The following is a 144179-nucleotide window of genomic DNA, read 5'->3' on the forward strand; positions in this document are numbered from 1 at the left end:
TATCAAAATCATTAAATGAACAATCTTATTCAATGATTCTACATATAACAACAACTTTTATAAGGATAAACACATACTCAAAATTGTGCGTCTTTTGTCCGTTTCCAGTCATAAAATTGAATTCAATTATTTGTCTATAATTTACTTTGTTTTCTAGTGTATTACATTTATCTAAAGCATAATTATGTGTTGAATTAATGTTACTTGTTTTTAATGATAATACTTTATGTCAAGATATAAATCCCATGTCTTTTAGTAAATTCTGTAAGAACTGTTGCGTAATCAACCTCGCTAATAAGAGTTTTTAGTTCTTCTTCATCAACATAATTACTGAATTGTGTTAAAATAATTGTCTGCTCGAGTTTTGTAACAAGATTTTTTAATTGTTTTACTAGATATGATATGTTCTCTACATTTTCTTTATCGATTGAATCATTCACATTTACTAACTTTTATAACAAAGGTTAACATAACTCCTACAAACATCATAAACTTTCTTTTAGTTCACTACGAACTTGCTTGATTTCACCATTTATTTTTAATCTATTGATGATTTTAGTTCTGTAACCATTTGAAGATCATTACCTAACTCATTATTAAAATGTTTGGTATTGATTTTAAAAGCTAATGCTCTCTTAATTTTTATCTGTTTTTGGTTTAATGATTGAATGTCTCCAGATGAAGTATAATCTATAAATTTAATTATTTCCACAATATCCAATTATTAAACTCAAAATTTATAATTAACTGATAACAGTTTTAAAACAAGTATACATAAATGATCTTATATCACTTCATCAAAATTTCGTATTCTCTCAATATTGTAGTACAGATCATTTTTTCCAAACAGTTAATGAGAAGTTTTAGTATGTTACCATCACATGAATCCAAATCAAATATCATATTTTTCCATTTATAATAATAAATTCATTGAGTACCAACATGATCAGATGTATCTAAAGATACTAATCACATTCAAGATATTTTGTTTTATTGGGTAATCTGTCAATCATGAATAGAGTTCTAAGATATTAAATTTTCAATTGCTTCACTAATTCTTCTATGTTAAAATTCAATAAGGGGTTATCACATTTCTCAATCACTGATTTTTTTTTACTTTTTTATTACAGCACAAGCTTTCTTTTCAATTACTAAAATCTATCTTTCTTCTGATTTTTCATCATTTTGTTCTTTATCATGAACTGATTTTGCGATTGCTGCTGCACCTGAGGGTAATGAAGCAATTGCACCTAATGCTGCAGGTAAAACTTGTAAAAATCACCTTCATGTTTTGTTAATCCGACGCCATCTCTCTTTTTTGTTAGACATTCAGTAACATTTTTCACATCTGGAATACTAAAGTAATAAGTAAATTTCAACCAGATTTTATTTTTCTTTCTTTTACGTGCATCAGTTAAAAATTGAACAATACTATTTAATTATTCATTACTTAATTTGATTTGAATTAATTTTGGTTATATTGTGCTGCTAAGTAGCATAGTATAATCAATTGAAAAGTTATTCAATTGTGTAGATTAAAAATTTATTAGGATTAATAATTATAAACGTTTTTCATTAACATCAGTAATCATTCCTAATTTTGGCTTCCATATATTATACACTCCTGGAAATGGAAAAAAGAACACATTGACACCGGTGTGTCAAACCCACCATACTTGCTCCGGACACTGCGAGGGGGCTGTACAAGCAATGATCACACGCACGTCACAGCGGACACACCAGGAACCGCGGTGTTGGCCGTCGAATGGCGCTAGCTGCGCAGCATTTGTGCACCGCCGCCGTCAGTGTCAGCCAGTTTGCCGTGGCATACGGAGCTCCATCGCAGTCTTTAACACTGGTAGCATGCCGCGACAGCGTGGACGTGAACCGTATGTGCAGTTGACGGACTTTGAGCGAGGGCGTATAGTGGGCATGCGGGAGGCCGGGTGGACGTACCGCCGAATTGCTTAACACGTGGGGCGTGAGGTCTCCACAGTACATCGATGTTGTCGCCAGTGGTCGACGGAAGGTGCACGTGCCCGTCGACCTGGGACCGGACCGCAGCGACGCACGGATGCACGCCAAGACCGTAGGATCCTACGCAGTGCCGTAGGGGACCGCACGGCCACTTCCCAGCAAATTAGGGACACTGTTGCTCCTGGGGTATCGGCGAGGACCATTCGCAACCGTCTCCATGAAGCTGGGCTACGGTCCCGCACACTGTTAGGCCGTCTTCCGCTCACGCCCCAACATCGTGCAGCCCGCCTCCAGTGGTGTCGCGACAGGCGTGAATGGAGGGACGAATGGAGACGTGTCGTCTTCAGCGATGAGAGCCGCTTCTGCCTTGGTGCCAATGATGGTCATATGCGTGTTTGGCGCCGTGCAGGTGAGCGCCACAATCAGGACTGCATACGACCGAGGCACACAGGGCCAACACCCGGCATCATGGTGTGGGGAGCGATCTCCTACACTGGCCGTACACCACTGGTGATCGTCGAGGGGACACTGAATAGTGCACGGTTCATCCAAACCGTCATCGAACCCATCGTTCTACCATTCCTAGACCGGCAAGGGAACTTGCTGTTCCAACAGGACAATGCACGTCCGCATGTATCCCGTGCCCCCCAACGTGCTCTAGAAGGTGTAAGTCAACTACCCTGGCCAGCAAGATCTCCGGATCTGTCCCCCATTGAGTATGTTTGGGACTGGATGAAGCGTCGTCTCACGCGGTCTGCACGTCCAGCACGAACGCTGGTCCAACTGAGGCGCCAGGTGGAAATGGCATGGCAAGCCGTTCCACAGGACTACATCCAGCATCTCTACGATCGTCTCCATGGGAGAATAGCAGCCTGCATTGCTGCGAAAGGTGGATATACACTGTACTAGTGCCGACATTGTGCATGCTCTGTTGCCTGTGTCTATGTGCCTGTGGTTCTGTCAGTGTGATCATGTGATGTATCTGACCCCAGGAATGTGTCAATAAAGTTTCCCCTTCCTGGGACAATGAATTCATGGTGTTCTTATTTCAATTTCCAGGAGTGTACATTTGACTGCTGCAGCTGTTAACTTCTTCTCTGATGAAGCATCAGAGGCATGCATTCTTTCTTTTGTAGCTAGTTGAAGTTCTATATCTACTTTGTGTTTTCTTTCTAAATTTTTATGTTCACAGTATGAAATGTCATGTTGTTTACAAGCATTGTCTAATGGGTTAATTCCTTTATCGCCTGTAGATGTTATTCCTCCTAATTTTATCCCAGGACTGCAGTAAAAATAAACAGGAAGCTGCAATTGTTAATCAAAGTTTTTGCTGAACCTTTTTCATATTTTTTACTATTCCTAAATGTATGTTCTAAATTATTCAAAAATCTAATTAAATATGTAGTTGCATTTGGATTAATGATTATGAAATCACTAAAATTATTTGTTAACATGTGTGCTATGCCATCTCTTTATTATGACAATTTTTCATTTCCAGGTGATTCTTTGCCATGAATTACTGCCAATCTATCGCATAAATGTAAATATATTCCATGGGATTTTATGAATATTTCTTTGCTATACCTTCACCCAGTTTCTTTTTTGGGGCTTCTTGATTTTCTTATTTGCAACCATATCAGATAGACTAAAGAACTATATTTCTCACCTCACCTGATTTATGTTTATTAGTATAATCATCATTATTTTGAGAAATAGTATTTGTTAATAGTAATATGTCTTCATACTTGTCTAGAACATCCTAATCATATTCATCCTCGCCATTACTTTAAATCAAGAGTCTCACAAAATCATCAATTGCTTTGTACTATTTATCATTGAATCAGATTTTAACTTCAGAATCCCCAGTATAATGCTTTCTATTTCTAAAACACAAGACAAGAAAACTTACTACTGAGAGTGCCAACATACTTTGATGTTGGACCAACAATCACAGTTTCAGGTATAATTTGTTTTTCTTTCTCCTTTTCTTCTACTTTTTTAGCAGTTCTTCAAGTTGTGTTCTTCTTTGTGGTGATGGGCTTTCATTGTGGAATAAACTTTTCTGAAATGAAGAATAGGAATAGGTAACTTATCATCTTCATGGGCATAAAGAGCCATTTGTTTTTCAACCTCTGTATTTTCTCCTATAGCTTTTGGAACATTATCAGCTAAATCTGTCATTCCTTGTTTAACTAGTCCAATCTCCATTTTTATGTTTTTCATATTCTGTTCTTGTCTGTTTTTTCCTTCTTGAGTTCTTTCAATTCTTCAACTTTTTTTCTATTTCTTTTTGCTTTTTTAACAACTTCTGGACTGTATTTCGCAAACATTTATTGGAGATGATAAAACATTAATTCAAATCATTTTTATCATTAAACTTGAATACTAGACATGTATAATTTATGTTTGTGTTCAAGATTTTTGTTTATGGCGATGTTAGAAAAGATTTATTAAATTTAATTAGATGATGTACTCTGAATTCATATCTTTAAAAAAATTACAACTACGTGTATCAGGTCCAGATATAGTTTCATTACTACACCATGAACTATTAGTATAATGTTCATCAAACTTCAATTCAGTTTTTTTCTAATTTATCATGTTCTGTTCTATAATCAAGAGGTTCTTTAATTTCATTTATGTGTTCAGGTAAAACACCATCAATGTGGTCTTACAGATATGTGCTATCATCTTTCAAATGTTCATTTAATAAAGATAAAAATACATTTAAACTTTATGAAATTCTGAATTTTGTTTCTGAACTTTCTGCGTTTTTGTTTTCTAGTTATTCTGGTCATAAATAATCCATACTAATGATTCCAATGTTTACTGCATATTTCTCCAAAATCGTTCGACTTTAAATCATCTTCAACAAACTCATGATAAATACGATTTAAAATTGTGCCATCTTGTATGAAAATATTTTAAAAACTAAGATTGTTTCTTACTAATTGTTCTGTTATTTTTGAATAAGTTTGAGCTAAGTAAAAACATTCTGTTTCTTTTATGTCTGCCTCTAGTAAAATACTCTTTAAATGCATCATGATTTTCAAGGATGAAGTCATCGAAAAGTACAACTGAATTTTCTTATCATTGATCTAGTGGAATAATTCTGTCGTCATTTTTAATAAAAGTAGATATTTTTTAATTATGCTTGTCTTCTATTTTATCAAACCTTTTTATAAATTCTGAGTACTTTGGGTGACCTAACTTTTGAAGTAAGTACACAATTCAGTAATTTTATACCAGTTCAATCATCTTGGAGTCAGAATGTAATTGTCAATCATTAATGTCGTTTTCCCACATACACTTGGTTCTATGATTGTACATCGAATAGAATTTGGTAAAAGTTTACGATGTTTATGTTTTGGTTTCTTTCCAATATTTCTTAATTTTGGTTCCCAATCAGGTTTCATTTACTCACATAAAAAATTTATTGATTAGTGGTTTGTCTTATTCAGTTGGGTGGTAAGTCATCTATTCTCAGAAAAAGATTGACTGTTCCTATACAAAAAGTTATAGCACTGTTGCCCTAGTTGGTTTTTATGCACGTTTTTAACTCCAAATTTTACACCAGAAAATAATATTGTGATAAAGAAATAATAAAAACACCTGTTGCTCAGTATAACTTGAAAAAGTTGGAAAAATTTATTCATTCAAATACCGAATATACACATAAAACTGAAGAGATTTTAAATAGAGTTGTTATTGAGAGTGAGGTTAGAACGTATCTGGATAAAAATCAAAGTAATAGAAATAAATACTATTGAAATTAATCAAAAAAGTTGGAAATAATTTACCAAAAATAATACCATTTGAATTAATTAATATGAATTTTAATCTTGCTGATGGAATGTTTGTAACACATTCTGATTATGTTCATATTGCTTCATTCAAACCTAATGCTGAATTCGGTAGACCAATAATTCATGAACAAAATTACCCTGTAAACATTCCAATTTTTTATCTTATTCAACAATTAGAAATTACTATAACTAATGAAATGACAATTTCATTGACTTTAATTGGGACAGTGTAACAGTTCTTTTAGAAATATATGAACAATTATTTTCCTTAATAAATCATGAATAAATTCGAGAGTTTTCAGTTCTACTTTTCTTCTCTGAATGAGAAGACAAAAAATAATTTAAATGTACCCAACAAGGATACAGATATTGAAGTATATATTAGAGACCAATCATGCACAGTTGTATATGAGCTTTAGAATTGTTATAGCTAATCCTGATGGATCAGAATCATAATATCCAACACAAGATCGAAAATCCATTTCATTTTATAACCATTTTCGTAGGTCATCAGTCTTCTGAATGGTTTGATCTGCCCCCTGCAAATTCACCTCCAGTGCCAACCTCTTTATCTCAGAGTAACACTTGCGACCTGCATCCTCAATAATTTGCTGGATGTATTAAAATCTTTGTCTTCCTCTACAGTTTTTGCCCTCTACAGCTCCCTCTAGTACTATGGAAGTACTATGATGTCTTGACAGATGTCTTATCACCCTAAACTTCTCCTTCTCGGTGTTTTCCAATTATTTTCTTCTCCAGTACTGTGCAGAACCTCCTCATCCCTTATCTTATCAGTCCACCTAATTTTCAACATTCGCCTTGAAGTACCACATCTCAAAGGCTTCGATTCTCTTCTATTCCAGTTGTCCCACAGTCCATGTTTCACTACTATACAATACTGTGCTCCAGACCTGTACTCTCAGAAATTTCTTCCTCAGAGAAAAGGCTGTATTTGATATTAGAACACTTGTCTTGACCAGGATTGCACTTTTTGCCTATGCCATTCTGCATTTGTTGTCCTCCTTGCTCCATGTGTCATTGGTTATTTTACTGTCTAGATAGTAAAATCCCTGAATCTTATTTACTTGGTGACCATCAATGTTAAGTTTCTCACTGTTCTCATAACTGCTGCTTCTCATTACTTTCATCTTTCTTCGATTTACTCACAGTCCATATTCTATACTCTTAGCTTGTTCATATCATGTAATTCTTTTTCACTTACAGTCAGGATAGCAAAATCATTAGCAAATCGCATCGTTGGTCTCCTTTCACCTTGAATTCTAATTCCACTCCTGATGCTATCTTTTATTTCCATCATTGCTTCATCAACGTACAGCTTGAACAGTAGGGGAGTAAGACTCCATCCCCACCTAACACCCTTTTTAATCCGAGCACTTCGTTCTTGGTCGTCCACTCTTATTATTCCTTCTTGGCTCATGTACATATTATATATTACCTGTCTTTTCTTACAGCTTCCCAGATTTTTCTCGGAATTTCAAAAATCTTGTAACACTTTACATTGTTGAACGCTTTTTCCAGGTTGACAAATCCTATGAACATATCTTGATTTTTCTTTAGTCATGCATCCTCTATCAATCGCAACATTAGAATTCCCTCTGAGATGCCTTTATCTTTTCTAAAGCCAAACTTATCTTCATTTAGCACAGCCTCAATTTTCTTTTCCATTCTTCTGTATATTATCCCTGTTAGCAACTTCGATGCATGAGCTGTTAAACTGATTGTGCGATAATTCTCGCACTTGTCAGCTCTTGCCATCTTTGGATTTGTGTGGATGATGCTTTTCCGAAAGTCAGATGGTATGTAGCCAGACTCATACATTCTACACATCAATGAGTAGTCGTTTTGTTACCATTTCCCCCATTAATTTTAGAAATTCTGATGTAATGTTATCTATCTCTTCTGCCTTATTTGATCTTAAGTCCTCTAAAGTTCTTTTAAATTTTGATTCTAACACTGTATCCTCTATCTCTTCTAAATCTACTCCTGCTTCTTCATCTATCACGTCAGACAAATCTTCCCTCTCATACAGGCTTTCAATGTATAGTTTCCACCTATCTGCTCTATCCTCTGCATTTAACAGTGAAATTCCCATTGCACTCTCAATGTTCCACCCTTGCATTTAATGTCATTGAAGGTTGTTTTGACTTTCCTGTATGCCGAGTCTATCCTTCCGACAATCATTTCTTTTTCGATGTCCTCACATTTTTCCTGTAGCCATTTCGTCTTAGCTTTCCTGCACTTCCTGTTTACTTCATTCCTCAGCGACTTGTATTTCTGTATTCCTGAGTCTCCCAGAACATTTTTGTACTTCTTCCTTTTATAGATCAATCGAAGTATTTCTTCTGTTATCCGTGGGTTCTTTGCATTTACCTTCTTTGTACCTATGTTTTCCTTCCCAACTTTTGTTATCGGCCTTTTTTGATGTCCATTCCTCGACAGCTGTACTGCCTGCTGAGCTATTCCTGTACCTATAGTCTTATAGAATCAAGCATGTCTCGATATCCCTTAGTACGTCCGTATCCCACTTGTTTGTGTAGTGAACTTTAGCCTACTCTTCATCACTACTATACTGTGATCTAAGTCTATATCTGCTCATGGGTATGCCTTACAATCTAGTATCTGATTTCAGAATCTCTGTCTGACGGTAGCGTAATCTAGCTGAAACCATATCACCTAGTCTTTTCTAGGTATACCGCCTCCTATTGTAACTCTTGAACAGAGTATTTATTACAGAACTCAGTTAGTCTTTCCCCTTCCTCGTTCCTTATCCCAAGCCCATATTCTCCTATAACTTTTTCTTCTACTCCTTTCCCTACAACTGCATTCCATTCCCCCATGACTGTTAGATTTTCATCTCCTTTATGTTCTGTATTAGGCAACGGCCTTGCCGCAGTAGATACACCAGTTCCCGTCAGATCACCGAAGTTAAGCGCTGTCGGGTTTGGCCTGCATTTGGATGGATGACCATCCGGGCCGTCTTGCGCTGTTGCCATTTTTTGGGGTGCACTCAGTCTCGTGATGGCATTTGAGGAGTTACTCGACCGAATAATAGCAGCTCTGGTCAAAGACAACCATAATAACGACCGGGAGAGTGGGGTGCTAACCAAACGCCCTCTGATTTGCGACCTCAGCTGAGGATGACACAGGGTCAGTTGGTCCCGATGGACCACCTGTGGCCTGAAGATGGAGTGGTGCTGCTGCTGCTGCTTATGTACTGTATTACCCTTTCAATATCCTCAAATGCTTTCTCTATCTCAGCTTGTGACATTGGCATGTATACGTGAATTATTGTTGTCAGTGTTGATTTGCTGTCGATTCTGATAAGAACAACCCTATCATTGAACTGTTCACTGCAACTCACTCTCTGCCCTACCTTTCTATTCATAACGAATCCTGCTCCTGTTATATCTTTTTCTGCTGCTATTGATATTACCTGATACTCATCTGACCAGAAATCCTTATCTTCTTTCCATTTCACTTCACTAACCCCTACTATATCTAGATTGTGGCTTTGCATTTCCCTTTTCAGATTTTCTAGTTTCCCTACCATGTTGAAACTTCTGACATTCCACGCCCCGACTTGCACAACGTTATCCTTTCGTTCATTATTCAATCTTTTTCTCATGGTAACCTCCTCCTTGGCAGTCCGCTCCTGGAGATCCGAATGGGGAACTATTCTGGAATCTTTTGCCAATGAAGAGAGCATTATGACAGCTTCAATTACAGGTAACATGTCCTGTGGATACACATTGTGTGTCTTATATCCTTTTATTTCATCATTAGTTTTTTTTATTTTATTTCATCTCTTGCTGATAAAATAAGCTTGGAAGGACATTTTTGTAATAACAGTAAAGTAAAAAGTGTGAAAAATGAAATAATTAATCCACTAGCAATGCTTGGTGCTTTCTTTAAAGATTATAAAGAAATACTGTGGGAAGACGATTTAACAGTAAGTTTTACAAGGTGTTCAAGTTCTGGAGATACAATTCTTAGATGGCCAGTTTATAATGAAGCTTCATGAAGCTGTAATTGAGACAAAAGATCCACTTTCATAAGAAGGTGAAATAGTTATAGAATCACTGGAAAATCGTGCACCAATTGTTAAATATGAACCAAATAATGAGTTAGAAAAATGACAAAATATTCAGAAAAATCCAAAAATTCTGATATCATTTTTTGAACTACAAACTGTAAAAGTTGCAGGACTGATTGATAAAAAGAATTTTGAAATTGATATCAGAGTTACTATAACCCAGCAGAATTTGATATGCCATATTTTGTATTTGTTACTTTTTAGACAAATAGTAAAAATAATCAGTTATGTAAGTCTTTATTATTCGATCATGTTAAACTGCAGAAGGTATACCTGAGAAATGAAAGAAACGAAATTTTCCCACAGGAGAGGTGGAATATTAATCCACCCAAAATTTTTCTGAAGGAATGTGATGCATTTCTCGATCTTAAATGAGTTACACTACTAAATAGATATGATAGTCAATAAAATTTTATATTGAGTTCCCCAATCTATATCATGAATATGGCTTGTAGAAAAAATATTGTAACTTCACATAGAACGACTATGAAATTTTGTGCAACTTTTAATGATAATGTTCTGAATGACACTCTTGCTTACATAGTTATCTATGGTAAAAAGAATTTAACTTATGATTCACAACACAGAGAACTTACTGAAAATTTTAATTACATAAATTAATAAAAAATTATAAAAAGTTATAGAAGTGTGTACTTCATGTTTACATTTCTTTGGAGGTATTTTCAGAAAGATAAAGGAAATAAAAATTGAAAAAGTTATTGTGTCAATTAGAAGATATCTAATTTTTTCATTACATTCTTTTTTTAAGATAGCTCTTGTTACATATAATATGCTAGCATTTTCAATTTCAAAACGTTTCATATTCAGCTGAGAAATTAACAAAAAGATTTTGCATCTTGCACCTGTTAATTATGTAACCCAACCTGCTTTCTATCCGAAAATGCAATCAGAATTCAAATATCGTTAAAAATAAAAAAGTTATAACAAAAAACATTATCATAGATTCATTTTACACGTGTTAACTGTGCAATTGTTGCATATTGTATGTTAAACTGTACAGTTAATTTATTTTACATGTGTCAAACAGGTGCATTAGTTAGAAAATCTGTCAACAGATGGCACTGATGTTTTCTTTCGATTTAAATTAATAAGGGAACATTCTTGATTTTAAATTTGATTTTTTTTCTAATGTTAATTTGAGTACTGTAATTATCATTTCATGTATTTAGATTTCATCTTATCAAATAAAATACGAAAATGTGAAAAAAATTATTTGTTTACATCCCAAATAAACATACAAAAATAAGTAAATATGAATCAGCTTTGTCTATCAAATGGCAACTATATACACGATTTTCGAACGCTTCTTCATTAGCCAAACTTCACCCAAGCATCGATTGAAGGAAGTGTGCATAACCAGAGGTCAGTACAATGCAATGTTTGAAGAGAGCTAGCCATCTGACTACCACAATCAACACCCTCATCTCTGTACTTTATAATGGCTTGAATCAATGAAGCAGTTCTGTTAATTGAGAACTTCGTGTAGTGCTGTGTACATAGGGACAGAGGAGTCACAAAACAAGTTGTGCTGAGGACAATATGTGGGTTGTTTTTCAGTTTCTCCTTATGTTCACTTTTTATAACAAAATACATTGTACTAGTAAGCCAGTAAATTTAAAGAAAAATTTTATTCATTTTTCGGTGCACCTTTTATAAGAAATATATTCTATTTTTTTCTTACATTCACCTTTTGTGAGAAGAAAACAATTTTAATAATTAGCGAACATGATTAAAAAATATATTCATTTCTCCTCAATTTCTTAAGTAATTTATAATAAAATAGACGTTTTTTAAATGAAAATAAGTGAGTTAGACGTGAAATTTGGACTATAGTAGAACAATTCAGTACGTACACGAAGTGAGTCATGGCAACCGATGATAGTCATTGGAATCAGGTTGATGAACTCATCAGAGAAAATTATTGGGCAACAGAAACACAGCTCTCAGGTAAGTGTGGCTTATTGTAAGAATATATACTGGCATCACTGCAAAACTGCAGTACAGAAAACTGTGAGCTGTGGGTGCTTCAAATGCGCACTCTTGACGTGAAACAGAGGAGATGTGCCATTTGTCAACAACTTTTAGCGTTTTCAGTGTGGGGTGGTGGGTTCCTTAACTTTGTGACAGGTGATGAAAACTTGGTTCACCATTCTGATTCCAAAAACAAGACAAAATCAAAGGAGTTCAACCACAAAGGAACACTGATGCCAAAAAAGTTAAAGACCATGCCATCACCAGGCAAAGCCATGTCACAACGTTCTGGGATGGTCAGGGTGTGGTGCATTGGAAAGTCATGCTTAAAGTCACCACCATAAACTCTGCAAGATTCACAGAAAACTGACAGCACTAATTTGAAGAGTTCGTCTACACCTGGACCACTCTCTCCTTCAGCATCATAATGCCAAACTACACATGACCGTTGTTGCATTTGTAACAATCCAACGCCTTATGTTTTTTGTTGTCATCATCTTCCACACAGCCCCTACCTATCCCCATTAGATTTTTCATCTGTTTCCAAAACTTAAAGAACAACTTCGAGGACGTCACATTGATAGGGATGAAGCAGTGCAACCAATGGCGAGGTCAAACATTCTACAGTCATGGTATCACCAAACTGGTCTCTTGATGGGAGAAATCTATTCGCCACCATGGTGACTGTATTGAGAAATAAATATGTAGACACGAAGAATAGAGATGTAAAACGTTAATAAAATTTGTTTTATTCAAAAAGCTGTAAGAGTTTTCACATAAAAAATTCGGAGGCATTGTTATTCAGCACTCCCTCGTAACTCTGCATTCAAGGGACTTTATTAGATTCCAAGAGACCATCTCTAGCATAAATAAAATCTAAATAAACAATTACTGAGAAAAGAAATAAGACTAAAAAAGGATAATTCAGTTGGTTATAGCTTATTTTCTCCCAAGCCACCTCACATCTTATGTTCATTGTTGTCAATCATCCTCCACACAGCGCCTCAATCTCGTTGGTTGCTGTGATGTCGACATGATCATCACTGTACACAGCTTTCATTCTTCTATGGATTTTAAATTCAGAGCCCTCTACCAACAGAGGTTTGCAACTTGGTGTCAGTGAAACAGGAAAGTGGATCAGGTAATATACATGACAAGTGATGTTGAAAACTGAATAAAAAATTCTGAAGCATTACTTTCCAGCACACCCTCGTATTAATGAAAATAAATTTCTACATATGACTTATGCCATACATATCACATATAAAACTGGTAAAAAGAGGAATTTGTTGAATATTAACTCAAGTCCACTGCATTGAGTGTTTAAAATTTATATATATATATATATATATATATATATATATATATATATATATATATCGGGGCGGTTAGTAGACCCGCAACCGAGCGCCTCCCCAGGTGGCGGATAGGGGAATGCCTCCTAGATATAGGTGGTACCGAGGAAATGAAATACTCGGGGCGGACCAAAACTACTAGTAGCGTCTGTTCCCACAGTGGGCGGCTACAAAAGGCGTCTGCTCCACATGTCAGTGGCGGCCTCAACCAACCTCCTGATCTGGAAAGTCAGGTTGTACTCGGCAGCATGCCATACATCCAACTACTAAACATCATGATGGTACAACGAGAAAAATCTCATTACCCCGGGCCCCAGTCAATAGACTGGGATTGTCGTGAGCATCGGATTCCGGGGGCTCACGGACATCATGAGAAGAATCGGAGCTTCTCAAACTCCCTCAAGACCAAACGCAAACACTACATCGGCACACTCAACGTGAACACACTGATGAAGACAGGAAAGATGAAACAACTGACAGACACTCTCGAAAAATTTCAAATCAAAATATGTGCTCTGCAAGAAACACGATTCACAGACGAAGACCATTTCAACACGAAGAATTTCAGAATATACAAAGGAAAACCATCGAAACAACTGAAAAACCTAAGGCTTTTTGGCACAGGATTTGCAGTACACAGGTCCATCACGGACAGCATAATCGACTTTTCGTCACCAAACGAAAGAATCAGCACCATCACAGTGAAATCAGCCAATAAATCCTACACAATAATCAACGCACATGCACCAACTAATGACTACAACAGGAAAAACCCGGACGAAATTGATGACTTCTGGACGACAATGGAAGAAACTATCAGAAAAATTCCTGCACATAGAGTCAAAATAATACTGGGAGACTTCAACGCCAAACTCGGAAAAGAAAAGATATACAGACATATCACAGGAAAACATACTCCACACAAGGACACCAACAAAAACGGAAAACATCTGATAGACTTTTGCAAAAGCCACGACCTCGCCATTATGTCAACAAAATTCAAGAAACCAACACGAAAACTTACCACATGGAAATTCCCCAGCGGAAAGCAAGAACTACAAATCGACCACGTAATAGTGCAGAAAGACTCACAAAAAGAAATTTTGAACATAGACACCCGTAAAGGCTACTTCGACTCAGACCACCACCTACTACAGATCAGGATTCGTCTTTTGCCCAAGAAAAAGCTCCAGAAGAACAAAATTGTTAGACCAGATCCAGAATACGTTACTTTAAACCAGACACAAATATTACACAAAATTAAAATGGAGAAAACGACAGACTGGACACAACTTTCACGAAGAATCCGAGAGGCCATGAAACTAGCACAAGCACCACGAACACGGAAACACCGTTGGTGGAACCACACATGTGACCAAGCTATTGACCAACGAATCAGTGCATGGAAAAAATTTAGTTGCCATAAATCCCAAGAGAATTGGATGAACTTCTTGAAAACACAGAAGCAATCAAGCAAAATCATTCGCAGTGAAAAACGACAGTATGACAAACGGCGACTGACAGAGATCGAATCGGACTTCATGAAGAACAATACAAGAAACTTCTACAGAACGTTCAGAGAAAATATGACTGGATATCAACCACCCAACTTGTGCTTCAGAAGACCGGATGGAACCCTAGAAACCAATACCAAAAACAATTGTGACATTCTGGCAAAGTACTTTGAAAAACTGCTCAACACGGACCCCCCCATGGAAGAAATGATGACAGAAACGAGCACATACAATCCAGATAGTGAACCTCCAACTCTAGAAGAAGTTAAAGAAATAATAAAGTCACTCAAGAATCGTAGAGCACCAGGAGAAGATGGCATCATCGCGGAAATCTGGAAGTTACAAGACCCAGAACTCACCAAAGACATCCACAGGATCTTGGAAGACATCTGGAAAACCATGAAAATTCCTGACGACTGGAAAACTGCCCTGATACACCCACTACACAAAAAAGGTGATAAGACTAACCCGAACAACTACAGAGGAATATCCCTACTACCGGTCACATACAAGATCCTCTCTAAAGCTTTACTGAACAGACTAGAATGCCAAACCGACCACTTGATTGGGGAATACCAAGCAGGCTTCCGTAAAGGGCGGTCTTGTGCGGAACAAATTTGGAACCTGAAAATGATTTTACAACACAAACAGAACCTGGTCATTACCTTTGTTGACTTCAAAAAGGCGTACGACTCTATCGACCGGAAAACTCTCTTCAAAATTCTAGCAGAATACAAAGTAGACAACAAAACACGAGCTATCATAGAGCAAACTTTAACCAACACGACCTCCAAAGTAAAGTTCTGTGGGGAACTATCAGAGCCCTTCGAAATTCGCACAGGTGTCCGACAAGGCGATGGCCTCTCACCTCTCCTTTTCAATCTGGTGTTAGATAAGGTCATAAAAGAATGGGAAACATCACAACAGGGGATAACCTTAGGAAACCTACAGATTAAATGCCTGGCTTTTGCAGATGATTTGGCGATTGTCACGAAAGGTATAAAGGAAACAAAAGACGCTATTGAAAAACTGCACGAAATCGCTTCCAAAACTGGACTACAGATCTCTTACGAAAAGACACAGTTTATGAGCACAAAGAAACTCTCATCTCTGAACACAAAGTATGGCACGATTTACAAAACAGCAAACTTCAAATACCTCGGTGAAACACTACAAATGAGTGGACATAACAGAGACTCAAATGAAGAAAGAAAGACTACACTGGACAAGGCATACAAAGTAGTGTGGAATCATTACAACAAGAAATCTATCTCACAAAAAGCCAAATTACGACATTACGACACGGTGGTGCTCCCCGAGGCACTATAAGCAGCAGAGACCACACTAATCCGAGGGCATACACGTATCAGACAATTAGAAAAAGTAGAACGGAAAATACTTAGGAAAATATTTGGCGCAACTAACAACAATGGAATATGGATCAAGAAACCTACAGAGGAACTGTACAAACATACGGAGACAATCACAGAAAAGATTAGAAAACGCAGACTACAATTCTATGGACACCTATACAGAATGCCATCACACAGGCTGACCAAACAGATCTTTGACTGGGTAACCACTAGAAACAACAAATGGGTGGCAGAGGTAGAAAACGACCTGAACCAGCTCAACATAACAGCAGACACAATAAACGACAGAATAAAGTTCAGAAACATCATTAAGAAAAGTAAACCACATGAGATACAATGCGACAAACGAACAGGCATAAAATGGACCGAAGAACGAAAGCAAGATCACAGCCAGAAGATGAAAGAAATATGGGCAACCAAAAAGGCAATCAAGATGAAGCCGAAGACACGAAGCCGACAAGAAGCATGGACAGAGGACCGGAAACAGAAACACAGCGAGCGAATGAGGGAAGTTTGGGCAGCAAGGAAGGCAGCAAAAGGAACTGGCCATGTAGTTTAGTCCAAATGCGCTCTTTAAGGGCAAAACACCAATAATAATATATATATATATATATATATATATATATATATATATGTGTGTGTGTGTGTGTGTGTGTGTGTGTGTGTGTGTTACAGTTAGTCTACATATACATTGTAGTTTGACATACAGGCAACCTTGCAAGTTAACAGTAGTGTCAGTGTCGTCGTAACTGCCGTCTGCTTCACGTCTGCTGTGCAGCGAGCTACGGTAATTTAAGTATTAACTGTATTTTTCTTACTTGTCACTTCTTCTTCTGTGTGTTTCTGCTTTTAGGAAGCTTTAATTGTCGAGTGCTAGTAATAGTGTTCCATAGATTTCGTGTTTGTTTTGGATACAGTCAGAGAGAGTCCCTTTAGTCAACCATAGTGCTAGTAGTGCTAGTGTTTGTTTTCAATACAGTCCAGAGACAGGTAGTGCTACTTTCATTGTTTTCTACAAGAAGTGTCTAGTAACCACAGTTTAGTCAACTATCAGCCGCCTCTAGTGAATTAGCAGTCTAGTTAAAAGTTTATTAACTTTCTATAGTAAATTGATTTCTTAGGATGGATAGGATGTGTGACTGCTATGTACGGACGCAGGAGGAGCTGGCCACTGTTCGCGAACAGCTGAACGTGTTGATGGCCGCGGTCAGCAGTCTTCAGGCTGCTGCCTCGGAGTGTAGCGGCAGTGGGGAGTCTGGTGCGTCGCATGGTACACCCACTGTCCCTACTGTCGAAACATCTTCGCGGGTACCGGGCGCGGTTGGGCCACCCTCTCCCCAAGGGGAGTGGCGGGTTCAGCTGCGTTCGCAACGCACGAGGCGGAGGGTCAATGTGGAAGCTGGCCCTGTGGCATCGCCCGCTCTGACTGTGAGTGGACATGTGGCCGCTCCTTCAGCAAGGTCCGAGCAGGCGCACAGGGGTAGGGGTTTATTAGTTATTGGGAGCTCCAACGTTAGGCGGGTGATGGAGCCCCTTAGGGAAATAGCGGAAAGGTCGGGGAAGAAGGCCAGTGTTCACTCTGTCTGCTTGCCGGGGGGTCTCATCCGAGATGTGGAGGAGGCCCTGCCGGCGGCGATAGCGAGCACTGGGTGCACCCGACTGCAAATTGTTGCTCATGTCGGCACCAATGACTCCTGCCGTCTGGGTTCAGAGGTCATCCTCAGTTCGTACAGGCGTTTGGCGGAGTTGGTGAAGGCAGAAAGCGTCGCTCGCGGGGTGGAATCTGAGCTAACTATTTGTAGTATCGTTCCCAGAACCGACCGCGGTCCTCTGATTTGGAGCCGAGTAGAAGGCTTAAACCAGAGGCTCAGACGATTCTGCGGAGATCTGGGGTGCAAATTTCTCGACCTCCGCTATCGGGTGGAGAAATGTAGGGTCCCCCTGAATAGGTCACTCGTGCACTATACGCAGGAAGTGGCTACAAGGGTAGCGGAGTACGTGTGGAGTGCACATGTGGGCTTTTTAGGTTAGAGAATTCCCTCCCTAGGCCCGACAAGACGCCTCCTGAGACGCGGCAAGGTAGGAATAGGCATAATGCAACAGGGAATAACAATATTAATGTGCTAATAGTAAACTGCAGGAGCGTCTATAGAAAGGTCCCAGAACTGCTCTCATTAATAAACGGTCACAATGCCCACATAGTACTAGGGACAGAAAGTTGGCTGAAACCAGATGTAAACAGTAATGAAATTCTAAACTCAGATTGGAATGTATACCGCAGAGACAGGCTGGACAGTTAAGGGGGAGGCGTGTTTATAGCGATAAGAAGTGCAATAGTATCGAAGGAAATTGACGGAGATCCGAAATGTGAAATAATTTTGGCGAAGGTCACGGTTAAAGCAGGCTCGGACATGGTAATTGGATGTCTCTATTAGGCCCCCTGGCTCAGCAGCTATTGTGGCTGATCACCTGAAGGATAATTTGGGAAATATTTCGAGTAGATTTCCCCACCATGTTATAGTTCTAGGTGGAGATTTTAATTTGCCAGATATAGACTGGGAGACTCAAACGTTCATAACGCGTGGCAGGAGCAAAGAATCCAGTGAATTTCTTTTAAGTGCTTTATCTGAAAACTACCTTGAGCAGTTAAACAGAGAACCAACTCGTAGCGATAACATATTAGACCTTCTGGTGACAAACAGACCCGAACTATTTGAAACAGTTAACGCAGAACAGGGAATCAGCGATCATAAAGCGGTTACTGCATCGATGATTTCAGCCATAAATAGAAATATTAAAAAACGTAGGAAGATCTTTCTGTTTAGCAACAGTGACAAAAAGCACTTTCAGAGTACCTGACGTCTCAACACAAAAGTTTTGTCTCAAATACAGACAGTGTTGAGGATCAGTGGACAAAGTTCAAAACCATCGTACAATATGCGCTAGATGAATATGTGCCAAACAAGATCGTAAGAGATGGAAAAGAGCCACCGTGGTACAACAACAGAGTTAGAAAACTGCTGCGGAAGCAAAGGGAACTTCACAGCAAACATAAACATAGCCAAAGCCTTGCAGACAAACAAAAATTACGCAAAGCGAAATGTAGTGTGAGGAGGGCTATGCGAGAGGCGTTCAACGAATTCGAAAGTTAAGTTCTATGTGCTGACTTGGCAGAAAATCCTAAGAAATTTTGGTTTTATGACAAAGCGATAGGTGGATCAAAACAAAATGTCCAGACACTCTGCGACCAAATAGGTACTGAAACAGAGGATGACAGACTAAAAGCCGAAATACTAAATGTCTTTTTCCAAAGCTGTTTCTCAGAGGAAGACTGCACTGTAGTTCCTTCTCTAGATTGTCGCACAGATGACAAAATGGTAGATATCGAAATAGACGACAGAGGGATAGAGAAACAATTAAAATCGCTCAAAAGAGGAAAGGCCGCTGGACCTGATGAGATACCAGTTCGATTTTACACAGAGTACGCGAAGGAACTTGCCCCCCTTCTTGCAGCGGTGTACCGTAGGTCTCTAGAAGAGCGTAGCGTTCCAAAGCATTGGAAAAGGGCACAGGTCATCCTTGTTTTCAAGAAGGGACGTCGAATAGATGTGTAGAACTATAGACCTATATCTCTGACGCCTATCAGTTGTAGAATTTTGGAACACGTATTATGTTCGAGTATAATGACTTTTCTGGAGACTAGAAATCTATTCTGTAGGAATCAGCATGGGTTTCGAAAAAGACGGTCGTGTGAAACCCAGCTCGCGCTATTCGTCCGCGAGACTGAGAGGGCCACAGACACGGGTTCCCAGGTAGATGCCGTGTTTCTTGACTGCCGCAAGGCGTTCGATACAGTTCCCCACAGTCGTTTAATGAACAAAGTAAAAGCATATGGACTATCAGACCAATTGTGTGATTGGATTGAAGAGTTCCTAGATAACAGAACGCAGCATGTCATTCTCAATGGAGAGAAGTCTTCCGAAGTAAGAGTGATTTCAGGTGTGCAGCAGGGAAGTGTCGTAGGACCGTTGCCATTCACAATATACATAAATGACCTTATGGATGACATCGGAAGTTCGCTGCGGCTTTTTGCTGATGATGCTGTGGTATATCAGGAGGTTGTAACAATGGAAAATTGTACTGAAATGTAGGAGGATCTGCAGCGAATTGACGCATGATGCAGGGAATGGCAATTGAATCTCAATGTAGACAAGTGTAATGTGCTGCGAATACATAGAAAGAAAGATCCCTTATCATTTAGCTACAATATAGCAGGTCAGCAACTGAAAGCAGTTAATTCCATAAATTATCTGGGAGTATGCATTAGGAGTGATTTAAAATGGAATGTTCATATAAAGTTGATCGTCGGTAAAGCAGATGCCAGACTGAGATTCATTGGAAGAATCCTAAGGAAATGCGATCCGAAAACAAAGGAAGTAGGTTACAGTACGCTTGTTCGCCCACTGCTTGAATACTGCTCAGCAGTGTGAGATCCGTACCAGATAGGGTTGATAGAAGAGATAGAGAAGATCCAACGGAGAGCAGCGCGCTTCTTTACAGGATCATTTAGTAATCGCGAAAGCGTTACGGAGATGATAGATAAACTCCAGTGGAAGACTCTGCAGGAGAGACGCTCAGTAGCTCGGTACGGGCTTTTGTTGAAGTTTCGAGAACGTACCTTCACCGAAGAGTCAAACAGTATAATGCTCCCTCCTACGTATATCTCGTGAAGAGACCACGAGGATAAAATCAGAGAGATTAGAGCCCACACAGAGGCATACCGACAATCCTTCCAATCCTTCTTTCCATGAACAATACGAGACTGGAATAGAAGGGAGAACCGATAGAGGTACTCAAGGTACCCTCCGCCACACACCGTCAGGTGGCTTGCGGAATATGGATGTAGATGTAGATGTAGATGTAGACCATAGGACCATAGTTAAGAGTAATATGACGAGTTTCAGCGACTATTAGGACTGTGTATGTATGAAGAGTAGGAACTATATACTTGGAAGAAGAGCAAAATAACTGTTAACACCAGGGTGTAATTTCTGGAATACCAATTGCCTGTAAATTGTTGAAGTTGCTATCATTTTTGTGTATTTCTACAGATTCCATAAAGAAGCAGGTCTAATGGCTCTTATCTACACCAAGACCCGTGTCGGCGAATTTTACTATGTGGTCAGTCTCACACAGCGAGCGGTTCGCCACGGCCGATTGCTCTACCTGCCCCAATCTGTAATTCTGCTTATAATCGGTGATCCTGGTGTTGATTAATCCTCCAATCATTCCAACACAGACTTTTCCACATGTAGGTGGCATACGGTATATTGTCGACTTTGCACGTGGGTCCCTTTTCTCTTTTTCCGATCCGTGACTCTCTTCGATCTTCTTTGTCAGTTTGCAAAAAATGTTTTTACGCCGTATTTGCGCAATATAAGGCCGATTCTGTCAGTTATTTTTGGAATGTATGGCAGAAAGCCCGTGCCCGATATTTCTTTTTCCGATATGTCACTTCGCCGAGTGTTTGATTATGTGGCATATCTCCTCCTTGGAACGTTTTCTAGGTGTCTCATCTCGCGTCCGAGGTGGTGCTGCTCACACATTCTTCTTGCTAGCGCTGCGAGTGTGTTGATCATGCGTCTTTTCTGACTCGGCTGGTGATTTGGCAGTTTGCGCAGGTATAGGTCTGCGTGACAATGCCAGCAACTCGTGCTGGGGAAACGTTAGAAGAAAAAGTATCGCCGGCCTCTGTGGCCGAGTGGTTCTAGGTGCTTCAGTCCGGAACCGAGCTGCTGCTATGGTCGCAGGTTCGAATCCTGCCTCGGGCATGGATGTGTGTGATGTCCTTAAGTTAGTTAGGTTTAAGTAGTTCTAAGTCTAGGGGACTGATGACCTCAGATGTTAAGTCCCATACTGCTTAGAGCCATTTGAACCATTTGAATTTGAAAAAGTATCAAATAAACATCGACCGAAGAACCCGAGACAGAAGCCAACAGGCAATTTGTCAAAACAGAAACTGCTGCCGCTCCTTACACCCCTGCTCAACCCTGCAACTCCCGCTAGTGTGTCCCAACATCTCATGAACTTTTCTGCTACACATCCACATTAACATATATTTTTTTAACACTTAATGTATCCTTTCTATAAAAGAGAAACTGCTTTTCCTCCACTCGACTCAGTGACTGTCAGTAGTGTATTCGAACATTGCAGCAATTTTTCTCCTACCTATCCACCTTAACTTACTTTCATTTACACGTAATATATCCTGTAAATGAAACCGAAACTGCTACTGTTCCTCGCGCATCCCCTGCCGGTAGTGTACTCGAAAATTTCAGGAGTTTTTCTGCTAGTAATCAACAATACCCTACATTTATTCATACTTTATGTACCTTTTGCATAAAACAGAAACTGCTCCTGCTTCTGACGTGTCTACTCAACTAAGAGTCTGATGTTCGTGTATCGAAATATATTAGGAAATTTTCTCCTACTCATCCACATTAACTTAAATTTATTCACACTTTATGTGAGCTGACACACCTTGCTCCAAATGGAAATTCTGTCTCCTGAATGCTCCAACGACGAAACTTTACCAGTCACAGCAGTGTCGTAAGCATACACTTTTGGATTTTAGCTCATCCTTTCTGAAAGTAACAGATCTTTCCTAAATAGTGAAGAAGAAAGATGGTCCCAGGTCACCAGCAAATGGTCCATTTAACCTTACCTTTGTCTTGAAAAACACTTTCTGTCGAAAAATAGCGATATAGTGTGATCCATTATCTGCAGAAACCTTTGCTTATCATTCGTGTGGGAATATTAATCTCTGCTACTTTTTTATGGAACTAGAAATTCCAATATAGATCTTCTTGTTTATCGTACATGGAAGTACTTTTTATTGCTAAAGGAAAGAAAGTTTCCCTTATTAGACCTTCTACTGTGGAACTAACACGAAAAATAACTGCGAATATTTTGTAGCCAGTAAACAGAAACATTTTTTCATATTTTCACAAAGTTAACACGTTTCACTCCATATCCTCATTTTCTGAGATACACGTGACGAAAAACGCTGTAAAAACAATATAACATAGTATTCTGGACAAAAATAAATATAGCCATTATGCTGTAAATCACATACATATATTTTGCAAAAACCTGCACAATATAATGTTTTTGTTTTCAATAACAAGCGTGTCATTACTTCTTAAATTTTTCCATGAAAAAATTCTTAAACTCCCTTAGTTTATGGACTAAACTTCGATGAAACATTTAAAAAACTAATGGCTTATCACATTTATGAGATTATTAAAAGATCAGACCAAGGGAAGGCCGGTGTCTATTTCGACTTCCACCTTCTGACACCCAACTATCTTTTCATTGTCAATGGCGACATTTTTCAGCTTCCAGAAACCGTCGATTGCTGGAATGCGCGAGAAGCTTTCGGCATCGAATTCTGCATCCACCATCTTGTACACACCCTGAAACGAAAGATATTTTACAGCTATCAGTGTAATTATTAATCCTTTTATAGATTTTCACCAAAAATACATAGCTAATGAAATGAATGTACTAAAGTTCTGTTACGAATAACTTGTTTCTGTTTCGATAACTCTTATGAAAAGCCTTGAAATCTAAAAGAAAATAGTACAAAATACTTTTCAATCAATTTTTGGGTTGGTAGTTGTAGTCTGTTGTACACTCTCTTTCCCTGTTGTCTTTATCAACATCTGTTTTCATGCTGGGCTACAAGTTTTCTGGTTTAATAACCCTGTAAAGTTCCTTGTTAATAATAATTCCATCAGATAAGGTGAGTAGTTTTTCTTTCCTGGAAGTAGTTCATCCTTCGAAAAAGTTTATGATCACGAAATCAAGAAATTTAATAGGAGCTAAATAGGAAACAATGCTGAATCTTTGCAACACCATGCCCATGCTATTACACCTGTAAGTGAGTCCCCAGCAACAGAATTCAGGCAAGAGAAATGATGTTCCCTAGTCGTTTGTAGATACAATAAGGAGAGACGAAATATAAAACTAGGATATACGACAAGGTCTTAACATCAATGACGTAAGTAAAAAAGTGATGATATGTCACAAGGAGTCAAAGTCGCACATGGAATGGATAATCCATGTATGTTTTTCAAGAGTACTGTAGATATAGCAACCCAGACACTTCCACAACTTGCACACGCCGAGGACCTGATAACAAGCATGAATAAGTGATATCTCAACAGCTTAGATGACGATGACAGTGACTCATAGTCCGCAACTGTTGGTCTAGTATTTAGTGTCACTGGCTCTAGACTGCGGAGTCACGGTTCGATCGTCACCAGGGTAGATTTTCTTTGGTCGGGGACTGGGCGTTTCTATTGTCCTGATCATTTCATTTCACATTCATCACAAAGGCGTGCAAGTCGCTGAAGTGGCGTCAAATAAGTGTAGAAACACTTGCTCTAGGTAGCCTAAAACCTCAGCTGGGGTCTCCCGTCCAATAATGCTACGTGACCATTTCACTTCATACATTATTAATTAGATTTAGCACGTAGATCCGAACAGCTCACATACAGCAACGCATAGTAGTAATACACAATGCACACTATACTGTTTGCGGCGGGAAGGTCGATTATAAAAGACGACAATTACATCTTGTGCTGTCTGTACCAGGAATGTCCATCATAAAAGAAAAAAATTACATCTTATGCTACTTTTGGCTGGAAGATCAATTTCAAGGACAAGGGCAAAAAATCAACATAAAAAGAGATATGTTTCGTTCGTGTATAACAGTTTTCTAAAAAGCGTTTATTTTTCGTTGAGAGCAAGTTGGAAAATGACTTTTGACAACTTTTATACAACACTGAAACATTTGTAACTTTATTACGATTATTTTGTCTATGCGTTGACTGTAGTGTGTGGACACCAAGGGATTTTACGCGTAGTATGTTGTTTAGTGTTGCGTCGTTTAGTCCCAAAGACAGTAAAAAAATCCATCTCGCCCCAGCGGAGCCTCCTAGAGCATTGTATTTGTGGTACAGATCTCATACTTGAAGCTGGTCCGTTGCCTACATTAAATAGGGAAGACCAGAGGATTAAACCATTACGACCCTTGGGAAGGCTGTTTTTAAGGCTTCTGGGAAAGATATTACCAAATTAAGCATTACTCTGGAATGCTTCTTCAGCGAAAATATTTTGCAGCTATGTATCTTAGAATGGGAAAATAGTGTGTTACTCAAGCGCAAAGCGCAAAGGAAGTGACATGTAGTGGTACAGGGTACCCTCTGCCAAGCGCCATACGCTGGCATGCGGAGCATCTGTGTAGATGTATATGCAGAACTCAAGTTGTTGTTAAGTAAATCGATTAATGAAACTATAAACCTGGGCTCGCCAGTCAGGTGTGAAGACTCATATGGACCATTTTTTTTAAGATCACCAGGAAAAACAAAAGATCACAATACAGATAAACAAGATAGCAGCTCTATGTGTAGGAGGAACACACGAATGAGTGATTCCAGTCTTACCTCGAAAACATGATACAAAAGGAAGAGAGAGCTCTCACGACTGCTGATCGTATGTTTTTGATAACGCAGTTGTCAGACAAGAAGCATATAAGATTAGTTGATACTCAGGGTAGTGTGCTGGGTCCAGTTCTATTCTTAATAGACATTAATGACTTTCCAGATAGTATTAGACAGGGAGGAAAAGTTCTTGGATAAAAAGTTCTCTTTGCTGTGGCAGCAACATCATAGTCACTGATAAAAACCGGAGCTCCTAACACAGAAAGCAGATGAAACCCTTAAGGATATTTAGGATTGAGCTGTACGCAGTACATTAACACTGAACTCAAAGAAAGCGAACAACATGCAGTTTAGCATAAACAGGGAAAAAAATGCTGTCAGGTTAAACACAGATGATAAATCTACAGATTGTGTAACAAAAACAAAATTTTTAAGGATGATATTGAGTGTCAATTCATATGAAATCAACTCGCTTCGGTACTAGTAAAAAGAAAATCATCAACATTTTATGCTCTTAGGGTTTTATAATCAGTTAATAACAGCCGATGTCTTGTGGTTCCATACTATTCTTACCTACACTCAGTTCTTAGCTATAGGATTCTTTTTTGGAGCTTTAAGGCTCAAAACATAGACACAATTTTTAAACTGTAGAAAACGAGAAGTAGTAGCTGGGCTCGTTGTAAACAGTTATCTAAAAAACTGGACATCCTTACTGCACCAGTTGAGTACATCTCCCAATCTGTGGTGCATATCAAGGAAAACATTACTAAATATTTCATAAACAATGAAGGAAAAACAAAAAACTCAAAACATCATTTTATACAAAAAAATAAAATTTCGTAATATACTGCCCAAAGCAATGTAAGAGATTACTAAATTATGTGTGCTCAAAAACGCAGCTAAAACTTTCTTCATAAGTAAATCACACTACACAATGATAGAGGACTGAGATTAGTGGTTAATAATGAAACGGGATAACTCCACACCCCGCAACTCGCATTTCAATACATGATCACGGTTTACAGCTATTTCATTAAAATCATATGTCAAGATCTAAAGTGCATGATAGTACGCCTTCACGCTCTACTGATTTTAGCATCTCAATCATCATTTGACAAGCCATCCTGGACTTACTTTTCAGCATAATAATGCCCGCCCACAACATGGGAGCTTCCTACTACACGTCTTTGTGCTTGCCAAACCCCACTTTGGTCAGAAATGCTGCTGGATCGCTCCCCAGATGAGAAACTTTGGGGCATTATGGGCAGTACCCTCCAACGATCTCGAGATTCTGACAACATAATGCGCCAATTGGACAGAATCTGGCATGATATCCCTCAGGAAGACATCCAGCAACTCTGTCATTGTCAAGCCGAACAGTTGCTAGTGGATCAACGTGTTATTGACTTGCTCAGTTTGGGAAACTCTTTGTCTTGAATAAACCATCCAATTTTCTCTGAAACTGTTTATATGTACATGTACATCACATCTACCGATTTCTGTCCTATTCGGAGTCGTTCTTTTGTCTTGGAGGGTATTAGACGCCCTCCCATCCCCCACCCTCTGCCCCCCTCATCCCTGGAAGACATCATTCTAATACCGTGTAATACCCCTTCTAGACTTTATAATGGCCTCAACTGGGCGAGGAAGAGAGTCCAGGTTTCTTCAGGTGTATCATGTCAAGCCACTTATCAATGATTATATCGCGTGGAGATAGCAGACAGTGAAGTAATAGATTGCAACATCCCGCCTGCTATTCCAAATAGTCCCAGACATTTTGAATTGACTTAAGATCGACTGATTTAGCGGACCATTCGAGATGCGACAAGGTGCCTGTGTGACTGTCAAAGTAGGAATGTATGTCTGTGGTGCTGTGAACATAGCTGTTGTAATTTTGGTAGTATCCACTGCATACTCAGCATCGTGAACATGTAGAATATAAGGGGGACACTTGGCCACAAGAAGCTTGAATGAGCAGACCCAAGTCAAGGTACGAAAAACAGCCCCAAAACATCACAGCATCACCTCCGATGTGAGCGACCCCCTCCACAGACACAGCCGCATCGGGCCGTCAGTACACTCGTCGCGTTGTATCATTTGAAAAGAGGCAAAATCGCGACTCTTCGGCCCACACTGTACTACTGTCCCATTTCTGTATTGATTGGCGTTTTGAGGACGAGCAGTCTGATATGCTGCTGCGAGCAATGACCTTTCGCGAGGTACGGAACTTCATTCGTCCATTGCATGCGCATCTCGTCGAAATGATCTCCCACAAACTGGATGAGATGGACCGTAGATATAAATATAAAAGGAGTGAGCATTCGGATGCGCGTAACGAGGATTCCGCCTGTAGTATCTCCTACAGCTCAAGTCACGTGATTTGGGACGGCGCATTTTAGCCCGTGTAACGCTTAGTTTATTCTGTTATTACTTCACTTGTACAGAGAGATCATCTTCAGAAATACCGTGAAATCTCGCATACGTGTTTTACGGACATCTTAACGATCTAATACCAGGAACTGAAATTGGCTTAAAGATGGGAAGAGCAATGATATTGTGCTTTTTCGTCACAGCATCTTAGCTCATATTTCACTTTATCTAAGCTTTTTTTCGATAACAGGATACGAAGTGACAGCCAACAATATTTTTTTTTACGTTTTCTGTTTCACTTGTTCATATTGTCTAATCTATGTTCTAATTAATTATGTTACAATGACACTGTAGCCGGCCCCAAAGTTTCACGAAGGAACAACGTATTTGGAAATATGAAACAGTTACAGTAAAACGGTAAATGATTTGCACCACCTGCTTGTCGATTATTATTTTCAGTTTTTCCTTATTTTCCCTCCTACCTTTTATGGAGAAGTAAAATATTTATACTATTTTTCGCCGTCTCATCAGAAAAATAAAACCATACATTACGTAAAAAAATACAGGTTCAATGCTCAAATTTTGGAGTAATAAAAGAACTGACAGTCAATAATTGTTTGTTTCAGGTTTTCTATTGCATTGATTCATATTGTGGAATCTGTTCTAATTAACTGCGTTACAATGGCAGGTGTATAGAAAACTGTCTCATGTAGAAACAGATAAACTCAAGGGTTTGACAACCTGCATAAATTGGAGAAAATTAATCATACTGACAGTATAAATTTTATCTGTATATGAACATAGCACCAATATGTATACCTGACTGGCTGTTTTCTCAGACACACTTGCGGATTTATCTATCACTTGTTTCGTAGGCACATGGCCATAAAGTCGCAGAAATTATCTCTGCAGTACGAGACTTTGTAATACGTGTCGATATCATTTACAATCACCCATTTGTTGTACACACGTATGAAAAGGAACTGGCATCCTTCCACATACTTCTGTTTACATCCCTAGCAACGACCGTACTGCACCATAGCTGTCACTAAAACTCAAATGTGCAGAAACGTATATAAAACAAGGCCAGTACGGGTAATATTCGAGTTTCGCTGTTATCGCAAATTGTAGACAAGCAGCGCTGTTCCAAAATCACGTGACTAGCGCGGTTTGATGTTGAGAATGTGCACACTGGACTATACTCACCCCATAGACATCAGATGGACCTCCGATTCATCTCTGTCTTTGACAAGGCCTACCACTCGTGTCCAGCGCCTGTCGGTTAACATCTTTTTTACGTCCGCTGTTCTTACGCCATGTTACGTGGTTGCGAATGGTACATCATTCTTGGGGACGGATTGGGGACGGGGGCCGGGGTTTAGGGGCCACTCAAAGAGAAATTCAATTTTCACGAACCCAAGGCTGCTGATAGAAGGTTACCACTTACACATTCTGAATTTACATATTATAAGGGCTTCATATTAAAAGGGTTTCTTTTTTTTATGGGGTTGAGAATTTTGTCCAGTTTTCCCGATCGGACTCCATGTCGGCGTCAGTGATCCACAGAAGAGACTATCATACTAAAGCATATAACAAGGAACTACATTTGTAGGCAAAAGGACGTTGTTTAAACACTGATATGATATCGAATTATAATTCTTATTACTCGCCATACAAGTGAGGAAACAAGAATGAAATAAATTACTTATCTCACATCAGACGACTCAAAAGCAAAACCATTTCTACTAAAACAAATAACGGAACGAGCTTCCTCCGTGAATCTCACTGACAACATTAAGTATGACACGAAGTGCTGACATCAAGTGTCGGGCTGTCACATTTACAGGCTTATATAAATTTGGTAACAAACTTATTTCATTTATGTGATCATTTTAGAACTAAGTTCTTATACTGATTCAAATATTGTCATTAATTTTGTATCGACTTTAGCTAGCATACACAAACCTCTGCACTGGTGTGACTGTTACTAATCAATAGTTGAACATAAAACATAAACAATTCTCATTTTGTATTTCCAGAATACCTTTCATAAGAAGTGAAATTAGCTTTTCATTTGTGTTTATGGAATGGAAATTTTCCAGCTAATAATCTTCATGATACAAGCAACTTTATAAAAAGCATTGTTATCGAACATATTTTATGAATCACCATCCTAAAAGCTAAAAGTCGTATAGAGCATTATATTACAGTGTGAGAGGAGCGAACTAATAGGCCTACGTAATTCCGTGACGTGAGCATGTAATCAATAAATGTTCTGTATCTAATAATGGATAACGTAACCAGTAATTGTTAAATCATATATGAGTGAGATACTAAAAGGTATCAGATAGATTATATAATGGTAAGACAGAGATTTAGGAACCAGATTTTAAACTGTAAGACATTTCCAGGGGCAGATGTGGACTCTGACCACAATCTATTGGTTATGAACTATAGATTAAAACTGAAGATACTGCAAAAAGGTGGGAATTTAAGGAGATGGGACCTGGATAAACTGAAAGAACCGGAGGTTGTACAGAGTTTCAGGGAGAGCATAAGGAAACAATTGACAGGAATGGGGGAAAGAAATGTAGTAGAAGAAGAATGGGTAGCTTTGAGGGATGAAATAGTGAAGGCAGCAGAAAATCAAAGACGAGGGCTAGTAGAAACCCTTGGGCAACAGAAGAAATATTGAATTTAATTGATGAAAGGAGAAAATATAAAAATGCAGCAAATGAAGCAGGCAAAAAGGAATACAAACGTATCAAAAATGAGATCGACAGGAAGTGTAAAATGGCTAAGCAGGGATGGTTGGAGGACAAATGTAAGGATGTAGAGGCTTATCTCACTAGGGATAAGATAGATACTGCCTACAGGAAAATTAAAGAGACCTTTGGAGAAAGGAGAACCTCTTTGCATGAATATCAAGAGTTTCGATGGAAACCCAGTTCTAAGCAAAGAAGGGAAAACAGAAAGGTGGAAGGAGTATATAGAGGGTCTATACAAGGGAGATGTTCTTGAGGACAATATTATGGAAATGGAAGAGGATGTAGATGAACATGCAATGGGAGATATGATAGTGCGTGAAGAGTTTGACAGAGCACTGAAAGACCTGAGGCGAAACAAGGCCCCCAGAGTAGACAACATTCCATTAGAACTACTGACAGCCTTGGGAGAGCCAGTCCTGAAGATGTATGAGACAGGCGAAATACCCTCAGACTTCAAGAAGAATATAATAATTCCAATCCCAAAGAAAGCAGGTGTTGACAGATGTGAAAATTACCGAACTATCAGTTTAATAAGTCACAGCTGCAAAATACTAACGCGAATTCTATACAGACGAATGGAAAAACTAGTAGAAGCCGACCTCAGGGAAGATCAGTTTGGATTCCGTAGAAATGGTGGAACACGTGAGGCAATACTGACCCTACGAATTATCTTAGAAGAAGGATTAAGGAAAGGCAAACCTACGTTTCTAGCATTTGTAGACTTAGAGAAAGCTTTTGACAATGTTGATTGGAATACTCTCTTTCAAATTCTGAAGGTGGCAGGGGTAAAATACAGGGAGCGAAAGGCTATTTACAATTTGCACAAAAACCAGATGGAAGTTATATGAGTCGAGGGGTATGAAAGGGAAGCAGTGGTTAGGAAGGGAGTGAGACAGGGTTGTAGCCTATTGCCGATGTTATTCAATCTGTATATTGAGCAAGCAATAAAGAAAACAAAAGTTCGGAGTAGGTATTAAAATCCATGGAGAAGAAATAAAAACGTTAAGGTTCGCCGATGACATTGTACTTCTGTCAGAGACAGCAAAGGACTTGGAAGAGCAGTTGAACGGAATGGACAGTGTCTTGAAAGGAGGGTATAAGATGAACATCAACAAAAGCAAAACGAGGATAATGGAATGTAGTCGAATTAAGTCGGGTGATGCTGAGGGAATTAGATTAGGAAATGAGACACTTAAAGTAGTAAAGGAGTTTTGCTATTTGGGGAGCAAAAAACTGATGATGGTCGAAGTAGAGAGGATATAACATGTAGACTGGCAATGGCAAGGAAAGCGTTTCTGAAGAAGAGAAATTTGTTAACATCGAGTATAGATTTAAATGTCAGGAAGTCGTTTCTGAAAGTATTTGTATGGAGTGTAGCCATGTATGGAAGTGAAACGTGGACGATAAATAGTTTAGATAAGAAGAGAACAGAAGCTTTCGAAATGTGGTGCTACAGAAGAATGCTGAAGATTAGATGGGTAGATCACATAACTAATGAGGAGGTGTTGAATAGAATTGGGGAGAAGCGGAGCTTCTGGCACAACTTGACTAGAAGAAGGGATCGGTTGGTAGGATATGTTCTGAGACATCGAGGGATCACAAATTTAGTGTTGGAGGGCAGCGTGGAGGGTAAAAATCGTAGAGGGAGACCAAGAGATGAATACACTAAGCAGATACAGAAGGATGTAGGCTGCAGTATGTACTGGGAGATGAAGAAGCTTGCACAGGATAGAGTAGTATGGAGAGCTGCATCAAACCAGTCTCAGGACTGAAGACCACAACAACAACATGAGTGACGAATCAGATATCAGGGTCTCAGTTTCTCGGCAGTTTATGTGAGCCACTTTTGTCACAATTTTTTAATCGTATCGTGCAATAAACATGTAATTCTAAAAGAGAAACATGTATCAACCTGAATTTCTTGATATTTGTCTTGGCACTACACTGCCAAGAACTGAGCAAGTTGTAGCAAATTATAGTCAAGCAGATACTCATTAAATCTTTTGCAGCCACTGCAGCATCGGAGATCACCCAGGAACGAAGATGAGTAGGGGGTTGTTGTTAACTGTTACACCCTGCTATATTTCAAACAACGGAACGGTTATGTATATTAGAACTAGTTTGACTACTTTTCGACAGTTCAAGGTAAAAAATATGCAACGGCCGCTTTTCCCGTCCTGACCACCTTGCCACACATTCCCCAACAGAACTTTCTATTAATTGGTAACGTCCATAAATTTGTATGTTGTATTAATTAATAAAAGTGATTGAAAAATGAGACACAATCACAATTGTTTTGAATGGCATTTTCCTTTTACTCATTGCATTGCACTGCAACAGTCTTAATTTGACTGCATATTAATTGGTACAAACATGTACCACATCTGAAGATGAGCGTCTCTACAAGGTGTTCGGAAATTCCCCGTTACTAATTTCTGGGTTTTGTAAAGGAGAGTGAGTACATAATATTTTGAATACGACTCCATGTTCGGAAACGTACCGTTTCCGTTCTACGACGGTTTCAGTTCAGTTGTTTGACTCATCCTCTTCTGCTTGAGGAACTGAATTACGGGTGACGTAGTACAATTATTATGTAACGAAACATTCATTTACCACTTAAGCACAGTTTTTTGTATTAAAACTGAAACATTACGTGTTTACACTGTACCAAAAAAGCAAAACCAGCACTCTGTATGTACAGAACAGTACTGATGCATTACAACAGTGGCTCGATATGGCGACCACCACCACTGTTACATACACTGTACCTACAAAGCATGTCCTGGTACGCACTCTCCATCGTACAATGGCGTCTCTTCAATTTCTGTTGTAGCAACCAGAACTCGTGCCGGTACATTTTCCTCTGTCTAAACAGGAGCCTCGCAAATTAAACTTTGCTTACGACCCCAAAAGGTAAACGTTAAGTGACATCATGTATCCGTCTAACATAGTACATATCTTTCTCTGTACCCTATTGCTTACCAGGACGAGCAACTCTGAAACTTTTCTCTTTCCCTTAGCAGACGTCGATGTGTTACATATCTGAACTGAAACCGTCTTAGAACTGAAACTGTTGTGTCCCAACTTGAGTTCCTATTCAAAATACAGGGTGATTCAAAAAGAATACCACAACTTTAAAAATGTGTATTTAATGAAAGAAACATAATATAACCTTCTGTTGTACATCATTACAAAGAGTATTTAAAAAGGTTTTTTTTTTCACTCAAAAACAAGTTCAGAGATGTTCAATATGGCCCCCTCCAGACACTCGAGCAATATCAACCCGATACTCCAACTCGTTCCACACTCTCTGTAGCATATCAGGCGTAACAGTTTGGATAGCTGCTGTTATTTCTCGTTTCAAATCATCAATGGTGGCTGGGAGAGGTGGCCGAAACATCATATCCTTAACATACCCCCATAAGAAAAAATAGCAGGGGGTAAGATCAGGGCTTCTTGGAGGCCAGTGATGAAGTGCTCTGTCACGGGCCGCCTGGCAGCCGATCCATCGCTTGTGCTTGAACCAATTTCAGACGATAAGGTTTCATAACTAACCTTTTTCGTAGGACTCTCCATACAGTTGATTGTGGAATTTGCAGCTCTCTGCTAGCTCTGCGAGTCGATTTTCCTGGGCTGCGAACAGATGCTTGCTGGATGCGTGCTACATTTTCATCACTCGTTCTCGGCCGTCCAGAACTTTTCCCTTTGCACAAACACCCATTCTCTGTAAACTGTTTATACCAACCTTTAATACACCACCTATCAGGAGGTTTAACACCATACTTCGTTCGAAATGCACGCTGAACAACTGTCGTCGATTCACTTCTGCTGTACTCAATAACACAAAAAGCTTTCTGTTGAGCGGTCGCCATCTTAGCATCAACTGACGCTGACGCCTAGTCAACAGCACCTCAAGCGAACAAATGTACAACTAAATGAAACTTTATAGCTCCCTTAATTCGCTGACAGATAGTGCTTAGCTCTGCCTTTTGTCGTTGCAGAGTTTTAAATTCCTAAAGTTGTGGTATTCTTTTTGAATCACCCTGTATTATGTACTCACTCCACTCTACAAGTCTTAGAAATTTGTAACGAGAATTTCCGGAGAAACTGTATAACTCATATCCACAAATTTATGTGTTCAAATGTTCAAATGTGTGTGAAATCTTATGAGACTTAACTGCTAAGGTCATCAGTCCCTAAGCTTACACACTACTTAACCTAAATTATCCTAAGGACAAACACACACCCATGCCCGAGGGAGTACTCGAACCTCCGCCGGGAGAAATTTATATTACTTCCGTTTGACATAGATACCGTAGCAACTGATCTGTGCTAGATGTGCACGCTCGTGAGTTGGTAGCACTGGAAGAGAAACGATAAAACATTCACCTTACACTTCTATTAATTCTGAAGTGGCTGCACTACAACCCACCCACCCCATCACGTAAGCGGCTAATTCTACTTAGCTCCCGGCCGAATTCACCACCATCAATTAAAATTAAACACATCTTAAAATATTATTGTCTCACTAAGTATTTTTGTTTCTTACTATGCAAGAAACATACACTGGGGTAGCGATTTTCACGTATACAGATGGCGGTAGTATAGCGTACACAAGGTATAAAAGGCCAGTGCATGGCGGAGCTGTCATTTGTACTCAGGCGATTCAAGTGAATAGGTTTCCGGCGCAATTAACGCTGCACGATTTAAATTAAAAGACTTTTGAATACGGAATGGTAGTTAGAGCTAGATGCATAGGACATTCAGTTTCGGAAATAGGAAATTCAGTATTCCGAGATCCATAATGTCCAGAGTTTGCGGAGAATACCAAATTTCAAGCATTACCTCTCACCACGGACAACGCAGTGGCCGACGACATTGACTTAACGACCGAGAGTAGTGGCGTTTGTGTAGAGCTGTCAGTGCTAACAGACCAATAACATTGCGTGAAACAATCGGAAAACTCCATGTGGAACGTACGACGATCGCATCCGTTAGGACGGTGCGGCGACATTTGGCGTTAATGGGCTACAGCAGCAGACGGCCGACGTGACTGTCTTTGGTAGCAGCACGACATCGTCTCGAGCGCCTCTCCTGGGTTCGTGACCATATCATTTGGACCAAACACAACAGTAAAACCGTGGCCCGGTGAAATGAGACCCTACTTCAATTGGTAAGAGCTGATGGCAGGGCTCGAGTTTGGCGCTGATCCCATGAATCGATGTCCTCTAATTGTTAACAAGGCACTGTGCTAGCTGGTGGTAGCTCCACAATCGTGTGGATTGTGTTTACATAGAATGGACTGGGTCCTCTGGTCCAACTGAACCAACTGAGACCATTTGCAGCCATTCATGGACTTCATGTTTCCAAACCACGATGGAGTTTTTAAGGCTGACAGTGCTGCACGTCACCGCCCCAGATCGAATCTGCCCGCCGGATTAACGACGAGTGCCGGTGTGCCGGGCAGCATGGATGTGGTTTTTAGGCGGTTTTCCACATCTCTCTAGGTGAATACCGGGCTGGTCCGCACGTCCCGCCTCAGTTACACGACTCACAGACATTTCACACACGTCCGCACTTTTCCATGATTTACACTAGACGCAGACAGATGGAGTACTCTGATTCCGTCCCAGGGGGTACAGGGTGGTGGCAGGAAGGGCATCCGGCCACCCCTTCAAATCACCATGCCAAATCCGATTTAACCACGTCAACCCCGCGCACAATGCGGGACCAAGGCGCAAGCGATAGAAGCGATAGATAGTGCGGTACGTTACCAGACCACAATTGTTCCCAACTTGTTTGAACTACATTCGCGCGAATGATTTGCCCACCCAGATCTCCCGACGTGAATACCATCGAACATTCATAGGACAAAACACAGAGATCAGTTCGTGCTCTAAATTCTATATTGGCAACACTTTCGCAGCTATGGGCGGTTATAGAGACTGCATGCTCAATATTTCTGCAGGGGACATCCAGTGACTTGTTGAGTACATGCCACTTCGAGTTACTGCACTACACCGGGCAACAGGGGATCCGACACGATATGACGAGGTATCCCATTACTTTTGGCACCTCAGTATACACTCGTACGAAGCTCTCAAACTCAGTTTATGTTTCTGGATTCAGCTGTTAGTTGCTTTACGCATATTATTTTATAATACGGCTAAGAATCGCGGGCCGCATGAATACTCTGTTCGAACCACATATGCGCGGGATTAGCCGAGAGGTCTAAGGCGCTGCAAAATGGTTCAAACGGCTCTGAGCACTATGGGACTCAACTTCTCAGGTCATCAGTTCCCTAGAACTTAGAACTACTTAAACCTAACTAACCTAAGGACATCACACACATCCATGCCCGAGGCAGGATTCGAACCTGCGACCGTAGCCGTCACGCGGTTCCAGACTGTAGTGCCTAGAACCGCTCGGCCACCCCGGCCGGTCAAGGTGCTGCAATCATGGACTCTGCGGCTGGTCCCGGCGGAGGTTCGAGTCCCCCTTCGGGCATGGGTGTGTGTGTTTGTCCTTAGGATAATTTAGGTTAAGTAGTGTGTAAGCTTAGGGACTGATGACCTTTGCAGTTAAGTCCCATAAGATTTCACACACACCGAACCGCATGTGGCCCACAGGCAGCAGTTTGACAACCACCGCTTTAGACCATCAGTGTTGACAAAATAATAAATCTGGCAGCTTAATTTACGGAGTGGTCATTGGTCCCTCCGAACACATCAAATACATCATCAGCTCCTTTGTGCCATCCCGTCTCATCTCCACCTGACTATGCTGATTCCATGCAACCGACTGAGACGTACCCAGGACTGCACTGACGTGACACATTAGCAGTGGAGGATCGCATGACAGCCGAGTGCCACCTATAGCGCTCCAAAGCGATCACCATGTTCTTTTAAGTGGGTGACTAACATCCTGTCCATTGAGCTAAGGGGGTGGACAAAAATATGGAAACACCACAAAAACAACACATTACCTTTACTCACATGGTGTAGGAAAACCGTTGGCATTCAAAACAGCTTCTGGTCATCCGGAATGGATTCGCCGTGTATGGTCTTTGAGGGAATCTTATAACGTTCTTCAAGCAAAATGTGATAAGTTCAGGTAACAGTGATGAAGTCAGATAGCGATCACGTGTCCTTCTCTCCAAAGTGGATCACAAGGAGTCCGTAATATTGGGATCTGGTGACTGCGGTAGCTAGGAGATACGCGACAATTCATCCTCGTGCTCCCATAACAAGTCCTGGATGATGCGAGCTGAACGAATAGGAGCAGCGTCGTCTTCGAATAAAGTATTGGCATTGAGAAACAGACATTGTACTGTGGGATGGGCCTGATTAGCCACAATGGTCGTATACCCCTTGCAGCAATGTGACCTTGCAGAGTACCCAAGGGGTCCAAATCATCACCGAACCCCCGCCGCGTTTCTTTCTTGGAACATGAACTCGGCCAGAAGCTGCAAACATTATGCTATAAGACACATCCGACCAAATGGCTTTCTTTCGTCGCTTCACGTATTCCTGTTACGGGTATTTTAATCACTGATGAGTGGTTTTGGAACTCCAGCCCGCTGTGAAACACTTGCGGAGTTCCCTTCGTGTTGTTTTGGTGTTGATTGCGTTCGCAAGTGCGACATTCAGTTCTGCAGCGACATTTGCAGCTATAGTCCTCTTATTTTTCGTCACAATCCTCTTCAATGAACGTCCATCACTATCAGTCAACAAACACTTTCGTCCACGTTGTGACATAGCCGGTGACGGATTACCGCATTCCTTGTGTGTAGTATAAATCTTTGGTGTGGTGGCTCTCGACACACCAAACATTTCGGCTACCTTGGTTACGGAAGCAACCACAATACAAGCACTAACAATTTGCCCACGTTTGAATTCACTTGACAAAATACAGAGAACACCGTTGTGACCACGACTGGCATTAGCAGCGTGTTGAGGACATTAAGCCGTGCCGTTCGTGGTCGTAAACAACAGCGCAACCTGCCGGCTTCGCTATCATCTGCATTTATGTTCAATCATGGAGTCCTCGCTCTATTTCCATTTTTAGTCCAACCCCTGTATGTTCCCTATACTAAGCATTAGACACTGACCCTTAGAGTAGACTTACTGACGTGCACATCCTTGTCTATACATTTAAACCAAACGATATTAAACATGAGATGATTCCTTCAGTGTAAAGTCGCTTCTACTTACTGGCTTTATGGGGCAGTGGGGGTCAAATTCCAATATGTGTTCCACTCCCTCTGTCCACATCTCATTCTTGTCTGCCAGATGATCACAGATGTCTACTAAGGTCATCTTTAGGTCCTGTGTGCACGTATGTTGCTGATCTCTGCTCTCACATTGTGTCAGGAACAAATCAAACTGGAAAAGAAATAAATGATTCATATTTCCCTATCGGTGTCACAGATAATATTTTCATATTTGATTATCCATTCCAAAAGCAAACTTTTAATTAGTAATAGAAAACATTTTGTTAATTAAAGAGCCCTGTGAAAATAAAACAAATGGAACAGGTAGATAAATAAACAACTATTACTCGTTTTCACAGAGTCCCTACTTAGAGTGTCTGTTTTATTACTTGCTTCTTATTACAGCTTCTTGCACAAATCAGTTCTTAAAACTTACCTACGTATCAACGAAGTGCTCCTTATTTTATTTTACAAGAAACAAGCATTCGCATCACATAATTATGTGGTTAGTAGACATCAAATCGAATGTATTTAGTCCTAATTAAAATGTGTGGTATAGTACTGGACTGATAAGCAATAAGCACAAGTTTGAAAACAAACTACACTTAGTCTTTCTTGATAACAACTTATTGTAGATAGTCTGCCTACATACAGACACAGGTATCCTGAAGCAGGACAAGAAAGAACAATACTGAGATAGAGGGAGAGAGACAGACAGACAGACGGACAGAGAAATGGAGAAAGAGAGAGCAAAAGCCCCTGAGTGCTTCAGTTAATTAGTTTCTCCAAGGCTTCATTATTATGTACGTACTATTTAAAGCTATTTATGTATACCGTTAGCGTGTAGGCACATTTACAAATAGGTGGTTCAAATGGTTCTAAGCACTATGGGACTTAACAGCTGACGTAATCAGTCCCCTAAACTTAGAACTACTTAAACCTAACTAATCTAAGGACATCACACACATCCATGTCCAAGGCAGGATTTGAACCTGCGACCCGCGTGGTTCCTAGAACCGCTCGGCCACCGCGGCCGGCCCACATTTACACCGAAGAGCTGTGTCCTTCTTGTAAACTAGTTGTCATATTAAACAACACAGCGTAATAAAGCGAACATTATGTGTCGTTGTTATTGTTGTGGTGGTGGTGGTGGTAGTCTTTAGTCGAAAACTGGTCTGACGGAGCTCTCTATGCTACTCTAGTCTGTGCAAGACTTTTCATCTCTGTGTAAGTACAAAAATCAACAGCCATTTGAACCTGCTCATTGTGTTCAAGCGTTGGTCTCCCGCTACAATTTTTGTCCTCCCCCCTCCAAAACTTTCCGTTAACAAACTGACTATTCATTGACACCTCAGGATGTTTCCCATCACGCGATCCCTTCTTTTACAAGTGGCTTTCAATGAGTAATGCAGCACATTTTTTCCCGGTCAGTTTCGGCAGAAGAAATGCGTAATTTGTTGGGAGACGTCGTGAAATATTCCCGATCCAACTCCTGTAGTTTACTCTCATTCGATGTGATCGACAGATCACATTCAAATACCTCACTGCTGAACTGGATGTCTCTGTTGGTAGTGTTGACCCGCTCGTCCACCTGTTGAGGTACTCAAAGGTGTTTGCCCGCTGGGTTCCTTCCCGCCTACCAGAAAACCAAAAATAGCAACGAAGGACCATCTGTGCGCAATTACTTGCGCGTTGCAAAGCTGATCGTGGCTGTTGTCGAACGTCGTCACAGGCGATGAAATATGGGCGTATCACGTCGAACTGGAAACAAAATGGCAATCCATGGAGTGGCGCAACACAATCTCTCCCCCGAGCAAAAAGTACAGAACCACAGAGTCATGGCGACTGTCTTCTGGGACTCTGAAGGGGTTATCCTGTTTGATGTGCTCCCTCATGGTGCAACGATCAACTCTGAAGTGTATTGTGCTACCCTCAGAAAATTGAAGAAACGACTTCAGCGTGTTCATCGCTACAAAAGCGCAAAAGTCTGCGCACCAAAGAGGAGCTCACAAAACTTCATTGGACTGTTCTTCCTCGTCCACCTTACTGCCCGGATCTCACAGCTTTCATCTATTTGGCCTAATGAAGGGTGCACTCCGCGGGAAACAGTACTGGTGCAGCAAGGCTTTGGCACCGACGACGACCAGTACAGTGATACCATGGGTGTATACAGGCCCTCCCAGTAAGATGGGGTCAGGCCGTCGCACTGAAGCGAGGTTACATTGAAAAATAGGATTTTGTAGCCAGAAGAGCGAGCAATAATATTATGTAATGGAATCCTGAATAAAACCCCTGCTTTCAAAAAAAATTGTATTGCTTATTCAACGCCCCTCATAGTCGACTTGTGTCACAGATTTCTTTTTTTCCTTAATTCGTTTCAGTACCTCCTCGGATATATGTATCTATATATGTATCTAATCTTCAGCATTCTTCTACAACACCACACTGCAAAAACTTCTGTTCTCTTACTGTCCGAACTGCTCATCGTCCACGTTTCATTTCCGAAAAATGCAACACTCCAGACAAATACCTTCAGAATAGGCTTCATAACACTTAAATTGATTTTGTACTGTAATCTTCTTGTGAAAACCGATTTATTTTCCAAGACCGCTATGTTAACACAATTACTGGATCACTAGTTTCGGCTGTGTGTATTACCATCTTCATGTCTGTAAAAAGAAAATATATCGGGGTACAGGCTTACAGCCGACCGGTGTGGCCGAGCGGTTCTAGGCGCTTCAGTCTGGCACCACGCGACCGCTACGGTCGCAGGTTCGAGTCCTGCCTCGGGCATGGATGTGTGTGATGTCCTTAGGTTAGTTATGTTTAAGTAGTTCTAAGTTCTAGGGGACTGATGACCTCAGAAGTTAAGTCCCATAGTGCTCAGATCCATTTGAACCATTTTTTACAGGCTTACAGTCATGCAAAAAAACGCAGGAGGGCATACACACAGCTCAAGGGCAAAAATTACAGACCCCTAAAACCGAGAGGTGGTAGTTACATCACAAAGCGCTTAAACACTGTGTCACATTAGGACTATACAATTTGCTGTAAAATAATAACTCTCATAAAACTCTGCTTATATGAACGGATAAAATCCGAAATCAAAATATAATAATGAATACCTCTAATAAGTAAAATTTAAATAAAAATAAAAACGTACCATTACAATGACAATCCAGGCGTGCTATCATAAGTTACGTGCAAGTTGAGGTACAAACAGCACGAACAAGGTAGATACATGTCACATCTTGCCTCTACGTGGTATAGGACAGAGTAATTGACGACTGGATTTAGAGTATAACGGGACAATGTAACAGGGTCATACTTTTGTTTAACATCGGAATTAACAGAATTAACATAACATCAGTGTAGTATTCACCAAGTAATCATAAAGACAAAGTTTACACAATTTGCATGTAAAGGAGCCACAGCATGCTGTTAAGTGTCACGGAATGCTGCGTATATCATCAGATAAAAATTCGAAACATTTTGTAACGTCTCGATGACATAATATCTTAGCCATACGATATCGGTAATAGAATTAGCTTTGAAAGCCTACACAGTCGTCATTTACAGAATTATGCAGTATGATTTGACATTATTGGTAGGTTTTCTGAAAGCGAAGGATGACAACGATTATGCAATAGGAGACTGTGAAATAAGACGATGCAGGATAGCAATATAAGATACAGTTCACGTACAAGGCGCTTTAATAAAATATGTGCCAGTATAAAATTACATATAAAACATACCTTTCATTTTTTTAAATTTTCATCTTTATAACAACGTGTCATCAATGTATGAGCAAGAGCGTCGGTGGTTTATAACCATTGGACACTATTTCAGAGAGCAGGTATTGACTACTTATAAGGGAAGTTAATTGTCTCACATTTATCGGCTAGTTATGTTATACATAACTGCAGTGATACCTTACTTTCACATTTAAAATCAGTCGTCATGAACAGCAGAATACTTTTTTATTAAATATTCGTATTGTATCTCTGATTTACTCAAGGGTTTATGAATTATTGCTATTATGTTCTTCATATAGCTGCCGCTACAGGGTTGCTCAAGGAAGCATTTAACGCTTGTTAGTCATGTGCCCAAAAACAGTTAAATTATTTAGTCTCCATATCCAGGGAATATTTTTCAAGTTAATATCGCACACCTCTAATTATTCATTGATTACATTAGAACTAAATCTAGTCTAAGTTCACATTTTCAACAATGCAGAAAATTATTGCACAGTTGGAAACCTCACAACCGACTTAGCGACCTTACACTTAGTCGCCAAAAAGAAATTCTAACTCTATGGAACATCAGTTGCAGTAATATGATATTGTGAAGACTGTTTGACAGCGCCCTTTCTCACCGGAAAATACACAGTTGACGACTCATTGGGCTCCGTAACAACACTGTATTAGTAACTTCGTGTGCAAACAATGCATAAGGATTGAAAGATTTAATTTTGCCCAGATTTCAAGCTCTATATGCCTCACTCAAACAGGCCCTACATCAGTTCAGGCCCCAGGTGGTGCAATATGCTCATATTGCTGACTTATATTTTCCGCTTCACTTTACGTTCTCTGGCAGATTTGCTCTTATTTTTCAGACATTGAGTTTTTCTCTTTCAACCAGTGAAATGCGACGAAAAGCGGCTTGTCGCCGTAGGTGAAGGAATTTATTCTCCTCTAAACATGTCTTTATTAAACGTTCACAAATTTCTCTAATAAGAAAGTATCATTGGCCAGGTATCAAGGGGTTTAAAAACAAAGTACACACAGTCTGGGCCGCGTCGATCGTTTCATCTGATAGCACTGCTTAAGTATTTTACCCACGAGGTACCACATGTTGTTTTTTTATAACTGTGGAAATCATTGGTCGAAACAGTGCTTACCTCCTAGGGGTACTGGTAAAACTAGAAAACGATTATCAACTGCAAGTTGAGTTCATCCTCAAACTGAAGCGTATTTACAGTACGGAAGCTAGTGAAGACTTTTTGCCCTTGGCTTCCTTCAGCGAAGATGGGAAGCCACGTACTCAAATGATTACGACAATATGAATACTTTGGGCGCTGCAATTACTTTCTCCTCCTAATCTACTCATCCTTCTTTTACAACGAATAAAATTTGTACAACTGACAGAATTCGAACCTGACAATTATAGATTACATGCTCACCACTACGCTACCCTACATGGGTGCAGTGCTGTTACCGACTTGTGTGGTCCGATACAAGGGGTGTTACTGTTGACAAAATAAATTTCCGCGACGTTCGAAATAATATTTACGAGGAACCTATTTAGGAAATCTTTTTCAAAGCAAATATTCGACAATAAATTTGATTTGACTTCTGGGGCGAATAAAGTACTCTCCATCTTGTACAGCACTTCGTTTACTCTGGTATACCATCAGATCAACGTCTCCGTTCATTTGGAGCCACTGTTTTACTCAATTCGCTATGTGCACTGGGGAACGGTCATTTCGTAAGTTCATTCTGCGTCCCGAAAACCTGTGACGAACAGAAAGAGGCATTATGTTAGCCAGTATTTTGCAGCAGTAATAGCTAGAAAGTAGACAGTTCAGTTCCCACAAGAGGCCGCAACCATTTGCTGATATTCATCCCAAATTGTGACAGGAGTTTGGCCACAGCTTTGTGTCTGCTGGACATATTTGTTGTCGAATCCCTCTCCACTTGGACGATATACATGGACCTAACCATTTAGTGCACTAGAAAATGCCTTGTCGTCCGTAAATATAACTTCCTACCAGTACGAAAGCGGTTTACACTGTCCGCCAGTGCAAAGTGTAATCTGGCAGCGTTATGTTGCTCCTTCAACATATCGTTAAGGCCGATTTTAGTCCATACCTTCCTTTCTCCTTGAGATGATAACGTATAGTTCATCTGCTGACGCTTAGCTGTAGGATGTTTCTACTTTCTGGGCTAGTCCTGAAAGGGTCTTCATCGCTACAGTGAAGGACATTAATGCCTTGATCCTCAGTGGTAGGCCGTGCACGTCCATAGCGAGGTCCGGGGTGCCGGCCAGCCTGTGGATGGTTTTTAAGAAGGTTTTCCATCTGCCTCGGTGAATGCGAGCTGGTTCCCCTTATTCCGCCTCAGTTACACTATGTCGGCGATTGCTGTGCAAACACTGTCTCCACGTATGTGTACACCATAATTACTCTACCACTCAAACATGTGTGGTCACAGTCGTCTGGTGTGCGACGTTCCCGGGAAGGGGGATGGGGGGGGGGGGGGGGTCCAGTGTCCACTGGAGACCCGAACTGCACAATAAACCTGGGTTCGGAGTGGGGCGGCGGTGAAGTGGGTGCACTGCTGTGGCCTGTGTGGGGTTGTGAACCACTGAAGGCTACGGTGGGACGAAATCTCTCCGTCGTGTCTTGGTCCCTGGTTCAATACACAAGACACACACATAAATAAAAAGTCAATATGACGATGAAAAATGACATGGCAAATAATTAGAAATAAAAATACTTACATTTAAACCAATTAAGTGAATAAAAATAACACTGTGCTACCCCACTCGGTATTCGTGTTGTGTTGTTTGGCGTGTGTGTGTGTGTGTGTGTGTGTGTGTGTGCGTGTGTGTGTGTGTGTGTGTGTGTGTGTGTGCCTGTGTGTGTGTGTGTTGTGTGTGTGTGTGTGTGTGTGTGAGAGTGTTTGTTGGTTTCAGTGTGGTTATCAGGTATGGTGAAATGCAAAATAAAAGTGATAGACCCATGATTCGAGATCCAAACACAGCAAGAAAGAACGCCTGACAAGGAGTGGGAAATGAACTGACAAATTTTATGGCCAGTTTGCTCTGGCGAACGTTTCAAGCATGGCATTGAGCCCTCTGAGTGGAGGAAACTAGCTCCAACGCGTGAAAATCAGACTATATAATTTTAATCAGACTATATATTTCTCATCTAAATTATTCGTGTGCCTCCCAGAGCCCCGCTACCTGGAGAATAGCTGCAGGCAAGCCCTAAATTAATTTGATGGATGGTCACATACCGAGAGAATGCAAAATAGCTGCATGAGTTTCTCAGATATATTCCCGTTTCTGTGACTAGGTCAAGAAGCTCAATTACAGAAAGAAATATCGTTTTCGACCACTACGGCAACCAACACCACAAATTAAGAACGGCAGAGTTATTTCAGGCAGGCCGCCTATACAGATGTCGTTCAATTGTTTTTTTTTCTGGCTCAAGTGTACTACAAACTGACATGGACGTTTGCTGTGTACTGCTTCGTAGAAAACGGTAAGGAGGAGTGGACTAGTGAGTGGTGCAGCAAGTGTCAACGTAGGAAACACGGACAGGAACAGAAATGATTAGCGAACACGTAAACACAGTAAACAGAAGTTTTACTCAACTTGTAGCTTTCTACAAGTATTGCGAAGAAACTTTGCAAAAGAATAAACAGAAACAAAGTCCAGCTATTACAGTTAACCTGTGTGCAGTGTGAGGCTCTCTCTGCAAATGCAAGAGCGAACTGTCGAAGGCTGGATGAGGCTGAAGAATGTCGAAGACCGACTGAGACAGGGCCATGGATCTGCCGCAGACCATTGTACACTGCGGCGTCGGAGGGTGCTCGTAGTCGGAGCCGCTGAATGTGTGGCTACCAGGCGCTCGTCATTGGATCCGTCGGGACCACACGCGACAGCTATCGGCATCTGTCGGAAACGTACGTTTCCATTGTCAACTGTGAGACGCCGGTGAGGGTGTTATCGATCCGTGATACCATACATTCAACAGCCGCCTTTCGACTTTTGAACTAATTATCCACCTTTGTTATGCCTAAATGTCATCTACTCTGGTGTGTAAAGAAGTATTTAGTCAGAGACGCTAATGCTAGTATGTCTGTCTGCCAACGAAATACTGAAAGAATCGCAAACTATTCTGACTGCTGTCTGCAGCAATGATTTTCTTTAAGTGATGTGTCAGTTGTCAGTTCCCTGAAAAAAATACAGCCGTTTCCTCCCCATTGTCATTCAATCCAAACTTCTGCTCCGTCACTGATCATCTCATTCCCAGCAAGATGTACAGGGTGATTACAATTAAACTTTCGAAACGCTGTAGAAATAACACCACTGGTCAGAAGGACGTCAAATTGCTGTAGTGTACAGAGAAGTTGCAGCATTAGAAAATTGCAGCGAAATGCAGGAAGATCTGCAGCTGATAGTCACTTGGTGTAGGGAGTGGCAATTGCCCCTTAACATAGTCAGATGTAATGTATTGCGAATACATAGAAAGAAGGATCTTTTATTTTATAATTATATGATAGCGGAACAAACACTGGTAGCAGTTACTTCTGTAAAATATCCGGGAGTATGCGTACGGAACGATTTGAAGTGGAATGATCATATAAAATTAATTGTTGGTAAGGCGGGTGCCAGGTTGAGATTCATTGGGAGAGTCCTTAGGAAAAGGAGGTGGCTTACAAAACACTCGTTCGACCTATACGTGAGTATTGCTCATCAGTGTGGGATCCGTACCAGGTCGGGTTGACAGAGGAGATAGAGAAGATACAAAGAAGAGCAGCGCGTTTCGTCACAGGGTTATTTGGTAAGTGTGATAGCGTTAGGGAGATGTTTAGTAAATTCAAGTGGCAGACTCTGCAAGAGAGGTGCTCTGCATCGCGGTGTAGCTTGGTGTCCATGTTTTGAGAGGGTGGGTTTCTGGATGAGGTACCGAATATATTGCTTCCCCCTACTTATACCTCCCGAGGAGATTAAGAATGTAAAATTAGAGAGATTCGAGCGCGCACGGAGGCTTTCCGGCAGTCGTTCTTCCCGCGAACCATACGCGACTGGAACAGGAAAGGGAGGTAATGACAGTGGCACGCAAAGTGCCCTCCGCCACACACCGTTGGATGGCTTGCGGAGTATAACTGTAGATGTAGATTTCTGTTGGTAAGAACTGATGGAAGGTTTCGAGTGTGGCACAGACCACATGAAGCCATGAATCCAAGTTGTAAAAAGGCACTGAGCAAGCTGATGGTGGTTCCATAACGGTGTGAGCTGTGTTTATATGGAATGCAACTGCTCCTCTAGTCCAGTTATCCTATCGCACATTTATGAGACATAATCGAGACGTCAGTTCGTGCAAAAAATCCTGCACTGACAACCTTTTTGCAATTATGGACGGCTACAGAGGCAGCATGTTCCTGCAGGGGACTTCCAACCACTTATTGACTCCATGCCACATCGAGCTGGTACCCTACGTCAGGCAAAAGGATGTCCAACACAATATTAAAAGGTATCCCATGACTTTTGTCACCTCAGTGTGATTATGCTTATCCCAAAAGTTTCTTTACATCTTGCGATAATGTTCCGTTAAGCACGAAGCGTTACATGCTGTCGGCAAGGGAGTCCTACATCCAATCACAAATAAGGCCTGATACTAGATAGACTATGAGAACAAAAGTATCCGGACATTTGGCTCAAAATGACTTACAAGTTCGTGGCGCCCTCCATCGGTAATGCTGGAATTTAGCATGGTGGTGGCCCACCCTTAGCCTTGATGACACCTTCCACTCTCCCAGGCATATGTTCAGTAAGGTACTGGAAGGTTTCTTGGGGAATGGCAGCCCATTCTCCAAGGAGTGCTGCACTGAGGAGACGCATCGATGTCGGTGAGGCCTGGCACGATGTCGGCGTTCCAAAACATCCCAAAGGTGTTCCATAGGATTCAGGTCAGGACTCTGTGCAGGTCAGTCCATTACAGGGCTGTTATTGTTGTGTAACCACTTCGCCACAGGCCATGCATTATGAACAGGTGCTCGATCGTGTTGAAAGATGCAATCGTCATCCCAGTCTTGGATTGGGATGGAAGAAGGTGCGTTTCCACTTCACCATCACAGTGGAAACAGTGGGCCTAGGGATGTTTAGGAGTGTAGAAATTTCGCGTACAGACGTACGACACAAGTGACACCCAATAACCTGACCACGTTCAAAGTACGTGATTTCCGCGGAGCTCCCCATTCTGCTCTCTCGCGATTTTTAATGACTGCTGAGGTCGCTGATATGGAGTACCTGGCAGTAGGTGGCACCACAATGCACCTAATATGAAAAACGTATATTTTTGAGAGTGTCTGGATACTTTTGATCACATAATGTAAGTTCGTACTCTGTTAATCGAGCGACAGTGTGGAACTGTATCGAATACCTTCCGGAACTCAAGGAACACGATATCAATCTGTACGCCTTTATTTACGTCACCCTAGACTTCAAGGACGAACAGAGTGACCTGTTGGTTCGCAGGTTGATTTGGGGAACAGGACCAAACAGCGAGGTGATCGGTCCCATCGGATTAGGGAAGGATGGCGAAGGAAGCCGGTCGTGCCCTTTCAAAGGGACCATACCTGCATTGGCGTGAAGCGATTAGGGAAATCACGGAAACCTAAACCAGGGTGGGCGGACGCGGGTTTGTACCGTTGTCCTCCCGAATGCGACTTCAGTGTGCTAACCACTGCCCCATATCGCTCGACAAAGCGACCTGTATTGCGCAAGATCTATCTTCCGGAGCGAATTGTTGTTGCTTTTTATAGAGTAGATTTCGTTCTCCAGTAACGGCGTAATGCGTGGTCATACAAATTTTCCATAAGTCTACACCAGCTGACGTCAGCGATGCACACTGAGGTGGCAACAGTCAAGGGATACCCCAAAGTATCGCGTCGGACCTCCTTTTTCCTGATGTAGTGCAACAACTCGACGTGGCATGGACTCGCCAAGTCTGCGGAAGACCCTGCAGAAATATTGAGCCATGCTGACTCAACAGCCGTCCATAATTGCAAAAGTGTTGCTAGTGCAGAATTTTGTGCACAAACTAATCTCTCGATTGTGTCCCATAAATCTTCGATGGGTTTCACGTCGACCAATCTGAGTGGCCAAATCCTTCGCTAGAATTGTCAAGAATGTTCTTCAAAGCAATCGCAAACAACTGTGTCCTAGTGAAACTTCCGTCGCTGTTTGGGAACATGAAATCTATGAACGGCTGCCAATGGTCTCCAACTAGCCGAACGTAACTATTTCCAGTCAATGATCGTTTCAGTTGGATCAGAGGACCGAGTCCATTCCACGTAAACGCAGCCCACACGGATATGGAGCCACCATCAGCTTGCACAGTGACTTGTTGACGGGTCCGTGGCTTCGTGGGGTCAGTGCCACACTCGAACCCATCCAACAGCTTTTACCAACCGAAATCGGGACTCATTTGACCATGCCACGGTTCTCCAGTTATCTTGGATCCAACCGATATGGTCACAAGCAAAAGAGATGCGCTGCAGACAATGTCGCCGTTAAGCGAAGGCCATCGGCCACTGCGTTGCCCCTGGTGAGAAGTAATGCCTGAGGTTTGATGTTGTCGTCACATTCTTGACACTGTTGATCTCGAAATGTTGAATTGCCTAACGGTTTCCGAAACGGAATGTCTCATACGTCTAGTTCCAGTTACCCTTCCGCGTTCAAAATACGTTAATTTCCATTATGAGACCATAATCAACTCAAAGACCTTTCACATGAATTACCTGAATGCAAATGACAGCCCGCCAGTGCACCGCCCTTTTATACCTTGTGTACGCGATACTATCGCTATCTGTTACGTGCATATCGCTATCGCATGCCTTTTGTCTCCTCAGAGTAGGCCTATAGGCGCATCAATGACTGCGAAAGTTCGAATGGGGCGAACTCAAACAACCAAATGGTTGAGGCAAATGGTCGCGATAACCAGAAATTCCAGGTCTGAGTCGCAGCTTGGTACAAATTTTCAGTTGTGACTACAGGTTTATTATATTGTAGGCTGAGCTAAGCACTGACATCATGTCACTGCGTCTTCATTCATTTGATCCCTATAAAAGTATTAATTTCATTCCATGGCATTTAATTCATTTCAACACAATGTACTGACTACCTGGCAAAGAGTCGACGTGCCACTGTGCAGCGCGAGTTTACGCGCCTTGCAGTCCTGTTGAACGTACTTGCAACTGCACCCGGTTTTTGACGTGGGTCCCTTGTTACCTTGATTACCCATACGTCTTTGAATTCCCTGTATGAAGTCATCCAAATGTTGTCTCTGGTTTATATTGTAATGGAAAATACCATCACGGTGCAACTTAACTTCTTGCTGATTGACACACGCTGTCTTTTCCTATTCCTTCAAGTGCCTCGGTTTGCGCGGCCGGTCCCATGTGGCGCTATAGCCTCGCTGATCTCATGCCGTGTGATGTCCTGCTTTCTGCAGATGACTGAGTAGCCTCTGACAACTTTCTCCTACACTTTCATTCATTTCCACTGAGTAATGAGTACGTTACGGCACTTTATCTGTCTCGTCCTTACGTTTAGCAGAGCAGTGTTCTTTGCAGTCTGTATGGAGGAGAGCCATTGATACTAACGATTGGTCCTAGTGGTATGACTTCTTCATGTATTTCAGGCAATGTAGCGTGGGTGGTCTGAGTGCTCATGTTGACACATTTTTCACAAGTTCTTCAGAGAGATCAGAGTTCATTAGGAGCTCCATTGTCTTCCTGCCAAGTGCCGACGTGGGATATCAGAAGAGACCTATGTTTAGCACGCTAATACACAGAGCCAGGACTATTTTGGACAAAGACCACTTCGGCTCTGAGTTTAATCAGCCGACAAAGCCGTTCAGAAACAATGAATATTCAGTCCGTGACATAGAGAAACCAATGTAAACACCAGATTCTCTAAGTTGACACTATCATTTAAATTTAAACTTTAAAAGACATTTCAAAAAATATCCACAAGACTAGCAATGTTTCGCAAAAGCAACTGAATAAGAGCCGGTATTAGGAAGCCTTTCCAAACCCTCAAGTGCCTCAGTGCCATGACAGAAGTTTATAATGAGTTACAGTTCTCAAATTTCAATCAGAGACAGATGACGATTTACAGAAGGGTGCTGACTGCTACAAAAAACTCATTAATGGCTAAATAATATAAAATACAGAGAATAAAATTAAAGCACTCCGGTGATGATGATTGGTGTTTTAGGGCGCACAACAGCGAGGTTATCAGCGCCCGAAGCACTCCGGGGTGACGTTAACAGGAAGCATGGAGAGGCAAACAAAAACATGGCAACATACAGGATGTGAAACTAAATTCCTTTCAGCCGTCTAGTTTCCAAATTTATTTAATGTGGCTACCAGTTTCAGCGTTTTACTGCGCCATCTTCAGGCACCTACCGACGTGTAGGAAGATTCTACCTCGGTTGTGATCGAATCAGGGGCCACCAATACTGCTGTTAGTAGATTTATACTTGCTACAGCGATCACTTCAACCATCATCTGCCGGCAGATGATGCAACCATCATGCAGATGATGGTTGAAGTGATTGTAGCAAGTAGAAATATACTAATTCCAGTACTGGTTTTGATCACAATCGAGGTAGAATCTTCCTACACGTCGGTCAGGATCCTGAATATGGTGCAGTAAAACGCTGAAACTGGTAGGCACATTAAATGAATTTGGAAACTAGACGGCTGAAAGGTATTTAGTTTCACATCCTGTATCGAACAGCGGAGTCCCACAACCATCTCTAAGAAGAAAAACATACAGAGACAGTAACATACCGTTAATGGAGTGGATAAAGTAACAAACGATCCATATCACCTAGGAAAATATGTGAATGAGCATTTTTAAAATATAGCAGAGAAAATACAAAAAATCCCAAAAACAAATATAACATCCGTAAATAATTATGCACTAATACGATCATGTTATTACCGATCATGGAGGATGAAATCAGTTAAATTGTACAATGTTTGGATTTAGATAAAGTAACATTATGGATGCAGAAACGATGCTTTGTTAATAAACACAGGAAAATGTCTAGAGTATTATAAATAGGTAAGAGTTGTGTCTTTGATAGAGAAAGGTTACGGATAAGGCAGACATTCTCAGAAATAATGGAATCGATTATGAAAGAAGATTAACTAATTACTTGAATAAATACAACCTTGTAAATGAATCGTAGTTTTCGTTACATAGTGGTAAAAGTACAGAGTCAGCCTTGGTAGAATTCACAAAAGGGGTTTTTGATGCTCTTGACAGTGCTCTGACAAAGTTGGATAAAAGATTCTACTAAATACTCTAGAATCATTAGGAATAAGAGGTGTAGTTAATGACTGATGCCAATCATACCTAAAAGGTAGGTTACAATGAGTATAGGTAACATAAACCTTAAATAAGAATAAACTATTAGTGAAGCACTTGCCGAAAATAAAATACTTAAATAGTGGCAACTATTTATTCACAACCCATACAAAAGAGTTACATGTTTGCACCTGTTACCGTCCTTCAAAGTAGTCACCAGCGTTGTGTAGAACCCGCTGCAAGCGATGTGGAACGCATAGTATACGGTTAGCAGAATCTGTTCTGTTGATGGTACGAATGGAGCGGTCTAAAGTTATGGTGATTCTCGTGTACGACTGTGGTAGTGTTATCATAACACATTACGTTCCTCCACGGTAGACTGTCAACGCACAGTATTACTGTTCGTTTTTGGAGCAGCACCTGCGACCAGCTTTGCGAAGGAAGCAGTGACACTTTCTGCGCAACCCACCCATCATTTTGCGCGACAATGCGGGGGAACATACAGCGCAAGCTGTGGCTGCTCTGTTCGGTATATATGGACTGGGAAGTACTGTACCAACCACCATAGACCCCGGAATTATGTCCTTGTGACTCTGCTTTGATTCCGAAGATGAAGAAACCACTAAGTGGCATTCGCTTCAGAAATGTTCCAGAGATTCGACAGGCAGTAGACCGCTCCATTCGCATCATCAGCAGAACAGGCTCTGCTAACGGTATACTATGCGTTCCACATTTCTGGCAACGGGTTCTACACAATGCTGGTGACTACTTTGAAGGACAGTAACAGGTGCAAACATGTACCTCTTTTGTATCGGTTGTGAATAAGTAGGTGCCGATTATAAATATCTTTTCAGTACACTGGGGATGTTTAATAACTATGTGAATACATTTGCCAAATACTTATGCTCATCAAAAATAACGTTGATAATTTCTGCACAAACAGCTCTGGCTATGACTAAGGAATGAAATCTAGAGAGAATTAACATTTACCAAAAAGAGAATAAACATAGAATCCAAAACAACGTTTTCTACCAAAGAATAAAAGTGTACAAACTGCTCAATGAAATTAAGATATTATTGAAACGAAATTACTTAAAAAGACAGTTAAAAGTATCTTTTATGCAGAAAATTCTAGACAGTAAGGATTAGTTAGACAGAACAGAGTACAAGTTTGGTACAGAGTGTAAATAATAACGGTAATGGCAATACTAAAGAAACATCTACCATTTCACATAACATTTTCACATTGTCCTTTTTCTTCTTTTCGATTTTCATTGTTTAGTGGAAAACCGTAGTCCAAAAGCAATACAATGAACGGTACTAAAGGCTCATTCTTTCCTGAGCTCAACATCTTACTCATTATATAGAGACCCAGATTTAGTTTTACAGTTTATCAAATGGAAAGTTGCAGAAGACAAAATGGTGCTGACGCTGGTTGATGGTGTGTGTAGTGTGTAGTGTATACAGTGTCTGGTAGTCAGAAACGAGTGAACAGTGTAGCACACACCGTTTTCGTTGTGAAGTCATTTCTTTGCAAGACAGTAATGTACACCGTGTATAAACCGAATGAGGTAGCATTGTTTAAAACAGACTAGCTTTGTACTCGGAAGGCTTGAGGTTCCATTCCCCATCGAGCCATTCTGATTTACGTTGTCTGTGGTTTCCCTAAATTACAGTAAGGCCACGGCCAACTACGTGTCTCGACTTCGTTAAACTAGACCTGTTCGCATGTAAATTCCTGCACATATAAATTACGTATTTTTCATTGTTCTTAAATTGTGATACAATGACGTGACGAATACTCTTGTAAAAGTGATTCATAGATGAATGAAACTACTGCTACTATTAAAGCTACATTAGGTCATCTCTGTCAAGGAAATCAAGGTGTGATGCAGTTCAACCAAGCCAGGAAGTTCAAATGGTTCAAATGGCTCTGAGCACTATGGGACTTAACATCTATGGTCATCAGTCCCCTAGAACTTAAAACTACTTAAACCTAACTAACCGAAGGACATCACACAACACCCAGTCATCACGAGGCAGAGAAAATCCCTGACCCCGCCGGGAATCGAACCCGGGAGCCCGGGCGCGGGAAAAGCCGGGAAGACCATCACATAGCGAGGCTACCGTTTCGCAGTGTAACAACAAGTAAGTACAGATATCTGGAAAATCAGGGGTGGTCGAACACAGTCTAGTAAACGAACACAATGTCACATTCGAACAGACAGGATTCTAGGTCATGCTTCGAACTACAGGGACTCTGTGACTAGAGGACCAGTGGAAATCAGTGTTACGACAACTTCAACAGGGACACAGGTTAAGCACTTAGCAAGGCTTGGAGGCGTACGCTTGGCAAAGAAAGATCAAAGAGGAAAATGCAACATAGTTTACTGCTCGATATACGTGGCGGCGCAACAAGCAACTCCGGGCAACAAACAAAATCGTAATGTATGAATGCAGAGTGTGACATCTCAGATTACGACATCTCTGTGACGTCATCCTGACGCAATGTAGCAAATCAGATGCCTTCCTCTGAGCATGACAGTGGGATCCTCTCCAGTTTCACAATAGTCAGTCGTAGCTCTTAACGATGGTCGAGCTTGAGATTTTATCCGACTTTGAAGCAGAAAGTTAACCGAGAACTTTTTATCTAGTGAACACTGTTCACAAAGATTTATAGTAAAAAGCATAATTTACAGCATGACATATTCACTAATAAATTACTGAAGTACGTGAGTCAATGTGTTTGTTTTTGTCCCAGTCGGATTCAGCGCCTCCTCCTGAACCTTGTTCTAGGTAGTCAGTCAGCTCTGGAGATTATCGGAGGAGTAGAACGCGTAACAGATGAAGTGTTCAAGAAACGCCCATGTGAAATTCTCCAATTTTTTCAAAAGTACTTACAACTCTACGCAAATATATACTCCTTTTCTGACTGTTCCTTTATGATCCACCAGTTAATGTTACGCCAGCGGATTCATTAAAGCAACAATCAGACACCAGTCCACACAGACTTGCAACGCGGGTGGTATTTCGTTTAAACAGGGGACAAATAGGAATTTCTCATTTATGTGGAACAACTGCAAACCCCAATCCCTTGCACGGAGGAGGCTCATTGGGTTACCCAGACCTTCCGGTCTAGGAAGACGCACCGATGCCCTCACTGTAGCGCACCTGCGGGCCAGAGCATCTAAGAGCATCACAGACCTGTTATTTCTCAATCTCGTGCGGCTAGAAACCACCTGTCCTTCTAAGAAGAAAAGCAATCGCTGACAGCACGAAGGGTGTGACGCGAATATTTAGCAGGCTAGAGTCTCGCTCGTTATCGGAATTAACCACACAATTCGTTCCACCTACTGGAAACGGCCATGCACCACCCTCCAGCGAATCAAGAAAGAGCTACCAATCTGTCAGACCTTCCGGTGTCCGGGCCTGCTAAGGTTCCCCGTGTTGAGTCAAATTAAGCCCCAGGCTCCACTTCTGGTGGTGCTCTTCCGTCAATTGATTTAAGTTTCAGCTTTGTAACCAGACTTTCCGCGGAACCCAAAAACTTTGGTTCCCTGCCGGCTGCCCACCGAGTCATCATAGGAGCTGCGAGGGAGACCCACATAAAAACCCATACGCCTCAAGCCCGCGATTCAAGTAACCTTGAACTAAATAAAAAAGAATAGATAATAGTGACGTTAGAAAACATGTAGCTACCTGTTTGATGCAGGAAGTGGTGTTCGTGCGCATCCAAGCCACTTCAACAGTATTTCGATTAGAGATGATTAACCGGTACGTGAAGTGTACCGGTTTTATGTCGGATACCCTGTATAAAATATCTCATAAGAAACTGTCTTTATCCACAGGCTATTCTATAAATTGTAGTGTGAAGCACAGGTACACAGCTAGTCTCTGATCTAAGAAAGATGTTTCTTTCTACAATAGCGCTGAAATAATTGCTCTGTTGCCCGCGCAAATCTCCTTACCAGGTTAGTATCCGGATGATATAGATAGTTATATGCTTATTCTGCTCTTTGCATGGCCATTTTCACCTTCTGTGCGTTCAGAACAAATTGCAGCACATTGTCAAAAAATACTGAGTTCAGGTTTCCAAACTCAGGAAAATATAATCTCTCCGTCTTACCGTAAAAGGGTACATTCATACAAATTTTGAAAAAATATTCATTACTCACTGAAACACACTGATCGACTATTCCATTTTGTAGAATATCGATGGGTCTGACGCCTTTAACTGGTTTCTGGCTGGTCCTTTTAGTTAATTTGACTTTATCACAACTTAATATTATTTTGTGCAAGCTATATTATTCCATGAAGATTTGTGTATTCACTAAATTTGACAATAAAATTCTTGTGCACCACAGATCCACAGTATAAGTGGCATACATCTTCTACAGCTTCGACATATCCCAAAGGTCAACGTAAAACGCAGTATCCTCACTTTTCACCAGTGCTTAAAAACAATACATCAGTGGGTATTTTATAAAACCGGTAAGGTTGTTGCTCTCCTTTCTTCTGTAATATATCTCGTTTGTCCTCCAGATGACGTCTCTAATTTCGTTTTGGTAACTGATGGAGAAATCCCATCCAGCTTCGTTAAACAATGAGTTCCCATGTAATATCGATCATAACAATGATAATCGCGACAATTTGTCGAGAACTTTTTTTCTTTTTTCATGAGGTGTATTCAGCTCTCAGTGTAAACTGTTCAAAATTAGAACTTTCATTTCAGTCAGTTTTGTATCAATCTGTACTGTTCCAGACATGTCAGATCTTTTTGGCGTGTAAACACAAGCATTCCTAATGTGCCGAAAACTCAAGTAAATTCAAACGCTTCCATTTATTGTATACTGAGGTTCTACTTGCATCTAGATGAAACTTAGCTGAAAATTCTATGTTTTTATTGTCTTTCTTTCCATGTTTAGTAAGCTGGATGATTTATTCTCCAATACCACCACCAGTACTGTCAGTGCATATACAGTATAACTGGTTGAGACCAAATGACTTAGTAACAACTCTTAAGTATGTGAGAGCTGAGTTTCTCCCGGCGTATACAGCGTTCAAATAACTTACGGGGCCGGCCAGTGTGACCGAGCGGTTCTAGGCGCTTCAGTCTGGAGTCGCGCGACCGTACGGTCTCAGGTTCGAATCCTGCCTCGGGCATGGACGTGTGTGATGTCCTTAGGTTTGTTAGGTTTAAGTAGTTTTAAGTTCTAGGGGACTGATGACCTCAAATGTTAAGTCCCATAGTGCTCAGAGTCATAACTTACGGGAATACAACCAAGTGACGGCGTCGGCGACCGCCGATATTTCAACAGCAGTACGCCCAGACATTTTCAATACAAAACTACAGCAAGTAAGCACTGTGCAAGGGGATTTAAAACCTCAGTTCTCAGAGAAACTCGGGAAAGATAACACACACACACACACACACACACACACTGATAACACTAGCGTCATCACTAACTGTGGTGTCACCGCCAGACACCACACTTGCTAGGTGGTAGCCTTTAAATCGGCCGCGGTCCGTTAGTATACGTCGGACTCGCGTGTCGCCACTGTCAGTGATTGCAGACCGAGCGCCGCCACACGGCAGGTCTAGAGACACTTCCTAGCACTCGCCCCAGTTGTACAGCCGACTTTGCTAGAGATGGAACTGACAAATAGCGCTCTCATTTGCGGAGACGATAGTTAGCATAGCCTTCAGCTACGTCAATTGCTACAACCTAGCAAGGCGCCAGTATCATTTAATATTTATCTATGGATGCCTGTACAGTAAAGACCGATGTTCTCCAATTGTGGATTAAAGTTAAGTATTCCAAGAGCATCGTACTTTATTTATTAGACTCAACTCCTTTAACTGTTCCAGACCTCATGCAAGCCTGCGTGAGCTGAGCGCATGCATTTCGGCCTCCTTTAGCAACACGGTGTTGGCTCTTCTGCCAACACACCACATGGCGACGAGCTAAATCGCGTTTGTACCAATTGCTGCACTAATTTACTTGTGTCATGGCTTCGCCACAATCTCCAGATGTACTGTCCGAATTTTATTGCTTGCAGAATCAGCAGACACAGGCCTTGCTGAATGCCCTTAGACAGCTCGTCCTGGGTCAACGTGCACTGCAAAACGATGCGGCAGCCGCCGCTTCACCGCTACCGCAGCCACAACACACAGTTGCACCACCTTTTCGTCCTTTTGATGCTGCACTGGAAAGCTGGACGGAGTGGTCACGCCGCCTACAGCATTCAAGGTATTGAGCGGCAGCCTTTTTTGCTTTCTTGTGTAGGGGTGCAGACGTACCATGTGATAGTGAAATTATTTCCCCGACGCGACGTAGCAACTCTGTCCTACGAAGAAATTTTGTCTGCATTAGATGCATATTTCAAAGAATCAGTCAATGTGGTTGCAAAAAGGTATACATTCTTTCGTACAAAACGTATGGCCGGTCAGACTAATCGGGAGTGGATTGCAACTTTGCAAGGCCTTACTAGGGATTGTGCTTTTGAGTGTGAATGTGGACTCCCTTATTCAGATACTATGGTACGTGATGCTATTGCACAGAACGTTTCTGATGTTCGTATACGGGAACAGATTTTGAAACTAGTCAATCCCTCCCTTCAACAAGTGATGGACATATTGGATCAGCAGGACACACTTGACTTTGCTCAGGAATAATTTGAAACTTCGCCACCTGTGTGTCACGTTAACCGGCCCGCCGGGAGAGCTGCACGGAACAGTAAACAGTTCTCGCGCCTGGCCGCGCCACAACCGCCTAGCTCTCATCTACGTGTCCCGCGCCAGCATGCAAATGCAGTGAAATCATGCCCGCGGTGTGCTACTAGACATTCGCGTGAGAATTGCCCGTCACGCCAGGCTATTTGCTTTTTCTGTAATAAAAAAGGACATGTTCAAAGTGTTTGCCAGAAAAAGCTCCGATCGGACACTCACAACCATTCCAGGCCCTTTGCTTCGCGCCGTAATCGAACCAAGGATACTCGGGCTCGTGAACCTTCGCCCATGGAAATTCATGTAGTTCATGCCACTCCGCCCAGTGCCACTCTCTCTAACAGTGACTGTGTTCGTCCCACAAATCGTGTGCGTCGACATCGACGGAAATCCCGTCAGGTCGCAAGTGATTCTGTACCAGTGTCAGTTCACGTTGCACGAGACAGTCGCTCTTGTCGTCAGCAGGACAATAAACTTTTTGTTGATTTGGACATTCAGGGCGAAGTGATACCGTTCCAGCTCAATACCGGAGCTGCAGTTTCACTAATCAATCACGACACGTACAAACAGCTGGGCAAACCTCCGTTGCATGCCGCAAATGTTAAGCTCACTAGTTATTCAGGACAGCATATCCCTGTGTTAGGACAGTGCAGACTTCTTGCAACATACAAGGGACAAACAAAACTTATGTCAATTTACGTACTTCGTTCTTCTTCTGCAGTGAACTTGTTTGGTTTAGATTTATTTCAGTTGTTTAACTTGTCTATAGTCAATCAGGTCCTATCAGTGAACCAGACTGTGCCTTCCGCCAGTGTTTCTCGTCTATGTGAGGAATTTGCCGACATTTTTGCACCGGGCCTCGGTTGCGCTAAGAACTATAAAGCACATTTGTAACTGAAAGTAAACGCGCAACCGAAATTCTTCAGAGCGCGCAATGTCCTCCACGCATTGCGTGATGAGGTCACAAGAACGTTACACGATTTGGAATCTCAAGGTGTAATTGAACGTGTGCCATCTTCTCTCTGGGCATCACCCTTAGTAATTTTGCAAAATCCTTCCGGCAAATTGAGACTTTGTGTGGACTTCAAGGCAACAGTGAATCCACAACTAGTGCCTGCAACTTTTCATTTACCCCGCCCGGAAGATCTTTTTGACAAACTGTGCCCGGGTAAATATTTTTCGAAGTTGGACCTAGCAGATGCGTACTTGCAAATACCGGTGGACGAAGAATCCCAGCGCGTTTTGGTGGTTAACACGCATCTTGGTTTGTACCGATTCAAAAGACTGCCATTCGGGTGTGCATCCGCCCCTGCATTGTTTCAGCAATATTTACAAACTGTTTGTGCGTCGGTCCCTACTGCAGCAAACTACCTGGACGATATTGTGATCTCCAGAAGACGGAAGAAGAACATTTAGCCAATCTCAGAACATTATTTCAGGTCTTGTGACAAAATGGTCTTCGCTTGCGGAAGGACAAATGTGTGTTTTTTGCTCGTGACTTACCCTACCTGGGACATGTACTCAATGCCCAAGGCATACATCCCAGTCCAGAGCACCTCCGTGCCATACAAGATTTGCCTTCGACGCAGAATTTGAAGCAGCTACAGAGTGTGCTGGGAAAACTTAACTATTATCACAGATATGTTCCACATGCCTCTTCCATTTCAGCTCCGCTTCATCGCTTACGCCGTAAAGGTGTTCTGTTCGTCTGGACGACGGAATGCGAATGTGCCTTTCGCCAGTTGAAATCGGCGTTGCTTTCCAATACTTGCCTTGCGCCATTCGATCCCCAGAAACCCCTTTTGTTGATGGTAGATGCATCGGATTTCGGGATCGGTGCTGTGCTTGCGCGCAAAGATGGTTCGCACGATCGCCCTATTGCCTTTGCGTCCAAATTGCTCTCGTCTGCGCAACGAAATTATTCACAGATCGAGAAAGAAGCTTTGGCTCTCGTCTTTGGTGTTACTAAGTTTCATGATTTCTTGTATGGTCGTCACTTTACCATCATCACAGACCACAAACCTTTGACCTCGCTTTTTCATCCGACCAAGCCTGTACCTCCGCGTACAGCGCAGAAATTCATTCACTGGTCTATTTTCCTCTCGCAGTACCGCTACGATATCTTGTATCGGTCCACTGCTAAGCACAGAAACGCTGATGCATTGTCCCGTTTGCCTGTTGCTGAGGATAGAGCATTCGATTCCTCCGAACTTGCATGCATGTTCATTGATTCGGAAACCGATGTCGTGGTCGAATCGTTTCCGATTGATTTTCGTCGTGTAGCTACAGCCACAGCTGCTGACCCTGTCCTTGCTACCGTTTTGCGTTTTGTTGCTACGCAATGGCCCTTGTCAAAGTCGCGGATCGGAGATCCGTTGGTTCGCCGATTTTTTGCTCACAAGGAGAGACTTTTTGTACGACGTGGTGTTTTACTTTTGCGTTCTGATAATGATCAGTCCAGTGTCGTGGTCCCATGTTCGTTACAGTCCTCTGTCTTAAAGCTTCTCAACCAAGGACATTGGGGTATAGTGAGAACGAAACAACTTGCTCGTCAGCACTGTACTTGGTTCGGAATCGATGCTGCGATTACGAATATGTGCTCTTCTTGCATGGCGTGTGCCGAACAACAATCCGCACCACCGCGGAAATTCTTTGCATGGCCGAAAGCCACTTCCCTTTGGCACCGCTTACACATCGATTTTGCTGGTCCATTCTGGAATGCTCGATGGTTGGTTGTTGTCGATTCATTCAGTAATTTTCCTTTTGTTGTCCGGATGTCTTCCACGACGTCTTCTGCCACCATCCAAGCGTTATCCACTATCTTTTGCATTGAAGGTCTTCTGCAGACTATTGTTTCCGACAAGAGCCCACAATTCATGTCTGCAGAATTTCAGTCATTCTGCAAGGCCAATGGTATTCAACATTTGACGTCCGCGCCGTTTTCGCCACAGTCAAACGGTGCCGCTGAACGTTTGGTCCGGACTTTCAAGTCACAGATGTTGAAATTGAAAGAGTCGCATTCTCGGGAGGACGCGTTATTGCTCTTTTTGTCCTCGTATCGCTCTCAGCCCCGCGATGGTTGCTCGCCGGCTGAGTTGCTTCACGGTCGCCCTCATCGAACCTTGATGTCTTTGCTACATCCGCCGCATCAGGTTCCTGTGCAGCGGCAGACACTTGCTTTTGCTCCCGGCGACGTTGTATCCTATCCCAGCTATCGAGGTTCACGGCGTTGGCTCGCAGGGCGCATTCTTCGCTGCCTCGGCCGCGCTATGTATCTGGTTTTGGGGGCCTCTGGTGAGGTGCGTCGGCATCTCAATCAGCTGCGCCTCTGTCGTCGCACGGGATCTGCCGCTCCCCGTCTGCTTTCAGCGACGGTGCCGTCCGGTCAGCGCCCTGGGGACCCATCTACTGGCTCGCCTCATCCCCAGGTGTTACCGACGCTGCCTTCCATTTTGCCCTATGGCGACGCGCCACCGCCGCCGCCTGTTCTCCCGCCGGCGACGCCCGCAGTGGACGCGTCGCTGCAGCCGCCGGACGCCTCCCTGGGTCACGCGCCGCCGATCGCATCCCGTGACCAGTTGTCCTCCGCCATGGAACTCTTGCCCGCTCCGGACCATCTGTCGTCTTCGCCCGTCGGGTACTCCGACTCGATGGAGGTCGACCCTTCGGTCCCTCCTGACTATCTTCGGGCGCATACACCGCATGTTGGCGTGCACCCTGGACTAGGTTTTCAGGCGTTTCCTAGCTCCCCTCGGACCGAATGGCCGGGTGCGGGTGGCACAGACTCGCCTGTTGTTAGGCTCCCCACCTCGTCCCATACGTCAACATGGGGTCCTCCCCACGGCGGGCGGAAGCCTTATAACACAACCGTTCGCCGATTTGCGGGGGAGGAATGTGGTGTCACCGCCAGACACCACACTTGCTAGGTGGTAGCCTTTAAATCGGCCGCGGTCCGTTAGTATACGTCGGACCCGCGTGTCGCCACTGTCAGTGATTGCAGACCGAGCGCCGCCACACGGCAGGTCTAGAGACACTTCCTAGCACTCGCCCCAGTTGTACAGCCGTCTTTGCTAGAGATGGAACTGACAAATAGCGCTCTCATTTGCCGAGACGATAGTTAGCATAGCCTTCAGCGACGTCAATTGCTACGATCTAGCAAGGCGCCAGTATCATTTAATATTTATCTATGGATGCCTGTACAGTAAAGACCGATGTTCTCCAATTGTGGATTAAAGTTAAGTATTCCAAGAGCTTCGTACTTTATTTATTAGACTCAACTCCTTTAACTGTTCCAGACCTCATGCAAGCCTGCGTGAGCTAAGCGCGTGCATTTCGGCCTCCTTTAGCAACACAGTGTTGGCTCTTCTGCCAACACACCACTAACCAAAGATGACAGACGTCAGAAGTTATCGATAGTGAAATTAATAACCAATGAGAGAGGTAGCATTAACCCTGTCCCTCTGTTTTTGACAAAGGATAGTGTAGAATTTCCTGAAGAATTTAAATCACAACCACAATCCCTATTTATAATGTTACTTGTTAACGACATCACCTGGCTGCATTCCTGTAAGTTATTTAAACAACTCTTAACTACTTTATCCTTCGGATATTTTAGCTATATTTGACTTCTTCTAGTCTAAACAAGCATAACATCATTTTTCAATAACTCTTAAGGGAAACTGTGTAAGCCTAGAAACATTTCCAGTCGTTTTCTGGTTGAAGGGGCAGGTCACCCTTGAGTAACTTCCACTTCTACTTTCCTCAGCCAATTTAATATTTTCTAAAAACTTCAGCCATTTCTTCACAAACCGAGACCCTGATTATTTCAGAGTTATGTCTTGGAAGCTTTCAGAAGTTCACAATGTTCATCCAGATCCCAATGTCGATTAATTAATCATTTACTCAATATGTAATATAGGAACCTAAGACATTGATAGACAGTTTGCCAGGCTAAGTGAAATGAATTTGATATCACTTGCTTCAAAAGCAGAAAGCCGTATATTTATTTCGTCCAGCCACTAACGCACCAACAAGTACCCCACCGGCAAATTTAGACTGATATAGTACTTACTGCTATGTAATTACAATATGATTTTGTGGCTGATTTGTCCCTACGTGCATAATGGTAATCATTATTATGGCGTATATTTCTAGTAACACACCGCCAACCTCCTTTTTCCCTCCAACTAATGACATACTGTTATATTCCTTGCGCTTATTTTTTTACTGTGTGTGCTTTTTTTTTAATTCTTTTCCTAACGTTTTTCGTTTTAGGTATAGGATTTGTTCCACGAAGAAAGTCTCCTCTCTTATTTATGTTGCTAAGTCCATATTCTTCTGTTTGCCTGCCTTCTAATTTATGCCCAACTATAGCATTCCAATCCTCCATGAGTATTACATTTTCATTTCCAATTAAGTACTGTTACTTTCAGTTCCCATGTATACTTCATCTCGTCACCTTATGCTTGCGACGTCAGCAAGTATATTTGCACAGCAATTGTTGGTGTCGGTTTCATATGGGTTCTAATAAGAATGATTCGGTCACTGAGCTGTTCACAGTAATTCGCTGCTTGTCGTACCTCTTACTCGTAATGAGTCCTGTTCCTGTTATAAGATACCCTGTTGCTGTCGATATTACTCAAAGTTAACGTCACCAGAAATATTTACCTTTGTTCCGTTTCACTTCACAGACTATTTCTACATCTAGATTCAGCCTCGCATTTAGCTTTTCAGATATTCAGACTTGCCTACAAGACTCAGTCTTCCGATAGTCAGCACTCTGACTAGCAAAATATTAACGTTTTGTTGGCCTGTCAATATTTATCACCTACCCCCTTGGCAATTCCCTCCCAGAGATCCGAATGGGAAGAGTGGTAGCTATTGTCACTGGTGAGATCATCATGGCACTTTTCAATTACTGGCCACATTTTCTGTCTTTACCGCAGTGGTTTCGACTGCCTGCTGACCGCTGCTGATTTTTCCGCCGTTAGCAGCGGGGCCTCCCACTCGAAGGACAAGGAGGAGCCCTGAACTTCATCCACACCTTCTTCCACTTTTGCCAATGCCACTGGCTTAATGAAAGTGTCTCTTTATACAGGAAACTTTCGCCGAGCATACCTGATGCTTTGCATTCTAAATCGAAGAAATGGCTGGTATCCAACAAGGCATACAAGACATCTAGTATGGTGGTCAAAGACGCTACCCCTAGACCCTGGTGACTTCTTAATGGGTAACAACAGCACCCAACCCAACGAAGCATCCATGAATGATATCTGTCTTGAACATACCCCGCTACACTGAGGTTACAAGAGTAACGGGATAGCGATACAAACATATACAAATGGCGGTAGTGTCGGGTACATAAGGTATAAAATGGCAGTGCACTGGTGGAGGCATCATTTGTACTCAGATGGTTCATTTGAAAAGGTGTCCGACGTGATTACGGCCACCCGACGGGAGTTGGCGTAGTTTTAACACGGGGTGATAGTTGTAGTTAGGCGCATGAGACACTCCATTTCTGAAATCATTAGGGAATTCAATAATCCGGGATCCACAGTGCCAAGAGTGTGCTGAGAATACCAACTGTCAGGCACTACCTCCCACCACGGACAACGCAGTCGCCGACGGCCTTCACTTAAGGACTGAGAACAGCGGCGTTTGTGTAGAGTTGTCAATGCTAAAAGACAAGCAACACTGAGTGAAATAACCGCAGAAAACCATGTGGGCCGTACGACGAAAGTATCCGTTAGGACAGTGCAATTAAATTAGGCGTTAATGGACTATAGCAGCAGACGACCGACGCAAGTGCACTTACTAACAGCACGACATCGCCTGCAGCGCCTCTCCCGGACTCGTGACCGTATCGGTTGGACCATATTTGACTGGAACTCCGTGGTCTGGTCAAATGAGTCCCGATTTCAGTCGGTAAGAGCTGACTGTAGGGTTTCGAGCGTGGCGCAGGCCCCACGAAGCTACGGATCCAACTTGTTAGCATGACACTGTGCAACCCGGTGGTGGCCTCGTAATCGTGCAGGCTGTATGCAGGCGGAATAGACTGGGTCCTTTGGTATAACTGAACCGATCATTGATTCGAGATGGTTACGCTCGGCTACTTTGAAACCATTTGCAGCCATTCATGGACTTCATGTTCCCAAGCAACAATGGAATTTTTATGGATGACAGTGCACCATCTTAGAACATTCTGGACAATTTGAGCGAATGATTTAGCAGTCCAGATCGACCGACATGAATCGCATCAAACACTTATAGGACATGATCGACAGGACAGCACATGCACAAAATCCTTCACTTGCATCACTTTCGCAATTATGGAAGGCTATAGAGTCAGCATAGCTCTATATTTCTGCAGAGTACTTCCAACTTCTTGTTGAGTCCATGCCACGTCGAGTTGCTACACTACGCCGGGCATAAGAAGGCCCGACACTATTTTAGGAGTTATTCTATGCCCCTTGTCCCTCAGTGTAAGACTCCAACGAGTTTTAGTAAAATTGTTCCCCAATGACTTCAACATTATAAAGGGACAGCCTTGGAAAGGGCATCCCTATTCTATAAACAACAAGCTTTAAAGGCTATCACAACTGACCCGAAGATGTTACGGATTGGATTGGACTGATTTGGAGGAGGAGACCAAACTACGAGGTCATCAGTCTCATCGGATTAGGCAAGGATGGGGAAGGAAGTCGGTCGTGCCTTTTCAAAGGAACCATCCCGGCATTTGACTGAAGCGATTTAGGGAAATCACAGGAAACCTCAATCAGGATGACCAGACGCGACATTGAACCGTCGTCCTCCCGAGTGCGAGTCCAGTGTGCAAGATGTTACTGACAGGTACATTGCTATCGATACTATTGGTTCTAGATAAATCACTTTTTAAAGTCTGTCATAGTGATTAATACTCCATTGTAACTTAATTTCGTAAAACTCTTACTGCTAGCCTTAGGGTCGTGTTTCGCAAAGACATAAGGAGTGAGGACTATGTTGAACTTCAAAAATAATGGGAGAACACAGGAGACAGTCAATAGCAACCATCTCGATTCTGACGTTGCATTCCAGTGTTATTTGAAAGTATTTTGTATGCGTCAAGATATGCGACACTTCAAGTGGCTAAAATTTGACCACATGACACACAAGGTGTGTAACTACATCGTTCGTGGTTCAAATGGCTCTGAGCACTATGGGACTCAACTGCTGAGGTCATTAGTCCCTTAGAACTTAGAACTAGTTAAACCTAACTAACCTAAGGACATCACAAACATCCATGCCCGAGGCAGGATTCGAACCTGCGACCGTAGGGGTCTTGCGGTTCCAGACTGCAGCGCCTTTAACCGCACGGCCACTTCGGCCGGCTACATCGTTCGTGATTCAGATGAAGAATACACACTCCCACCATTATGTGTTAACTGGTGGGGCAAACACCATATTTGAAGTAGAAAATCTGTGATGAAGGAAATAAATTTAAAGTTAGAGAATGTGTGTAGTACGCTAAGGCCGAAATATTGGTTTAAACCATCCAATATTCGTAATTTATGAGGTCGTTTGCAACAGACGTTACTCAGCCCATATTTAAGTATCAAGTTGAACGTTTCAATTTGGCTGCAACAACCAGAGAAGTAATATTGCGGTGCCTGATCCTCAGGAAAAAGACTTTTTACTGCAGCGGTTGATTCAGCCTGTCTAGAATTCTTCCCCATAAAAAGGAGAAATTGCAAAGGTTGGTAAAGAAGAGTGTAATGTCGTATAGACGATAACTCAAACCCTCTCTGAAGCACAAATTTTGCTAATAGAAGACGTCAGCGTAAAAGAAATACGTAGTGCCTCCGGTGGCCTTGTAGATCCGTAAATACTCTAACAGAAAGATAAGAAAGATGTCACCAGTAAATAACTGACATTCTGCAGTGCAACGTGAATGATTTCGGACTTCATTTGGAGCAGCTGGAACTCCTAGCATATGTGTAATTAGTTCTCCAGTACACACATTTAAGGGCTTCGTTGCGTCAAAGCTCCCAGCTCTAAAAAGACGTGCCCTTAGCTATGGAAGAAACAAAGAAGTAGTGACAATGCTCCACCCTGAGTCGCTTGTTCTCACTTGTCACTTCAAGCAGTTACTGTTTCAGTACATACATTACTGCATGCAACAGCGTTCTTACTTTATTTGCTGCACAACAGGTACTAAGCAGTGACACAGAGAGTTGATCAGTTGATTTCAGTCCACATAACGTTGCTTAGGGCTGTAGCTCCACCTGCTCCTAAGGGTCAGGCGATTAAGGCCATCGTGAAGTAAGAGAATTTAGGCCCCATTAATATTGAAGAATGACACATTTTAGCACAGTAACAGTGTCATTCTCTGCCATTTGTAATATTGTTGGGATTTCCGTAATATGAAAGCTATGAGTACCCTTGGAAAGGAATTCACCCATCTGTATGTTAAATGATAAACTTAGGAGACAAGACCTATTCTTTGAAAGACATTTATTATATATAATTTACGTAACTGTAAAGATGCGCATCTAGCGCGGACGCTAATACATCGATTGCGCAGTCATAGAAACATTTTAACAGAAGCTGAACTGAACGTTCCGCTTCGATCTAAATAAAAGATGACAGTAAAAACTTTTGTAGATCTTCAGATTTTATCGTACTTCTGCTTGTAATATGAAAGCGTAAAGAAAGTCGTCTTTAAGCCATAAAAGTGAGCTGTCTTGCCAGCGTGCAGACAACATTATTAATTAATAAAATTAGAGTAATTTATGTTCGATACTGTAAACCGGCAAGTTATTGTTATGTAGGTGTTGCACGGTGCAAGAATTGTCTTGAAGGAGGGAGAAAAATAATGACTGTAATTTGTGACAAAAACGTGAACCAAGGAGCTAGCACAGGACAGGCTGAAATCTGATCACACCTTACAGTTAGATAAGTACTTATGTAAATTATACTATTTATAAACAAGCCCTAATTGCTTGTGAGAATTGTGTTAACCATATTTCTTATTCTATTATTTTCCTTTATATTTTTTTTTACCTCCATGTCATATTATTTTTGTAAATATCAAACAGCCTTTACTACAGCAGAGAATCCTGTGGCATCCTGGTCGTAGACAGAAGGCCGCTCCTTGTCTTCTATACAACTCATAGCTGCCCCATTTATTAATGATGCCATTTGCAAATGCAGTTTTTTATTGTTCATTGTTAAAGGTCCCTTAGGTGATTATAAATTTCATACTGATTACGTAAAGAAACCTGGGTTGTTCTTTTCCAAATAATAGAAGTCTTTGCGTAATCAAAAACTAGCCTCCTCCTGACAACGATCAGGAGCCGACCAGAAGACGGACGTCTTCGACCGCTTTCGTGTTTCCTGTTGCAATGCTGTGCCAAACTGGGAACACGACATTCTAGTATGAAACAATTATCAGATTAAAATTGAAAAAAAATTCAAATGTATTATTTAACTTATTTTTTTTTTTTCTTTTATCATACTAGACATTTATAGGGGAATGCGGGGCAAGACGGGGAGGTGGGGTAAGACGGGGAAGGGCTATAAGCTACAGTTAGAGAGCTCCCATCTGTGGATAGCTACGTCAACATCATCAATACACAGGTCTCAGTGTGTTGACATTGCTGAACCTTAGTTTCGCGGCGGTTTCTGTGAGCTTTGCAAGGTATGTACAATTGTTATACTGATTTGCAATGTTTTACACCTTTCGAGGTCCTAAAACATGTGTTTCGTGAACGTTTGTCCAGACTGTATAAATAGCACTGAAAAGTACATCTTATTAACAGTAAACTGCTGTGTCAGTAGTCAATGTTCACTAAATACTGTTCATGTAGGCGTAGCATAACCTGACAGCATGGTAGGGGGCAAGACGGGGTGGGGCATGATGGGGAGCTTCCCCGTCTTGCCCCTACTATTTGTCCAACCATTACGTTCTTATCGTCTCATGTGTTTACCTCGCTGCGGGTTTTGAACACGTACATTATACGTTGAAGTTTATTCGACAATACCTTCATTCATTCAGCAACAATGTCCACAGCAGTGAACGGGTTTCGGAAAACAGGCATCTGGCCTGTAAACAGAAATGTGTTTCAGGAAAGTGATTACCTTCCCTGTTCAACTACAGATATTCATCAAGCTCACACATCTGAAGTTACAGAAACGGAAGACCAAATACCAGAGATGTTGTCAAGACGTAAAACACCTGAACAATTAACAACTGACGATCAAGCCTCTGTTTCGTCTAACTTTCAGGTTACCAGCCCTGAAATGGTGTTAGCTATTCCAAAGGTGGATAAAAAACCAAAAGGAAACCATCTAACAGGCGTGGAAAACCCATTGTTTTAACCGAATCTCCTTATAGGAGCGAGCTATCTGAAGAAATTAAACGAAAACGAGTCCCCAAATGTGTTGCATGTATACAAAAACTCTTCTCAAAGACGTTTAATAAACCTGGGATACTACCAAAAGGACATAATGACAACGAAAAAGTGACGAACGTTACTGACGTCTTAACCACCCCTTCATGCTCAAGGGATAATAAACTGAGGTCGAATGACAACGAGGAAAAGAGTGAAGAATGTTTATACTGTTATGACTCCTCTGAAGGAGGCTGGATACGGTGTATTAGCTGCGGACGCTGGCCCCACGACACTTGTGCAGGGATAGAAAGTGATGATGACGAGGATGTCCACACTTGTGTACTATGTGAAAGTAAGAGGCCTAAATAAAACGTAATACCTGATTCTACAATTCACAGAACCATGTTTCGAAACCTTATCCTCACATGATATCGTTATTCCAGTCCTTATTTAAGCTCCCCCCATGAACCATAGACCTTGCCGTTGGTGGGGAGGCTTGCGTGCCTCAGCGATACAGATAGCCGTACCGTAGGTACAACCACAACGGTGGGGTATCTGTTGAGAGGCCAGACAAACGTGTGGTTCCTGAAGAGGGGCAGCAGCCTTTTCAGTAGTTGCAAGGGCAACAGTCTGGATGATTGACTGATCTGGCCTTGTAACAATAACCAAAACGGCCTTGCTGTGCTGGTACTGCGAACGGCTGAAAGCAAGGGGAAACTACGGCCGTAATTTTTCCCGAGGGCATGCAGCTTTACTGTATGATTAAATGATGATGGCGTCCTCTTGGGTAAAATATTCCGGAGGTAAAATAGTCCCCCATTCGGATCTCCGGGCGGGGACTACTCAAGAGGATGTCGTTATCAGGAGAAAGAAAACTGGCGTTCTACGGATCGGAGTGTGGAATGTCAGATCCCTTAATCGGGCAGGTAGGTTAGAAAATTTAAAAAGGGAAATGGATAGGTTAAAGTTAGATATAGTGGGAATTAGTGAAGTTCGGTGGCAGGAGGAACAAGACTTTTGGTCAGGTGAATACAGGGTTATAAACACAAAGTCAAATAGGGGTAATGCAGGAGTAGGTTTAATAATGAGTAGGAAAATAGGAATGCGGGTAATCTACTACAAACAGCATAGTGAACGCATTATTGTGGCCAAGATAGATACGAAGCCCACACCTACTACAGTAGTACAAGTTTATATGCCAACTAGCTCTGCAGATGACGAAGAAATTGAAGAAATGTATGATGAAATAAAAGAAATTATTCAGATGGTGAAGGGAGAGGAAAATTTAATAGTCTTGGGTGACTGGAATTCGAGTGTAGGAAAAGGGAGAGAAGGAAATGTAGTAGGTGAATATGGATTGGGGCTAAGAAATGAAAGAGGAAGCCGCCTGGTAGAATTTTGCACAGAGCACAACTTAATCATAGCTAACACTTGGTTTAAGAATCATGATAGAAGGTTGTATACATGGAAGAACCCTGGAGATACTAAAAGGTATCAGATACATTATATAATGGTAAGACAGAGATTTAGGAACCAGGTTTTAAATTGTAAGACATTTCCAGGGGCAGATGTGGACTCTGGCCACAATCTATTGGTTATGACCTGTAGATTAAAACTGAAGAAACTGCAAAAAGGTGGAAATTTAAGGAGATGGGACCTGGATAAACTGAAAGAACCAGATGTTGTACAGAGTTTCAGGGAGAGCATAAAGGAACAATTGACAGGAATGGGGGAAAGAAATACAGTAGAAGAAGAATGGGTAGCTTTGAGGGATGAAGTAGTGAAGGCAGCAGAGGATCAAGTAGGTAAAAAGACGAGGGCTAGTAGAAATCATTGGGTAACAGAAGAAATATTGAATTTAATTGATGAAAGGAGAAAATATAAAAATGCAGTAAATGAAGCAGGCCAAAAGGAATACAAACGTCTCAAAAATGAGATCGACAGGAAGCGCAAAATGGCTAAGCAGGGATGGCTAGAGGACAAATGTAAGGATGTAGAGGCTTATCTCACTAGGGGTAAGATAGATACTGCCTACAGGAAAATTAAAGAGACCTTTGGAGATAAGAGAACCACTTGTATGAATATCAAGAGCTCAGATGGAAACCCAGTTCTAAGCAAAGAAGGGAAAGCAGAAAGGTGGAAGGAGTATATAGAGGGTCTATACAAGGGCGATGCACTTGAGGACAATATTATGGAAATGGAAGAGGATGTAGATGAAGATGAAATGGGAGATACGATACTGCGTGAAGAGTTTGACAGAGCACTGAAAGACCTGAGCCGAAACAAGGCCCCCGGAGTAGACAACATTCCATTGGAACTACTGACGGCCTTGGGAGAGCCAGCCCTGAGAAAACTCTACCATCTGGAGAGCAAGATGTATGAAACAGGCGAAATATCCTCAGACTTCAAGAAGAATATAATAATTCCAATCCCAAAGAAAGCAGGTGTTGACAGATGTGAAAATTACCGAACAATCAGTTTAATAAGCCACAGCTGCAAAATACTAACACGTATTCTTTACAGACGAATGGAAAAACTAGTAGAAGCCGACCTCGGGGAAGATCAGTTTGGATTCCGTAGAAATACTGGAACACGTGAGGCAATACTGACCTTACGACTTATCTTAGAAGAAAGATTAAGGAAAGGCAAACCTACGTTCCTAGCATTTGTAGACTTAGAGAAAGCTTTTGACAATGTTGACTGGAATACTCTCTTTCAAATTCTAAAGGTGGCAGGGGTAAAATACAGGGAGCGAAAGGCTATTTACAATTTGTACAGAAACCAGATGGCAGTTATAAGAGTCGAGGGACATGAAAGGGAAGCAGTGGTTGGGAAGGGAGTAAGACAGGGTTGTAGCCTCTCCCCGATGTTATTCAATCTGTATATTGAGCAAGCAGTAAAGGAAACAAAAGAAAAATTCGGGTTAGGTATTAAAATCCATGGAGAAGAAATAAAAACTTTGAGATTCGCCGATGACATTGTAATTCTGTCAGAGACAGCAAAGGACTTGGAAGAGCAGTTGAATGGAATGGATAGTGTCTTGAAAGGAAGATATAAGATGAACATCAACAAAAGCAAAACGAGGATAATGGAATGTAGTCGAATTAAGTCGGGTGATGCTGAGGGTATTAGATTAGGAAATGAGACACTTAAAGTAGTAGAGGAGTTTTGCTATTTGGGGAGCAAAATAACTGATGATGGTCGAAGTAGAGAGGATATAAAATGTAGACTGGCAATGGCAAGGAAAGCGTTTCTGAAGAAGAGAAATTTGTTAACATCGAGTATAGATTTAAGTGTCAGGAAGTCATTTCTGAAAGTATTTGTATGGAGTGTAACCATGTATGGAAGTGAAACATGGACGATAAGTAGTTTGGACAAGAAGAGAATAGAAGCTTTCGAAATGTGGTGCTACAGAAGAATGCTGAAGATTAGATGGGTAGATCACATAACTAATGAGGAAGTATTGAATAGGATTGGGGAGAAGAGAAGTTTGTGGCACAACTTGACCAGAAGAAGGGATCGGCTGGTAGGACATGTTCTGAGGCATCAAGGGATCACCAATTTAGTATTGGAGGGCAGCGTGGAGGGTAAAAATCGTAGGGGGAGACCAAGAGATGAATACACTAAGCAGATTCAGAAGGATGTAGGGTGCAGTGGGTACTGGGAGATGAAGAAGCTTGCACAGGATAGAGTAGCATGGAGAGCTGCATCAAACCAGTCTCAGGACTGAAGACCACAACAACAACAACATTTAAGCTTTAGAGATGAATTCATGCTAGTACCCCATCTTACCCCACATATGGGGCAAGACGGGGAATTGGTAGTTTATGTTTCAAATCGAGATGTTTCTAACTAAATGTAACAAGTTTGCAGGTTTCTTTGCATGCTATTGTAATTCAATGGTAAAGTAAACAAACGATAATCAAACCTACTTGAATTTGTTTATTTTTGACCCTTTTGTAAGGGTTTAAAGTTAGATTCCCCATCTTGCCCCGCCTTCCCCTACCATAATTTTCTCTCCTGGAGTAGGAGATACTGCTCGGTGGCCAGTGCCAGACACCTATCACTCCAGTGAACAGTTCGCAGTTTTTGTCCACCAGATCCAAAAAGTGGAGGCAGATATAAAACCGTCAAATGGGGTAATCGGCAGGATATACTGGATTCTGGTTTTCAGTTGCCTGTACTTGAAACTGCGTGCATTACCGATGTCATCCACTCTGCAGTTAATTCGTTCATACCAAAATCTCTGGGCTATAAAAGACATGTGGATCGAAAAATGTGGATGTGCTGTAAGGAACACAGTGCAAGTTTCTGAAGTCTGTGTAGCGTTCAACATGCGCCGCTGAAGTAAGGGAATCCGTAAGGAGGCTGTACTTAAAATATAAGTCATGGCCATTAGCTTCCATGTCAGTCAACCCTTAAACTGACTCCTCAGGAGATATCCCAGATCGTGCCTCAGTACTTTCGCGACGTGACACGTTCCGTGACTCCAGTTCAGGATCTTCAGGCCTGTTGAGAGGCCAATACGAAAAGCAGAATCTAAGTTACCAATCGTCTAACACGGGGGAAAATGTCAGTGGCAGGTTGCCTATGAAACGGCTTCCAGGGACAAGAAAAATTTGATTTTCAGTCATTCATACAGTTACTCGCCAAATTTAAAGCTCTAAAACACTGTCATAATCTACTCACTAAGAGCTATAATTTTACGTTATATATTTAACAATAAGTCAAGTATTACAGTTAGAACTTGTGTACAGGGTGATTCAAAAAGAATACCACAACTTTAGGAATTTAAAACTCTGCAACGACAAAAGGCAGAGCTAAGCACTATCTGTCGGCGAATTAAGGGAGCTATAAAGTTTCATTTAGTTGTACATTTGTTCGCTTGAGGCGCTGTTGACTAGGCGTCAGCGTCAGTTGATGCTAAGATGGCGACCGCTCAACAGAAAGCTTTTTGTGTTATTGAGTACGGCAGAAGTGAATCGACGACAGTTGTTCAGCGTGCATTTCGAACGAAGTATGGTGTTAAACCTCCTGATAGGTGGTGTATTAAGCGTTGGTATAAACAGTTTACAGAGAATGGGTGTTTGCGCAAAGGGAAAAGTTCTGGACGGCCGAGAATGAGTGATGAAAATGTAGCACGCATCCAGCAAGCATTTGTTCGCAGCCCAGGAAAATCGACTCGCAGAGCTAGCAGAGAGCTGCAAATTCCACAATCAACTGTATGGAGAGTCCTACGAAAAAGGTTAGTTATGAAACCTTATCGTCTGAACGTCAACTACCCGAGGCGATGGATCGGCCGCCAGGCAGCCCGTGACAGAGCACTTCATCACTGGCCTCCAAGAAACCCTGATCTTACCCCCTGCGATTTTTTCTTATGGGGGTATGTTAAGGATATGGTGTTTCGGCCACCTCTCCCAGCCACCATTGATGATTTGAAACGAGAAATAACAGCAGCTATCCAAACTGTTACGCCTGATATGCTACAGAGAGTGTGGAACGAGTTGGAATATCGGGTTGATATTGCCCGAGTGTCTGGAGGGGGCCATATTGAACATCTCTGAACTTGTTTTTGAGTGAAAAAAAACCTTTGTAAATACTCTTTGTAATGATGTATAACAGAAGCTTATATTATGTTTCTTTCATTAAATACACATTTTTAAAGTTGTGGTATTCTTTTTGAATCACCCTGTATATTTCCTGAGGCAGCTTTTAACTCATGACGCGCAAATTACCCAGACCACACTGAGGTGACAAAAGTCATGGGATAGTTCCTAATCGTTGGAAACCCCCTACATAAATAATGAGACATGCTGCCCCTACAGTCATTCATAATGGTGAAGCCGTTGCCGGTGCAGGATATTGTGCACGAACTGACCTCCCAATTATGTCCCGTAAATGTTCGATGGGATTCATGTTGCGCGATCTGGATGGCCAAATCATTGTCTCGAATTGTCCAGAACGTTCTTCAAACCAGTTGAGAATGATTGTGGCCCGGTGACATGGCGCATTGTCATCCATAACAATTCAATCACTGTTTGGGAACGTGTCGTCCATTACACATACACACGGCTCACACCGTTATTTAATTTCCTAAAGATTTACGAAATGTAATGTCTCATGCGTCTAGCTTCAACCTTTATTCCGCGTTGAAGGTCTGTTAATGCATGTCGAGTGGCCATAATCACGTCGGACGCCTTTTCAAATGAAACACCTGGGTGCAAATGCCAGCTCCACCAACGCACTGCCCTTTTATACCTCGTGTACGCGATACTACTGCCATCTGTATATGTGCATATCGCTCGCCCATGACTTTTGTCTCCTCAGTTTGTATACATCCAGTATTTGAGAATGACAGCACTCGCGACTTCCAACAAACTTCAAAAATGATTTCAAACCTTAACGATATCCTTTCTCGCTGGTAACCCATCCCCCCCCCCTCCCGTTAATCGATGGATGGAAAAACTCATGTTAATATGTTTAGCTCATTGACGCTGTTCAGATGTATTACAAAAGATGCTGTAGTAAGCGTAATTACTTCCCTTTGGTTGCGAGTTAGATTTAATCTGCATTAACTATCATGATATAGGAAAGTAGACACTTAGATACCGAAGCTATTCTTGGATAGCTATTGGAAATTATGTACATAAAGACAACCTAAACCAAATTCAGTTAGTTTTAACAGTGTTCCCAGTCTAAAGGAATTTTTGTACTAGGTTTCACCTAGACTTCACTTGAAGAGTCAGATGAGCCTGAACATTACATTACTTTTATAATGACATAAGTGTACCACATAGATTCTGATTAGCGATCTTCGTCATAGACAATGAATTTAATGTGTGAGTATGAAGAAAATTAAGATGGTTGTCCTCTCTAATCTATGTATGGTTTGCACTTAAAACCATCGAGACATCGGGTGACGCGTTGTAATAAAAAAATCGTCAAAACATCATTCTCTGTCGATAAGAAAATTACCAGGATACTATAATCAGTGAAACCCCCTCCATATACTGCGAGGAAATACGTCAGAAATACTCTGTGTTAATTTTAATCATAACATAGTTAATTATATCCTCAAATATCGACCTAGTTTTGGATGTAACAAAGTTTTAGCTCGATACCTATTACTATTAGGTATACACAGAGATCCTAAACCAAATCTCTTCTGGCTTTTGACAGTGTATTTTCTTAAACTTACAAAAAGTTTTGTAAAAATTTTATAATATGTTATTTCACAAAAAATGTTTTTTAAAGATAATGTCGAAATTGTTATGTTCTCTGACTTGGCTTATATATGTTGTAAATATTTAGTGGATTTTATTTTACATAAAACAATTATATCGAATAGTATATTCATGCTTTTGTGCAGTGGAAAACGATATTATCAAGTCACATCAACACGGTGCCATCTGCTGCCCCTATGTAACAGAATGTTTACACTGTTTCTCAATCAGTTGTCAGCTGTTGATGTGCATGAGCACTCATAGTCAGCACATTAGCATAATCTTTGTACATAGTGTTATGTTTGAGATGCCGAATTCCATTGAATTTCGTGATACTGACAAACATATACATGCTGTAACACAGCTTACAATACTGAGGAAAAAGATTATGTAATATTATAATGCATAAGAAGGTATGTTATTGTTTCATACATTGTAGTAAATGGAAATGTTTGTGAACATTGTTATATCATGCTGGTTAACTGTTCACCTTGTCAATTTCGGTTCTACACTATTGCATGTCCGAAGATGGCAATATAGATTAGTCTAAACCGTTTATCTATATCTAAAAAATGCTTTACTAGCGATCTTGGCGCTTGGAAGTATCTTCAGAGTCTACACCACTGTAGATCTCCCCCGTACTGATACAACGTCTGGAATATATAAAGGTGTCGTAAGTACTTGACATCAAAGGCTTGAAATTGATTATTGCATATCACAGTTGTGTTTCTGAATCTGAAAGTAATGTATTCAAGCAATAATTTTTAAAATCGTTTTAGGATGAAAATTATCAGTTGCAATCAAGTAGCATTTTCATAGGTACATTGATTGATCCTCAAGACGAATTTAGACTAGTGACATACTATCATCAGATTATATAAAAAGTTATATTTTTAATAAATACTTGCGAGTCGAGTGACCCCTTTTTGAACAGCTTTTTTTGACGTACAGAAAAAGACAGAAAAGTTGAATTTTCAGTAGTCACCGGTTCTGTACACTCTTAAATAGTACGACTTTTTTTGTAATCCACTGATGACCGAAGCAAAAACAATTACTAGAATAAATTAATGAGGAAATAGTTCCAGTGTTTGATTTTATTTCAAAAACTTACTCACCCGCAAATCTTCAACTTCCTCAGCAATCGTAATGGTGGCGTCAACAGTCATTTTGTAAGGTCCAGTCTTAGTTAGCTGCACATCTTGCAGTGTTATAGTAGTTTCTGGCCGGTCTTCACATTGCTCGTAACCTTGTAGTTTTATATTGATTTCTCCCTGAGAAAACAATCGGCTTTTTATTGATATTCAGTTTGATATAACAACTGAAGAAGCAGACACCAGATCTATGTACTAAAAAGAATAAAAATTGCAACAAATTATATTGCGAAATTGTTGTAATATACATGTCACGGAATATTTCTAATTGAACTATATGTTAATATCATTTATACTTCTGTTCATCGTTGTAGCAGGGAAAGAAGTTATTAATGTAATCGTATATTTGGAATCTATAAAAGGGGTGTTATGTATCATACTGTAGCTTAATTTTAGATCCCATTCTAACAAAGGTTTTAAAACTTCTTAGGGACTTTTCGTGAGGTAATAGAGTGTTTCCTTTCAGTGTCTGCTATACCAAATTTTAAAGGTCTTCTGTGCAATTATCCCACATGTTAAACAATTAGATTATTTTTATATTCTCACACAAAATGTTTGTGCCTTATTGGTCCAACTGGTCCATCATGATATGAATCATTCACATGAAAGAATCCTCTAGTCTCTGCCCATTTAGATTGCAAACGTATGTAATTATTGAATTTTCTGACCTTTATAACAAGTGTTGTACAGGTAGTGAAATAAGTTTACACTATTATTTAAATCTGACAAAGTGGTTTTGTGGTAGTGACTGCAGTTTCTGAAAGCCTCGTTCTACTGACAACTGTGATATATAGTATATGGGTTTCTCTACCCCGTGAATGCTGTGGTGCTGTGGACTGAATTCTGAGGAATCTGTCCTTCAGGAACTAACTCGTGTCAGAGTTAATTTCATTTTTTATGCAGCATGGAAGGAAGTATTACGTTAACATATTGTAAAAATTTCTCGTGTGAGTTTCTCAGTAATAAATTAACGTTTGTCGTAATGTAGATCTCACTGATAATCAATTCGATACATGTACCTATTCAAAAACATAAACTCATGCCTGTTGAAAAGTCAGCCATATCAATCGTCAATTTCCTCAGAAATTGCGAGGTAAGCATCAACGTTCATTGTGTTGTCTTTGTTAGTTGTACTTCTAGGACTGTGCCTGTTCACTGAAAAAACTGTTTGTTCTTCTATCCTAGTCTTTCCTACACAACGCTATACTCATAAAATGCTAGAGGTACCGCTATACTGTTTTCCACTAGGCTCACTGCAGTGATGCTGCTGTTTTCTGTCAGTTATTTCTGTAGCTTGCCGGAATTCGAATCAATGCATGTGTTAGCACTTTCCAATCGTCCAATGGATGCACAAAACATCTGTATAATGAAAGATATGTTGTTGTTGTTGTTATTGCTGCTGCTGTCGTTGTTATGGTGGTAGTCTTCAGTCTGAAGACTGGTTTGATGCAGCTCTTCATGCTGGTCTATCCTTTGCAAGTCTCTTCACTCCGAGCAAGCACTGCAACCTATATCCCTTTGAACTTGCATACCGTATTCAATACTTGGTCTCCCTGTACAAAATTTGCCCCACACTTCCCTCCAGTACGAAACTGGTAATCCTTTTATGTCTTAAAATGTGTCTTATCGACCGATCCCTTCTTTTAGTCAAGTCGTATGTTAAATTTCTTTCCTTCCCAATTGATTTCAGTGCCTCCTCATTAGTTATTTGATCTACCCATCAATCTTCAACATTCTTCTGTAGCGCCACATTTGCAAAGGTTCAATTCTCTTCCTGTCTAAACTGCTTATCATCCACATTTCTCTTCCATACAAATCTACATTCCAGACGAATATTTTCAGAGAAGATTCCCTAACCCTTCAATTCCTATTAGACGACAACAAAAACGTCTTTTCCAAAAACGCTTTTCTTGCTATTGCTAGATTTTATATTCTCTCTACTTCGGTCACCATCAGCTATTTTACTGACCAAATATCGAAATTTATCTACTACTTTTAGTCCATCTTTTCCTAATCAATTCCCTTAGCATCGCCATATTTAATTTGACTACATCCATTACCCTTGTCTTGCATTTATTGATGTTGATCTTATATCATCCTTTCAAGACACTGTCCACTCCATTCATCTGCTCTTCCAAGTCCTTTGCTCTTCCTGATAGAATTAAAATGTCATCGGCAAGCCTCAAAGTTTTTGTTTCTTCTCTCTGAAGTTTAAACTAATTATAGCGCCACTACCTAGTATTTGAGTAAAACTTATAAGTCATTAGCAAAAGTAATGTGATGTAGTGCGGAAGCTGCCGTAGAGTGTTGTGTTAACAGCTGCAACCCGGCAGCCGCCAGTGTGGCGACATGTGGGTCACAATAACAGGCACACAAATGGATTGCAAAGCCTAGACAGCCGAAAGCAGCAGTAAACTGTAGGATGCAGTGATAACCTGTAACCAGCAGGGCAATGTCCCCACACCAGAGAAGGTCTCTTGTTACATACGAAATGACAAGGTGATGGGTTCAGTGAAATAAATGCGCGCCAGAGGCATATGAATGAGGCTGGGTTGTGAGGCAGGGATCAATTTTCGCTGCTGGAAAACAGTAGCACTATAACGACGTCACAGATATGTCAGACAGCGAAATGACTGGACACTACTGGCAGCAGCCATGGGTTTAAGATCATGCTGTGCCTGCCGCCAGCAGCAGTTCCTTCATGAGACATGGTGCCATGGCACTGCCGACGTCCGCCTGTGCCTGACGTCACCAACGCCGAGTTCCTAGCGGGATTCAGCACCACAGCGCCAGCAGCCGTCCAACTCCTGTCCAACCACTGTGGCCGCGTACCGAACCGAGAAGCCATTCCTCGTGTATGACGCCATCGGAGCACAAAACATAGCACTGCTGATGTTAACGGCCGCGGTCTCCAAAGGCTTCCAGCCTCAGCAATGCAGGGTGTCAGCTCAGCAGCTGTGGGTGGGAGCTACCTCCTGTTCATCAACATCAGCCAGGGGCAATGGGGAGAGTTGCATCTGCCTCACTGCATCATGTACTGAAGTCAATAAACTACAACTAACTTTAACTCCATCTGAACAGGCCTCATAAGCCCCAATGGCATCGACCGCACGTTGTGTCGTCCTCAGCCGATAGGCATCACTGAATGCTGACATGGAGCGGTGTGTGGTTAGCACACTTCTCTCCCAGTTGTTGTCAGCTTTCGTGACCAGAGCCACTACTTCAAAACCAGTTAGCTCCTCAATTGGCCTCACAAGGACTAAGTGCACCTTCATTGCCAACAGCGCTTGGCAGACCCAGAGATTCACCCATCCAAGTGCTATCAATGTCCAAAAGTGCTTAACTTCGTTGATCGGACATGAATCAGTCTTACCACTGCAACGAGGACATTACCGCTGAAGTCAATAAGAGTCTTTGCTTACGGTCAACAGTGTTTCAACTGGGGACTTTGGCCACACGACATACCCCATATCCTTCAGAGAGGGGTTAGTCACTCGTCAGTGGTGTCAGGAGTGCTGATGTCACTATAATCAGCAGTGGAGAGTGCGCTATTCCCACAGCGTGACGTCTGAGTGAGAGTCTGCAATTCCTTCATTGGGTATAAGTGAGGCTATTTTTGTTCTTGTGAGGTGGTATTCATGGCATCCAAGTTTAGGGGTCGTGATTACATAAGGGTTACTTTTATGAAACCAGAGAAACCAGTTGACTTATCTCAGTTTAAGGGAAATTCTAGAGTTAAGTGGTTATTACTTATGCATTGTACGCAGTGCAGTTTGCTTGGACATTCTGCTCTTGTGCAGTGTCTGTAGCAGTTGTCTGCATTCATGTCATCGTTTTGGATACATGGCCAGGCAATGTAGAGAGTCCTGTGGCTCTTGATTAGGTAGAAGAGGTAGGTTGGCAAAATGCTCCCCGACTACCTGTTTTATCTGGGTTACTAGCAAATTATGGGTTGGTGGGTTTTGAGGTATTAATTTTGAATCGTAAAGATGAGTAAGGAGGAAGCAGTGACAAAATGTTTCACCAGTGAGGATGCTATACAGTCGCTGGTGAATCAAGTGGCTCAGTTAAGGGGAGATAAAGTGGTCACATACAATAAGGTGGCAGAGAAAGATCAGGAAATAGAGATGTGAAGGCCACAGGCTCTAGGAGTGGACCTAGCCCTTGATGACCCTATTTCTCCCTTCTCTCGTAGAGGATGTGTTGGCATTTCTGGAGGATATCAGGGGCTTGGTCGGATGAACAGTTATTAAAGATACCAAAAATACATTTAACAGGGGAATAAAAGTCGTTTTCGTTGTTCACAGAGACGCTATGCAATGCGCTGACTTTTAATAAACTCAGACAATGGCTAGATCAAAGGTATAAGTAGTAGAATAGTGCAATGTATCTCTACGAGCAACTGATAATCGCTTCCAAGAGGAATGACGAAGCGGTTGAGGATTTTGCCGATAGGATTAGGATATTAATCGTACATACTTATGAGTTAAAGCAGAGTGAGGAGGTGAACGAAGTATTGTTGCAAGAAGACAAGCAACGTGGCTGAGAGGTTTGGCACTGACAATGTCTAGGACCGTGCGCACTGAGGCGCCAAAAGACTTCCATGTAGTAGTTTGGCTAGCACTGGATTCGTGATTGATGTTTCCATGGGTCTAAGGGATCGTAGAAGCGTGTTTGTGTCGAATGCAAGATGTTTCAGTTGTGGTCACGCCACAGAGGAGTAATCGAGATGCCTCTGGGCTTAGAGTACTGAAAAACATTTTCGGGGCAGCAGATGCCTATTAAACGAAATGGCAGAAGCCACAAGATGGCTAGCAGGGGCAAAAAAAGTAACTATAGAATGGCATTCCTCACAGATTATGAACCTGCAGAGCAGCTTCTTGAACAACACACGTATGCTTCGGCAACTGACTAAGGAAGTCATGGATTATGCTGGAGTCACAGCTAGCACTCTGAAGCAGTATTTGGAAACCGTACATACACAAATCAAGCGCTAGATGCATTACTAACGACGACGAGGCTATTGCAGCCATTAGGTGACAATATCTGGGATGCAAGAATGGAATTAACGAATTTCCGGGAAACTATCCACCCAGTGCCACATGAGCAGTTAAGTCCTGTATTTCTGTCGCCAGAGGAGTATCTGAAATGCTTGAGGAAGGTGCGAGGAGTATTAGCACCGGAATTACAGCTAATAGTAGATCCAAGCAGCGAGAACTTGCTGTTCTACTATCATGGTGCCACAGTAGCTGTAACGACAGATAGTGCACGATTGTATGTCTCAGTGAAGAGGTTGCTGAAAAGCACGCGGTGCTTAGTACGGCAGTGCACACATATCTGGTGAAGTTGGCAACAGTTGTGATAGTTGTGCTCGTGGGAGGGTAACGAGTGGTAGTATTAGCGAAAGACGGGGATCGACATGTAGTGGTGACTGAGGGTGAGCTCCAGCAATGACAGAGCGGAGTAGTCTCCAAATGCCGACCCACGAGATTGTGGGTCCCATTAATCAATCGGACTATGTGTGAAATTATGGGACCTAAGTTTCAGTTACCAGCTACTACGATGGGAGTTACTGTGTTGAATGTAACACAACCCTGCTGTATGGGCCAGGCGAACCTCTAGAGACGTTGTCCAAATAAAACCTTACCTTCCTTAACGACACCTGGGCACTAAGCCTGGACTGTTCGTCAAGCACGAGGGAGCAGATCACCACGCAGCAGTTATTGCAGCATTTGGAACAGTGTCGGGCTGTAAGTCGTCAGGTGGCCGTTAGCTTGTGTGTCGCAGTTCCGAGTGCCTTGCTGATTTTGATTTTGCTTTGCCTAGCTCTTATACACTCCTGGAAATTGAAATAAGAACACCGTGAATTCATTGTCCCAGGAAGGGGAAACTTTATTGACACATTCCTGGGGTCAGATACATCACATGATCACACTGACAGAACCACAGGCACATAGACACAGGCAACAGAGCATGCACAATGTCGGCACTAGTACAGTGTATATCCACCTTTCGCAGCAATGCAGGCTGCTATTCTCCCATGGAGACGATCGTAGAGATGCTGGATGTAGTCCTGTGGAACGGCTTGCCATGCCATTTCCACCTGGCGCCTCAGTTGGACCAGCGTTCGTGCTGGACGTGCAGACCGCGTGAGACGACGCTTCATCCAGTCCCAAACATGCTCAATGGGGGACAGATCCGGAGATCTTGCTGGCCAGGGTAGTTGACTTACACCTTCTAGAGCACGTTGGGTGGCACGGGATACATGCGGACGTGCATTGTCCTGTTGGAACAGCAAGTTCCCTTGCCGGTCTAGGAATGGTAGAACGATGGGTTCGATGACGGTTTGGATGTACCGTGCACTATTCAGTGTCCCCTCGACGATCACCAGTGGTGTACGGCCAGTGTAGGAGATCGCTCCCCACACCATGATGCCGGGTGTTGGCCCTGTGTGCCTCGGTCGTATGCAGTCCTGATTGTGGCGCTCACCTGCACGGCGCCAAACACGCATACGACCATCATTGGCACCAAGGCAGAAGCGACTCTCATCGCTGAAGACGACACGTCTCCATTCGTCCCTCCATTCACGCCTGTCGCGACACCACTGGAGGCGGGCTGCACGATGTTGTGGCGTGAGCGGAAGACGGCCTAACGGTGTGCGGGACCGTAGCCCAGCTTCATGGAGACGGTTGCGAATGGTCCTCGCCGATACCCCAGGAGCAACAGTGTCCCTAATTTGCTGGGAAGTGGCGGTGCGGTCCCCTACGGCACTGCGTAGGATCCTACGGTCTTGGCGTGTATCCGTGCGTCGCTGCGGTCCGGTCCCAGGTCGACGGGCACGTGCACCTTCCGCCGACCACTGGCGACAACATCGATGTACTGTGGAGACCTCACGCCCCACGTGTTGAGCAATTCGGCGGTACGTCCACCCGCCCTCCCGCATGCCCACTATACGCCCTCGCTCAAAGTCCGTCAACTGCACATACGGTTCACGTCCACGCTGTCGCGGCATGCTACCAGTGTTAAAGACTGCGATGGAGCTCCGTATGCCACGGCAAACTGGCTGACACTGACGGCGGCGGTGCACAAATGCTGCGCAGCTAGCGCCATTCGACGGCCAACACCGCGGTTCCTGGTGTGTCCGCTGTGCCGTGCGTGTGATCATTGCTTGTACAGCCCTCTCGCAGTGTCCGGAGCAAGTATGGTGGGTCTGACACACCGGTGTCAATGTGTTCATTTTTCCATTTCCAGGAGTGTATATCTGAAACAACAAGCTTTGGGAGAGCCGAACGCAAGGCTAATTCAAGTTGCTGTAGACTGAAAGCCATGAGCGGGGGATTAAAGGCAGATTTATGAAGTCAGAGGTTATATAATATCTGCTTGGTAACTAAGAGTAACAGATTTAGTGTTATGTAATTGTTTTACAGATTAAGGGGAAGTGGTAACTGCAATTGAGAACCGGATCATGGCAAAACCCAAGGGGAGGGGAGGGGGGGGGCATTCTAGTGCCACCATCTAGTCTTTGACTAAAAATTATAAGTCTTTAGGAAAAGTAACGTGATTTAGTGCGGAAGCCCCTGTGGAGTGTTGCGGTGATGGATTGCGAAGTGCAGCAGTAAACTCTCGCAGGCAATAGGAACCGTGTAGCCTGCACAGCGATGCCACTTTACCAGGAGAGGTCTTTTGTTATGACCGACATGACTAGGTGCCAGCTTCAGAGAAACAAATGCGCGCCAGAGGCATATAATATAAGCCTGGATTTTGAAGTAGTGACCACTTCTTGTCATTGGAAACCAGTAGCACCACAACGACGCCAGAGCTATGATGGACAGAAAGACAAATGGGCGCTAGCAGCAGAAGCCAAGGGTTCGGGACTGGGCTGCGCCTGCCACCAGCTCTGAGTACAAGGGGAATGCCATCGCAGCACAACACGTAGCGCCATGGTGTTAATAGCCATGGCCTCCGAAGACTGCCAGCCTCAGCAACACAGGGCGCCAAGTCAGCAGCTATGGGCGGAAGCTGCTGCTCGTTCATCAGCACCAGCCAGTTGCAATGGGGAGAGACGTGCCTCCCTCACAGCGCTATGTACTTAAGTCAATAAAAGTCACCCTTAATTTTCAACAATGTTTCAACTGGGGACATTGGCCCTCTCTCACTCTTCTTAATCCAAGAGAGCACCCAGAAAATACAGGAGGTCATGGAATTCTTCAAGAAAAAGTAGGAAGAACTTAGATAAGAATTTCAAACTGAGCACGTCAAATTCGAAACCCTGGTATGGGAAATAATAACGAAAATATTCTAGCATCAGGAGTATTTCAGATGAAACCACAAAAGATCGAATCCTTACGCTTTGAACATATAAGGCAGAAAGAACGAATGACCTCGCAGTTTGGTCCCTTCTGACCCCACTAAGCAATCAGTTATCGTAAGCAGCCAGTTAGTCATCAAATAAAACAGAAGATAGTATTGCAACAATGAAAGAGGTGAGCAGTAATAATAAAGAATCATCTCATAACATGAGCAACGGTGTTGAGACACGAGACTAAAACCGTTACTGGTAGGCCATTTCTCTATTTCTGTACAGTATGTGCATGCGACAGTAACTACAATGATGCACGGCAGTGAATATTGCATTTTCAAAGGTGCTGGTTCTTTAACTTTATTGCTTTGATAGCGACGAAATTATGTGCTTGTACATTGTACAGTGTAGGTGGGAGCAATAATCAGGAGAGGTGACAGGTGTTGTGAGAAAACAGTTTCTAGTGAATATATTCTGGCAAGCTTGTTTAATTTTGTATATATAACCATCCGCTGCTAATGGGCTTTTTCACCTAAATTGAACCGTGTTGTTGCTCGCGTTGGTGCCGTTGGTAGGTTGGCATCGTGTAATAGGGATAGTTGCCTCTCGTTTTTTCTTGTGTTTACTGGCGCCACAACGTTTGCTAGCGTTGTCTGTCCTCGAGTGTCAGCGGCAACTGTTATCGATATCTAGTACGCGGGTACTATCTTTGGAGGGACGTCAAGTGTTTTCCGGGTCAGAATGGTCGCGAGTTCCGTTGGGAGGGGAGCAGCAGTGAGGTCCGGCAACGCCAGAACATGACGGGACTGCTGGCGGCATGCAGACACTGCCAGATCTAGGGGCTGTAGTTGCGAGGGCGACAACCTTGTTCTCCACCGGACCCAGGACCTTTGAGTTGAGTGAACATTAATCCAGTAGTGAAACCTCCACTATTTTGGGATCACGCCATTTATTCGCGCGTTGCTGCTCGCAGGATCGCTGAGACGAAGAGCAACAAGTGGAGAGTTTGGAGTTGGCGAAATTAATTAGCCATCCTCCACCTTTTGTTATTAATCATTGAATTCCTTGTGTTTATCGATGAAGTATTTTTCTGCCTAGTGACCACTAACGCCCCAGTTACCTGCCCTGGAGGTTAGCGTATTTTCGCGGCAGTGTACCTGTCCTCGCCTTCCCGCTGCTGTCCGGTAAGGTGTGTGTGTAGTTCGAAAGCCTCCTTGATTGTGGTTCGGATATTTGTTTGTTTTGGACTGCTTTGGTCGTAGTGGGTCCTTCTGTGTATGGATGTTCTAAACACCGGATTCTGAAGCCAGTGCTGTCCGTCGGTTCCGCCTTGGCTGAGTTATTCCATCGTTGTGTTGGTTATCAGACGTCAGGTAGATGTTGCAAGAATGTTGGCCTGTATTTAAACTGTCACTAGTTTGAGTTGCCATCCGGTTAAGTAAATACAACTCTTGGCTACCTGTCTCATCGTTTACGAAGTTGTGCGACTTTCCCAGGTCGATCCTTGAAGCACTGTCTGAGGCCCACTTCTCTCTTGATTTGGTCAGATTGTGATGACTGTAGCCGGCCGGTGTGGCCGTGCGCTTCTAGGAGCTTCAGTCTGGAACCGCGTGACCGCTACGGTCGCAGGTTCGAATCCTGCCTCGGGCATGGATGTGTGATGTCCTTAGGTTAGTTAGGTTTAAGTAGTTCTAAGTTCTAGGGGACTGATGACCACAGAAGTTAAGTCCCACAGTGCTCAGAGCCATTTTTTTGTGATGACTGTCAATAAGGCCTTCAGCCGTGAATTCAATTTGTCTTAAGAATTTTTAATTAGATATTGTCTTTTAACAGTGAAAATTCGATGATTGTCCTTTTTTATAATATTTTAGTATTTCTTAGAGAAGTTAACTTGTTCTTAAGAATTTGCTATCTAGGCCTTCAGCTATCAAATTGTTTATGAGTTATTACTATTGAGGCCTTCAGCCGACGAATAAGTTAAATTTCTGGTCAATAAGGCCTTGAGCCGTGTGTGCAACTTGCTTAAGAAATTTTTTATTAGACAGTGTGTCTTAACAGTCAAATTTGATAATTGTTGTTTATTGTCAGCCTTATTTGCAATTGTTTTCAAATAAAGATTATGTGATTTTTTTTTAAAAAAACTGAGCAACCAACTGTAACTGGGAATGGTCCTGTCCACACTGAATCCTGCCTTTCCCTAAGTACCACGTCTCATAAATCTATTAAACAGCCTTGATAAGGGGTAGTCATAAAGTTTTAATTATCACCTTGAAACACTAAAGTTATGTACTTACATTTTTGTTTTTTGCAGCCCGTATCTGAAGTCCTGGTACTCAGTCGAGTCTCCGCACCAAAGTATCGTAGCACGCCGCTAGAGCAGCGGAATCGAAATGGAGCAGTCCACTGACAAATTGGTGTATTGTGCGGCAATTTTTTTCTGCATTGGAAGAGGAACAACGTCGCAACAAGCCGTGCTGAGTTGGTGGAACCGTGCGGTAACAAGGCACCGACATGACACAGTGGTAGGTGGTGAAGAAACTTCCAGTGTGGTCAATCGTGTCTGAATGGCAAAGAGCGAAGTGGCAGACCACCTCTCTGCGAAGAAAGTTACTTAGAAATCCGTTATGAGAGTTTAAGTACTTTGCACCAGCTAGTTTCAGCGCAGCAGACGACCTCCTACGGGAGAATGAAGGCTCTGGGCCCACACTGTGATCAATGTGTCAATAACGGAGGTAACAGCGGAGACAACACCTTTGTTATTTCTGTTTCTGTGATTTTGTATGCCTCTGTGTGACAATATCATATTACCAAATTCCTCATTTTGATGATATTTCTTTTTCTGCCACACAACGGCAAGTCAGTCTTATACTCACATTATCAGCTGGAAATTGGAAGAATACAACAGTACGTGTGCACAAAAAGAAACACATTTGTAACCCTTCGCTTGTTGTTGTTGAGCTTAGTATTTACACCTATTTACAAAACGTAAAAGAATGGATCCATTGATAGGAAACATAGTGAGACACCAAGGAATCGTCACTTAGGTAATGAAGGGCTAAAAATTGTAGAGAATGATCGAGGCTTGACTACCAAGTGTGTTCAAAACGATGGCAGAGACGAAGAGGCCTGCGCAAGATAGACTATCGTGGGAAACTGCACCAGATCAGTCTCCACAAGTCAACAATAGTAACGTAAACGAGAACTCCTTTAGAACTGTCTTTAACTGCCCAGTGTTTCCAACTAGTACTGTATTACATCCTTCAAGAATTCCGTTTTCATTTATTAACCAAGCCAGGACGAATAATTCTTCAGGATAGTTTCATCTTACAAGGAACCCCTTGAATGTGAGGTCGCAAGTCCTATCTTTAGTAACGCTCGTTTGAAAGCGTTGTGTTAACAATTATGACAGGAAAAATGTTAGCTGCTGATGATTCACCATGTACATCAGGATGGCGGCAGAAAATGAGTGTGCGGGAGGGGCAGAGATCAACCTTCTGTGGGAAGTATGAATTACAAAATGGACATCGTCAACATTCAAGAAATTTTCAAAACAAGCCATTATCTTGCACCACGAACACCGAATGAAAAATGGGCGCCACAGTGATCACAAATCTTAGCACCATCGAGACTGAAGACGACCTCCTTTGGAGTTACAAACCGTGCAGGACTTTCAGCTAGGCATTCTCCCCTAAAGAATACATATAGAATCATATTGGTGTAGCGGGATGATGAGAAATGATGGAATGTGATGGCATGGAACCGAATGCGAATAGTATATCGTGGAGCTTAATCGGTTATCCTTTATGGCGTAGCTGCAGACAATGCAACAATATGTTTTATAGGCACGGAAAACTAAACATCCAGAGGCTGTATTTATGCATTCGTTCCATATGGTATAAACTGCAATGTGACACACTTTTCGGGAGGGTTAGTTTGCTCTGAAAAAGTATGATAGCAAAAGCAAGCTATTTGGACCAGATATTGGAAAAAACCGGAACTCATACCATAGTTTCAGTTCTCTTACAACCATTTTCTTACTCTTGACGTAAATATTCCCTACTGCTCTTATAAAATCACGCACACGAGAAAGAATCGTAGGGGGCAGAGCACCTCCAACATCTCGCAGCACAAGAAATAACTTTCCAGCCGATTTACCATCCAGATAAGCGGTCTGCATAATTGTATAAGAATGCGGTAAGGCATTGATGTTAGTTGGTCTTGATACCTCTTGGTACCTCTCATACATACAGGGTGAGTCACCTAACGTTACCGCTGGATATATTTCGTAAACCACATCAAATACTGACGAATCGATTCCACAGACCGAACGTGAGGAGAGGGGCTAGTGTAATTGGTTAATACAAAACATAAAAAAATGCACGGAAGTATGTTTTTTTTAACACAAACCTACGTTTTTTTAAATGGAACCCCGTTAGTTTTGTTAGCACATCTGAACATATAAACAAATACGGAATCAGTGCCGTTTGTTGCATTGTCAAATGTTAATTACAGCCGGAGATATTGTAACCTAAAGTTGACGCTTGAGTACCACTCCTCCGCTGTTCGATCGTGTGTATCGGAGAGCACCGAATTACGTAGGGATCCGAAGGGAACGGTGATGGATCTTACGTACAGAAGAGACTGGAACAACACATTACGTCCACATGCTAACAACTTTTTATTGGTCTTTTTCACTGACGCACATGTACGTTACCGTGAGGGGTGAGGTACACGTTCGACGGGAGTTTCATAGGACGTGAAGGACGCATAAATTGGCCAGCCCGTTCTCCTGATCTTACACCTCTGGACTTCTTTCTGTGGAGTACGTTAAAGGAGAATGTGTACCGTGATGTGCCTACAACCCCAGAGGATATGAAACAACGTATTGTGGCAGCCTGCGCCGACATTACACCAGATGTACTGCGGCGTGTACGACATTCATTACGCCAGAGATTGCAATTGTGTGCAGCAAATGATGGCCACCACATTGAACATCTATTGGCCTGACATGTCGGGACACACTCTATTATACTCCGTAATTGAAAACGGAAACCACGTGTGTACGTGTACCTCACCCCTCATGGTAATGTACATGTGCGTTAGTGAAAAAGACCAATAAAAAGGTTTTAGCATGTGGACGTAATGTGTTGTTCCAGTCTCTTCTGTACGTAAGATCCATCACCGTTCCCTTTGGATCCCTACGTAATTCGGTGCTCTCCGATACACACGATCGAACAGCGGAGGAGTGGTACTCAAGCGTCAACTTTAGGTTACAATATCTCCGGCTGTAATTAACATTTTACAATGCAACAAACGGCACTGGTTACGTATTTGTTTATATGTTCAGATGTGCTAACAAAACTAACGGGGTTCCATTTAAAAAAACGTAGGTTTGTGTTAAAAAACATACTTCCGTGCATTTTTTTATGTTTTGTATTAACCAATTACATTAGCCCCTCTCCTCACGTTCGGTCTGTGGAATCGATTCGTCAGTATTTGATATGGTTTACGAAATATATCCAGCGGTAACGTTAGGTGACCCACCCTGTATACCGATTGGTCGGAACTGAAAACAAATTACTTACTGAATGATGGGATAAATTTGTTTATCTCGTCTACAAGTTTTCGGGCCGCTTTCAGAGTTTGCTGTGCATCGTCAAGTTGACACTTTGAAATTTCGTTATCTTGCGTCTTCCATTTCTGTAGCACTGTTCGAAGTTATGCAGCCATCCACTGCTTCCCTTGAAGTCACTGTAATCTACACTCCTGGAAACGGAAAAAAGAACACATTGACACCGGTGTGTCAGACCCACCATACTTGCTCCGGACACTGCGAGAGGGCTGTACAAGCAATGATCACACGCACGGCACAGCGGACACACCAGGCACCGCGGTGTTGGCCGTCGAATGGCGCTAGCTGCGCAGCATTTGTGCACCGCCGCCGTCAGTGTCAGCCAGTTTGCCGTGGCATATGGAGCTCCATCGCAGTCTTTAACTCTGGTAGCATGCCGCGACAGCGTGGACGTGAACCGTATGTGCAGTTGACGGACTTTGAGCGAGGGCGTATAGTGGGCATGCGGGAGGCCGGGTGGACGTACCGCCGAATTGCTCAACACGTGGGGCGTGAGGTCTCCACAGTACATCGATGTTGTCGCCAGTGGTCGGCGGAAGGTGCACGTGCCCGTCGACCTGGGACCGGACCGCAGCGACGCACGGATGCACGCCAAGACCGTAGGATCCTACGCAGTGCCGTAGGGGACCGCACCGCCACTTCCCAGCAAATTAGGGACACTGTTGCTCCTGGGGTATCGGCGAGGACCATTCGCAACCGTCTCCATGAAGCTGGGCTACGGTCCCGCACACCGTTAGGCCGTCTTCCGCTCACGCCCCAACATCGTGCAGCCCGCCTCCAGTGGTGTCGCGACAGGCGTGAATGGAGGGACGAATGGAGACGTGTCGTCTTCAGCGATGAGAGTCGCTTCTGCCTTGGTGCCAATGATGGTCGTATGCGTGTTTGGCGCCGTGCAGGTGAGCGCCACAATCAGGACTGCATACGACCGAGGCACACAGGGCCAACACCCGGCATCATGGTGTGGGGAGCGATCTCCTACACTGGCCGTACACCACTGGTGATCGTCGAGGGGCACTGAATAGTGCACGGTACATCCAAACCGTCATCGAACCCATCGTTCTACCATTCCTAGACCGGCAAGGGAACTTGCTGTTCCAACAGGACAATGCACGTCCGCATGTATCCCGTGCCACCCAACGTGCTCTAGAAGGTGTAAGTCAACTACCCTGGCCAGCAAGATCTCCGGATCTGTCCCCCATTGAGCATGTTTGGGACTGGATGAAGCGTCGTCTCACGCGGTCTGCACGTCCAGCACGAACGCTGGTCCAACTGAGGCGCCAGGTGGAAATGGCATGGCAAGCCGTTCCACAGGACTACATCCAGCATCTCTACGATCGTCTCCATGGGAGAATAGCAGCCTGCATTGCTGCGAAAGGTGGATATACACTGTACTAGTGCCGACATTGTGCATGCTCTGTTGCCTGTGTCTATGTGCCTGTGGTTCTGTCAGTGTGATCATGTGATGTATCTGACCCCAGGAATGTGTCAATAAAGTTTCCCCTTCCTGGGACAATGAATTCACGGTGTTCTTATTTCAATTTCCAGGAGTGTATGTAGCGCACAGTGTGATGTGCACAATGTAATAGATCACTATCGCGTAAATCTTGTAAACTGTATCGAGCATCCTTGAAAAGCGCAAACACCAGCTTGTGGAACAAGTGCCTCTTGTCCTCCCTTGAATATCCATAGCTTTTTCTTAACCATACACGGTCATACTGCTGCGGACTTATTCGGCATCTGTTCATAACTGTTTTTTACTAAGTTGAGGATGGTCTTCCATGTCCGTAATTATGTTTAGTACCACGTCCTTGGACAACGATTGTCCTTTACTACGTTTCACTGGAGACGGTATTTGTGGCTCCCCATCCGACAAGGACATGGCTCGACACCAGTTTCAGTATCGCTTTCACTTGTTAAGCATGTATCGTCATTACTGTACTCCTCCTGTACACTGTCCGCACACTCGAGCGCATGCGACGCCACGCATTCCACTGCCTCATCTCGCAAAAACGCTAGTATTTCATCTGCCACTTCTCACTCTGCGAAATTCCTTGGATTCCTTTCTGACAAACTGACAACTTCGGCAACTGTTGTTGTAGATATAATCAAATGTTTGCTTCGTTTATCGTTGCCATTGCTCTGCTGTATCAGCACCACTGTCACGGTACCACTGAGCAGTTGAACTACGCTCCGTACCTTTATACTGTGCTAGCCAATGGATACCTCCAGTCCTGACTCCTTTTGCTATTAACAGTCAAAATTGTGGTTGGTTGGTAAACAATATGCAGAGCGTCGAATGCTGTAAACATGGCCTTTTGCGATCTCTCACTGAAAGCGTTCCTTGTCCAAAAAACTTACACGAATGCAGCCGGGTGACGGTGTCGACAACCGCCGATATTTCGGCAGGAGCTCACACTTCCATTTTCAAGGCACAGCAACAAGTAAGCGCTGTGCAAGGGAATTTAAAATTTGCGCAGAAAGTCCATAAAGACAACATAGATACACACTGTAAACACTAGCGCCATCACAAACCAAAGATAACCGACCTCAGAAATAATCGACAGTGAAATTAATAATCAACGGGTGAAGTAGCATAAACTCTGTCCCTCTTTTTTTCTTTCATAAGTGAGAGATGAGGATTCCATGCAGAATTCAAAGAAAAACCACCATCTCTATTTATAAAGTTCCTTGCTAATTCAGTTTCAACAGCTTCCATAATAACACTATCCCAATTGCTGGAACTGCATGCCAGAATCTCCGTGTTGTTATATTCTATAGGATGACCGGTGTCAGGAAAATGTTCTGCAATGGCGGATTTTCTCGGCTGTTTGTAAGCGCGTGTGCCGCTTATGCTCAGTACACCGGTCCTACACAGTCCTGATAGTCGGGCCAAAATATGACATGATACAATTGTAAGGAATACGGTAGACATCCGCCTTACGCAAACCAAAATCGTTCTTTACGGAAGCTAAAAAGAAGCTGGTCTTAGATGTGGTCGAAAAACACACTTCACATCCTATTTCCACAATATTTTTATACGCTATTTACATTTATTTGAACATTCTATACGCCGGAATAAACTAAGGTCCCGCAAGGAGTTCCTTGTCAGTAGGACGAATGTATCAACAACAAAGAAAAGAATGTCCCTTCTGAAAATTCATGTATGACCATAAACCCAGTTACCACTTAAATTTCAAAAAAGGAAATTAACGGACGGAAAGGCTCTTAAGATAGTAAAATGGCACGAGACAGTCATTTATCTATCAGTCTTAGAAACTGATACTTATTTTTCTTATTAATGAATTAGTAAATAAACAAATTTCCTTTTTAAAGAAGTTGTAAAAAGCCAAGTACATCTACATTGGAATGTCGACACCTTTTTCTTACTTCGTAGATAAAGGGACTTAGCTACAAGTTAAAAGTTGCGCTGTCAAATCTCACATGAACTAATCTCAGCTATTCCATTCAGTTGCAGACTTCAGCTTATTCATTTGTGTGTGCTCGTACTTTATAGTGATGACAGTAAAGCAGAATGCGCGTGACACATTAATACTGTACTAAAAGCAGACAGTTTTTACAAGATACATAGTCTGTTTTTTATGTTTTCTGGGAGCCAATGATAAATCTAATTCATAACCGTACAAAATAGCCAATTTTCACTGTTATCAGCTTGTTTTACTTACTGTTACTCACTCTGAGCACAATTTAAAAATTCAGCTTCTACCAACCACGATAACTGGGAACACACTCAATGAAGGTGTGTAATGTCATATTTTGTATTGAGTCCTGTGAAGTGTCCAAAGGCATGAAGAAAATCCAATCCCAGTCTATAGTTAATGTATATCTTAGCTGACGACGATGCATTTAGTTACATCATAAAAATGTGCCTTCACGATCTGTGATTAAAGTGCATCTTCACAGGTAACTTCCAAAAGCACATTTGAGAGATGTGAAGCAAATACAATCCCAGTCAACAGTTAATGTATATCTTCGCTGACGGCGATGCGTTTAGTTACATCATAAAAATGTGCCTGCACGATCTGTGATTAAAGCATACGTTCACAGGTAATTTCCAAAAGCACATTTCAAAGATTGCGTACAAGTAAACGTCACGAAACAGAACGATCGTATTCTTGCATACATTTTAGGGCAGAAAAGCTTATAGAACCTCATTTAGCTGTTCTGTTCCGTTCCAGCAAATTAAGAAAAGCTTATCCCTTTGTTTTCTAACTCTTATTTTGCGAAACACAGCGTAAATTTTGAGTTCCGGTATCTGGAAACTTTGCACATACGCTAGTAGCTTTGTTTACATACAGTTGCGACTAGGCCAAATTTTTGTAAACGTGTTTTTCTTCTTTTTTCGGTAATCTAACTTATTGTCTTATACAGTTGCAACTAAGCCTAATTTTTGTAAACGTTTTTTTTTTCTTCTTTTTTCGGTAATCTAACTTATTGTCACTAAAGTAAGTTTGTTTATAAGCGATCGAGACTAGACCTAATCGTTCGTAAACGTGTTTTCTTGTTTTCCAGTAATTTAATTGTACTTATTCTCGCTAAAGTAAGATTTTTACGATGAGCGAAAAGTGTCTGACGTGCCGTAGAACGTGTAATTTTTTTTCTCCTTTCTACGTAATTCTGTAGCTCTCAATTCGTTCGAGCAATCAATCATTCATGATAGGAAACACATTCATAGCTCAGTCACTCAAAATGATTCTGAAATTATACTTGTTAGAATGAAATCAGGCGATGATTCTTCTTCTCTGCAGGCTCGTGCTTTGCGGCAGTCTGCTAATCTGTACAAATAAAATACCTCGTAATTTTGGGAGCGTTGTATAATCAGTCGGGAAACCTCAGATCAAGCGGATATTTGGCTTTGATGAAGTTTAACCTTCCGAAGAAGTAATGGAGCTCTTGGATTATTAAATGCAGGTTCGTATCCAGTCTTTCGGAAGTCCCTTCTGATTAACAACTACGCAATATATCGATAAATTTCATTAATTCCCAAATGTCACATACACACCTTTTTTTGAAGGAGCATTATATATGTATTTCCTTTTTAATCGTACAGTTCGTATCAGTTATCTTCTGTGATAAATCTCAATAATCAAATTACAGTTCTTCCAAACCAAACTCATGCTAATCGGCACGAAGACAATCTCGGGAGCTCCCTTTCTTTTTTTTCTAATAACCACGAGAGAGAGTACTACAAAGAATACTTATGCGCTCATGGCATAGCTATTGTATGAACTACTTTTCGCATGGATTCTGTGAGTATGAAGACAGAAAATCAGTAAACGTCATTCAAGGGTAGAATTGTATCAGAATAATTCATCGAATATAAAGAGATATTACAAACTCTTAGCTCCGAGGTTTGGTGTGATGGCTGCAGTAGTGTTTTTTTCCATTGACTGTAGCGGCGTGGGAAATGTGGAAGTGGATCAGACTCATCAGTGGTTCTGTAGGATACGCAGTAGAGATAGGAAAATAGTGGAACAGGAGGGGAAAATTGCTGCCCTTCAGGCACAGTTAGAGCAGGCTAGGGAAGATCTGAACAGGTTAAGCAGGGAGAAGGGTAAAGAGAGGTGGGAAGTGGCAACAGGTAACTGGAGGAACAGACCTAGAACTTCGTCAGACAGCTTTGTGGTGAATGTGAAGAATAAGTTTGACCTGTTGCTTCAGTTAGAAACTGATGAGCCTCAGACAGAGGTAGTTCTAGAGAGGGCACAACAAACTTTTAGTAGAAAATTGAATAAGAATGTAGGGTAGTTAGCAAAGAGAAGGAAAGTTTTGTTGTTAGGTAGTTCACATGCCAGAGGTGTAGGACAACTTTTGCAGGACCAGTTAGCATCAGAATACCAGGTCACAAACATAGTGCTGGTCTGAGTCAGGTGACAGAGGATTTAGGTTCACTCTGTAAAGATTTTACCAAGGAAGACACCGTGGTTATTGTGGGTGGGCCAGGCAGTAGTATTGACAGAGATACTGGGTACAATATAGAGTGTGACCTGGCAAAGATTGCATCAGCAACGAGACATGCCAGTGTTGAGTTTGTGTCTGTTCTGATACGCCATGACCGACCTCATTTAAACTCTTCTGTCGGGAGAGTTAATTTGGAGTTGGAACGGCTGCTTGGGTCGGGTGCGAGGTCACATATTGGTTTGGTTCCTGTTGATTCTCTCAGTAGGTGGGATTACACTAGACATGGCCTACATCTCAACAGGAAAGGGAAAGGTAAACTGGCTGGGCTAACAGCAGGAAATGTAGAGGGGCAGGGAGGCACTGCCGTGAGCGGTAGTGTACCAGTAGTAATAGATGTTGGAGCAGCACCTATTTTAGGACAGGTAGGACAGAACGAAGTCAAGTTCTGAGAGAAGTAAAGATTGAAACAAACCTTCAGTTTGAGAAAGAAATCAAACACCATAATCCTGGCACATTGGATCAACGAACACAGCTGTTGGTTAAAAATTTACAGCAATCAGCAGAAATTTTATTTCCACCCAATTTCATCTCGGTAAATGTGAAATGCCAACTGTCTTTAGTGCTTCAAAATATTCGAGGGCTTAGAAGTAAAATTAATGAACTACTTATGTGCATTGATGAATTACAGTCATCGTACCCAGTTGATATAATCTGCCTCTCTGAACATTATGTCACCACTGGTACAGATATGTTAAACCTTACAGAATTTAAGTTAGCCTCTTACTTCTGTAGACAAAATATGGAGAAATGAGGAGTTACCACATTTGATAAAAACAGTTTCAAATTTAAGAATACTGACATTAATAAATTTTGCTTAGAGCAGCACTTAGAAGCACGTGCAACAGAGATAGAGTTTCATTATGGGTCCTTTATAATAGTAGCCATATACAGAGCACCTTCAGGAAATTTCAACCTGTTTATAAACGGTCTTGAAGATTTATTATCTCATCTAAAATTAAAAACAAAGAACTAGCGGTTTCTGGTGATTTTAATATAGGTGTCATGAAAAACACTGTCAGTGAACAGTTACTGAAATCAGTTACATTGTCATTCAATTTAATTTCTACTGTATATTTCCCAACTAGGGTACACAAATGTTCTAAGACTGCCATTGATAATATCTTTGTTGACAATTCTAGGCAACTAAGCCACATTACAAAACCAGTAGTAAATGGGCTATCTGACCATAACATGCAACACCTAACATTAAATTTTGAACATTGTCAGGGTAAAACATCTTTCAGAACTGAGTACAGAAGGCCGATAAAACAGTCGAAAACTGAGAAATTTAGGAGAGTGCTCAAATAAATTAACTGGATGGATGTTTACAGCATCCAAGACACAAATGTAAAACAGAAAACATTCATTAATAAAGTTAGCACCTTATTTGAAAATTCTTTTCCCCTGAGGGTAACTCAAATTAAGCAGAAGTCTAATAAGCAACCATGGATCACACAAGGGATAAAGATATCATGTGAGACAAAAAGGAAACTCTAGCTGATACGTAGGGTAACCTTTGACACTAGCATTATAGCTCATTACAAAAAGTACTGCAAACCCTTGGTAGAAGGTTATCCAGAAACCTAAACATCTGCATTATGAGAAGAAGATAAATACATCCAGCAATAAAATAAAAACAATATGGGATATAGTTAAGTTAGAGACAGGTAGGACCAGAAATGAGGAGGAACAAATAGCTCTAAAAATAAATGAAACGCTGGTAACAAACACATGTTTTGTTGCAAATCATTTAAACAAGTATTTTGTCTCTGTTACTGGTAGCATGGGGTTGCCAGGTTCAGTAAATAATGCAATGGAATATCTGAGACCAGTGCAAACAAGCAATATCAGTAAAATGGAATTGACACTTACTTCACCCAGAGAAATAGAATCCATCATAAAGTCCTTGAAATCAAAGTATTCCTGTGATTATGATATCATATCAACAAAGTTAATAAAAGAGTGTTCATGTGAGCTTAGTCATATCTTAAGTTATTTGTGTAATCAATCACTTATCACCGGAACATTCCTGGACCAACTTAAATATGCTGAAGTTATACCTCTCCACAAGAAAGGGGACAAAGAAATGCCATCAAATTACCAACCGATCTCACTTTTGCCAGCTTTTTCAAAAATCTTTGAAAAGGTTATGTTCAAGCATCTACTTAAGCACCTTAGTGAAGATAACATAACATAACCTCCGAGTCTGACGATAATCTTAGATTTTGTCATTTTGTAAGATACCACTTTGGACTAGGAATCTCAGTTGTATATGTATATATAAATATAACTATTGAAGAGCCAAAGAAACTGGTACACCTGCCTAATATAGCGTAGGGTCCCCGCGAGCACGCGAAAGTGTCGCAACACGTCGTGGCATGGACTCGACTAATGTTTGAAGTTGTGCTGGAGGGAATTGGCACCATGAATTCTGCAGGGCTGTCCATAAATCCGTAATAGTACGAGGGGTTGGAGATCTCTTCTGAACAGCACGTTGCAGGGCATCCCAGCTATGCCCACTAATGTTCATGTCTGGGAGTTTGGCGGCCACGGAAGTGTTTAAACTCAGAAAAGTGTTCCTTGGGTCACTCTGTAGCAATCTGGATGTGTAGGGTGTCGCATTGTCCTTCTGGAATTGCCCAAATCCATCGTAATGCACAATTGACATGAATTGATGCAGGTGATCAGACAGGATGCTTACGTACGTGTCACCTGTCACAGTCGTATCTAGACGTATCAGGGGTCCCATATCACTCCAACTGCACACGCCCCACACCATTACAGAGCCTCCACTAGCTTGAACAGTCCGCTGCTGACATACAGGATCCATGGATTCATGAGGTTGTCTCCATACTCGTACACGTCCATCCGCTCGATACAATCTCGATACGAGACTCGTCCGACTAGGCAACATGTTTCCAGTCATCAACAGTCCAATGTCGATGTTGATGGGCCCAGGAGAAGCGTAAAGCTTTGTGTCGTGCAATCATCAAGGGTAGACGACTGGGACTTCAGCTCCGAAAGCCCATATCGATGATGCATCGTTGAATGGTTCGCACACTGACACTTGTTGATGGCCGAGAAATCTGCAGCAATTTGCGGAAGGGTTGTACTTCTGTCGTTGAATGATTCTCTTCAGTTGTCGTTGGTCACGTTCTTGCAGGATCTTTATCCGATCGCAGTGATGACAGAGATTTGATGTTTTACCGGATTCCTTATATTTACGGTACGCTCGTGTAATGGTCTTAGGGAACCTAAATTCCAACTTCATTGCTACCTCGGAGATGCTGTGTTCCATCGCTCGTGCGCCAACTATAACACCACGTTCAAACTCACGTGCATCTTGATAACCTGCCTTTGTAACAGCAGTAACCAATCTAACAATTACGCCAGGCACTTGTTGTCTTATATAGGCGTTACCGACCACAGCGTCGCATTCTGCCCCTGTTTACATATCTCTGTATTTGAATACGTATGCCTATACCAGTTTCTTTGGAACTTTTTCTTCCACCGAACAAGCTGTCCAGCTGCTCATTAGAGATGTTTTTTCTGTGAGTCAATGTTATGATGCATTCGTATTCTGGAGCCAGACGGAGTGGAGGTCAAGGCTGACGCATCTAACGAGAACACTAAGAATACGGCCCGCAGACCCTGTCGGACTCCACAAGTAAAAAATAAATGTGAGCTGGCCTCTAAAACTGAAGACTGTTATTGTAAAGGCTAATATAAAGAAACAAAGCACTGCTCATTCGTCCGTTTTAGCGACTATGTGAGATTCTTCATGAAATGTAAGCCTTAGACTTCTAAGTTATCATACGGTAAAGTACGCGAATGAGCGTGATACGGATTTCAGATGTCGACGAGGATGTTCGAGTCTAATATGTAAAACATTTTTGTAAAGAATTTGGGTTATAAGAGCAACATCTGAAAAGGATAGAAGTTAGTCCCATTTTTTATTTTGTAGATATAAAAGTGGCGCAGCCACATAACATTTGCTCCAATTTTGGTTTTTCTTCTTTTGAGTAGGAAATGTAGGTTGGAGATGGCCAGAGAATCAATGGAATTTTAAGACTTTTTTCTATGACTCAATATGATACCAATTTTAAGTTTTAGGAATAAATAAGCAGTGATGCACTATCCCCGTATTACTTTTTATATCTACATTTAAAAAGATTTAAACTATGGTCATGCAGTATCAGTAATTAATAGCAGTCAGATGCAATCCATTTTAAAATATATATTAAAAAGTGAATAATGGAAGCTACTTCTTTTTTGTGCAAACTAATACTGCGGCGGAAATAACATTCTGGCAGCTAACGGGACAAAAAATTGTCGCAATCCAAAATCGTATTAGGCATTATTTAAGTTAAAGCTATAATCTGTTCACCTTTACTTACGAGATCGCACTGCACTCGGCGTGTTTTGTCGATGAAGTAATAAAAAATCAGTTTATCCTACCATCGTTCAGCGATTGTCACTCGATGGCATTAAGTTTAACAATTGTAGAATTTAGGCTTCGTAGGGAATTGTAGTTTTAACCGGCTACGATAATATTGCTCCCACCCCTGGGCGTATCGGATACTTTCTTATAGCAAATACAGGGCAAAATTTTACAAGTGCTACTGCGACGTAATTAATATTATTCGTCACTGCCGCGTCACGCAGCCAGCATTATGGCAAGAAAGAAACGGTATCTGATATTTTGATTGTCTTCCGTATGTCTTCATTTCTTTTCCTATCCCTCTTCATCACTCCCCACAACTGACTGAAGAAATCACACTTCAAAGGTTTTTACGTTCTTGTACCCTGTTGTTCCTATTACTGTGGTCCCCCGCTTCAGCCCCGTATAAAGTTGTTGTTGCCGCAGTAATCTTGTATAACTTCAGTGTTCTTTCCTTCCTTGCTTGTTTCTTAGCATTCTACTTGTTGTACTACACACATTCGTTAAATTTTTCAATTATCTTTCCAATACCAAGTTCTCCAAAAGGTGGAATGTGCGACCACGGATAGTAAATTGGCTAGCCTGGTTAACGGATTGGTTATTAATAAACACCGAACAGGACTACAAAATACGATGTATTCCTTTTTATACAGTAAAATTTCAAAATTGTGCTGTTTCATTACTTCTTTCAGTTCTTGAAACCGAGCTCGCTGTAACATATCCTCAGAACCTGAAACTAGAATGGAAAAACTGGTAACTGTCCGCGGGGTACATCAGTTTGGGTTCCGAAGAAATGTAGGAACACGCGAGGCAATACTGATCTTAGAAGAGAGATTAAGGAAAGGCAAACCTACGTCTATAGCATTTGTAGACTTATAAAAAGTTAATGACATTGTTGACCACAATACTCTCTTTGAAATTCTGAACGTAGCTGAAGTAAAATACAGGGAGCGAAAGGCTATTTACAATTTGTGGAGAAACCAGTCGGAGTTATGAAAGTCGAGAGGCACGAAAGGAAAACAGTGGTTGAGAAGGGAGTGAGACAGGGTTGTAGCTTATCCTAGATGTTATTCAAATGGTTCAAATGGCTCTGATCACTATGGGACTTAACATCTTAGGTCATCAGTCCCCTAGAACTTAGAACTACTTAAACCTAACTAACCTTAGGAGATCACACACATCCATGCCCGAGGCAGGATTCGAACCTGCGACCGTAGCAGCAGCGCGGTTCCGGGCTGAAGCGCCTATAACCGCTCGGCCACCACGGCCGGCCCTCGATGTTATTCAGTCAGTACATTGAATAAGCAGTAAATGAAGCCAAAGAAAAATTTAGAGTAGGAATTGAAGTACAGGGAAAAGAAATAAAAACATTAGGGCTTACCGGTGACAATGTATCTCTGCCAGAGACAGCAAAGGGGTTGGAAGAGCAGTTGAACGGGATGGACAGTGTCTTGAAAGGCGGATATAAATTGAACAAAAACGAAAGCAGAATAAAGGTAATAGAATGTAATCGAATTAAATCTGGCGATGCTGATGGTATTAGACTAGGAAACGAAACACTTAAAGTAGTAGATGAGTTTTGCTATTTGGGCAGCAAAATAACTGATAATGGCCGAAGTAGAGAGGATATAAAATGTAGACACAATGGCAAGTGAAGCATTTCTGAAGAAGAGAAATTTGTTAAAATCGAATGTAGATTTAAGTGGTAGAAAGTCTTTTCCGAAAGTATATGTCTGTAGTGTCGCCATGTATGGAAGCGAAACGTGGACAATAAACAGTGTAGCCAAGAAGAGAATAGAAGCTTTAGAAGTGTAAGAGTGATTTCAGGTGTGCCGCAGGGGAGTGTCATAGGACCGTTGCTATTCACAATATACATAAATGACCTGGTGGATGACATCGGAAGTTCACTGAGGCTTTTTGCAGATGATGCTGTGGTGTATCGAGAGGTTGTAACAATGGAAAATTGTACTGAAATGCAGGAGGATCTGCAGCGAATTGACGCATGGTGCAGGGAATGGCAATTGAATCTCAATGTAGACAAGTGTAATGTGCTGCGAATACACAGAAAGATAGATCCTTTATCATTTAGCTACAAAATAGCAGGTCAGCAACTGGAAGCAGTTAATACCATAAATTATCTGGTAGTACGCATTAGGAGTGATTTAAAATGGAATGATCATATAAAGTTGATTGTCGGTAAAGCAGATGCCAGACTGAGATTCATTGGAAGAATCCTAAGGAAATGCAATCCGAAAACAAAGGAAGTAGGTTACAGTACGCTTGTTCGCCCACTGCTTGAATACTGCTCAGCAGTGTGGGATCCGTACCAGATAGGGTTGATACAAGACATAGAGAAGATCCAACGGAGAGCAGCGCGCTTCGTTACAGGATCATTTAGTAATCGCGAAAGCGTTACGGAGATGACAGATAATCTCCAGTGGAAGACTCTGCAGGAGAGACGCTCAGTAGCTCGGTACGGGCTGTTGTCAAAGTTTCGAGAACATACCTTCACCGAAGAGTCAAGCAGTATATTGCTCCCTCCTACGTATATCTCGCGAAGAGACCATGAGTATAAAATCAGAGAGATTAGAGCCCACACAGAGGCATACCGACAATCCTTCTTTCCACGAACAATACGAGACTGGAATAGAAGGGAGAACCGATAGAGGTACTGAAGGTACCCTCCGCCACACACCGTCAGGTGGCTTGCGGAGTATGGATGTAGATGTAGATGTAGATGTAGATGAGTAGATCATGTAACTAATGAGGAGATATGGAACAGAATTGGGAAAACAAGAAATTTGTGGCACAATTAGACCAAAAGAAGGAATCGTTTGATAGGGCGCATTCTGAGATATCAAGAGGTCATCAATTTAGTATTGGAGGAAAGTGGGGGGGGGGGGTAAAATCGTAGAGGGAGACCAAGAGATGAATACAGTAAGCAGATTCAGAAGGATGTAGATTGTAGCAGTTATTCGTAGATGAAAAGGCACAGGATAGACCTGCATGAATCCAGTCTTCGGACTGAAGACCACAACGACAATAACCGTACCGTAGACAAGCAAGAGCGTCAAACAAAGCTGTTGCTGTTATTGTCAAATCCTAACTGGGGAGTCTTTGTTTTCCATTTTCGAAGAACGTAGTAAACGTATAAATTAAATGTAGATTTCGCATTATGCTCGTAGGCGACTGATGCCGGTTGGAAACGAAACACGCAAAAATCAGATTAAAATTAATTTGTTAGTGTCCGCTAGCGCAAAATTATAAATGTTGGACAAAGATACGCCAACAGAAACAGCTATACAATCGCGTAAATCTTTATTGCACTCTAGTGGGAGGCATAAAGCCACTGAAAAAACGCATTTACGGATTTTTACTCACCAAGCAACCCACGGATCCGCTCTGGAGCGCCAGTAACGTGGCGGCGGCCAGGAAGAGCATGGCGAATCTGTCCATCGCTGCAGCGTCCAGCGCACGAAGGCTTCTGGCTTCCGCTGGTCCGAGGGAGCCGCTGTCTGTTTAACACGTCCGTGCCGACCGGATATCGCCCTGTGCACGTGATAACCATCGAGGAAACGAAGTTTCCGCTTTGGACAGCCACAGTTAGTCATTAATTCAGCTACTGAATGGGCCGTGGAGTAAAAGCGCGCACATGACACAGCTGATCATATCTGTCTAATTTATTTTTTGTGGATTACAATTTTTAACGTAGATGTGTCATTATAGCCTGACACTTACACCGTTCCCTAAAAAAAAAATTGGAAAAAAGCTGGAGAGATGCTGTAAACTGGGAAAGTACTGCGAGTGTGGAAATAAGCAAACAGAACTAAAATTTAGTCACCCCCCGGCAGATATCGCGCTAATACCGTGTAACACCGCCTCTAATCTTGATAATGGGCTCTGTTCGGCGTAGAAGAGAATCCACAAGTCTTCAGGTATGCCACATCTCGCCCTTTAACTCCTGGTACGTATACATCAGTGCACAATGGTGGTGCCTCCAGTGCTAACGATGTACTATATATAACGCGATTCCATCATAATGTTACAGCCTTTCGGGGATGATGGAGAAGGGTAAATGTATCCATCTGAGGTAAGGAATCGTGGCCCAGAAACTACAAAGTGGAATATTATATGCGGAAATCGTTCTGATACCTCTGGCAAAAGAGCTCTTCTATGGCACTCTCTTTGCTTTAAATACTTCAGGAGGAGACAGAATGGACGGAAACAAGAAAAAAATTATCAAGTAAAGATGGGCTCTAAAATGCGTACCTGAAAAGCTATGAGCAACTGTTCAGTAGAAAAGATGTGTTTCGCAGCAGCAATGCTGCACTTTAGAACCAATGTTTACTACACTGCTGGCCATTAAAATTGCTACACCAAGAAGAAATACAGATGATAAACGGGTATTCATTGGACAAATATATTATACTAGAACTGGCATGTGACTGCATTTTCACGCAATTTGGGTGCATAGAGCCTGAGAAATCAGTACCCACAACAACCACCTCTGGCCGTAATAACGGCCTTGATACGCCTGAGTCAAAAAGAGCTTGGATGGCGTGTACAGGTACAGCTGCCCATGCAGCTTCAACACGATACCACAGTTCATCAAGAGTAGTGACTGGCGTATTGTGACGAGCCAGTTGCTCGGCCACCATTGACCAGACGTCTTCAGTTGGTGAGAGATCTAGAGGATGTGCTGGCCAGGGCAGCAGTCGAACATTTTCTGTATCCTGAAAGGCCCGTACAGGACCTGCAACATGCAGTCGTGCATTATCCTGCTGAAATGTAGGGTTTCGCAGGGATCGAATGAAGGGTAGAGCCACGGGTCGTAACACATCTGAAATGTAATGTCCACTGTTCAAAGTGCCGTCAGTGCGAACAAGAGGTGACCGAGACGTGTAACCAATGGCACCCCATACCATCACGCCGGGTGATACCCCAATATGGCGATGACGGATACACGCTTCCAATGTGCGTTCACCGCGATGTCGCCAAATACGGATGCGACCATCATGATGCTGTAAACAGAACCTGGATGCATCTGAAAAAATGACGTTTTGCCATTCGTGCACCCAGGTTCGTCGTTGAGTACACCATCACAGGCGCTCCTGTCTGTGATGCAGCGTCAAGGGTAACCGCAGCCATGGTCTCCGAGCTGATAGTCCATGCTGCTGCAAACGTCGTCGAACTGTTCGTGGAGATGGTTGTTGTCTTGCGAAAGTCCCCATCTGTTGACTCAGGGATCGAGACGTGGCTGCACGATCCGCTACATTCATGCGGATAAGATGCCTGACATCTCGACTGCTAGTGATACGAGGACCGTTGGGATCCAGCACGGCGTTCCGTATTACCCTCCTGAACCCACTGATTCCATATTCTGCTAACAGTCGTTGGATCTCGAACAACGCGAACAGCAATGTCGCGATACGATGAACCGCAATCGCGATAGGCTACAATCCGACCTTTATCAAAGTCGGAAACGTGATGGTACGCATTTCTTCTCCTTACATGAGGCATCACAACAACGTTTCACCAGGCAACGCCGGTCAACTGCTGTTTGTGTATGATAAATCAGTTGGAAACTTTCCTCATGTCAGCACGTTGTATGTGTTGCCACCGGCGCCAACCTTGTGTGAATGCTCTGAAAAGCTAATCATTTCCATATCACAGCATCTTCTTCCTGTCGGTTAAATTTCGCGTCTGTAGCACGTCTTCGTGGTGTAGCAATTTTAATGGCCAGTGTAGATTTTTTTTCTTTTTTCGCCCACATTACCACCTCGCAAAACGTGGAAAACAAAGAGTTTGCGCTAGAAGATGTCCACTACCAGAGATATTAGAACGATTTCCGTTTATATCTTTCGACTCGGTCGTTTTCAGACCAGAATCTCCTATCTCAAATTGATACATTTACCTTTCTCCATCATTACTGAAATTTTGTAACATTATCACGAAATCATCCTGTAGGTGCGACAGGAGCAGAGTGCTAACGTCAGATACACACATTTGAAGTTTTTTTAGGAAATGCTCGCCAGGGAAAGACACGCTGTATATGGGCAGGTGGCGTACAGGTCCATCTCTCTTCCACTGCTTACATAAAAGAAGAACAAATATAGTATGTATAATTTTGATGTACAGGAAAGGAACGCCAAAAGCTGAAGCGAAACTGCAAAGATATGGAAGGCACTGAACTTGCATGATTTAAGATATATGTGTGAGTTGCTGACATGTCATAGAGCTGCAATAAATTCAGGTGTGAAAATGGACTGCCAACTAATACCGAAAATTTTAAAGCGATATGAGTGTTGGATTATAACGTATCTACGGGTGCAGTGGACAAATACGGCATGCTTCGTATCTCACAGGAATGCTTTGCGAAACACTGCAACTATACGACCACCACTTTTTTCACGCCTTACGTTAGATATGTGCGTGCTAAATTCCCACATTATTTACAAGGTTCCAACCGGAAAGAATAATTCAGTCACCAATCTCATCACAGCCTCATTCATGAGATTTTAAGAACGTACCACGAGGAGAGGAAAGGATCAGGACGTCGCCGAACATACCAGCAAAATCCATTGTGGCTTCGCGAAAGGCAATTTCCCAGTGCCGCTGAATCGTCAGTAGACAACAAGGACCTGAAAGGAGATCCATCATACGCAACGAGAACAAGAAACGGAAGGAATCTCTGCACTGCTATAACTAATGTTATGCGGGACTGTGTGTTGCGCCTTGTTTCGAAACATATCCCACAAAAGAGATTTGACGGAGTGTCACATTTTATTAAGACTGCCACTGCACGGAAGATAACGGAGGAGGCCCGTCATGCTATTGTTAAGGAGAGAATTTGTTACTCGAGACGAAGGTTGAATGCCATTTCAGAAGAAGTGTTTTACATACTTCTGAAGATTGCAGCACTTCTCTCTCTCCTGTATCATGGGATTGGGTTGGTGGAGTGACTTCAGCCAAGCTTGATTATATAGAAAGATGCAAGTTGTCGGCAGATGTCAAAATTTGATCGTTTGGTGCCATAACAGCCGTCGCCACAGGGAATAACTACACAATGCTCCGTTGTTAACTTCACGGAGAAGAATTTGGACGATGCGACACTGTCTGTATTGGATAAAGGACACAACTGTGCACCTACGGCAAGTGCACTGCGCCTGAGAAGTTTTGTGAGTTGTGTTTATGAAGCTGTATGACGCCTTACAGTGGATACTGAAAGCTTCTTCTCAACACAGTAATATAACCTCTGAAGAAAGGGCTGCACTACAAATCTCCGAGAGGATCCGGACGTAGTGGTGCAAAAGGCTTGTAAAGGTAACTCAGTTGTTTTCTTCCCTCCCAGCTTGTATTTCGAGAAGATTTTAGGTCTACTTAGTGATACTACGTACAGGAATAGTGATCACGACCCTACAGAATGTGTGCAACATAAGACGTGTAAACTGCTGAATTCTTCCTCGTTACCTCCACAGACCATTAAGCGTTTAAGACCACATGGCAGCGTACGACCAAGACCGTATGGTCTTCCTAAACTACACAAAGATGGTCTTCCTTTACGGCCTATAGTGCGTAATATTGACACCACACATGATTTAGCCAAACATCTTGCTTTCTTGTTGAGACTATTGGCTGGCAAATGTCCACCCCGTATACGAAACTCGGCCTATTTTTTCAACACACTGGAGGCTCTCCACCTAAGTAATTCGGATCTTTGAGTGAGTTTTGTTGCAGTATCTCTTTTTACGAAGGTACTTCTTGCTGATTCTTTGGCACTAATTGGTAACAATTTCACTCGGGCAGCACTGCTTTGTTTCGGCACACTCTTTCCTCAACGTATTTTGTGTCTAACGAAGAATATTTTGAATAGATTGACGGCCTCGCCATGGCCAGCCCCTTGTCTCTCGTGGTGACTAACTCTGTTATGAAGGATTTTTAGGAAATACCAATTGAATCCGCGGTTCTTAAGCCAACTGTTTTTTGGAGATGCGTGGGTGATACTTTCATAGTGTGGCCCCACAGAGAAGATAAGTTATGAAGTTTTGCATCATCTTAACTCCATTCGTGAGAACATTCGATTTACTATGGAATTGGAGAAAGATTGTTGTCTCCCATTCCTGGATGTTTTGATTCGACGGAAGAGTGACGGCTCTCTGGAACATTATGTTTATCGTAAGCCCACTCATACTGATTTATGTTCGCACTCTGCAAGTTGCCATAACCCATCCCAAACTATGAGTGTGCTTAAAACCCTTGTACACAGTGTCGAATGCAGATAGTTTGCCTAAAGAGCTTGCACATATACGGACAGTATTCAGAGGCAATGGATACTCGACCAGGCAAAATAACAGGACATTCTCAGCTAAAACCAAAAACCGGGAAGTGGATAAAGAGCAGAATCCCCAACAAAGTCCCTAGCTTTTCTTCCCTTCGTTAGAATTATTTCCTTCAAAATAGCGAGAATCATTAGTAATTTTCAGATGAAAGTGATTTTCCGCTCACCATCTATGATTTCGGACTTGCTGGCACCAGCGAAGGCTAATTTGTTATTGCGGAAGGCGGGAATTTATAAAATACCTTGCCAGTGTGGTAAAGCCCGTGTAGCACAAACAACACTCACAGTGGAAGAACGTTGCAGAGAACGTAAACGTTGCACTCGCCTTCTGCACCCAGCAAGTCTGCAATTGTGGAACATCGTATCTCCAACGGACATTCAGTGGAGTGTAACAAATCATTAATTTTGGCCACAGCAACAACTTATTGAACCGCCATTATAAAATAATCCGTTGAAGTATGCATCGAGGAAAATCTAATGAACCGTGACAGCGGCGACCAGCTGGAAATGCTTGGAATCCCGTCGACATTTGCTCCACTCGAAGACTTAGGTTAGGTTAGGTTAGGTTAGGTTAGGTTAACAATAATCCGATGAGTGTGGCGAGCGGCAACGCCGAAGGCAGCTGATCGCAGTTCCACCAGCGAGGGCGCTGCCGCCACGCGGTGTCATCCTTGTGTCACCGTGTCTCTGACGCATGCGCGGCAATACTCTCAGCGCGCAATATGAGGCGTAGCGGAGAAAGTCTTCGTCAGTCTTCGATGGCTCACCTGAAGATGACTGACCGGTTTCCAGTCGAAATGTCGTGGAATGAAGTTTACGACGACTGGCTGCAATCGCGAAATCTCTTCGAACATATTTCAGACATACATGCCGACATCGCAAGCCAAATATCAAGAGATATTCAATAGGTAGTTCAGTACATAAATGGAGATGAAAATATAATAGTAATGAGAGATCGGAATGCAGTTGTAAGGGAAGGAATAAAAGGAAGGTTACAGGAGAATATGGGCTTGGTACCAGGAATAAGAGAGGAGAAAGACTGATTGAGTTCTGCAATAAATTTCAGCTAGTAATAGCGAATACTCTGTTCAAGAATCACAAGAGGAGGAGGTACACTTGCAAAAGTCCGGGAGATTTCATTTAGATTACATCATGGTGAGGCAGAGACTGTGAAGGCATATATTGTGTTGTGAGGCGTACCAGTAACAGATACAGACTCAGATCACGATGTAGTAGTGATGAAGCACTCCATCTTCAGGCCACAAGTGGCCCACCGGGACCATCCGACCAGATGAGGATGCGGATAGGAGGGGCGTGTGCTCAGCACACGAGAAATGGACAACTCTGAGAAAGGTAGTCGCGGAAGATGGAAAGAAAAACATAGGTACAAAGAAGGTAACTGCAAAGAAACCATGAGAAACAGTAGACATACTTCAGTTGGTCGATGAAAAACGGAAGTACAAGAATATTCAGGGAAATTCAGGAATACAGAAGAACGAGTCACTTAGGAATGAAATAAATCGGAAGTGCAATGAAGCTAAGGTGAAATGACTGAATGAAAAATGTGAAGAAATCGAAAAAGAAACGATTGTCGGAAGGACTGACTCAGCATACAGAAAAGTCAAAACATCCTTCGGTGAAACAAAAAGCAAGGGCGGTAACATTAAGAGAGGAATGTAAATTCCACTGTTAAATATAGAAGGGAGGGCGGATAAATAGAAAAAGTACAGTCAAGGCCTCTATGAGGGGGAAGACTTGTCTGTTGAAGTGCTAGAAAAAGAAACAGGAGCCTATATAGAAGAGACAGGGGATCCAGTATTAGAATCAGAATTTGAAAGAGCTTTTGAAGACATAAAATCTAATACGACTGCAGGGATATATAATATTCCATCAGAATTTCTAGAATCATCGGGGGAAGTGGCAACAAAACGACTACTCACGTTGGTGTGTAGAATGTATGAATCTGGCAACGTACTATCTGACTTTCAAGAAAATATCAACCACGCAATTCCGAAGACTGCAGCTCATGCGTCCAAGTTGCTGACAAGAATAATATACTGAAGAATGGAAAAGAAAATTGACTATGTGTCAGATGACAATCAGTTCGGTTTTAGTAAAGGTAGAGTCACCAGAGAGGTAGAAATGGAAGCAAGAATAAAGAAAAATCAAAACACCTTCATAGGATACGTTGACCTCGAAAAAGAGTTCGACAATGTAAAGTGCTCAAGACGTTCGAAATTCTAAGAAAAGTAAGGGTAAGCTATACGAAGGACGGTTAATATACAATATGTATGAGAGCCATTAGGGAACAATAAGATTAGAAGACCAAGAACGAAGTGCTCGGATTAAGAAGTGTGTAAGACAGGGATGCAGTCTTTCGCCCATACTGTTGAATCCAAACATCGACGAAGCAATGACGGAAATAAAAGAGAGGTTTCAGAGTCGGATTCAATTTCAGGTTTTAAGGATATCAATGATAAGATTCGCTGATGGCATCGTTATCCTCAGTGAAAGTGAAGAAGAATTACAGGATGTGTTGAATGGAATGAACAGTCTCATGAGTATTGAATATGGACTGAGAGCGAACAGCGAGAAACTTAATATCAGGTTTGGTGATCACGAAGTAGATGAAATTAAGGGATTCTGCTATCTAGGCAGCAAAATACCTCAAGACGGATGAAGCAAGGAAAACATAAAAAGCAAACTAGCAATGACAAAAACGGCATTCCGGCCAAGAGAAGTCTACTAGTATCAGATACAGACTTTACTTTGAGGAAGAAATTTCTGAGTATGTGCATTTGGAGCACAGCGTTGTATGGCAGTGAAAATGTTGAAAATTAGGTGGACTGATAAGGTATGCAAAGAGGAGGTCCACAGAATCGGCGAGGAAAGGAATGTGTGGAAAACACTGACAAGAAAAAGGGACAAGACTGTAGGACCTCTATTAAGATATCAGGGAACAACATCCCTGGTACTAGAGGAGGCTGCAGAGAGTAAAAACTGTAGAGGAAGACAGAGATTGGAATTTATCCAGCAAATAACTGGGGACGTAGGTCGCAAGTGTTACCCGGAGATGAAGAAGTTGGCACAGGAGACGAATTCGTGGCGGGCTGCATCAAATCAGTGAGAAGACTTGTGGAAAAAAGGAGGGGTCCAACCAATATGGTCACGAGGCGCTGCAGGCGATGTCGTACTGTTAGCAAAGGCACCCGCGTCAGTCGTCTGCCGCTATAGTCCATTAAAGCCTAATTTCACCGCAGTGTCCTAACGAATAAGTTCGTCGTATGCACCCCATGGATTTCTTCGGTTGTTTCACCCAGTGTTGCTTGTTAGTTAGCACTGACAATTCTACAGTAACGCTGTTGATTTCGGTCATTACGTGAAGAGCGTCGGCGCTTGCGTTGTTCGCGGTGAGAGGTAGTTGTCCGTGCAATCCGTGACATGGTGCCTTAAACCGCGCGGCGGAATGAATGTGTTTTGGATTTTAAAAGACGGGACGTGAATTCCATACACGGTCATAGGCTTGTTCAAGGTCAAGGTATACGAAAATTGCGTATTTACTGCTCATAAGGTAATGTTGTGGGAGATGTGTGAGGTATAAGAGTTGCTAGTCAGAAAATTGGGATGGAAGGGACACTGGTTCACAGGAAAGAGTAATTGTCGGTTCAGGTGCAGGGAAAGGATGGATTTATAGACCTTGCCAAACGCCAAACTGAGGCTAATAGGTCAATAGGAGGGTGTATTGCTAGGGATTTTTTTTAGTTTGAAGAGAAGTAAAACTTTGCAGGTTTTTGAGGTTTGGAGGTTCTCCATAGTAGCCAGTGGAGAGGATCGTGTTGTAAATGTTTATAGGGCTTAATAGCAAGGAAGAAGGACGTTCTTTTAGGTGTCTGTACTGTAACGTCCTTCGGATCTTCAGTCTTGGCTAACACTCAGTGGTAGAGCAATGTGATTGTTATTTCTTATGTATAGGTATCGACGTAACAAACAAAACATTGATGAACTGAACTCGCGACTTGTGCGAGAAATTTAATTCACCAAATGTCGTAATTAAATCGTTTATAATCGATTGTTTATCAATTGCTATTTAAATATTAATGATAAGTTCAAATTAGTTCCAGCGACACCAAATTCCCTATAGACTGATTGTAATCTCAAATCTATAATCAGTCGTAACAGTGTCATTAATTCCTAACGTCAAAGAGTTTCTATATAAGCGCCGAGCGCTTCAGTCAAATAATATCGCAGCTCTTTATCTCTATAAATAATACTGTAAAACTTGAATGATAAATGCGTGAATTGACATGATATGCTGGTTTATTACACAATATTAGTCACTTCCTAACAGAGCCGTGAGGAAGAAGCTTTCCCAGGTGTTTGGGGTGAATTATAAATTATATGCTTTGTAACTATCGCCAAGTTCCATAGTCCATTAGTTATTACGAATGAAATTGTCTATCTGTTTTCACTTCCTAAATAGTGTTAACTTCAGGTTATCTAATTAAAAGTCACTTCTGTCTAATATATCCAAGTCCCCTATCTGAGTACTAAATAACGCAATATTTGAAGTCAAAATATCGTTTCACTGCGTCATAGTACATCGCAATGATCAATTCTGAAAAAACAATCTAATAGAGCCCACATATACGAGCATTCAAAAGTATGACCTGCTTCGGCTAATTCTCGTAACGTAGTGACAATGGATTGAATTATACTTAGTCATTACTCACGAATCTCAATGAATACTCACACGGAGTATTCTTTGGGAATGTTGGTTCTACTCTGCGAATTTTAATTATAATGATTTTGCGATTTACTATGATTTTGAATACTGAGTTTTATTTTACTGGAATCCTATCTTTCTTTCGTATGTTAATAAATTACTAAGTATTAGATTCCTGATTCAGTTACTGGTTAATATCCAAATAATAGTGTTAACTGGAAATTTGTTTGCTTGTTCATTTTGCATGGGATTTGGAACTTGTTTTGGGGAAATCATTGGGAATATTTTCATTTCTCCTCCGAGGAAGTGACATTACAGTACGTAATTCAGTCGTGACCGAGAGTAGTGTTTCGTTTTTTGGGTAATATTGGTCATGTTCTGTGGTGACATTTTTCAGTTCAGTCTGTGAAGTGTTGTCCAAATAACGGAAGCTAGGAGCAAGTGGTGCTACAGTGATGCCTGTACTTTTGTACATTGTACAGAATATGGAATAGTCGAAATCATGATCATCACGAATTATGAAGACGTCGGAGAAATGGAATACAAAGTGATAAGCGTTGCTGAGGATGTGAGGTATGGGTTCCATATTGTGGAGGAGTGGGTAACGAGGAATAGAGTTGCTGCCTATCAATGGATAATTTCCTATACTTAGAGGAGTTAATCCCCCCATGAACCATGGACCTTGCCGTTGGTGGGGAGGCTTGCGTGCCTCAGCGATACAGATAGCCTTACCGTAGGTACAACCACAACGGAGGGGTATCTGTTGAGAGGCCAGACAAACGTGTGGTTCCTGAAGAGGGGCAGCAGCCTTTTCAGTAGTTGCAAGGGCAACAGTCTGGATGATTGACTGATCTGGCCTTGTAACAATAACCAAAACAGCCTTGCTGTGCTGGTACTGCGAACGGCTGAAAGCAAGGGGAAACTACGGCCGTAATTTTTCCCGAGGACATGCAGCTTTACTGTATGATTAAATGATGATGGCGTCCTCTTGGGTAAAATATTCCGGAGGTAAAATAGTCCCCCATTCTGATCTCCGGGCGGGGACTACTCAAGAGGATGTTGTTATCAGGAGAAAGAAAACTGGCGTTCTACGGATCGGAGCGTGGAATGTCAGATCCCTTAATCGGGCAGGTAGGTTAGAAAATTTAAAAAGGGAAATGGATAGGTTAAAGTTAGATATAGTGGGAATTAGTGAAGTTCGGTGGCAGGAGGAACAAGACTTCTGGTCAGGTGACTACGGGGTTATAAATACAAAGTCAAATAGGGGTAATGCAGGAGTAGGTTTAATAATGAATAGGAAAATAGGAATGCGGGTAAGCTACTACAAACAGCATAGTGAACGCATTATTGTGGCCAAGATAGATACGAAGCCCACACCTACTACAGTAGTACAAGTTTATATGCCAACTAGCTCTGCAGATGACGAAGAAATTGAAGAAATGTATGATGAAATCAAAGAAATTATTCAGATAGTGAAGGGAGACGAAAATTTAATAGTCATGGGTGACTGGAATTCGAGTGTAGGAAAAGGGAGAGAAGGAAACGTAGTAGGTGAATATGGATTGGGGCTAAGAAATGAAAGAGGAAGCCGCCTGCTAGAATTTTGCACAGAGCACAACTTAATCATAGCTAACACTTGGTTTAAGAATCATGATAGAAGGTTGTATACATGGAAGAACCCTGGAGATACTAAAAGGTATCAGATAGATTATATAATGGTAAGACAGAGATTTAGGAACCAGGTTTTAAATTGTAAGACATTTCCAGGGGCAGATGTGGACTCTGACCACAATTTATTGGTTATGACCTGTAGATTAAAACTGAAGAAACTGCAAAAAGGTGGGAATTTAAGGAGATGGGACCTGGATAAACTGAAAGAACCAGAGGTTGTACAGAGTTTCAGGGAGAGAATAAGGGAACAATTGACAGGAATGGGGGAAAGAAATACAGTAGAAGAAGAATGGGTAGCTTTGAGGGATGAAATAGTGAAGGCAGCAGAGGATCAAGTAGGTAAAAAGACGAGGGCTAGTAGAAATCCTTGGGTAACAGAAGAACTATTGAATTTAATTGATGAAAGGAGAAAATATAAAAATGCAGTAAATGAAGCAAGCAAAAAGGAATACAAACGTCTCAAAAATGAGATCGACAGGAAGTGCACAATGGCTAAGCAGGGATGGCTAGAGGACAAATGTAAGGATGTAGAGGCGTATCTCACTAGGGGTAAGATAGATACTGCCTACAGGAAAATTAAAGAGACTTTTGGAGATAAGAGAACCACTTGTATGAACATCAAGAGCTCAGATGGAAACCCAGTTCTAAGCAAAGAAGGGAAAGCACAAAGGTGGAAGGAGTATATAGAGGGTCTATACAAGGGCGATGCACTTGAGGACAATATTATGGAAATGGAAGAGGATGTAGATGAAGATGAAATGGGAGATACGATACTGCGTGAAGAGTTTGACAGAGCACTGAAAGACCTGAGTCGAAACAAGGCCCCCGGAGTAGACAACATTCCATTGGAGCTACTGACGGCCTTGGGAGAGCCAGTCCTGACAAAACTCTACCATCTGGTGAGCAAGATGTATGAAACAGGCGAAATACCCTCAGACTTCAAGAAGAATATAATAATTCCAATCCCAAAGAAAGCAGGTGTGGACAGATGTGAAAATTACCGAACAATCAGTTTAATAAGCCACAGCTGCAAAATACTAACACGAATTCTTTACAGACGAATGGAAAAACTAGTAGAAGCCGACCTCGGGGAAGATCAGTTTGGATTCCGTAGAAATACTGGAACACGTGAGGCAATACTGACCTTACGACTTATCTTAGAAGAAAGATTAAGGAAAGGCAAACCTACGTTCCTAGCATTTGTAGACTTAGAGAAAGCTTTTGACAATGTTGAGTGGAATACTCTCTTTCAAATTCTAAAGGTGGCAGGGGTAAAATACAGGGAGCGAAAGGCTATTTACAATTTGTATAGAAACCAGATGGCAGTTATAAGAGTCGAGGGACATGAAAGAGAAGCAGTGGTTGGGAAGGGAGTAAGACAGGGTTGTAGCCTCTCCCCGATGCTATTTAATCTGTATATTGAGCAAGCAGTAAAGGAAACAAAAGAAAAATTCGGAGTAGGTATTAAAATCCATGGAGAAGAAATAAAAACTTTGAGGTTCGCCGATGACATTGTAATTCTGTCAGAGACAGCAAAGGACTTGGATGAGCAGTTGAACGGAATGGATAGTGTCTTGAAGGGAGGATATAAGATGAACATCAACAAAAGCAAAACGAGGATAATGGAATGTAGTCGAATTAAGTCGGGTGATGTTGAGGGTATTAGATTAGGAAATGAGACACTTAAAGTAGTAAAGGAGTTTTGCTATTTGGGGAGCGAAGTAACTGATGATGGTCGAAGTAGAGAGGATATAAAATGTAGACTGGCAATGGCAAGGAAAGCGTTTCTGAAGAAGAGAAATTTGTTAACATCGAGTATAGATTTAAGTGTCAGGAAGTCATTTCTGAAAGTATTTGTATGGAGTGTAGCCATGTATGGAAGCGAAACATGGACGGCAAATAGTTTGGACAAGAAGAGAATAGAAGCTTTCGAAATGTGGTGCTACAGAAGAATGCTGAAGATTAGATGGGTAGATCACATAACTAATGAGGAAGTATTGAATAGGATTGGGGAGAAGAGAAGTTTGTGGCACAACTTGACCAGAAGAAGGGATCGGTTGGTAGGACATGTTCTGAGGCATCAAGGGATCACCAATTTAGTATTGGAGGGCAGCGTGGATGGTAAAAATCGTAGGGGGAGACCAAGAGATGAATACACTAAGCAGATTCAGAAAGATGTAGGTTGCAGTAGGTACTGGGAGATGAAGAAGCTTGCACAGGATAGAGTAGCATGGAGAGCTGCATCAAACCAGTCTCAGGACTGAAGACCACAACAACAACAACAACAGAGGAGTTAATGGGGAGTGTAGCGTTAAGTCTGGTGCATGTTTGGTGCAATACCGACGTTTTCTGGTACTGAGTAAGTGTCTGACGATTCCTGATGTGTCTCTGTAACTGACGGTGGTGTGTGACTGTAGCCATGTCCCGAGCATGCAGAAACGAGCGGATTAAGCGACGGGTCGCATATGGGAGGAGTAGAGCCATTGGAAGTATTGTAAGAGGATGAACGGATTTGGTAGTGATATAGGTGGAAATGGCGTTTAACAATGCCTGTTGAGTGACCGAAGTGGCAAGAGATACATCATCATCTGAAAAGCATGTGGCTGGCTTCTGTTACGGGTGTCTATGGATTCCCAGTAGACCTTTCAATTGTTATGAGAAGTGACTTGGATAAATCTGAAGCGTATATTATGAGGAGGCACATTGTGGCGAGATGTGGAGGAGGATATTGGCAGTAGAAGGAGTGGGCGGCAACTTCCAGTCGGGTCCAGGACTTCTTTGATGAGATACTAGGATGATGTCTGGGGTTGTATTATTTTCGCGACAAGTGTGTTGTGGGACGGGGACTACGTCACCTTGGGGGAACTGAGTAAACCGGTGCCGCCACTGAAGTTCTGACAAGAATCTACTATGGACGTTGAGGTCAGAGACAACAGTGTACGTGGGCAATCTTCACACCACTGAGTACACAGAACTTGTCCGTTTTGTGATAACTCCATTGAGAGGGGAAAGTAGAGACAAAAGTAGTTAAAGCAATATAAAGTTCAAATGACGAGCGACAAAATAAACTTTTAAAAAAATGTTTTGCACCGCCCCCATGACTTACATAGGTCTTTTTTTTCCCGCAGACCTCTCTCCCAATATTTAAACCGGGACCCTCAGTACAGCTTCGTAAAGCGAGCTGTGTTTCCAATTGAGAACGGTACAATGCAGCTTATGTTCACTGTTCAGTCTGTAACATCCCACGAAGTGTCATTTCAAGCCTAAACCATACAAAGTAATTTGAACATTCGTCACTCTCGTGATACACAAAAAAATAAAGATCCGCCCGCAGTCAGTAACACCTGCTCATGACTGTTAACTACAGATTACGGCTCGTCAGTGCCCGAGGGGAATCTAACAGAACTACACACTGCATTTCTGAAGGCAACTATAGGGCTTTGGAGATCTCGTATTTGTCAAGCCTCTCCACAGATACTCCTCTGGCGTGTTTGCATCTACGGCACAGCTTGTGGGGCTTGTGACTAGATAAACGAATGAAACAATGGCATGGAGAGTCTCTGTCAAATCAAAACGAACAATTAATTGAAATTGCTGCCCTGTCTGTTACCACCTTTCCTGTCTCCAGATACTCGTAAAAGTTATCTTTCTTGGATATCTGCCTCCTTCAAAAAGTGTTTCAGCATTATGAAGTTATAGAATAATGGGCAGGGGGGAGGCAACAAACACATAACAGAAAATCAGTAAATTAATGAAATAATTAAATATTGGCCACTGACGAGGGTCGCACAATAAGTAAGTTCCCCTATTTCATTTCTCTGTAAAATAAAATGTGCCCATGACATGCGAGGGCTGGCGAGTCCGATTCGGATATTGTAACGTTATGCATATGTAGGCGAGTTCTTTGTTTGAGAGCTATTTCCTGAAAAAATTATGGAATGAAGCGAAGCAAAAGCAACTTCAGAATGAATTCCTAAACACACCAAGTTTCAAATATAGACGTGAGTCGATGCGGGACTTTTGTGTGGGTGAACTGGCTGAGCTGACGCATATAAATTCGGCATCCGAAAGCTGCTAGGATTTCGCGTGGAGCCGGAAACTCTCCCACCCCACCCCCTCCCCACCCGCACCTGAACACGAAGCCACAGTGCTTCAAGTGCCAGGAAGAAGGGCACGTGGCGAAGCACTGCCGCAACGCCGCGAGGTGCGTCAAGTGCGGAGGTCAACACGGCAGCCGCACATGTACCAGCACCAGGGACGATCAACCGACCTGCGCCCGCTGCGGCGGAGAGCACGTCGCCAACTGGCGCGGATGCCAGGCCTGCAGTGGCCAAAATCCCGCCAAAGCACCGAAAACGGCGTCCCAGGGCAAGAGGACACGCCGTAGAAGAAGAAGAAGACGGCAACACTCCGTTGCCGCTGCAAACAACAGCGACGGGAGGTCAGAGGTGACCACAAAAGAGAGAGGCATCGCCACGGAAACAACTGCGGCATCTGGAGGAGAGACGACAGGGAGGCGGAAACCAGATTCCGCATTGTACTCCATGAGGAGATGGAGGCCGCCTGCCTCACTCTTCGAGAATCCCTCCGCCGCAGTCCACACAAGGAGACGCAGGCAGTACAGGCCTGCGAGCAGCGGAAGGACGACGGGCCTGCCACGGAGGAAGCCCACCCAGGTCATGACCAAGCCACCCAAACGGCATGGCCAAAAAAGATTATGATAAGCCGAGCCACGCAGGCCGCGGTGGCAGCCAACACAGCGCCCGCAACGCGTAAGGACGCAGAGGTCCAAACCAGGGAGTTCGTCAATTACAGAGACTGCCTGGTAAACAGCGAGATACTGGACGAAGCGATCCCGAACGTGGCCGAGCTCATAAGAAGAAAGGTGGAAGCCCGCGAAGAGCAATTAAGAAGAGAACAAGAAGAGAGAGAAAGAAGGCAAGAAGAGGAGCGCAACAGAAAGCGCGAAGCCGCTCTTGCCCGCTGTGAACGCCAGCACCAACGCTGGCAGGACGGAAAATAAAAGAGAAGGCAAACATAAGCAGTTCTGGCCGGGTTTTGCAGGTTTTCCTTGGCCGCTAAGGTGAATACCGGAACTGTCCCCAGCATACTCCTGCAAATAAATTCCCAATTGGTAAAATACCCCCCACCCCCACCCCTTGAGAGCAAAATAAATAGTGTCAAAACAGAATAAACTTATACACTAGGGCTGAAAAGGGCATATAGCAAGCCCTAGAACGGCCCTCAGAGAAGGGAATGAAAAGTGCAAAAAAAAAAAAAAAAATCCGCTGGAAGCATTAATGGAAATCACAATGCTGAAGAGACACTTACAGGAATTTTTACAATGGAATTTTGTCCACTCTCCGACAAATTACACTGATGAGTCTCTATATTTTACTAAAAAATTAGAATAGGCATTGAAATCAAAAATATTTATCATTACCATAACCAAAATAATTATCATTGCAATGGTAATAATAATTTTCAAAGGGGAAATGGAAATGAGAATTCTTACAACGGAAATCACAACAGGAAACAAAGATTTGAAGGACAGGCGCATTACAAAATGCAACACCAGAATAAGAGGTCGGAAAACTAGAGATCGCCGCATCTTAGTTCCAAGAGTGGGAAATCAACCAGCACTTAAAAGGACACGTTATTTTAAAAATTCAGTGGTTGTCGAAAATTAGGCAAAGAAGCCACAATTGTTGGATATGGAGGTAGTAAGAAGTATGATTAAATTGGGGAATAATTTTAAGTGGAACAAACATAAATAGGGCGCAAGAAGTATTGTAAAATGTGTAGAAATTTGATGATGACGATTGGGGCTCAAAAATTTATTTTGCGAAAGGAAAGTGAAAGATCGAATGAATGTATGTTTGATTGGAAACTCTATGATCAGAAGAAAGGCTGAGGTGGATCTGAATTTCGTGGAAGTGGAAGGTATGATGAATTCTGATGAGGTTCTAGTCAGTAGCAACAATTATAGAAATGTAGGTGAAAGTAATGTATATGAGTTTGTGTCTGGAAGTAGGTGTGTCTACACTACTGTTTGGAAAAAGCGAAACATTGAAATAAAATGGCTCTGAACACTATGCGACTTAACTTCTGAGGTCATCAGTCGCCTAGAACTTAGAACTAATTAAACCTAACTAACTTAAGGACATCACACACATCCATGCCCGAGGCAGGATTCAAACCTGCGACCGTAGCGGCCACTCGGTTCCAGACTGTAGCGCCCAGAACCGCACGGCCACTCCGGCCGGCGAAACATTGACTGGATAAGTAATCACACTAAAATTTATTCTAGTGATTTGGGACATGACAAGACACAAATGATTAGATTTACAGATCTGAACATGCACTGTGACTGTGGAAAGCCAGTACTGAGAGTGTCACCATGCATTGCAATCAGAACCATGAGACATCATCACACGGAATCAAAGAGCACCTGAATATGCTGCTGGAGAATACTCTGCCGTGTGGCGGCTGCTGTGTCTGAGCGGTTCTAGGTGCTTCAGCCCGGAACCACGCCGCTGATACGGTCGCAGGTTCGAATCCTGCCTCAGGCATGGATGTGTGAGATGTCCTTAGGCTAGTTAGGTTTAAGTAGTTCTAAGTCTAGGGGACTGATGACCTCAGATGTTAAGTCCAACAGTGCTTAGAGCCATTTTTGAACTCTGCCATGTGAATTGCAGGTGTGTCCACAAAGCATCAACAGTGGCTGCAGTAAGACCCGCATGAACAAGTTGCCGACTGACCATATCCCAGACATGTTCGATCGGCGACATGTCAAGTGGATGTGCAGGTCAGGGAAGCAATGGTACCTGTCGTTCTTTCAAAGACTTGCACATTCCTCTCCACATGTGGCTGTGTGTTGCCCTCCTGAAATATGGCATGTGAAATGGCCTGCAAAATGGGCAGTGCTTCAGGCTGTAACACCTCCCTGATGTAGTGCTGACTCAAGAGAGGCGAGACAAGATCGTGTATTATAGACAATGGTGCCCCAAACTGCCACACTTCCACTATGCTGCTCAACAGTACAGTTTACCTGATTATGTTCACCACAGTGGTGCACAACAGCAGCGTCGAACGCGTATGCGGCCATCCCTGTAGGATAAGATGAGGCGGGACTCGTCCAAAAACATTACATTTTGCCACTGAACACACCAGTGTCGGCGATCACGTGCCCATTGCAGTCTGAGATGTTGGTGGGTTCTGGTCATTGGGAGCTGACGCAGTGATATGCGTGCCACCAGTCCAGCCTGCAGAAGACATCATTGGAACATTGACGTATATCCACACCTGTTTCATTACTCCAACGTCACGTCAACACTATGGATGAAGCTGTTCTGTGCGTTACAGCCAAGCACATAAGATGGCAGTCTTTTCGTGCTGTAGTGACACCGTGTCGTCCAGTACCCTTTCGGTGCTGTTTATGGCCCAAACGACAGACGCGCTGCCCAGAGCCCAATCATTCTGTCCTGTTCAAATGCACTCACATGCCGATATTCCATCTTGTGATGTCGACAAGACATAGTGGTACTTGGTTACATGTTTCCACTTCGTATGACCGCTCCACACTGACTGAACATTGCATAACACTGACTTTTCTTGTCAAACAAAAGAGGGCGCTGTTGGGCCTACGTGCACTCCATCTCACTGCCCTCTAAATCACATATTACTGTTACCCAGTGTTACATGTCCTCTTATCGCAGCAAAATGCAGGCTATTGCTTCTGGGTGTATCACTTTCTACAGACAGTAGTGTATCTGTGATTGTGATGTATTGACGGAAATATGGGAAGATATCTGTGAAGGCGGCTTAGCAGTAGTCTCAAATTTTATTTTTTGTCGATGGAAGCGGATGGTATATTGTTAAGGGAGGTAAAGGTGGCTTTTTAGGTGCAGAAGCTGTGAAGATTGAAGCTACTGGTTCAGATATCTCCGAGGAAGGAATTCGTGAATTTATTTCTATTGATGGAAGTGAATTGATGGCTCTTCATGAAAACATTGAATCTGTGTTTAATTTCATGCATTTCTAATAGAACTGATTATGTATACAGGGTTATTACAAATGATTGAAGCGATTTCACAGCTCTACAATAACTTTATTATTTGAGATATTTTCACAATGCTTTGCACACACGTACAAAAACTCAAAAAGTTTTTTTAGGCATTCACAAATGTTCGATAAGTGCCCCTTTAGTGATTCGGCAGACATCAAGCCGATAATCAAGTTCCTCCCACACTCGGCGCAGCATGTCCCCATCAATGAGTTCGAAAGCATTGTTGATGCGAGCTCGCAGTTCTGGCACGTTTCTTGGTAGAGGAGGTTTAAACACTGAATCTTTCACATAACCCCATCACTTCATCACTGAAAACAAGTTTCGCACTGAACACATCCTCTTCCATGAGCTGTTGCAACCGCGCCGAAAATTCAAAGCGTTTGACTTTGTCATCGGGTGTCAGGGCTTGTAGCAATTGTAAACGGTAAGGCTTCTGCTTTAGCCTTTTCCGTAAGATTTTCCAAACCGTCGGCTGTGGTACGTTTAGCTCCCTGCTTGCTTTATTCGTCGACTTCCGCGGGCTACGCGTGAAACTTGCCCGCACGCGTTCAACCGTTTCTTCGCTCACTGCAGGCCGACCCGTTGATTTCCCCTTACAGAGGCATCCAGAAGCTTTAAACTGCGCATACCATCGCCGAATGGAGTTAGCAGTTGGTGGATCTTTGTTGAACTTCGTCCTGAAGTGTCGTTGCACTGTTATGACTGACTGATGTGAGTGCATTTCAAGCACGACATACGCTTTCTCGGCTCCTGTCGCCATTTTGTCTCACTGCGCTCTCGAGCGCTCTGGCGGCAGAAACCTGAAGTGCGGCTTCAGCCGAACAAAACTTTATGAGTTTTTCTACGTATCTGTAGTGTGTCGTGACCATATGTCACTGAATGGAGCTACAGTGAATTTATGAAATCGCTTCAATCATTTGTAATAGCCCTGTATTAGCATATCACTTGTTGGAAGAATATTTTTAGATGAATTACTTTAAATTTCTTTATGTAATCATCTAGGTCATTACTGCACTATTATTTATGCAGTCATCTATGTCATTACTGTTCTATTATCTGTGTTGTTATCTGAATTTTTGTGTGTAATTATTTGACATGTGGATGTCCTTTTTCATGTATCTGCTTACATATGTTAAATTGGTTGCCTCATGATCATCTACATGTGTCTATTACTGTAATAACCTGACACGTTCTACATCCTAGCGATACATTCACGTCAAGGATCCACGGAACTCGAAAATAAATAAATAAATAACATGAATTGTGAATGGATGTTGAAGTATGAATGTGAAAATAATGTTTTATACGAAATTTTAAAGCATAAAGTGACTGAGGCGTCTGAAAAGACGGAAAACGTTATGGAGACAGAAGTAGATCTGAACTTGGCGGAATCTAAGTGTACTGTTAATTCTGATGTGGTGCGATGTCTTATCAGCAGTTTGTGTGAGATATCGGAGGAGGCAGAAGGAGTTATTGATGGTGATCTTCATAACATATCGATGGATGCAAAGAAATTTTTAGATAATGAGACTTATGGGTTACCAGTGGATGTTAATGGAGTTAATTATGATAAAGTTTGTAGTGATTCGGCGGAAAAAATGAAGTTTTGCTTAAGGGAGATGAAGTACGTTATGTGATTAATTATGAGGAGGTTCCGTTATTGATATCGTTACTTCAGAGGAAAGGAACATATAGTTGATGCCAATGAGGACAATGAAACAACAGGTTTTGAGAGTGAATTAAATCCTGCACATGATTTGGAAGCAGATCATGAGAATCTAAGATTGGATAATGAGATTGAGGGTTGCTTTTAAATTATAGCATGCGCCATAAATAAGGAGGGAAAAGGAAGGGATGTTGAAAATGATCTTTTGAAGGAGCAGTGTTTAGAGAGGGGTGAAATTAAAAATGCGCATCCTGTAAGTGAAATGATAAATGCTGATGAAGAAAGAAAGTGTATGCTTCTCGAATCTAAAAATGGTATTTCAGTGATAACCAAAAAGTTTGTATGTAAACGAACGAGTGCTTTGGCGAACGAGGAAAAAGATTTTAATTTGGGCAGTTCAAAATGCGTAAAAAAGTGGCATTCAGAAGGTACTCACAGTGGCCAAATAAGTACTCGTATTATAAGGGGCACCGGTGCCAGAATTGCACCTTGTGAAATAATAACAGCATATGTGTTAACATAAGTATATAAATAAGTGTAATTTCATGTTTAGTTTTAAGAATTCTTGGACTACTTCTATTTTGTGTTAAGTGTTGATGAATTTAAAATGTATGTAATAGAGCAGGGGACAGAGTTTAGCGCAAGAAGGGAGTACTGCACAACTCTTAAATGCACACAGGTCGGCAAAACGTAAATAATTTGATCTTTTATGAAAGAGAGATAGATAAATTGTACTGTAGATAAGATTTGGGAGTACATTTCAAGCGTTATATAAATATGTTATTTGTAGTATTTTGGATGGATTTCTCATGTGATGTATGTAGTTTAATTGCAATTATTGTATGTGGAGGTCATCAGACCTCATTAAATTTTTAATTGCTTAAGAGAGCAGAACATATTATATCGAGTTAGTACTATAGTGTATGTTATTATGGAAGGGTCTTGAACATGTGTATGTATGTAATGTTGGGGATAAGTTTGTATAACGATTAATAGAAGGAATTCTGAAATCAAACTTTATTCTAGTGCAAGTATAAATGAATATTAGAGGTCCTTATAATGCCGAGTTCCTTCGACACTGACGTTGGCTGTGGACAGATGGATGTTTTGGCGCTGTATGTGCCCAACGGAGTCATGAGTTTCCGCAGAAGCTGCTGGACTGCAAATTCTGCTCAGAGTAACCTCAATTTTTTCTTTAAGTTTCTGATTAGATGCGGTAAAATTGTAAAAAATGATAAAATGTTAATGACTTATGGTGTCAAACAAATTTTATGGTGCAAAAGACATGTTTTCTAGTGGGAAAATGGAGAGTGTTTGAATGTCAAACTCAATCAAATCTGTTTTGCCAAAGCTGTAGAACAGTTAATGCCCTGCTATCCTGTCTGTGAATGTGTCGATTCCACTTGGGAAGACTTTCAGTGGCTAATCTATGAGATTTCAGGAAATTATTTGATTACTGGTTACTCCACCACAGTCGTATTTCGACACTTATAGTACTTCAACACTCGTGGTGGTTGAAAACTGATGCATGTTTTGGCACAGTATGTAGCCAGTGGAGTCTACATTTCGACGCCAGAACATCTATTGTGTGCTGCATAGTGAAATGCTATGATGAAGTGGTCGAAGCATAAAAGTGTCATCAAATGAGGGCAAACAACGCTAAAAACTTCTGTTAAAAATTCAAGTTGAATCGAAAGTTTCTCTAAATTTATATGTTATGGTGTTGATTTGGGAATTTTAATAATATGCCAAAATTTTGTAATTTATATTAGATTTATAATCAGTGTTTGCTGATAACATATGACATATCCTAGGAGGTGCAAGCTGGTTCATAGACCAGCACACAGATACTTACACTATTGTTCTGACACACAAGTAGTGTATTCTGTTTGTTGCATTACGTGTTTATTTATTGTGTTAAGTGCGTTAAATCTGATGCAACTTAATGTGCAAAGTTAGCAAGCTAAAGTACCACGTTAAGCGAAAGTGTATAACGTTACACATATGTCGGCAAGTTATTTGGTCACCCAAAATTGGTTGGAGGCAAGAAAAATTTGTTTTGTACAGCAGCATGATAAGCCGATAGGTCCTGGGCCAAGAGTGCAGTGCACCCTTGCCACATGTAGAGATTATCGCTGGTCAACCCAAGTACAAAGGCTGTCTGTCTTGCAGGAAACAGGAAAAAGGTGGCGAGGGGAATTTGGACGACAGTCGCTCACTTAGAAGAACAACAGACGATGCACCAGAAATGGTGGAGCGTGGTACAGTCTACAATACGAAAATTTACAGGACTTAGAAAATCTATAATAAATCGCTGTTGCATAATAAAGCAAATCTGAATACATCTACAATCTCAGATAAATGAGGCTCATCCAGTTAAACAATAATATTTTAAATATTCTTAAAATTACGAAAGTTAATCATTTACAATGACTAAATATTGTCACAATGAAGCTTAGAAGTAATAACTTTTAAACTCTTCATGCGATTTCAACAACTGATATCTCAGATGATAACATTTCTCTACAGCTGTCATCCCTGTAGGGAAGTTATTTGGTCACCTAAAAGTGGCTGGAGGCAAGAAATATTTGTTTTGTACAGCAGCGTGATGAGCCTATGGGTCCAGGTCCAAGAGTGCAGCGCAGCCTGCAACTGTTTTGTTTATTGATTTATTATATATTTACGTCCTTTTCATTATGCAAATGTTTGTCAGAACATCGTATCCTTCAAAATAACAGCAACCGAATGCAGCATGCCAAACTCGTATCTTGCCATACTTTTTAAAGAATATGTTACTATTTTGTCACTAACTTTATTTACATATAGTTACAGTTGGTAATACAAAATCATGATAATTTAAGAAGTGGTCAGTCCCTTAGTTTATCTGACACCACTATTGAAAAAAGTACCAAAATACTCTTCTATGAAGCAAACATAAATAGTTTTTAAACAATATTAAGTATCATTCTTTTGTCTTTTAACGTGAGCGCCCTGGTGCAAGAATGCTAGCTTGTTTATTTTTGAACAAACCTTTATTTACATTTATTGTGAATGGTCTGAGTGTGACAGAATGTTTCTTTATTCAAATATTCTTATAATATATCGGTTTAGGGTAGATCACATAACTAATGAGGAAGTATTGAATAGGATTGGGGAGAAGAGAAGTTTGTGGCACAACTTGACCAGAAGAAGGGATCGGTTGGTTGGACATGTTCTGAGGCATTAGTATTGGAGGGCAGCGTGGAGGGTAAAAATCGTAGGGGGAGACCAAGAGATGAATACACTAAGCAGATTCTGAAGGATGTAGGTTGCAGTAGGTACTGGGAGATGAAGAAGCTTGCACAGGATAGAGTAGCATGGAGAGCTGCATCAAACCAGTCTCAGGACTGAAGACCACAACAACAACAACATATCGGTTTAGTGAGCGAAGTTGTCAAATTGAGTCAAAACCATGTCTGTATAACATAAGAACGATATATTTTTAATCGGGACAACCTTCAGTCAGTAGAGTAGCAGATAGTAGCGAAACACTGCTGGAGGCAAGTGGAGATGGACACTGTTTGATTACAATGCTCAGGGGAGCAATGCTAGACACTTTTGACGTTAGTTCTGGAAGAATGCTGACCTGTATGTGGCAAATTGTGTTATACAGTAGAGTGGGTGATTAATTATGGGCAGTGAACGGCCGCTACAATACTTTAACTTTTGATGGAACTCTCAACTCTCGTGAGGGTTCAATGTGCTTCAGTGCAGAACTTTAACTTTCTGCTTGCGTTTTGTAATTGAGGATAGAAAGAGTATGAGTTCCTATGCGTTTTCTGTCATGTATTAATGTGTAAGTCGACATGCTGAACTTTGAATTGTTTTGCGCTGATGAATATTTCACATATTGTGATCACGAAATGCAGTTAGTTTTTCGTGTGTCTGGGATGACTATTTAGCTTCGGCATTCTGTTACCATTCTCATAACATTCTCAAGGCATCTTCAGTACAGTTAATAAGATTATCATTCTGTCTACAAAATAACTGCTTATCGTAAGATCATTTTCTGTTTATTTGATATACACATTCCTAAATAAATATTATTCACGAGAATTCTACGTGTGTCTTTTTTTTCTAGCCAATGCACACACTATTTGACTGTAGAATTACAATAACAGGTTATTATCTGCAGCGAGGCAGCTGCTGGGTGTGAAAACACGTGTGATGATGCCAATATTGCAATTCGCGATATTGTGGAGGAAGATCATCACGTTACCATTGACAACATCCTAATGCGGCTGCCCACTAGGGCTGCAACTGGACGCTCGTCCGTCGCAAAGATTCCAACAGACCATCTTCACCATCGCGAAGTCTGTGCAAGAAGAGTGCCATGTTTGCTGAGTGATGGCCACAAGCAGCAACAGATGGATTCAGTGAGAATGATTTTTGAAATGCATCAGAGGAGGGAGATCTGCTCTCCAAGATGCTTGTCACTTGGGATGAGTCCTGGGTCCTGCATTCGACTCCTGAGACAAAACGTCAGAGCATGGTGTGGAAGAAACATGACGAAAGTGCCCCCAAAAATGCAAAGGTCAAACATTCGGCTGGAAAAGTTATGGCGGCCATCTTTTGGAACCGTCAGGGCGGTTTGCTTGTTCACTATCTGTCTCGCAACATCACAATGGCTGCAGAGAGGTATCTGAGATCTGCCATTAAAAGAAAAGCCCTGAACTTTTGGCTCGTGATATTCTCTTCCTTCATGACAATGCTCGGCTTCATACAGCTTGAATGACCCAGGCGGAGCTCGTAAGAGCTGTGAAGTGTTCCTGCATCCTCCACATTCGCCAGACCTTGTCCCAAGTAATTTTCGCACCTTCCCCCATTTCAAAGGTCATCTTGAATATAAGCAGTTCAACACTAATGATGAACTCACGTAACAGTGAACAGCTGGTTACGAACACAGAACCCGACCTGGTACAACGCAGGTCTGGAGAAACTTGTGATACCAAAAAGCCTGGAAAAACATGGCGACTATGCATAAAAGTAACGGAAGCGATGTATATTGCCAATAAAATTATTTCAACGTGATAAAGTGTGTGTAATGTATTTTTTTATAAAACAGGAATATAACAAATACCGCCTGTGACTACGTGAGTTTGAATTTATATTCTGAATCTGATAATGAAGACCATTAATTTCAACATAAAATTATTTATTGTAACACTGTCTTTGCCAGTAATATTATAAAAAACTAGGGCCAAATTACATCTTTGGTTCAATCTCAATCACCTTCGTAAAAGTCGAGAATGATAATAATACTGTTAACTTTCATTTAGTTCAAAATTACAGAATAGCTACCACCCAAGAGTTAGCTTGGAAACAATTCGTTTGGTATTTTACTGGCCGAAAAAAGGAATGAAGTTTGCCTTCGTAATAACTGCATTCAGAAAAGTTATCAGACTTCCAGAAAAATAAATTATTGCGAGATATAATAAATGTAACAATCAAATAGTAATTACACACGAAATAACTTTTGAAATAATTGCGAACCATACGAAAAGCTTCCGCATTTAATTATATCACTTTCACTGAATTAAATTATCTTTCCATTTTATCAGAAATAAAAAGAGTTTCTTCAAATAACGTAGCCCCAATGCAAAAGACATATTTATAGGTTTAATGAACATTAGATCTATACGCACACATTTGACTTACATTAAATGACACAGCTCAGTGATAGCGATAAAGAAAGATCTAATTCCCAGAGAGATCTAACTGCAGGAGAGATCTAGTTGCAAGAGAGATCTATTCGTAAGACAGGTCTAACCATAAAAGAGCGTTTGTGCCTTGGTCCTTTGTATTTATAATAGTCTGACAGACACTAACACCTCTGTCATTCACAAAGGATATTAATGATTGCACAGTTCGCTGCCTTTCACAGATGATACATTGTCAGCAAATTAAATTTTATTTTTATTGCGCGTACTTCATGCTGTCATTATATAGATATTCATCGTAATAAAACTGGGAAAAGTACGGATGTGACGCCACCGGGAAACTTACGTGTTGGTCACCCCTCGTAAAATACAATCAAACGCAACAGAATACGAGGTAGCCTATGGGGCAACAGTAATCCACGATTTTGGATCATTCGTCGTGTATCCGATCCTCAACTAGAAACAGAAGTTACAAGAGAAAAAACGATCAAACAAATTAATTTTTATCTAGCCCCTAGAGAGTTCTAACTAGTAAAACGTAGAAAACTATATTAAGAAAAAGATGAGAGATATTGTTGTCCACCATGAGACTTGCTAGATCGGAATACAAAGTGCGGCAAGCACGGAAACTCCTTCGCATCAGCATAAGTGAGTGGTGTGTAGTCTGCTCGCAAAACAAGCTGCGTGCGGGGATAATTACGGCAACTGACGTAGGTACATGCATACTCTCACGGAATGGCCACACTCCTACCTACGTCATTCTAAACACGACTGACTCAAAAGTAATGGAGGGCACTACGTCTTAAGTAAAGATTGCGATCGCTTCCGCACTCATTCTTTATAACGATTTAAAGGCACCTTCAAGAACCTGCGTCCGAATGGGATCCATCAAAAAGCTGTGTCCAGAAGGGATGGGCTCGAAGTGCTCCGTGGTTTTATGATCTCAGAGGAGATACAGTAAAGTCCCTACTCAAGAAAAAAATCGTTTCTGAGGCCAACATTACTGGGTAGGCAGCAGTGACCACTGCTGTGGCTGTTTAGCCAGACTGAGGAGGAAGATTCTCTAGCATTAAGGTAGTCCAATGGAGCCATGAGGGCACCTTGTGAAAAAAGGTATGTCTTCGTCTCCAGTTTGAATGTAATAGCTCCATCCTTTAACGATTTATGCCATGTTGTTTCTCTTCAACGATATGTTCAACAGATGTTTAAGTTATTTGACCCCATTATCCGATAGTCTTGTATGGTGTTGTATCAAAGCACCACATTGGCGGGTCCAGAAACCGAAAAAAACTGGCCATGTTCTAGTAGGACTCGCCCACTGAGGGCTCCGTACAAACTTAATTATGTATACAGACAGTTCGTTCACCCCAGGATTCGAGAATTTCGACGATTTTTGCCTGTTAAAGGCAATGATACTGGCAAGATATCAGTCCCAGTAATTCCAAGATTTCCAGGAATGTTTTAATTTTAAGTTTGAAGCCAGATAACAAAACGACGAAAATTACAAATTAACAATTTCGGGATTTTTTCATTCAGTTTTACTGTGAAACCTTGCTCCTTACCAGATTTCATGATTCTAGGCCAACGGCAAGTATCCCATAGATTTTTAAAAGTGAGGTTTCGAGTATCAATATATATGACATAAATAGCCGTATCTTTTGATTGCACTGACTTAGAAGCTTCAATTTTTTACACCGCCAAGGGATAATAACTTCAGTATGTGACATAAATTTCAGCTTGATACGCCTATCCATTCCTGAGGAAAAGGGTTTCTGACAGTCGGACAGATAGACAGACACAGATGGACAACAAAGTGATCTTATAAGAGTTACGTCTTTACTGACTAAGGTATGGAACCCTAAAATTTACATTTTAATAAAAATTTGCATATTAAGTTTTCTGATTTGTTAAATATTCAGACAATCAGCCTATGATAATGATCACTGGATTAGTAATTTTACCTCCTGCATGAATCAGTAGCTGTAAATACACTCCTGGAAATGGAAAAAAGAACACATTGACACCGGTGTGTCAGACCCACCATACTTGCTCCGGACACTGCGAGAGGGCTGACAAGCAATGATCACACGCACGGCACAGCGGACACACCAGGAACCGCGGTGTTGGCCGTCGAATGGCGCTAGCTGCGCAGCATTTGTGCACCGCCGCCGTCAGTGTCAGCCAGTTTGCCGTGGCATACGGAGCTCCATCGCAGTCTTTAACACTGGTAGCATGCCGCGACAGCGTGGACGTGAACCGTATGTGCAGTTGACGGACTTTGAGCGAGGGCGTATAGTGGGCATGCCGGAGGCCGGGTGGACGTACCGCCGAATTGCTCAACACGTGGGGCGTGAGGTCTCCACAGTACATCGATGTTGTCGCCAGTGGTCGGCGGAAGGTGCACGTGCCCGTCGACCTGGGACCGGACCGCAGCGACGCACGGATGCACGCCAAGACCGTAGGATCCTACGCAGTGCCGTAGGGGACCGCACCGCCACTTTCCAGCAAATTAGGGACACTGTTGCTCCTGGGGTATCGGCGAGGACCATTCGCAACCGTCTCCATGAAGCTGGGCTACGGTCCCGCACACCGTTAGGCCGTCTTCCGCTCACGTCCCAACATCGTGCAGCCCGCCTCCAGTGGTGTCGCGACAGGCGTGAATGGAGGGACGAATGGAGACGTGTCGTCTTCAGCGATGAGAGTCGCTTCTGCCTTGGTGCCAATGATGGTCGTATGCGTGTTTGGCGCCGTGCAGGTGAGCGCCACAATCAGGACTGCATACGACCGAGGCACACAGGGCCAATACCCGGCATCATGGTGTGGGGAGCGATCTCCTACACTGGCCGTACACCACTGGTGATCGTCGAGGGGACACTGAATAGTGCACGGTACATCCAAACCGTCATCGAACCCATCGTTCTACCATTCCTAGACCGGCAAGGGAACTTGCTGTTCCAACAGGACAATGCACGTCCGCATGTATCCCGTGCCACCCAACGTGCTCTAGAAGGTGTAAGTCAACTACCCTGGCCAGCAAGATCTCCGGATCTGTCCCCCATTGAGCATGTTTGGGACTGGATGAAGCGTCGTCTCACGCGGTCTGCACGTCCAGCACGAACGCTGGTCCAACTGAGGCGCCAGGTGGAAATGGCATGGCAAGCCGTTCCACAGGACTACACCCAGCATCTCTACGATCGTCTCCATAGGAGAATAGCAGCCTGCATTGCTGCGAAAGGTGGATATACACTGTACTAGTGCCGACATTGTGCATGCTCTGTTGCCTGTGTCTATGTGCCTGTGGTTCTGTCAGTGTGATCATGTGATGTATCTGACCCCAGGAATGTGTCAATAAAGTTTCCCCTTCCTGGGACAATGAATTCACGGTGTTCTTATTTCAATTTCCAGGAGTGTATTATTAATGAGATAATTAAGCATTTTGTAAGGGCTGGAAAACAAAGTCGCCGAGGCCTCCCCATGGGTGGGTGATACATCGTAAAAAGACGCCCAGGTTTAAAAGTTATCTGTATCGTACAGACACACCAGCCACCTCATCAAGGTCCAAAGCCCAAGAAAAATCATTCAGCGTGGCCATCCTGCGTGGGAGCTCGTCTTGCCACAGCGTAAATGCTTGTGTTCCGTGAGGTTCGTTGCTGGGACCGATCCTCTACACTTATCACACCTCAGATGCGCCTGTAACAGACCGCTTCCAGTTCACACTGAGCACAGATGATACCACAGACGTTGGGCGAATCATGATCAATTGGCGTTATATTAACGCCTCTGTGAAGCCATTGGCCATGCAACTAAAGGGTGTTCGAAAATTACCGTTACAAACTTATAGGACTTGTAGAGGGGAGTGAGTAGATGATATATTGTCTTGGAATCCCTGTCCGCTTATGTACCGTTTCCGTGCTACAACCGTTTGAAAGCATATTGGTAACGCGACCACTTTTACAAATAATTAATTGGGAGAGACTCACTACATCACTTCGTTCACAATCCACTCACTAACAGCCAAAAAAATTTCTCCTGTACCCTTTGATGGGTTTTCTTCAACGTGATGCAGCCTGTCCTCTTTCAATTCGTGAGTGTGGCGTGTCCGTGGAGCATCAAAGCCGCGCCTGCTGACAGCGAAGGTACACTTTCTCGAAGCCGTTGCGTAATTGTGGTAAAAATGGTATGTGATGGAGTCGGATGTTGTGGAGATCGATCGTAAAGAAGGCAACGAGCTCCTCTTCCATTACTGTGAGCTTCACCATTCGGAAGGATAATTTCAGTGTATTGTGAGCGTGTGTGAATTCCTAAGGGACCTAACAGCTGAGGTCACCGGTCCCTAGACTTACACACTAACCGGAAGTAACTTACGCTACGGACAACATACACACCCAGGCCCGAAGGAGGACTCGAACCTCCGGCGGGAGGGGCCGCGCAGTCCGTGACATGACGCCTCTAACCGCGCGGCCACTCCGCGCGGCTTCAGTGTATTCCGCAAGTGTGTACTCAGCCATTTTTGCTCTAACACTCACAGGCACGTGAATGAGGCTCGAATCAGGTCAGGGAGATAAGACAGAAGTCAAATAACATCAGTCAATCCTACGCAACTACCCCCCGCCATGACTACCGTGTTGCACACCTAACTAGCAAAACATGTTTTCAAACGGCTGTAGTGCGGAAACGGTACTTTTCGGGACATGGGTTCTTAGTCAAAATATTATATACCCACTCCCCTCTACATGTCCTAGAAGTTTATAATGGAAATTTCCGAACACCCTGTATGTGAAATTCAAGCTTTCAACGTAGCAAACATTAAGCCATCATTATTAGCCAGCTCAACATCCCATCCTGCTTACAGCCCATCGACATTCATAGACATCCAGTGGGTTGGACTAGAATTGTGCTTTATCTCGACATTATGTTACACACTCAGCTATCATGGTTGCAACAGATAACCCTCAAAGTAAGAGGTATAAAACTCCTCTTCCATCTGAATGGTACTGACCAACCACAGAATCATCCTCAACCAACTGGCGTCATTAGATGCAGATATGGAGGGGCATGTGTTCAGCACAGCACTCTTCTGGCCGTTGTCGGTTATTGAGACTGAATCCGCTACGTTAAGTAGCTCCTCAATTGACCTCACATGGGCTGCACGCATCCCACTTGCCAGCAGCAATTGATAGATCTGCACGGTGACCCATCCAAGTGCTACTTAAGCCCAACAACACTTTGGTGATCTGACAGAAATTGGTGTTATCACTGCTGCAAGGCCATTGGCAAAGTAAGAGGTATAGTCCTACATAAAAACAGCAGGTGAAGTGTTAGACGTATAAAGAACAACCCCCCATTAAAATAGTAGTGTTCATGGCTGTGCAGTACCAGAACTGCAACATTCAGGCACGTGGACTCAGACTCCATTGTAGTGCTAATAGTAGGTGGCCAGGCGCACTGGCAAACTTTAACACATTCAAAGTACAGGGTCCGGCATAAAAAACTCCCCGATTACAAAGTAACGTGCAGCGGACAGTAGAAGGAGCAGAGTGGTGGGGGGCGCGTCGTTAAGTAGCTGCCTACGTGCCGTTTTCAGTGTACGCCATTGCGTGGTCTGGTGAACATCGTGCCTTCGTAGTGGAAGATTTTATTCAAAATGGCGAATCGCCTATTAATACTCAACGTGCTTTTCGCGTTCGCTTTGCGCTCGGACGACGGGACCCTGTTCCCGATAAGAAAACAATTTATTCTTGGGTTGCTAACTTTCATGAGACAGGTTCCGCATTAAAAAGGAAACCACCTGGACGACCACGGACTGCAACAGGCCCCGGAAATGTTGATGCAGTTAGAGCTTCAGTTCAACAATCTCCTCGACGATCCGCTAAAAAGCATGCGGCAGCATTACGGATATCTGATCGAAGTGTGAGAAGAATCTTGCATCGAGATCTTAAAATGCATCCTTACAAACTTGTAACTACGCAGGAACTGAGTGAACGAGACTGTGGTGTCCGTGTAAGTTTGTGCCAAGACCTTCTTCGGAACATTCGTCCCAACGATATTGTGATTTTTTCTGATGAAGCACACTTTCACCTTGCCGGAACAGTGAACAGCCAAAATTGCAGGTACTGGTGTGAACACAATCCCCAAGAACTTCATCAACGACCACTTCATAGCCCTAAAGTAACAGTATGGTGTGCTGTTTACAATTCTGGAGTGATCGGTCCTTACTTTTTCGAAGAAAATGACAGGAATTTAACCGTCAACAGTGAACGCTATTGTGCCATGCTCCGCGACCTTCTCCAACCGCAACTAAGGGAGCTTTTTGGTGAAATAGAGAACGTGTGGTTCCAGCAAGATGGTGCTACAGCCCACACAGCGCGGCAGTCACTGGCATTGGTGAAGGAAATGTTTCCTGGACATGTGACCTCGTTGCGTGGAGACATTGGCTGGCCCCCACGATCGCCGGACTTAACGCCCTGTGATTTCTTTCTTTGGGGCTATTTAAAAGCAAAAGTTTAAAAAGTTTATGAACAACGTCCACAATCTTTACGAGCCCTGAAAGAAGCAATTACACAAGAGGTTGAAGCTATTCCACCTGAAATGACTCAAAGAGTAATGAATAACTTCAGGGAAAGACTCAATCAGTGTGTCGACAGTGCAGGAAGCCATTTAAGGGACGTTTTATTTAAAAAGTAAGACCATAAGAGTATTTTCTAAAATGGCATAATATGTACTTTTATTTAGTATAAATAAAATTGTTCTACCTTATTTGTTTTTGTTTTTATTAGCTTTCCTTAAAGGGGAGGTTTTTCTGCCGGACCTTGTATATTGAAGAACAGTGCCTCAAGATGCTAATACTCTAACGTCCTTGCAGCTACACAAACTTGCAAAGTGGACCATAATAGTAGTCCCATGTGGGAGTAACTATTTATTTTATTCCAGTAAGTTCTCTTACACGCAAATAAGCCGTAAGTAGCAAAGTCCTAGGAAGTTCGCATTCATAGATTATCACCTATTAATTATTGTTTAGTTTCTACACCGTTTCGTGTTCCATATGAGAGACCACAATTTGACTTTTTGTGTATTGTACAGTTAATTTTTCAAGTTCCTTTGCTCATATTTGTGACTGTTCGACATGAGGATCTTTGATAGCAGCTTTACAAATAGGGTACTTTTCCCTAAGAAAATATGGCGACATGCTTGCTATTTGCATAACTGATTTTTAAATCTAAATCTGCTACAAAATTTTACATATGTGATCCAGCCGCAAGCAAAATATCTACGCAAATATTGATATATGGTATAGAATGCCTGGCGGAAATGCACTCCTAAGAAGAAAAAAAAAGCCATGAAGGAGTTTTCTGAATGGGGCAGCAACCAGCAGATGTGATGTACCTACATGTACAGGCAAATAGATGATTATAATTTCAGAAAATTGGGTAATTGATTCAAGAGAAAGAGCTTTACAAATTGAGCAAGTAAATAATGCATTCGCGACCGCTACAGTCGCAGATTCGAATCCTGCCCCTGGCATAGATGTGTGTGATGTCCTTAGGTCAGTTAGGTTTAAGTAGTTCTAAGTTCTAGGGGACTGATGACCTCAGATGTTAAGTCCCATAGTGCTCAGAGCCATTTGAATAATGCATTGTTCCAACTCTGGCCTTTATGCAAGCAGTTATTCGGCTTGGCACTGATTTATTGAGTTGTTGGATGTCCTCCTGAGGGATATCGTGCCAGATTCTGTTCAATTGGCATGTTAGATCGTCAAACCCTGAGCTGGTTGGGGGCCCTGCTCATATTGATCCAAATGGTCTCAGTTGGTAACAGATCTGGTGACCTTGTTGGCCAAGGTAGGGTTTGGCAAGCACAAATACAAACAGGAGAAACTTTTTTTGTATGTGGGCGAGCATTATCTTGCTGGAATGTAAGCCCACGGTAGCTTGCCATACAGGGTGACAAAACAGGACGTAGTATATCACTGGTATACCACTGTGCTGTAAGGGTGCCACAGACGACAACCAAAGGGGCCCAGCTATGAAATGAAGTGGCATCCCAGATCATCATTCTGTTGTGGGGCTGTACGACACTGCTGGTATCGCACTGTTGTCTGGGGAATCTCCAGACACTTTCTTTGCCTGGAAACTCGTTGATTAGAGTGGAATTGTCTTCATTGATGAGCTCTAATCTAATTGAGCCCCAATGACCATTGAAAACGTGTCTGGAGACGCTCTGGACAGTGCTAGGATACCAACCTGACTGTCGCCTGCCATACGGTCCGACAATCAAGAGTCATGGTCTGGTGTGCCATTTCTTTTCGTAGCGGGACCCATTTCGTTGTTATCCACTGCACCCTTACAGCACTGTGCTACATCGACAATATTCTACACACTATTTTGTTACCCTTTATGACAAGCTATCCTGGGGTTACATTTCAGAAAGATAATGTCCGTCCACACATGGCGGGAGTTTCTGCTACATGTCTTGTTTGCCAAACCCTAACTTGCCCAGTTAGGTCACCAGGTTAGGTCCCAATTGAGAATGTTTGGAGCATTGTGGGCAGAGCCTTCCAACCAACTCGAGATTTTGACGACCTAATATGCCAATTGGATAGAATCTGGCACAATATCCCTCAGGAATACATTCAACAACACTGTCAACCAATTCCAACTTGAATAACTGTCTGCGTAAGGGTCAGAGGTGGAATAATGCGTTACTGACTTACTACATTTGTGAAACTCTCTTGACTGAATCATTTCTCTGAAATTGCAATCATTTGTTTGTCTGCTCATGTACATCAAATCTATGGATTTCTGTCACAACTGAATAATTCCTTTGTGGTACATCTTTTTTTTCTTTGAGTGTGATTTCGATCTGTTTTTAAACGAATGTGTGAAATCTTATGGGACTTAACTGTTAAGGTCATCAGTCCCTAACCTTACACACTACTTAACCTAAATTATCCTAAGGACAAACACACATATACTCATGCCCGAGGAAGGACTCGAACCTTCGCCGGGACCAGCCACACAGTCCATGACTGCAGCTCCTTAGACCGCTCGGCTAATCCCGCATGGCTGTTTTTAAAACTTTCATTATGTTTAATTTGTAAGGAAGGTGGTCAAATATTTAATTGCAGCATATATTGTTCGTATTTGTTCAAGAGGAATGTTGAGGTTGGGTTTGTGATCCCTACAGTTGCAGGTGGTTGGGGCTAGTGGTATGTCAAGATGAAGTGCAGTTTCCACATCATAGAATTGACTGCACTGGTATGGTGGTGTTAGTGGTGGTGGTGGTGATGGTGGCAAGAGTCAAACGGTGATCCATCAGAAAAAAATCCTCATTTAGAAAGTCTGTTACTCATATAATAGTTACAGTGACAGAATCAAAGCTGAGTCCATTAGCAGAGTGGCGTCAAGTGATGTTGGTTGGTAACATCATGCTGCAGACACAAACCAAAGGTGAACACTGATAACTGACAACAAAGGGATTGCTGGCCAGATTCCTTAGGGGTGGCATAAAGCACATCAAAGCGAGCAGAGTTAGACCACAGACTCAATTATGACAGGATGATGGAGTGTGCCTACTCTTTGTGATGGGAAGCAACAATGTAGCCCCACATGGGGCAGTGGACAGTACTAGTATGGATGGGCAGCTGAATGGCCCAGCCTTGAACCCACAGCTGATTAGGGAGTTGGCTGGTGGCTGTCAACAGAAGTTAATCAGAAAGCAGGTGACCCAACAGTGTGCAGCTGCCACGTTGACTGCATACAGTCTTAACTTGTCAGACGCCTGCACCTATTGTCAGTAAAGTCTATCAGCAGTGGCTGGATGCTTCATCTTGGTCTGTAAGCAACCTTCTTTTCGTGGTTATTGGCTGGTGTCAACTTTGGCACTGGGCATACTGTGCACAACCGAACACTAATGAGACTGGAGGTCTAAATTAGGTGTTACATTTGTGAACTGGGCTAATTCATGTTTCCCCATTGACAGCGCCCTTGGCCTTTAGGTTGCAACAGGCACGGGGAGCCAGGTGTCACTGTTGGGAAACTATGATTTCGTTCACCCTGTCTGGTCACCTCCATTGGAAGCTCTGCTGGTGCTAAA

At 42.2% G+C, this 144179-nt stretch overlaps 2 protein-coding genes across 2 annotated transcripts; one reads left to right on the forward strand and one right to left on the reverse strand.

Annotated features, from left to right (window-relative positions):
• Positions 1-23266: 23266 nt before the first annotated feature.
• On the reverse strand, positions 23267-107421 carry LOC126191289 (uncharacterized). Its single transcript, XM_049932103.1, has 4 exons — positions 107304-107421; positions 79536-79691; positions 38989-39159; positions 23267-23606 (listed from the first exon to the last, which is right to left on the reverse strand). The coding sequence occupies exons 1-4, from the start codon at positions 107376-107378 to the stop codon at positions 23442-23444; spliced, it is 567 nt and encodes a 188-aa protein (XP_049788060.1). The 5' UTR covers positions 107379-107421; the 3' UTR covers positions 23267-23441.
• A 15785-nt stretch (positions 107422-123206) lies between these two features.
• On the forward strand, positions 123207-123677 carry LOC126088251 (troponin I-like). Its single transcript, XM_049906381.1, has one exon. The coding sequence runs from the start codon at positions 123207-123209 to the stop codon at positions 123675-123677; it is 471 nt and encodes a 156-aa protein (XP_049762338.1).
• The last annotated feature ends 20502 nt before the right edge of the window (positions 123678-144179 follow it).

This window comes from Schistocerca cancellata, chromosome 6 (genome assembly GCF_023864275.1).
Source record: "Schistocerca cancellata isolate TAMUIC-IGC-003103 chromosome 6, iqSchCanc2.1, whole genome shotgun sequence".
NCBI lineage: Eukaryota > Metazoa > Arthropoda > Insecta > Orthoptera > Acrididae > Schistocerca > Schistocerca cancellata.

Bases quoted from the DNA above. Each gene is read 5' to 3' on its own strand.
- LOC126088251 (XM_049906381.1), top strand. From the start codon at position 123,207: ATGGAGGCCGCCTGCCTCACTCTTCGAGAATCCCTCCGCCGCAGTCCA.
- LOC126191289 (XM_049932103.1), bottom strand. From the start codon at position 107,378: ATGGACAGATTCGCCATGCTCTTCCTGGCCGCCGCCACGTTACTGGCG. The intron at 79,692-107,303 runs GTGAGTAAAAAT...TTGTTTTCTCAG, and splicing joins GCGGATCCGTGGGTTGCTTG to GGAGAAATCAATATAAAACT. The intron at 23,607-38,988 runs GTAAGTAGAAGC...CTTTCGTTTCAG, and splicing joins CCCACTGCCCCATAAAGCCA to GGTGTGTACAAGATGGTGGA.